The sequence below is a fragment of the Cryptomeria japonica genome, chromosome 7, assembly GCF_030272615.1.
Source record: "Cryptomeria japonica chromosome 7, Sugi_1.0, whole genome shotgun sequence".
Lineage (NCBI taxonomy): Eukaryota > Viridiplantae > Streptophyta > Pinopsida > Cupressales > Cupressaceae > Cryptomeria > Cryptomeria japonica.
Window position 1 is genome coordinate 76,072,859 of NC_081411.1, and position 144,179 is coordinate 76,217,037.

Here is a 144,179-nt window from a genome sequence, read left to right on the forward strand (position 1 = left end):
TAAACCAGTATGAAGAGATATGGGGAGATGTAGTGAACCGGTGTCAGGGTTTCACTAAGTGCAACTACCGGTTGATAGTCTCAGCTCTAGGGTTATCGGTTTGTCAATCTAGCTTGTGTGATGCAACCGACGATACTGTATGATGAGTTAGCTAAGAGATGTGAATGGGATCGAGGTTCCACATCATCCTTGTGTGCGTGAAGGATCTTGCATGAGAATATTGATCGTGTTTGAAGTCTACCTAGGGAATGATCATTCTTCTTAGTGGAATGAGAAGAGAGCGCGATGGGTTATTGATTCCCATGTGTGGTGAAGAATGAATGATGCAGATTGTCATGTGATCTGTTTGAAATTGTAATACTGTATGCAAAGTGTTTGAATGGTCAGGACTAGACCACCTATGTTGTAAACCTAAGATGCTTAGGGTTTAGGGTTTATTCTACCGACCTATCTATTGTCTATAAGGTTGATGATGCTTGTTATTGTAAATTTGTTTGAAAATGTTGTGTGTATCTAAATGATGAGATACTTTCTAGACTAATGAGTGGAAAACTGCCGAGTGTGATTGCAGAGTAGAGGATATAAAATGGATATGTCTTGGCATGTAGTGTATTAGATCAGAGTTATACTTGTTGTCTTTTAACCATTTCAATAGTTGGAAAATCCCTTTACTGGGTAGCTTTAACAGGCTTATTGTAAAACCTCTAACCAGGTGACTCAAGATCATTGAGTTCTTCAAATCCTCTAGCGAGGTAACCTTTAATAGGGTTTCAACCTTTAAAAGTGTAATTAGCCATCCCTTAACCGAGTGATCTCTAACAAGATCGGTTCCTAACAGAAGCTTATTGTAAAGTCTTTATTTGGACTAGGCTCCTAACATGGTGAGCTTCAAAAGAGTTCAAAAACAAGCTTGTGGGTATTCATCCCCACCATGGCTTTTTCCATTTGGGTTTCCATGTGAAAAATCTATGTGTTATGTGTTATGAATTTTTCATGTGATGTTGATGAAGTATTTGGTTGAGAGATTATGCATGCAGAGTTAATAGGTTATGATATTATTGGTATATCACATGCATATGTTTATGGGTGAAGTTGATGTTGAGTATTGATTGTATGTGAAGTGTTTAGACTTATTAGTTTATGGTGTCTAGTGTCCTACTATGTTTAACCAGTATTGCCATGGTTAAGTTTAGTAATGGTGATAACCAATTGGTACTATGTTAACTAGATAAGTTGTTGAGAAAGTTTTGGGAGATTTTTTGTCTGTACTGATTCACCCCCCCTCTCTCAATAATGGTTGTGGTATCTTTTCTTCATCATTATTCATCATTTGGTTTCAGAGTGCCTCCAGGTCCTCAGTGATATAAGTTTAACCACTTGAGGTAAAAGAGCCCATTGTAATGATAAAGAGGGAAGGTCCTAAGTTCAATAGAGATCTTTAAGATATGAAAGGACAGAATGAAGATTTACATCAAAAGTATGGGTGCTCAACACTAGAGCTATGTTGATAATACCTATGTTACTCCCATTGGAACTCTGACGAATGATCAGAAGAGAGAGATCCAGGAAAATAGGCAAGTCATGGAAGCCCTTATTAGCAGGTTGTCAAACATTGAGTTTATTGATATACAAGACAAGGACACGCCTAAGGATGTATGGGATGCATTAGAAAATACCTATGATGGTGATGAGCATGAAAAGTAAGATAAGGAAGAAAGGCTTAGAGGTAAATTTGATGATATGAGGATGGTTGAAGGTGAGATCATTCAATAGTATGGTATTAGCATTAAGATTGTGGTTGGTGATATCAAAAGTGTTGGTGGAACTATTGATGATACCATTGTTGTTAGTAAGGTGCTTAGATCATTGTCACCAATCTATGTAATCAAAGTGCTGCTATCTAGGAACTAAGGTCTATTGATAAAAGCAAGGTATCCTTAGATTCTATTATTGCAAAGTTAACTATATATGAGTTGAATAGCTATGATGGTAGTGTTCAGAAGACTGAATCATCATTTAAAGCATCTACTGTACCATCCAAAAAAGGAAAAGAAACTAGTACCAATTATGAATCTAGACAATGCAGAGATATGAATGATGAAGAGATTCTGATGGAGTTCTAAGCTCTGCTTGCTAAAAGAATTTCAAAGGGAACTGGAAAATATAAAGGTAAACTTCCTTTGAAATGTTTTTCCTACAACAAGATAGGACATATAGCTGTTAATTATCCTAACAATGACAATAATGATAAACTGTAAAGATTCAGAAAGTATAAAGGTGCAAATAGAAGAAATGTCTAGTTGTTGCAGATGAAGGTGTCACTGATGAAGAATCAAAGGATGAAGAAAATGAAGACATAGTGTTTGTAGTAGTAAAGGAAGAAGTGTCTGATAAGAAAGAACTTGTCTCTCGCATTGACAACTTTAATGAGTGGATAATTGAAAGTGGTTGTTCTCACCACATGACTGGTGACCGGAGAAAGTTTATCTCTAGAAAAATATGATGGAGGTATTGTCAGATTTTGCAACGATGCACCATGCTTGGTGAACGGTAAAGGATCTATCTCACTGAATGGAAAGAGCAGTGCAGATGATGTCTACTGGGTAGAAGGTCTTAAGCATAACCTGTTAAGTGTTGCTCAGCTGAATGACAAAGGATTAAGTTATTGCGACTGGTAAGAAGACCAGAGGTTGTTGGCATTTTTTATGTTTATGTTGTGATTGTCATTGATGGACACACACTTGTATTGAGATCCCCTTTGTAAGTATGAGCTAGAGCTCAACTGGTATTTGTTCCAACTGGTATGTTGTATTCTAGTTTTTAGACTAATGATTTTGCAGAATGTGTTTCCTGGTCTGAAGCGGCATGACGACCCCAAGTGGTTCATAGATCTCAATTGGTACAAGGGAGAAAAACAGCATAACACATTCTTACTAGTCTTCAATTTTGTCAAACCGACAACTGGTATTTTGTATGAACTGGTAATACTTTGTGATGAGTTACCAACCGACATTTTGTGATGAGTTATCAACCCACCGATTGGTTGACGGTGCCAACACATTGACGATGCTTTTTGTGTTGTGTTACTAAGTTTGTCTAGATTCATTGAACCTAGGAAATTATAATGTAATCCTATTGGACCGACATGAAATTAGATTCCTTTAAAAGGACATCATGTCTAGGGTTTTGAGTTGTTGTTATTGTTGCTAAAAGGGTTAATGTTGTGCTAGGGTTTAAGGTGGTTGTTGAAGTTGTTGTAAGAACGATCTTACTTATGAAGATCAAGCTATAACTTAGAGAGAGATAGAGAAGACTGAAGTAATGCTAGAATGCATTAACTGAGAGCAATACTAGATCTAACCAAGCAGTTTGTGCTATTAGATAGATCAAACACTTGTTGATTACTCACATCTTTGACAAGTCTGTAGCCCTTAGCTGGGTAGGCCTCAAAGCCTTTGTAAAATCCTCTAACAAGGTGGTTCACTCCTATGAATCTAAAACTCTTAAACAAGGTAGTCTTTAATCAAACTTATCTCCTAACAGGATCTATTCTGGTGAAGAACATTGTAAGACCTTAACCGGTCTAGTTTCTATTCTGCAGATAGTGACTTGTGAGTTCCATCTCACCATGGTTTTTCCCAGTTGGGTTTCCACGTCAAATATCTTGTGTTATGGTTGTATTGCTTTTGTGGGTGAATGCTTTATTCACATTTTGTTTTGCATGTGTGGTAACCAGTCTATCTGTTAGATTGTTTTACTAGTTTATCTTTAGACTATGTAAGTGTTTAAGTACAGAGGTTTTTGGCATACTAATTCACCCCCCTTCTTAGTATTCATCAATTGGTATGAGAGCCAACCTTTCTATAAGTTTAACCACTTGGAAAGAGATATGGGGGAATACACCATGAGGGAACTTACTCAATGGCTCACTCAGTCTGAGAAAGCCTATGATGATCTTATGGTCAAATACAAGGCATCTCAAGCAAAAAGGAGAGAACATGCAGAGAAGCTGATGGAGCTATTTGAAAGTAGTTCTAAAGATGAAGCTAACATGGAAGCCATGATTGCAAAAGTAAACAAGCTGAATGATTCAAACTCTAATCTGAGAAAGGAGTTGGAAGGACTGACTATCCGGTTTAGTCAAGAGCTTGAGAACCACAAGAAAGATAAAGATCAGATAAAGGATAGAGATCATGAGATCTCCAAATTGAAACAAGAGATTAGTGCACTGATTGCTCGCCTTCATGAGAGTAGAATGGAAAAGGAAGACATGCAAGGTGAATTGAACATAGATATCTCTGAAAATACAAGTCTAATGGAGACAAATACTACTATTTCTAAAGAACTCTCTAAGTCAAAGGAAATACTTGCTAAGTTTGGCAAAAGTACTGTCAAGCTAGAGAAAAAGCTTGAGTCTTGGTTTCTCTGGACATGAGGAAGGAGAATCCTCAGGAACAAATGTTAAAGCATCAAAGAAGCAACCAACACTCAAAGGAAAAGGTAAGCAAAGATTCAAACCTATTTGCTTTAACTGTCTTAAAGAGGGACACACTACCAATGTATGTAGGAGAAAAGCCTACAATAATTTTCCATATTTTATGAACAGTGTACCTAGATCCAATAAGTTCAATGGTCATTGTTATGCATGTAACAAGTTTGGGCATAGAGCATCTGAATGCAGGTCTGTCATGAAGAATACTGAAAGATATCCTTAGAGGACCCAAGGAGCTGGTCCGGAATCTTTTGTAAACTAGAACACCAACTGGTTCAATGCCTACAATTATCAGTCAAGTAACAATGGTTATCAACCGACAACCATATGGAGAGCAAATTGTTGGATTTGTCATGGACATAGACACACTACGGCTACATGTAGAAGAAAGAATGGAAATATGAACAATGGACCTTGGAGAGCACTTGGATTGGTTTGCTATCACTACAACAAATTGGGTCACATTGCAAGATTCTGCAAAAGCAGAAAAAGTATATCTGATGATATACTAGTCACTCAAGAAGGAGAAATTGATGTTGAAAAGGTTCAAATGGACATGAACAAAACCTAGAGGAAGAAACCAACAATGCTGGAAGAGGAACCGGTTTCTGCACCTAGTGTGGAAATATCGGAACTAGCAAACTAAGCTCCAAAAAGGCTTAGGGGGAGAAAACGGTGAAATGCTTTCAAACCCCTAGTTTACACTGGTAAAAAACCTTAACCAGTATGCAATACCTGTCGCTTGGCAAAAGATCAGAAATGGTAAAAATGCAAATTAGGGTTTATGCCCTAATAGAGGAGCATTAATGGTAGTAGGTGAGAGACATGTTTAAAAGCCTATTTCAAATCATTTCTCACTATCTATTTTCAAGCAAAGAAAAGTTTTCAAGTGCAGAGTGAAGAAAAGGCGATTTGAGCCAAGATTTGAAGAAATTGATAAACCTTGAAGGAGATTCAAATCTAGTTTGCAAGTGGTAGTGGAGAACTCAAAGTGGTGATTTGGCAACTGATGGAGAGTGGAGTGAAGCAGAAATAGGAAGCCCTAAATTCATGTTTGAAACGTATTTTTCATGTTCTTGAAATACTCTACAATGGCTTCCGCATCTCATCCCAGTTTGAGTACATCCATTGAGTTAGAAAGTTTTATTCAGAGGAAGTCCAAATATAATGCCTTATCACAAGTTCTAGCTGGAGTCATAGTTGAAGAGGGAATTTATGATTATATTGATTACAAAATAGAAGACCTAGGGTCTTTAGCTATTCACACCCAGTTAGGTCTATTTTGCGGAAAGGACAAAAAGATCAAACTAGAGTTTAGTATCTTAGAAAATAAGAAACTCCATAATGCAGTATATTTTCTAGAAGATTCACAGAGGATCACATCAGGATCATTTTGAGTAGAGTCCACGGTGACAAGATGTACTTGGAGAGAATGAATGATATTATGCCTCAGGTAATTCATGTAGTCACTGGTTTTTACAACACAGGGGAAGTGCCAACCCTAAGAATGGTAAGAAAAACCAAAATGGCCAAGCTCACCGGTTCAACAAGTGACTCATGGGGTATGATAGTTAATCCTATCAAGGATGATATGCTGAAATATGCCTGCATGGTGATAGGCTATAGAACATTTTCAGCCAGCAGGATCAATTCTATATCTGTTATAGTGGTAAATGTCGCTTACCGGATGATTAAAGAGGATGCATCATTTGACCTATGCACCAGTATGCAAAGGCAACTCCTGTTGAATCTAAAGGCAATCAAACAGGTCAATGCACTAAGGTTTAAGTTTGGACAACTGCTAATAGGGTTGTTCTTCTATTTCCAAGGCTACTTTCTTGGAGTAGGAGATGTCCAGTGGTCTCCTGACCAACCGGTAACCAAGTAAATTAAGGAAAGCATACAAGCCATTAGAACCAATTACCCTGAAGTACTTAACAAATATTTTGATGAGTTCAGAAGAAAGATGAGTCAAAGGGTAAGAATCTCAGGTGATATAGTAAAGAAATATGAAGACGACATCTGTTTCACCATTCAGGTGGACAAATGTTTAATGGAGGTTGTTGAGCCTAGAATGGAGGAAGTGGAGCCAATGGGCTATGAAGTTATGTATGATATGCTGGAAGGGTATGCCTCAACCCTTATTGCCTCACCTCTTGATCCAAAGGCTAAAAGGACTGGAATCTACTTGGAGAGGATTGCACCAGCTAAAGAACCATCGGTTAAGAAAGGAAAAGAACTGGCAGCAAAGAAAGCCAAGGCAGTGCCTGCAGCATCGGCACCAGCTACCACTGCAACTCTAAGAGTGACCGAGTGGTCACCAGTAAAGAAGCAATCAGAGGTAACACTGGCAAAAGTCTTCAAAAGAAAAAGGAAGACTAAGACAAATGAACCGGACTTTGAAGAAACCGAGTTTGATGAAAAGTCAAAGAAGGCCAGATAGACAAAGAAGATGAAGAAGAATGAACCAGCAGCATCCGCACCAGTAAATATTGACATCTCCTCATACAAACCTTTGACACATTTTCAAAGGATAGTTAAGAATATTAGGAGAAAATTAATTCATGATTTAGTAGATTATTATGATGATTTTAGTGATGAGGAGAAGGAAGAAATATTATAGGAAATCATTATTTATTTGTGCAAGAATGACTAGTCGCCATCAGAGATTAAATCTCAGACACCAGATTCTTTATTTAAAGCATTAGATAATAAATGGTGCATTGCCATTGAAAAAGAATAGGAGATTAGGGAGAAAGTCTTTTCACAGTACTTTCCTGACCTCTCAAATTCAGAATTATTTGATGTCCTAGATCAAAATAAAGGTCTCTTCTTCACAAGGAGAAGAAGACACTGGCTGTTGCAGGGAAGAATTGATGATGTTGAAAAAGGCACTCATCAACATATGAATCATGTTTTTCTGCCTCACAAAGGAAAAATGGCCAACCTCCAAGTGAAAAAAGAACCGGCTATTTCCAAACCAAATGAAGTCTTTGATGAGGAAGGAAACCTTGTTGAAGAACCAATCGACACTATTGATGTCGATGCCCTAGATGTAGAAGATGTCACTCAGGACATACCTTTTGAGGGAACTGAATAGGGGCAACAAGCCAAACAGGGTGGTGAGTAGGCTAAGGACACACAAGAAGCAGGTAAAGAATAGGAAGAGAAGAAGAAGAGGAATGAAGATGAGAAAAAGAGAAAAGAGGAAGAGAAGAGAAAAGAGGAAGAGGAGAAATGAAAAGATGAAGAGAAGAAGAAGTAAGAAGAAGAGAGGAAGAAGAAAGAAGAAGAGGACAAGGAAGAAAAGAGGAAGAAAGAAGAGGAAGAAAAGAGAAAGAAAGAAGAGGAAGAAAAGAAGAAGAAAGAAGAGGAAGAAAAGAGAAAGAAAGAAGAGGAAGAAAAGAAGAAGAAAGAAGAGGAAGAAAAGAGAAAGAAGGAAGAGGAAGAAAAGAGAAAGAAGGAAGAGGAAGAAAAGAAGAAGGAAGAGGAAGAGAAAGAAGAAGAGAAGAGGAAGGAAATAGAGAAGAACAAGAAGGCAAAGGAAGACAAGGCACAAGAATAGAAGTAGGAAGCTGAGAAAAAGAAGGAAGAAGTAGACAAGATAGCTAAAGCAATGAAGAGCACATAGATTGAGACCCCTAAGGCAACCTAGAGTCAAGCCAAACCGGCTGACATCTCCAGTCCTATTGATCTCTAGTCGGCAAGTGAGTTGGAGCTTATGCAGAGCATCAAGGTTGCCCAAGAGTGCCTTGAAATCATACGAAGGAAAAAGGAGCAAGATATCATTCAAGCTACTATATACACCCTTACCAGTTTGATCCCCAGTACCAATCTTCCTAGCTCTGAATCATCACTAGCATAGCTCAAACTACTATGTAATTTAGTGGATGATCGGGTGCAGAGCCTAGAAGAAGAAGCTGAGGGCAATGTCAAGAAAGAGCACCAAAAGGCTCTTAACATTGCTCTAGTGAAAAAGATGAATGACCTTAGGACTGAACTGCTGAAAGACCAAAAGGACATAAGGAATGCCTTGGATGAGGGAAACTTGCTCCTAAGCAAAATCTGTCAACCTCATCTATTCTATGATGATGTGCTAGCCAAGAAGCAAAAGCTTCAAATGGACTTACAGTCCTACTTGGGCACATTTAAGACACCTTATGATTCCTTTGCAACATATGGGCAAACCATTCACTGGTTCTAGATCCAATCAGCCAAAATAGAGCAAGAGATCAATACACGATCTAAGGATTTGCAGGAGCTACAACTAGTTTTACTTCCATGTCTGCAAATTCTTTAGAAGTGTTATCTAAACTTGGATGCCTTGACAGTCACACAGGAGCTAAGCACAGTTGATGCCATGGAGGAACAGGTATACCAGATGCAAACAGAAAAAGAAGTGGCCACCTCCTTACTTGAATCCTAGTCGCTATCTATGAAATAATTTTTGCAGGACTATAAATCAGTTTTTGACAAGTATTATTCATTATTGTCATAAACTTTATATATATATATATATGGAAATAGGGTTGTTCTATGATACTTTTTCATTGTTGGCAAAGGGGGAGAAGTATCTGTTTTTGGTTTGAAAGTTTTGATCTTTTGATACAGGGGGAGAAGTACTCTATCTATTCTAAAGGCAAATAGGGAGAAGCATCTGTTTTTGAAATTTTGATATATGTTTTGATATATGCTATGTGCTCTGATGTCTCAATGACTATGCTCTATATGTAAAATTGCTATACATTGTGCTGATTAAAGGATAGTGTATATGCTTAGGGGGAGCAATTTTGTTAATGGCAAGTTTTTGTTGTAAAACACTTAGATGTCAAAATTTTATTTTCCTAAGTGTTGCCATCAATGCCAAAGGGGGAGATTTTTGGCATTTTTTATGTTTATGTTGTGATTGTCATTGATAGACACACACTTGTATTGAGATCCCCTTTGTATGTATGAGCTAGAGCTCAACCGGTATTTATTCCAACCGATATGTTGTATTCTAGTTTTTAGACTAATGATTTTGCATAATGTGTTTCCCGCTCTGAAGCAACATGACGACCCCAAATGGTTCGTAGATCTGAACCGGTACAAGGGAGAAAAGTGGCACAACACATTCTTACCAGTCTTCAATTTTGTCAAACGGGCAACTAGTATTTTGTATGAACCGGTAATACTCTGTGACGAGTTACCAACTGCCATTTTGTGATGAGTTACCAACCCACTGATTGATTGACGATGCTTTTTGTGTCGTGTTACTGAGTTTGTCTAGATTCATTGAACCTAGGAAATTGTAATGTAATCCTATTGGACCGACATGAAATTAGATTCCTTTAAAAGGACATCATGTCTAGGGTTTTGAGTTGTTGTTACTATTGCTGAGAGGGTTAATGTCATGCTATGGTTTAAGGTGGTTGTTGAATTTGTTGTAAGAATGATCTTACCTATGAAGATCAAGTTGTAACTAAGAGAGAGATAGAGAAGACTCAAGTAATGTTGGAATGCATTAACTGAGAGCAATACTGGATCTAACCAAGCAGTTTGTGCTATTAGATAGATCAAACACTTGTTGATTACTCACATCTTTGACAAGTCTGTAGCCCTTAACCGGGTAGGCCTCAAAGCCTTTGTAAAATCCTCTAACAAGGTGGTTCACTCCTATGAATCTAAAATCCACTAACAAGGTAGTCTTTAATCAGACTTATCTCCTAATAGGATCTGTTCTTGTGAAGAACATTGTAAGACCTTAACCGGTTTGGTTTCTATTCTATAGATAGTGACTTGTGAGTTCCATCTCACCATGGTTTTTCCCAGTTGGGTTTCCACGTCAAATATCTTGTGTTATGGTTGTATGGATTTTGTGGGTGAATGCTTTATTCGCATTTTGGTTTGCATGTGTGGTAACTAGTCTATCTGTTAGATTATTTTACTGATTTATCTTCAGACTATGTAAGTGTTTAAGTACAGAGGTTTTTTGGCATACTAATTCACCCCCCCTCTTAGTATTCATCATAGGTAACGTATTTCAGTTGAATGCCAAGATAAGTCAGTGTCTAATGGATAAGTTTGATGATAGTTGGATATGGCATAGGAGACTCTGTCATATGAACTTTGACAACATTGTTAAAGTTGGTAAGATCAAGGCAGTAAGAGGATTACCTTTGCTTAACAAACCTGAGAATTATTTGTGTAGAGAATGTCAACTTGGGAAGATGTCTTCCTCAACATTTAAAGATAAGTCTTTCTGAGTAGAAAATTTACTTGATCTTGTGCATACTGATTTGTGTGGTCCTATGAAAACTAGAAGTATTTAGGGAGATAGGTATTTTATGATTCTTATTGATGACTGCTCAAGAATGATGTGGGTCACATTCCTGAAAGACAAGTCTGAAGCATTTGGAAAGTTCAAAGCTTTCAGAGTATTAGTAGAGACACAAAGTGGTAAAAAGATAAAATGTCTGAGAACTAATCAAGGAGGAGAATTCACTTCTGATGAATTCAATAAGTATTGTGAAGATAATGGTATCAAGAGGGAGTTGTTTGCCCCAAGGACACCTCAATAGAAGGGCATAGTAGAAAGAAATAATAGGACTATAGTTGAAGTGGCTAGAACAATACTGATCCAAGGAAAGGTTGCTCACATTTTTTGGAGAGAAGCGATGAGCACTACAGTCTATACTATGAACTGAGTACTCATCAAGAAAGGAAAAGATAAAACCCCTTATGAATATTGGACCGGGAAAACTCCCACTGTGAGTTACTTTAAAGTGTTTGGTAGTAAATACTATATCAAGAGAGGTGAGCATTTGAGAAAATTTGATGCAAAATATGATGAAGGAATATTTATGGGATATTCCACTAAGAGAAAAGCTCTCAAGTGCTACAACAATAGAACTCAGAAAATTGTTGAACGTATCAATGTAAGGATTGATGAATCCCCTGAGGAACCTAAGGAAACATGCAATGAAGAAGTGGAAGATGAACCGAGTATATCCTTCTGGGAACTAGTTAAGAAAGAAACTTGTAAAGATCTTAGTGTTCCTGTACCAGTAGAAGCTGCAATGAGAGAAGAAGAAGTTAGTGAAGAAGAAGAAGAAAAGCTAGCAAATCAGGCTAGAATCATTCCTAGATATGTGAAGCTACATCATGATCCGAAGAAAATCATAGGAGATAAAGATGCAGGGATACTCACTAGAAGAAAAGTGAAGGAGAACTCTTGCATGATTTCTAAATTTAAACCCAAGACTTCAAGAGAAGCTCTTATATATGAAGATTGTATTAAAGAAATGGAAGACAAGCTAGAATAGATAGAAAAGAATGTGGCATGGTCTTTGGCACCCAGACCAAAACATTTAAAATGTTATAGGTACCAAATGGGTCTTTACGAATAAGTTGAGTGAAGAAGGAATAGTTGTAAGGAACAAGGCTAGGCTTGTATGCAAAAGATACACTCAAAAGAAGGGAGAAGACTATGGAGAAACATTTTCTCTTGTGGCTAGACTAGAAGGTGTTCAAATGCTACTCACATTTATAGCATTTAAGGGATTTAAGGTTTATCAGATGGATGTGAAGTCTTTTTTTCTGAATGGAATCCTAGAAGAGGAAGTGTATATAGAGCAACCAAAAGGGTTTGCCTTATCATAAGATAGTGACATGGTGTGTAGATTACACAAAGCCCTGTATAGACTAAAACAAACATCTAGGTCATGGTATGAAAGACTACACTCTCATCTTGTGAAGATTGGATTTCGAAGAACAAGTGAAGATAGTTGTAGTACCCCTACTCGTTTGAACTCATTAGACTCATATTTGTAGTACCCCTACTCATTTGAACTCATTAGACTCATATTTTATTATTGTTTGTTTTCACAAGATACATTACCATGATGTGTTATTTAGATTTTTATGACATTATTTCATGCTTTATCTAGAAATGAGATGAGTAATTTATTTGTAGTATTTCAGTACTTGTGATTTATGGCATTTTATGGATTATTGCTATGTACTGACACATTACTTTATCTATGCAATGTGGAATTATATGTTGTGTGTTTGCAAGTGTATTGGATGCAAGGGGATGATTTTCCTTTGCTCATTTTAGTGAGACAGGGAATTTTGTGATTCTCCTTCATCGATGTGTATGTCTTGTTTTCTATATTGTATATATGCATGTGTGGTTCGGTGATGCAGGATATTGTAGGTACAAGTACCGGGTAGGTACGGGGTATCGTCTCCACCTGGCTTCACAAGTCTGAGCATGCCTTATATTTTCCGATGGAAGTGGAGGAGATAGTAGTTGACCCTATTTTACTCATTTACACTCGTGTGAGTGTTGTCAGTTGGTCATCTAGTCAGTTAGTTTGGCCTTTGTATTTTGTCCTTTGATCTTTGTATGAGTATTTGCTTTAGATTTGTTCAGTTTGTGTGTTTAAGTGGATTTGATTAATTAATTAAGTTATGGAATTATCTCATAGTTCATTTATGTATGCATTGAGATTATAAATTTAATTAATTAAAAGAAGTTATTAAATTAAGTTGCAAGCTGCATGATATTAGAAATACATTTTATTTAAATTTTAGTGAAAAATAAATTAAATTAATTTCATTTATTGTTACTAGAATTTTAAATAAATAAAAGAATAAATAAATAAATGAATAAAAAAATTAATTAGAATTAAATTATTGCTTTAATTTCTTTATTTAGAAAATTAATTAATTTGCATGAGAAAAGAAAAGAAAGAAAAATGATTTTTAATTATTGCATGTTAACTTATCCCTTTGTTACAAAATTGGAAAAGAAAATAAAATTGCTTTTATTACTAAATTTAGGTTTTTGGAAAAAAAAAGATATTCAACCTAGTATTTTAGTTTAAAAAGAGGAATAGGTCATTATTTTAGGATACACAGGATATAGGTCAGGAATTTAGGTGAAGAAATTTATTTGGAAGTTTGTTGAAAAGATTAGGGCTCTTCTATAGATTTCTTCCAGGAAAGCTATACCAAGTTGGGTGGCTTCTTTTGATTGTTGTTTTAAGAAAATATTTCTATTTATTCTATCTTCTGAATGATGTGTGTGTTAAGATGATTGTCATATCTTGTCTGATTAATTTTCTTCTTAGCTAAAGTCCATACCTGAAGTTAATTTCTAGTTTAATTGGGAAAATTATTTTGGCAAATTTTGCCAAGAATTTTGTTGTGCATGGAAATTGCAAGATTTGGGGGGGGGGGGGGGGGGGGGGTAATGGGATTTATCAAAGAAATCATTCCCTCTTGTTTGTTTTTATTTTGATATTGGTTATGACAGTCTTTTAATTGTATCACTATGAAATTGTTAATTACTTTAGGAATAAATTTAATTATATATTAAATTTATTGGGTTATTTACGTTTTGGGAAAATATTTTATTTAATTATAAAAAAAAAATATTGTAAAAGATTAAATTCTTTAAAAAATGAATTTATTGGAAAATTATTGTTTTATTTATGTTATCAAATTTACTAAAAACAAATTAATTTTAAAAATATATATATATAAAATATATATAAATAAATTAACCCTCAGTAGCACTACCGATGGTAGTATGGCTATCGTACGGTAGAAGTACTACTGACGGTAGTATGCTACATACGGTAGCATTTGCTACTGGCAGTAGCATGTGCTATCGTGTGGTAGCATGGGCTACCATGCGTAGCATATGCTACCGTGCACAATGGCAGAGATTAAATTTTTTTTTTCTTTAATTCCCTTGTGTGTACCTTGACATAGCACTATCGAGTTCCGTGCCTGGGGTTGTGTATTTTGAGTTATTTATTCATTAATTTATAATATATAATATATGTATATATATGCATCTATATATATCTATTTATATATATATTTATATATAAGTTGTTGTTTTTTATTAATATGGGTATTATATTATGTTAGCTTTATTTTAATACTGTGGAAATTAAATTTTGAGTTGTTAAATATATATTATGTCATATAATTATAAGTGAATTACTTGTAGGTATTTATACAATTATATTATATAAATATAATTTAATTTATAGTTATATTTATATTTTATGAATGTAACTAGATTATAGGTTGGGTGTTTTCAAAAAAAATTGTAAATTTGGAGATTTTACATTTATGCTTGAAAACATTAGGAGATTAATTTTTGTGTGATTGATTTAACCTTATTGAACAAATGACAAAATTGATATATTTGTATAGTAGTAAATTCTTAATATCTATAAATTCCTTATTTGCAAGTTATTAATGCTTTTGGTTGTTGTAAGAAAAGATTGCCTATATTAGGGTCTTATGTAAATGGTGTTTGCAGCCAAGCTTAATTTTGTTACAATTCTGGTTGAGTTGTCATTATGTCCTATGTTATTATATCTTTTTGGTCAGGTGTTGTTGTATAACCTTATTGATGTGAGCCATTGTGTGTTTTGTCCAAATGGTCAATCTTGGGTTAGTGATTGTGTATCCTTCACCTGTGGTTTGTCAGGATTAGTTATGGATGTTTGTTTCGCCATAGAGTTCTTATAGAGAGACCATTCCTATTAGCATCCTATTAGAGAGAGTGGCTTTCGAGTGGGGGTTGTGCCCGAAGTGGATGACAGGATAACCCATCGAAAGTCAGTTAAAAAGTGATAACCTAATAATATATTTGGGGGGAGTGAAATAAATATTAATTAAGATAATGTACCTCGTGCATAGCTGTAGTGCTTGTACATGGCTCATAATGTTATGAGAAGGCTTGGAATGGCAAACTTACCACCTTGTCTTCACAAAAGGATTCCTAGGGTCCACATGAGACTTAGTTGGAGCTGGAAGCTGGGAGAGGTTACCAGGATAGAGAGTTGGCACCTAGGAGGCCTACCATGGCAACCATCAAGCTATGCGATGACACTCTCTCCTTAGAGTCACTAGTGTTTATGAGTTGAGTCACATGGATGTTTGAAGAGTCATGTAGTTCTTTCATACTTGTCTTATTTTGCTTGCTTGAGGGTTTTCTACTATCTCCTAGCACAGTGGGGTCGTTCCATTTCAGATCACATGGTCGGGTGGTAGTGCCACTTCCCATCGGATGTTCTGGATTGTATCTTCAGGTAGGGAAAGGCTTCACTGGTGTTTCTTGGTTTGTGATTCATGTACCAGCTCATGTCTATGATCATTGTTCAATTGAGACCTTGTGGTCATTGTATCAAACTTTTATGTAACCTTGATATTGTAACTTTGTAATCTGTGCTATTATTGGGAGCCATGTATTTATGGATATTGTAATATTATATCAGTTGAATGTATTTTAGTTCAGTTGCTTTGATCCTATGTACAAATGTTTTATGAAAAATTGAATGCAATGGTATACTTGAATCTTTCATTATGGAATTTAGATGTAGCTATAGTTTTTTTAACTTAAGCTTTTAATTTACGTAATTAAGTGGACAATTGGCTTAACCATGGTGTTAATATAATCTATGATTAATCTTTGTTGGTAACCCTTAGGAAATCACATGCTAGTCTTTTGTTATGTTATTAGATGTGCAATGGTTATAGTTAATGCACTTAGTCTTTAAAAAAAAAAAAATCACCCTTTAGTTGCCTAGTTATGTTGTTTTATTTTAGGGTTCCTAGCGGGGCATTACAATAGCAACATCTACTTGAAATCACAAGGTGACCAGATTCTAATCTGTGAAGTGTTTGTGGATGACATAATCTTTGGAGGAGATGACAAAATGAGTCATGCCTTTGCAGATGAAATGAACAAAGAGTTTGAGACATCTTTGATAGGAGAGATAAAGTTCATCATTGGTTTACAGATCTAGCAAATGAAAGAGGGTATCTTTATTACCCAGTCCAAGTATATCAAAGAGGTATTAAAGAATTTTGGCATGGAGGAAAGCAAACCGGTTGGTACATTGATGGTGATTGGCTGTAAACTAACCAAGGAAGATGACTCAGTACTGGTGAATGAAAAGGAGTATTGTTGAATGATCCATAAGCTGCACTATGTGATGCATAGTAGACCAGATATTGCTAATGTAGTGGGAATAGTAGATCATTTTCAAAAATATAGTAGATCATTTTCAAAAATATCCAAGAGAATCCCACTTGTTAGCAGTGAAAAGGATTCTTAGATATCTGAAAGGAATAGTTGATTATCGATTTTGGTATCCATATAATGGTGACTATAATCTGAAGGTATATACTGATGCCGATTGGGGAGGTAATGTGGACGACCGGAAGAGCAGAACTGGTGGAGCATTCTTTCTCAGTGGAAGATTAGTATCATGGACTAGTAAGAAGCAGAGTTGTATTTTCCAATCTACAGCTGAAGTAGAATATGTGGCAGTATTTATGAACTACACTCAAGCAATTTGGATGAAGCATGTATTGGAAGGTTTCAAGGTACCTATATCTAAACCGTTGAATATATTTTGCAATAACACAAGTGCAATAAATATTTCTAAGAATCTGGTATTGCATGCTAGAACTAAGTACATTGAGCTTACATATCACTTTTTGAGAGAAAAAGTTTAGAATAAGGAGGTTGTACTACAAAATGTTTCCAGTAAGGAGCGACTAGAAAACATATTCACTAAGTCCTTACCAAAGACAACATTTACCTATTTGAGAGGTGAATTAGGGATTTTGCCCCTTCACGAAGTCAACTAAAGTTGTGTGCTTCGCATCAATCAAGTACTACAGTGACAAATTCTTCAGGATTGATGTGTTGAAGGATGCTACTCCTTAGGGGGAGTAGCATCCTTCAACACATCAATCCTGAAGAATTTAGCATAGTCGATTATGGAAGCTTGTGCCTCCACTTTGGCATTATTTTCAAAGGGGGAGAAGATATCTGATGAATGGGGGAGAAGATAGCTAATGTATGGGATGAAGATATCTGATAATGCAAATACACTGATCTATGTGGTTTTCAATCGCAATGCAACACTAAGTATTGCCATCAATGCCAAAGGGGGAGATTGTTGGATATCATTGGCATATGATGAACCGGCATGTTGATATGATGATAATGTATGTTTTCATTGATTTTAATAAGTTCAAGTGAATTGGTATGAAGAGATATGAGGAGATGCAGTGAATCGGTGTCAAGCTTTCACTAGGTGCGACTACCAGTTGATAGTCTCACCTCTAGGGTTATCGGTTTGGTGATCTAGCTTGTGTGATGCAACTGATGATACTCTATGATGAGTTAGCTAAGAGATGTGAATGAGAATGATGTGCCATGTCAGCTTTGTGTGCGTGAAGGATCTTGTATGAGAAGATCAACCGTGTTTGAAGTCTACCTCAGCAATGATCATTCTTCTATGTGGAATGAGAAGAGAGCATGATGGGTTACTGATTCCCATGTGCAGTGAAGAAGGAATGATGCAGATTGTTTTGTGATCTATTCAAAATTGTAATACTCTATACAAAGTGTTTGGATGGTCAAGATTGGATAGCCTGTGTTGTAAACCTAAGATGTTGAGGGTTTAGGGTTTATGCTACTGACATATCTGTTGTCTATGATATTGATGATGTTTGTTATTGTAAAGTTATTGGAAAATGTTGTGTGTATCCAAGTGATGAGATACTTGCCAGAACAATGAGTGGAAAACTGCAGAGTGTGATTGTAGAGTAGAACATATGAAATGGATCTACCTTAGCATTTTTAGGCCCAATATGGAAAGCTAATGTACTGAGAGGGGAGGGGTGAATCAGTACTCCAAAAATTTTCTCTAATAATAACCTTATTGTTATGCATAAACATAATAGTGCAGTAACATAAAATAAAGTTAAAACAAATAGATAACAATCATACATGATTCACTCCATAACACATATATTTTGGTCACGCAGAAACTCTTGGTTAGAGAGAAAAACTGCGGTGGGGATGGCAGCCACAACTTCACTACTGCAATAATAAAGATTGCTCAGTTAGAGAAAAATTTAGCTATTTATGATAGCTTACCCTATTAGGAGTAACAAGATCTATTAGATCTACCTTACTAAAGGATTTCACAACACTATATAAATGTTGCACCTGGTTAGAGGATTTACAATTTATAGACTTGGTTAGAGTCTTTTACCCTATTAAAGGTATCTCTTAAAACTTCAAAATATTATAATAGAGTCATTATAGATATCTACAAATTTACATCTTAAATGTTATAGCAGATTCTATGTGCTTAGAATAAGATTACCTAGCTTGTAGCATACCTCAATAACCCATATTGTAACTCGGTAAACACTTCTGTTTACTCTGTTCTTCAGCTATTCACTGATAACCTTCTCAGCGACCTCTCTGTGTCTCTGTAATAGTCTTCCTCCATGCATACACACACATACACTCATACACATTCATCCATACTCATTTCTCTCTTCCCATGTTGTATAAATAGATCTCTTATAGCGGTGATCTAATTCATTACTTCGATGTTACAAAAATATTCCTCGAATGAATATCTAAACAAAATATTTCATTGGTTAGATTGACCTTGTAATCAAACATAATCTTCTAGTGCATTTTCCAATGTAAAAACTGTTAGATGTGCCTTGATCTTGTAACACATTTTCATGTGCATGTCTAGGTTCAATGTATCTGGTAAAACATTTCACTCGGTGAATATCAACTTGGTGAGTTATCTTTACTGCTCGGTAGCCATGAAACAATACTCGGTAAACAACTCAGTGAATATTGTGTTCTGTGACTGCTTTCTTTTGTAACCAACTAGATTGTTCATACTGACTTCTCTGTGTGTACCAACTGCATGATTCGGTAATACTAACCAACTAGAATATATACAATGACTTTGAATATAAAACTAATGGCAATTTGATAAGTAGTAACAATCTCCCCTTTTGACATTAGTTGAGATGTTTGACAAAAACTACGTTCAAAGTCATAACTCAAAAACTATATACTTGAAAAATGACTACACTTGAAAATATATACAATAGTCAATGAAATAGTATATGCAGATATACTCCCCTTATTATTATTTTGTACATAACTCTAAATTTTTCTGCTCGGTTCAGTTATGTGCTTGAGTGCTTTGAATGCTCTATATAATCTGCTCGGTATACTCCCCTTGTATACAATCAAAACTGTGTTACCAAAATTGTATCACTCTCAAAATATAGAATTACTCCCCCTTTTTTGGGTATTACTTTCCTCTATGTAGTATCATAATATAAATCCCCCTTTTTGACAAACATCAAAAACTTAATTTCCATCCAAAGGCAATAACTGATTAAAAATAGACTTATACTTGGTCTAGGCATCGGTGAGGGTGACTGAGAGTGAATCCTTTACACTTTCCATTAAGGAATTTTGTGCTTGAATATTAGCTAAGAGTGATATTAAGCCATCAAGAGTGCTTCCCTCTTCTATAGTTTATAGGCATGTAGCTTTGTTGATCTGTTCTTGTACAGATGAGAGATGAGGAAGGAATAATGTCTGAAGGGTCATTATGTCCATCCTAATTTTATACTCTTCATTCCTGAGCTCTAACTGTTGAGCCATGAGTTGTTGAAGCTTTGTATAAAAAGTTGAACTAAATTAGGCTCGGTGGTCAGGTTAGTTGAGAGATCGGTGTTCTCTTTCTCAATTGCATCGATTTTATTTTTGACATCTTTAATGAATAAGGAAAATGTACACAGTTTCTACAATAAATAAAGAATATGCTTGAGTTGAGGGGAAAACTCAACAATGAATTTGACAAGTTTTACCTTGCCAACAGCAATGGATTTTTGTACTTCCTCTATCATTTTAGCAGCAAGCTCTTTATCCTTGAGCTTGCTTAAGTACTTAGATGCATCAACTCCAAATGTTTCAATCTGATTTAGGAGTTCATCCAATTGAATATGGATGGCTACATTGATTGACACTGTTGCTGAAGGTAGCATTTATGTTAGTAGTGTCCTCACCTTCTAAAGTACTTTATTCTTCTTTTGTATGGCCAGTTGCTTCTCCTATTTGGCCTTTGCTTTTCATAGTTCACTAAATTTAGTGAGTGATTGCCCTTTCAATTTGGAGATGTCTACATTGGGCAACACTATTGGTTTAGACAAGTCAAATTTGAAACTATTCTTTCTCACTTTCCTTTCTTTTCCTTTGGTCGGTGGCACTAAAACAAGTGCTTGAGAGGCTTTCTGACCCTCAATAGGTTGCTCGATAGATGCAACACTTTGGTCGATTCCTATAGCCATTGTAGTGTCCTTGGGTGGCTTGGTGCTAGGGGTCTCGGCTATAACATTTGCAGTGCTTGTCTGTGCTTGAGATGTCTAATCTTTGGTTGTAGCATCTATTGCTTCAGATTTGGTACCTTTGGTGCCTTGCTCTGTGTCCTTGGGAGCTTCAGTTGAGATAGGTGGCTTCACTAGCAGATAAGGGTGAACTTGTTCTAAGACAGATTCACTAGAGACAAGTTCTGCATAGGTAGTGCCTTCAATCATTTCCTACTCCGGTGCTACTTCTTCCATTACATCTTCATCAATTTGAATAGTGTCAGCCAGGTCTAGACCTTGCTCGGTGACATCTAGATCTTGCTCAGTGACATCAACAATTTCAATATGAGATTTTTCACTGACATCCTTTTGTTTGAAGATCTCCTGCCACTTGGCTTTTGTCTCATTCTCCACATCAATGTATAGCTCATTCATCAATTTTAAGGCTCTCTGTTTGACAAGAAATTTAGAATTGTATGTGGTCAAATGCTCCTTGATTTCTGCTATGGACATATCAGGAAATAGATGGACTAGACTTCTTTCTCTTATTTGTTTCTCTGAGTCCATTGCATATTTCCATCTATTATCAATATGTAAGTATAGTTCACTTGGAAGTGACTTTGCTAGTTCTAATGGAGCTAGCCGAAACTTCAGAAGTGTACAAATGACATCTTCTTCAATCTGTCGCTTCTCATCATTATTCCTAGTCTCATACTTAACATATCTAAATCATACAAATCCATCATATTCTTTAAGATTGGCACAAAAATTTTCAACACTATGAATATTTACCTTTTTGCTTTTCACAATCTGGGGTTTATTTGCATCATCAGACTTTGTATCACTTGACTCTTTTGCCAAAATAAATCTCTAAGTAGATTTCTTATAGGTCTTGGTTACCTTTGGTGCAATAACACTCTTTTGCTTCTTACTCGGTGATGTAGCTGATGCTTTAGTGTTGGGTCTCTTTGTTGGTGGGGTCGGTAGGGCCTTTGAGATGTCCTATTTCTTTCTTTTCAGAACTTTACCCTTAGGCAACTCTGTGCTTAATGTTATTACTGCCTCCTAAGCTTTTGATTCCTCTTTGATAATGGCAAGATTTCCTTTGATAGGTGTAGAGGAGGATTCTTCTCCGAATTTCTCAGATAAAACCTTTATCATTTTTGTAGCTTTTCTTGTAGCCTTAGGTACTACAATGCTCATTTTTACTTTCTCCTTCACCTCTTCATAGGTTCCATACCTTAGTTTAGTTGCATGCCTTGGCAATGATAAATAGGCATCAATTTGTTGCTATGTAATATCATAATCAATCTCATAACCCATTGGTTGCAATGATTGAGTCCTCAGCTCAACAACATTTGCATAACAATAATCAGTGTCAACCTCAAAACATATATTGTCCTTGTATTTTTCTACCAGTTGTGGTGGAATCCTATACCTATTGTGCATGTTCTCTTGGAACTTGGTAAAGTAATCATCCATGATATCATTAAATTTATCACCTAGCTTCTTGATGAAGTCATTGATCTTGTGGGTGATAGGTTGGTGTAGCTCCCAAATTACTTTATCCACTGAGGGAAATAACTTCTCAAAGTAGAAAAACATACATACAAGTAGTGAACCGAACTTTAGTGTATTTTCTGAGTTGTTCTTCTTCGACTTCCTTATTGTGTTCAAGTTCTCAAACAAGTTCTTCAGTAACACTTCACACAAGTCTACTTTCATTCCCTTCTTCACTATTTTGTAGGCCAAGTCAACTACAGCACATGGTACACTATTTTCCCTTACAGATTGGAAGAAATAGTAACCAATTACTCTAATTGCAAACTTGAGTTCTGCATCAGTGACATTATTCAATTTCAGTCCTTGGTAATTAGATTCTACTCTAGTTAGACTGATTAGCTCTTTTTGTGATATCATTTTCTGTGCTCGTGCATGATCATAGATGGGATACCCAGTGATCAGGTGAATGACTTCCTTAGTGATCTTAAATGGTTTCTCCTATAGGCACATGAAATTATCATGTACTCTGCTCAAGACAAACTTAGCCCACTGGGGTTTGAACACACGGGGATAGACTAGGGCTTTAGTTAATCCCTTGATTTTGATATGCTCAAATTTGCTATCCAGTTTGCCATCAGTGCAAAGTTCATCATATGTGTCACTAATCTTGACATGACTGAGTTTCTCAACATGGCATTTGGTGAAGAATCTAACATCTTCTGCTAACAAGACTCGATCTGGGATGAGTGAAAATGTAGTTTTGTCATCCGGTTTAGAGGCAACTTTGGGAGTTAAAGAATATTTCAGCAAGGGCTTCTCCACATTTTTGACAACTATGGGGTCTTGGATCTTGGGTGCCATGGTAGGTTTCAGGTAAGATTTGACAAATTATCCTTAGGGTTTACAAATGACTGACGCTTCACACTCGGTGGACAATAGCAATTTGACTAGATCAAAAACCAGCTAAACAGTGAATAGATTTTATGTAAATACCTCAAAATTTACTCTGAATGAAGTTTGACCACTTTGATTTGCTCTACTCTGCTTCTCAAAAACTTGGTGAATGAAAATGACCATGAAAACACTTTTAATTACTCAAAAATACCTTATCGGGCTCCGTGCAAGTTAGGTCAAGATATTAAATGCACTCGGTTCACCTTTTACCGATTGACTCATTTTTGTGTTTTAACCGAGTAACCAACTTTCCTTTATTAACTGACTTGACAGGTTTCCTGTATACGCTGACTTGATAGGTTTCTTGTATAGTATATAAACAGACTAATTGCATCTTAACTATGCAGATTTTGAATTTTGTACATAATAGAATAGGAACTGTTATGATTTAACCTTTAGAGAATGCAGTCCCATCATACCTTTTCTTGACTAATTTGAAATAGGTGCACCTAACTTGGTAGGTAAGGTGCTTTCTTCATCTGACATAGTTTCCTCCTTTTTCTAAATCATCTTGAATTTTTCTTTAATCTCTTCAGTGTCTCTTCTAGGTTGATCTCTGCAATCTCTAGCTAAATGTCCAACTTTGTGACAATGAAAACATGCCATACCAAGATTTCTCCATGATCTTCAGTTGTTCATTCCAAACCTTATAAAACAGTTGGCATTAATATGTCCATATCTTCCACAACATTCACACCATATCCTTGTATTGTAATCCCATGGTACTGCTGCATATTTTCAGTAAGGATCTGTGTGAGTTCGGTAACCTCTAGTGTTTGCTCGGTGTGACTACCGCATGTAGTTCTTTTTCTTAGACCACCACTTCTCAGTACTATGTCCATATCTATTGCAATTTCTACAAAACCCTTTGAATTTTGCCTTTTGATAGTTGTTAATAGACTTTGTCCTACATTGATTAGATGTGTGACCATATTTATTGCAATTGTAACAATATCCATTGGGCTTAGTGATATTCGGTTGCTTACCTTTTCTGATCTGGCATATGTTGGCATAATGACCTTGATTTCCATAGTAGTAGCAAATAGACTTCTACCTTTTGATGTTATTCTTGTTTCTAGCTTGCTTTGATGATTCTCCTCTCTCGGTAGTATAAATTAATTTCTCGGTTGATTCTTTTCCTTTGTAACCGAGTCCTACATCTTTGTAGGGTCTTCTTGTATTCAGTTGTTCATCCAACATCTTTGATGCTTCATAACTTTTCTCTAATGTTTCTTTGGATTTCTTCTCTATTTCAAGTTCACTAGTCAACCTTGATACTTCAAGTTTCAATGATTGATTTTCATCATTCTTTAGAATTGCTTCATGATGTGCATAACCTAGTTGATTTGTCATATTTTGTTGAATACCAGTTAACCTTATGATTTCATCATCCTTATCAAATACTAGAGCTTCAAGTTGTTGTTTCTCCCTTTGTAGATCTCTGGCTTTATCCTCAGCTATCCTTAATGCATCTAGATTTTTAGTCATCTATGTACTGAAATGTTCATGTTCTCTTTTCATTTCTTTTAGTTGATCAGACAATGCTTTGTTCTTTTCTTTCAACATTCAAATCATTTCTTCAGTCTCTTCAGATATACTGTTCTCAGATGATGTCTCGATTTGTTCCACTAGCTCTTAAGAATCCTACAAGTCATGAGATAATCTTCTCCTTACTTTCAGAGATTTTTGCATTTGCCTTTGCATGTCTACAATCACTTGATTTGCATTATCCATCTCTTCTTGTAGATACACAATCCTCTGAGATTGTTTGTATCCTTCCATTGAAAAGATCTTTGTCTTTAGGTAGTTAAACCCTTTTCCAAGATTCAAGCTCTGATACCAATTGTTAGGCCCAATATGGAAAGCTAATGTACTAAGAGGGGAGGGGTGAATCAGTACTCCAAAACTTTTTTCTAATAATAACCTTACTGTTATGCATAAATAGAATAGTGTAGTAACATAAAATAAAGTTAAAACAAACAGATAACAATCACACATGATTCACTCCATAACACATATATTTTGGTCATGCAGAAACTCTTGGTTAGAGAGAAAAACTACGGTGGGGATGGCACCCACAAATTCACTACTACAATAATAAAGATTGCTTGGTTAGAGCTACATTTAGCTATTTCTGATAGCTTACCCTGTTAGGAGTAACAAGATCTATTAGATCTACCTTACTAAAGGATTTCACAACACTATGTAAATGTTGCACTTGGTTAGAGGATTTACAATTTATAGACTTGGTTAGAGTCTTTTACCCTATTAAAGGTATCTCTTACAACTTCAAAATATTACAATAGATTCATTACAAATATCTACAACTTTACATCTGAAATGTTATAGCAGATTCTATGTGCTCAGAATAAGATTACCTAGCTTGTAGCATACCTCGGTAACCTAGATTGTAACTCAGTAAACCCTTTTGTTTACTCTATTCTTTGATTGTTCACTGATAACATTCTTGGTGACTTCTCTATGTCTCTATAATAGTTTTCCTTCATGCATACACACACATACACTCATACACATTCATACATACTCATTTCTCTCTTCACATGTTGTATAAATAGATCTCTTATAGTGGTGATCTAATTCATTGCTTCGATCTTACAAAAAGATTCCTCGAATGAATATCTAAACAAAATATTTCATTGGTTAGATTGACCTTGTAATCAAACATAATCTTCTAGTGCAATTTCCAATGTAAAAACTGTTAGATGTGCCTCGATCTTGTAACACATTTTCATGTGCATGTCCAGGTTCAATGTATCTGGTAAAATGTTTCACTTGATGAATATCAACTTGGTGAGTTATCTTTATTTCTCGGTAGCCATGAAACAATACTCAGTAAACAGCTCGGTGTATACTACATTTTGTGACTGCTTTCTTTTGTAGCCGACTAGACTGTTCATACCGACTTCTCTGTGTGTACCAACTGCATGATTCAGTAATACTAACCGACTAGAATATATAGTATGACTTTGAATATAAAAATAATGGCAATTTGATAAGTAGTAATAGGCATGTAGTGATGTTATCAGATCAGAGTTTTACTTGTTGTCTTCTAACCATTTCAACAGTTGGAAAATCCCTTTACCGAGTAGTTTTAATAGGCTTATTGTAAAACCTATAACTAGGTGACTCAAGATCATTGAGTTCTTCAAATCCTCTAGCGAGGTAACCTTTAACTGGGTTTCAACCTTTAATAGCGTATATAGCCATCCCTTAACCGAGTGATCTCTAATAGGATTGGTTCCTAACAAAACCTTATTGTAAAGTCTTTAACTAGACTAGGCTCCTAACAGGGCGAGCTTCAAAAAAGTTCAAAAAAAAGCTTATGGGTATTCAACCCCACTGTGGTTTTTCCCATTTGGGTTTCCACATAAAAAAATTGTGTGTTATGTGTTATGCACTTTTCATGTGATATTTATGAAGTATTTGGTTGAGAGATTATGCATGCAGAGTTAATAGGTTATGATATTACTGGTATATCACATGCATATGTTTATGGGTGAAGTTGATGTCAAGTATTGATTGTATGTGAAGTGTTCAGACTTATCATTTTATGGTGTTTGGTGTGTTACTATGTTTAACCAGTATTGCCATGGTTAAGTTCAGTAATGGTGATAACCAGTTGGTATTGTGTTAACTAGATAAGTTGTTGAGAAAGTTTTGGGAGAGTTTTTGTCTGTACGGATTCACCCCGCCTCTTAGTACTAGTTGGGGTATCTATTGTTCATCATTATTCATCATCATCATCATCATATATATATATATATATATATATATATATGTTGGGATCGAAGAACATTGAGAGGGGGAGGTGAATCAATGTTCTACAGAAATAGAGAATTTTAATCTTATTAATACAACAACTCACCAACCGGTAAGCATAAAAGAATATAACAATAAGCAAAAATGCAACCATAAAGATGAACACCATAACACCACATATTTATATGTGGAAAACCTCAAAGAGGAAAAACCACGGTGGGATTGGAGACCCACAATATCTATCCACTGATCAGATGAATAAATATTACAATAAGGGGCCTACTGTGTTAGGATAACTGGTAGACAAGTAAGAGGGGGGAATGAATCAGTTGTGAATAGATTATATTAACCAAACCACTTTATAACCTTTAACCGGAGCACATAAACATTGAATAGAGGCATAGCAGAAACAGATACCGGTAAGCAATAAAACTTAAGAATGAAATAGAGAATTAACACAATGCAACCATACCACATAACAACATCATTTGTATGTGGAAAACCCGATAAAGGGAAAAACCATGGTGGGAAGCCTACCTACAATCAGATGATACTTCTATAGAGAGTATGTGATACAATGAGGGGCCTGCACATGCAAGAAGGAACACAGCCTAGAGCGTACTACTCATTACAAAGGAGTCTCACTGACTACAAAGAGGTTATAACCACCTCAAGATAATTGGACAAGAATCTGAAAGAATGAACTGCTAGAGATAGAATTAACCATGCTTGATTACAATCCTAATTAAGCTCAATACTGGAGGCCTTTAACCTCTTACTTAAATCCAATTCAATCACTTGTGATCAAAAAAATCTCCTTCACATATGATATCACATTCCATGACCATGACACACGATCTACAGTGAGATCTTACATCAATTTATACAAACCCTAAGACCTAAACCAATTAGGTCAGCCACCTAAATAATATTATAATAAGATCATTACATACATCCATATTACAATGATATGCCATGTTGACTTAAGACCAAAACAACAATAACCAGTCCATAAAACATCCCGGTAATGTGTAGAGAATACGTTAACATGATACCGGTCCATAACCTAGATAGGTACCAGACCTAATCTAGGTCCACCAAGCCAAAGTGATGTCTGCAATTAGTCGAGGCATGATCAAGGATAACCTTCTGCATCCTGGATTCCATCTAGAAGCTGTACCAACACCACTTATGCATTCTGTCAAAGATTCTCAGTGAAAGCTCTGTTAGTTAAACCTTAAACCCTTACCGGTAACACAAGATCTTATACCAGTAACCAAAACTTGTCTGTCGGTAACCAACCATAATAGCTAGTGTTGACATCAATGAAAAAACATCGATGCAACACATAATCAATTCCTCCATATTGCCAACATGCACATAAAGGAAGGTCGATAGCCTAGAGCACAGTGCTCATCATAAAAGGAGTCTCACTGACTACAGAAAAATCAAACAACAATTCATAATGGAGATTGAACTACAAGTATAGCATCTCCCATGCCTGAGTATAATTTTGGCTAAGCTCAATACCAAAGGCCTTAAACCTCTTCCAAAAAACCAATTCAATCACCTATGATTGACCAAATCCTCTACATGAATGATTATTACATTATTCAATTGCATACCATGATCTCATAATCTACAAAAGGATCTTACATCATATTTATACCAACCCAGGACCTGTACAATTAGGTCAGCTACCTAAAAGATAATACAATAAATTCTTAACTTAAACCTACAATCTAATGATCAACCAAGTTGACCTGAGACCGAAACAACATAATCCAATCAATGAATCCAACCGATAATGCATCAGGAGAAAAAACCCACATGTTACATAAATCGGTCCATAACCTAGTAGATTAACCAATGGACCTATAATAGGTCACCATAAGCCAAATGAAACACCACGAACAACTAGAAAATGAACATGATAACCATTAGCATCCTAATAACCATCTAGAAGCCACACCAACACCACTTATCAAATTCATCAAAAGATCTTCAATTAAATCTTTGTCGATGAAACCCTTATGGGTAACCAAAAGGCTTACTAGAACGAGTGATAGCTTCTAGATCATCAAATCCCAAACCAATTGAATGTGATACACATCAGGAACACATGAATAACCAATCTGAACCAACTACACAAACCAAAGCATACCAGAGCATACCGAATCAACATGATCTTACTTACCAAAAACCAATCATCCAACTGGGAGCAAAAGGATAACAGTAAACAACCAAGGCAACTAGTGTTGACATCAATGACAAAAAATCAATGCAACACATAATCAATTCCTCCAAATTGCTAACAATATCCCCCTTTGGCATTGATGGCAACACTAGATGTGAAAAACATCCAAGTGCCAATAAATGCCAAACAAGTCTCCCCAATGGAAGACAGTCAACAATCTCCCCAGGATAGTATGACAATGAGGTTGTGAACCAAATATCTCTATACCAATTAACTATCCATAGACCAAAACCAAACTCCCCTAATTGGATACATCCAATCTGAAATTTGGTTCCTCCTCCTTGTGCCAGTAATCTCCATTTAGACCGATATCTCCATTGATCTCTATATTTCACATAAATATCTCTCCCCCTAATATATATAACTCCTTAAGTTTTTCACTTGAATATCTCTCCCCCTTTGACATCAATGCTAGAAATATGACATAAACATCAAATAAAAATCATAAATCCTCTGAACCATATAGTTGACTACTCCCTCTGAGTGGTAGCATCACCACATCAATCCAAAATGAATGATAGCAATAATAATGCATATCAGACTGATGCCAAATAGCATCAATTAGGTTTCTACTAGAGGGGAAGAAAACCTCAAACACTCTCTCAAATGCTCAAATGATTCATCAAACCAATCTGACTTCATTTGCTTCCACCTGCTCCTTCAGAATAATATACTTGATAGAAATACCGAATTCTTTGATATGTTAATAGCACCAGAGTTATTACAATGAATAACTACTTATACATTACAATCTAGGTTTATATCCTTCAACATATCCTTCATCCATAGTGTTGTTCTCAAATTCTGATTCCCTTCTCTCCTCCCTGTTAGGAATACAATAAAATCTTTTTGCATATGAAGAAGACACCAAGAAGAACAAAACTCAAGAAAAACATATAACAAGGTTTTAACAAAACCTTCTACACTTTGAACTTATCCAAAGTTCAGGTGGGTATACGTTCTGTGAAAACATCCACACTTTTAAAATTCAAGATCCATAGTAAACCAATGCTAAAAACCTATGGACTTCATCACCTTAATAGAACTAAAACATTAAAAGAAAAGCTTACACTCATTTTCAGTATTGATCTCCAAGAGAAAAAAGAAATAAAACCACAACTGATACTAGTGCCTTATCCAGGTTACAGAATCATCTAAATCAAGCAAGGATTCCAAAAATAAACATCCCCATACATCTCATTACTTTGGGTTTTATTAACCCTATTTATGCCTAACATATATTAGAGTTATTTCTTGTTAAACTAAACACTGTCTATCAAATTCAAGGTTTCAAACAAATAATCTACTAATAGAGATGTTTCATACATATTTAATTCCTCTCTAGAAGAGAAAAGCTAAGAACATCTCCACAAAGATTGCATTACAATCCCTGTTCAGTTGAATAACCCTAGACTATTCAAATGAAACTAGTAAATTACTGAAATTACACCAGAAGACAGCACCGATTTTAGGCTTGAAAGGTTATGATTTGTATATTGATATTCATAAAATAACTTTACATGACTCAAAGTATTCTCTGTAATAACTAGAAAAACCCAGATATATTTTTGTAGAGTTTCTTTACAAAAATTCTTGTGATCTCTTTTTCATTAGTCCTTATATCCATTTATAACATTATGGATGCATACAAGCTTCAGACATTCCTAAGAATAATTAGTTACAACCGTAGCTCCTTTCAAAAGAAACAGTTACAAGTCCTCTTCAGTCTCAGCGGCCTTTACGGTTTGTTGCTCCTCTGTAGCATCTTCTAACCGCTCTGGGATTCCTTCTCCTTGTACCGCATACTTCTTGGTCCACTCTTGGAACACGTCATCAGTAGGCCATGAGTAGCCAAAAATTTTCTCCTTCAACTTAAGTAACCTTTTCCAAAAGTTTTTCATTTTCCTCACCTCTGATTCCAAAAAGCCGTAGTGTGACTTTATATTTTGTATCTCTTCAATTGTTTTAACAAATAGAGATGTGTCATCTTTGTTGATGATTTCATTCACCCTTAAAGACAAATTAGCTCCCAGGTCATCAAGCCATACCTATTTGTCCTTCAACTGATTTTGGCTGACAAAACCCCAAGGAAACAATTCAAATTTATGCTCAGTATAATCTTTCCTATACAAGTTAGCTTTCCTCTCCACATTGGCTCTTCCTTCTACTAACTTGATCAGACCTTTTGTTAACTGACATGTGGATTTAATAATAGCATCAAATCCCACTTCATCATAAGATGCACATATAAGCTCTAAATCCACTTCTCTTGGCATCCACTTATTCAAAATTGGTTCTAAAATAGCCTTGTCATCATTTATCTTACACAGAGTGTCTAAAATTCTTTTCATATTAGTTTGCATAGTGGGGGCCTCTACTGTATCAACAAAACTCAAAATGGTGGCTTTTACCTTCTCTTCATATTTACTTGCAAACAGGGCTTGAGCCAGTTTCAACTTTTCCAACTCATGCTGAATGGTTTTAGCTAGTTGAAAACCAGAAGGCATAGGAGAAGGGGAAAATTCTATAATAGGACTGGTAGGTGGAGGGTTTGCTAGAGAAGATGCAATCCTTAGGGTAGAGAACTCACCTCTTTGGTGTTGTCCTACCAGTTGACTCTGTAGTCTAGCAATAGTAGTATCCCTATTGGCTACCTCCCTTTTGGCTTCATTATAAGCCTTTGGAATTTTTTCCAACTTCAGTTGGAGATCGACTCTCTTCTTTGCTTCTTTCTCTGCCACTGCTACACTAAACTTTGTAGTTTCTAAAACTGTGCTGGTAGCTTCTTCTACCCCTATATCCTAGACTCTTTTTACTATCATACCTCCTATAAAACTAGATCTTGAGGTATCCTTCCTTCTTCTACTTTCATCCCTCTTTAGGGACCACATGACCAGAGCAATATTATGTTTGCTGAATGTCACTTTCTCCATAGGCTTGGTTTCTTTTCTGATTGCTTCAAGCGCCAATGCATCTGCTATATCCCATTCAGGGAGGATTAAAATGCTAGCCTTTGACACCATTTCTCTTCCCGCTTCAGGAGAGATGGCTTTGAATTCAACCAACATTTTTTGTTTAACTTCTTCCTCCACTAAGGTTGTATCTTTGTGAGGCTGCTCACTAAATCTCTTTTCACACCTTGCCTTGAGTTGTTCAATGTTTTGTTTCCATACAATTTGCATGAAGGCCCCTATTGTGACAAAATTGTTGTCAGCTAGGAACTCTTCACTAGCTTGCTTGACAGCTAGGTCTAACTCTTTACCTTTGAACTCATCTTCAGTTAAGTTCATCTCAGCATTAGGTGGCTCTTCTGGCATTCCCTCTTGTGTCTCTTCATAGGTGTAAGCAATCTCTCTAAGGCTTCCTAATTGGAACAATTGTTCTACTACTTCTTGTTCATCTCCTATATGGATACAAGATTGAGATGGAGAGTATAGAGGTCCACCTGTTTGCACTTATTTCCCCACCCTTTGCCTTTTAGGGGATTCTTAGATGTCACTAACATCTTCAATTGTTTTCTTCCCTCTTGAAGTGGAGGGCTTACCTATTACTTGCATCAATACACTATATTTTGACTTTTTATGTGTCACATAATCACCAGGAGGGATGGCTTTAGCAAAGCTAGGTTTAGCTAGAACTAACTTAGCCTTGTCAGGGTTATCTTTTGTTATAGCCTACCTCTTTTCTTTTAGAGTTTGCATTAAATCTTCAAAATAAAGAATTAATAATTTGATATTTTCCTGAAATGGATTAAATCTAGACAGAGGGTCATAACTGCTATCAAATTGATGAATGAAATCCAGACCCTTTTTGTATGCCACCCACTTTTCTTTCCGCAATTCTTTCTCATCCAAACTGAATTCATTTCTAATTAGGTCCTCAAGGAAATGAAATTGGTGAAGCCCACCTTTTCATACTACTCTCTTCTTGAACATGTCATTGAAATAATCCTCAGGGTAAGCAAACCTGGTTACTACAGTAGACAACCTATATGGTTGAAAAAAGTCATCAAACCACCTTTGGTGATCATGAATTGATGGGCCATGGTAATTCTTGGGAAAATAGTCCCTTTACCCCTATTTGTCAGCTCTGCCTCTTGCAGACCGCCAATTTGCCTTAAGACCTCTCCAATTCCTATCTTCAATGGGACTTGATAGGGCAATAAATATGGAGTGCCTCTGAAACCATAAACTCTGAAAACTATAGAAATAGGGTACAAATACATATCACCCCAATTATGAGCAATCTTAATAACTTCAGTAAACTCCTTAGGCTCAAGAAACTCCAAAAGATCCTTTGGGATCTTAGGGTTCTGTGGGCATAAAAGAATACTAAGCCTAGATGCAAACAATCTATCAGACTTCAAGTAACTGGCATCCTCTTTGTCCCAAGATAAAATTGTGCTCCACAGCTATACATGCATCTCCTCACCTTCCTTTTCTTTGACCAAGTCCATTTCTTTAGCAAAATAATCAACTCCTTTGAACAAAAATATGTGCATTAGAAGAGAATACCATCCACAAGGTCTATGCACCTTACCATTTTTTATCCCTACCAGCCCTACATGAATTGTATACGTGAGGTAAGGTGCATAATCAAATGTTACTGCTAGAGAGGGGTTCAAAATATGTGCCATCATTAGCATATAATGGGTTAGCATGGTTGTTTCAGGATCTTCCCCAAAGATCTGACATAGTGACCAATACATGCCTTTGGCCCTTAAAGTGAACAAATTCAGGGAGAAGGATTCCATGGTGCTAGGGCCCACTATAGTTAACCCTCCTATTTTAATAAAAAACCTCCTTCAAAGGGCCACTCCTAAGGTGATCTTTCTGCACATCATAAACCTGGGCCAATTTTTCAAAATTAATAGGCTCTAATAAATTTGATGCCTCACTAAGCTTAAAAATATTCCTAAATTAATCATCATTGATTTGTCTCAGGGCTCCTCCATTCACATTCCTCACACATTTATTAACAGGATGATAATTGTGTGTGATCTGGGTTAGTAAGTCTACATCCATAAAAACCCTAGGGACTATGAGTTTCCCCACATCTAGTTCCCATATGCTATTCATTGGGGCACTGGCATGTCTCTGACCAAATCCCATGTTAAAAAGACCCATTCCTGAAATCCCTATTTGTGAATCCCTTAACCATCTACCTTTGTCATACAAACCGTCTCCAATCCTTAGACGGGGGGCTTTAGGAACCAATTCTTTTATTTTGGCTGCAGTATTTGTGGACATAGTAAATTATTCTAGGAATTCATCACATATGTTTCTATCTTGATAATTTACCTTACCTTTGAAATCCCTTCTTGGTGCCATCCCATAAATGCAAATTATATCAATTAAGATTCAAACAAAACTCTGACAAAGCAAGCACACAAAAAGTAATGATTTTCAAACTGCAACTAGCAAGCAAGACACAAAAAACCTGTTACTCTCTTGAAGAAATTCGCTCTGCACCAACTCCTCTGCAACAAACTCATCAAAATGGTGCCAATATTCATTTGATGCGGAAGTTAATACGACAACTTGGCATTGAATTGAGACATTAATCCTGCATGCTTTGGCTGTCAACTCATAATTGAATTTCCAAATTGAATTCAAAAAATGGGCTCCAATGGATCACAAGTTTTTTGAGTATTTGCCTGTTTCATTGTTTCGCCATTTTGTGGAGTTTAAAACCCTTGCACCTTTCCCTTGCAAAGAAATGACATTCGTCGCATCCTTGGAGACTTGCACTGTCTTTATTTCTTCTAGTCCTTCCATATTAGTAATGGGACCCACCTTCCTTTCACTACTTCATGAAAGGTAAACCTTGTGCACTTCGATCACATGAAATAATGCTGACCGTCTGATCAACTACCACTCACTCAATCTTTACTGCTTATGGTGACCACTAGTATTTTCTACTAACCACGCACCACCATCACTTCTAGTGCTCTTCACCATTTCATGAAATCTAACTACCCTACATCTTTGGGCTGTGAAACAATGCCCATCATTGGATCCACCTTGAGATGAACACCATTTAATGTACTCAAACCTTTAAAGTGGGCCCTTCACTTGGAAACCACTTGCTTTGTTTCATCACCAGTGAATGAATCTTATGTGTCAGTCAGCTATTCGCTCAAGAACTCCATCAGGCTCCATTCTAGTATCGCCATGTGTTCTATTTCACCATGGGTTTCAACACCATTGCCGGTTAAATCAAAGCAGGCCCTCAACAATCCTTTGGAGCCACGTGCATCTGACAAGCCATCATTTCTCCCGACCATGTGACCCACCTATCGTGCAATATCCACCATGTGACTACCATGTCATTTCGCTATATTGCAAATGGTAAACTCTATTTGATTTGGGGCTACAAATCCATTTGGGTCGTCTGATCAATTCCAAGTTGATTGGTCTTTAAAATCATGACTAGCCTATCTTTTGAACCCACCAACCCTTTCACTACTTTGCAGAGTTTAAACCTCAAGCAACTCTTCTTCGTGAAGCAATGACAATTGTTAGAACTTTGGAAACTGCTCATCTATTAACCTTTTCATGACCATTTTTCTCAAGCCCTCCACCTATTTGCTACTTTGCGAAAGGTAAAACACAAACATCTTTCAGCTACGAATCTATGTGCACCATTGGATCAACTCCACACTAATCATCCTTTAACCAAAGGAACCACTTACCTCCGAGACCCACCAACTCTTTTGCTATTTTGCAGAGGATAAATCGTATGCATCTTGGGCTAGCGAAGCAACATGAGCCATTGGATGCAATACAATATGAATTCCTTTTACCCGACGAACAATCCTATGGTCGGGCCTGCTTACCCTTGTTGCTACTTCGCGAATGCTAAATTGTAGGCATCTTCGCCCAATGAAACAATGCACACTGCAAGATCAACTTTGACTTGCATGATTGTTAACAAGCCTGACAAAGATTAAAATAAGACATAGGTAAAGGCGTAAACATTAAAAATCATTTAAAACCCACCTAGGGAAAACCTAAAGGGGCAGACACCTTCATGATGGAGCGACCCTTCCACGTAAGTGGAAAATGTAATGCAGAAATAGAACTCAAGGTTTTTTCAAAACATAGGAAGGGTTAAATTTTTCAAAAACCTTAAACCCTCTTTGACCCAAAACACTCAGAGGCAACAAGGTTATGCCAAGCACAACTTTGCAGATTTTAGCCGATTATGGGACAAGAATACCCAATTTTCAAAATAGTGATAACAACGGCTTTGTCTGGGGATGGTTGATTGCAAGATCAACACAAGAATTCAAAAACTCTGGAGAATAAACAAACACAAGCCCGAAAACAACCAATAGAAACAAACCTAATATGTACAGATTAAAACCTACTATGCATGGACTTAAGAGAAGTAATGTTTTAGGAATTGTCCATGCACTGGAAATTCCTGTACCTAACCATTCATTTTTTGCAAAAAATATGAATCCTTTCCTTTAAGATCATACACCACAGAGGGGCCTATTCATAGTGACTAAATTTTTTTGTGTTTTCCTTTATCTTGCCCTTTTACATTCCATTGAAGCACCATGTCACCAATTTGAAACTTTCTCAACAAGGTTCTTTTGTCAAACAAGTATTTGGATTGCAACTGGATCATCAAATTCCTCTTATGGGACAAAGTTCTAATTCCTTCCACCTCCACCATCTGAATCATTATGTCTTCCATAGGTTCAGATAACTCCATATCTTCAACTTGTAGGAACTCCTACACAGGAAGAAGATTGTTGACTAGCACCCTAGATTGCATGTCATAAACCAACTCAAAAGGTGACACACTGATTGCTTTCTTGACAGTAACCCTGTCTACCCATAGGGCCAACTTTTACTTCTGGTCCCAAGACCTTTTGTTCTCCTCAAGGATTTTCTTAATAATGTTCAAAAGGCTCTTATTACTGGATTCAGCTTGCCCATTACCTTGAGGATGATATGGTGAGGAGTAGGACATAATTATTCCATGACTGGTGCAAAATTCAATGAACTTTGATCTGAAGCTCATGGCATTATCCATTACCAATTTCACAGGAACACCAAACCTGGTTATAACATTATCCATCAGGAAGTCAATAACAACCTTACTTGTAGCTCTTCTAGTGGGTATATCTTCAATCCACTTAGTGAAATAATTAGTAGCCACTATAATCCACCTATTACCTCTTCTTGATTTCTCAACTATTTCTCCAATAAAATCAATGCCCCATTGGACAAAAGGGGCTTCCACTGTGACTGGGTTGAGGGGTAAAGCTACCTCATACTTCAATTTGGATGAAAATTTCTAGCATGGGTCACATCTTTGGACATGTTAATGGACATCTTTAAATATAGTAGGCTAATAATATCCAACCCGGACTATCTTACCAGTAGTTGTTTTGGCAGAGTAGTGACCTCCACATAATCCATCATGCATTTTAGTTAACATCTTTCTAGCCTAGGATTTGTCCAAACACATCAACAATGCCCCATCTCTATTCCACCAATACAAATCACCTTGAATAAGGACATATTTTTGAGATTTTAGTCTCAGTGTCCTTCTCTGGTTGTGGGTCATTCCCTCTGAATATGTTGCATCTATTAAAAAATGCACTATCTTTGAGTACCAGGGTTGTGTCTCAATACTTGTGACCAAGATGTTCTTAATTTCAACATTATTCACCTCAATGTTAAGAAGGTTTGATTCAGCCATTGGCTTAGCAAGACCTAAACCTCTCACCAATTTAGTGATCATAATCTCTAAATCAAACTCCTGAATTCTGGTTATCCATCTGCATCTTTTATTAGTGACCTCAGACTTAGATAAAATATCTTTGACATATGCATGTGGGACATAAGAAATCACTTGTGCATTTACAAGAAATGGTCTGAATGCTTTTACAGCCTTAACTAGAGCATACACTTGTTTCTTCATAATTTCATATTTTTTCTCTGCAGCTTGTAAAGGTTTGCTATAAAAATCTATAAGGTGTTCATATCCTTCATCATCCTTTTGTAGAAGAACTGTAGCCACTGTATAATATGAAATAAAAGAAAACAAAGAGAAAGGATTACTGTAGTCAAGGGACTTCAACACTGGTACCTCCTGGATAGCCCTTTTAAGTTCACCAAAATCCTTTGAAGCTTCTTCATCCTAGCAAAACTTTGTATCCTTCTTAAGCAATCTAACAATGGGCTTGACTATCTCTAGAAAATTGGCAATGAATCTTCTAACAAAATTTACCTTACCCAAGAAAGATTGGATACCTTTAACACTCTTTGGCTCAGGTACATTATTTATAGCTTCAATTCTTTCAGGGTCTATTCTAACCCTTCGAGACAATGTGCCTGAGCAACTTCCCTTCAGTGACAGCAAAATGACACTTTTTTAGATTTAAGGAGACACCAAATTCTAGAGCTTTATTGAAAAACTTTTCCAAGTGCCCACATTGGTCATCTACCCTTTTACAGAAACATGTTAAATCATCTTGATACACTACCATGATAATGTTAATGAATTCCTTGAAAGCTACATCCATTTCTCTCTGAAAAGTAGCTCCAACATTTTACAAACCAAAAGGTATTCTTACATATAAATATGTTCCCCAAGGGGTGGTAAAAGCAGTCTTGAATTGTTCAGATTCTTTCACTAACACTTGGTTATATCCTGAGAACCCATCCATCATAGACAACAGGTCACAACCAATTACTATCTGCAACATTGCTTCCATACTGGGAGAAGAATAATTATCTTTTAAAGAAGCAACATTCATTTTTCTAAAATCAACACAGAGCCTTATGTCCCCATTCTTCTTCCTAATTGGGACCAAATTAGACACCCATGATGAATTCCTTATAGGCTTAGTGATCCCCCCTTCCCTCAGCTTGGTTAACTCTTGTTGCATTTTAGATTCCAGCAGGGGGTTGATAGGTCTTTGTTTCTGTCTGAAAGGCTTAGCATCTAAAAGCAAAGGGACTTTATGTTGAAATAGATCTTGTCTATACGCCTTCAGATCTAAATAAGACCGAGCAAAAACATGCTTATATTTCTTCAATAAATTAATAAGGCTAACTCTGACATGAAGAGACAATTGTTTTCCAATATACACCAACTTAGGGGATGATTATGTCCCCAAGTTTACTTCCTCCAATTCACCTAACTTGGTGGTTGACTGCTGATACAAATGACTGTCACTGTGACTAAAAATACCTTCCAATTCTACTAACCCTTTAGGTATTTCATTAGTTTCCAACTGAACCCTGTCATTTCCAAACATAGTTTCTCTATCTTCAACCACTTCCACCAATGCATTGCAATCAATTTTTTGTCCATCATAGTCATCAATGCATTGTATGAATCTGAAAATGTCTTCATCATCAGCAAACACTTACCAATTATATACATTATTAGGAATGGCAGGCCTAGATTTTATCTCAACTGTGGATACACCGGTTAGTGTTATATCATCATTTTTTAATGAAACATTTGCTAAGAAATCAGGCATGATATTCTTTGACCTTTCTATCCAATTAATAGAGAATGCACTAAAATGTTCAATCACATCCCAAACTACATGTTTGTATCTTTTCAAATGATCATTTTTAGATGCATACTTAGATCTAACCTGAGAAAAAACCAACTCTAAATCCCCTAGTACTCTCAACAATTGAATCCCATGCCTTTTTGCAACTTCAAGCCCCAATAAAAAGGCTTCATATTCAACAGTGTTATTTGTGCACTAGAAGGCTAGCAGAAAAGAATATTTGAAGGTCATACCTGATGGGGACACAAAAAGAACTCCTGCTCTAGATCCCTCTTTAGAGAAAGCTCCATCAAGATACATGTGCCATAAACCATCCTGTTGAGATACCAATTCAATCACAATAGAATCAGTATTTTTCAATTGAGGCAAAATCGATTGTATTCTAAAATTGTCAAGATCCACATCAATCATACAGTTTAACATGCTAGGGTCTATCTTCTCAATTACCCTAGGGGCACGCAGTTCTCTATACAACTTAACCTAGCTCCCATTGATGGCGATTGTAAGATATGATAGATCCAACTAAACATTTCCACCTACTGCTACAACCCATTGTATAGACAAAAGCATGACATAGTGAGGTTTTGTGTCAGTTACTATGACATCCATCTTATATGTTGCTTCAGGAAATGCTGCTATTTTTACCTCCACATCTTTCATCACTGGAACTTCTCTATTATCCATAGCATAAAACTTCCCATACACTGTACTTACTGACAATCATAATTCTTTCTTGACACCATATGGCATCACATTTGCAGTTGCACCAAAATCTATCATACAGTTCTTAATTAACCAGTTATTCACTAACAAAGTAACATAGAAAGGATCAATCTATGAAGGCTCTTGTGTAATAGTTGTTCCAACATATACCTCTGGGCTTTGCAACTCATGATCCTTTTCACCCTTCATTGAACTTGAAGGCAAAGCTGTGCTACTATCAGATATCTTAGAAAATAAAGATAAAGCAGCTTCTCTATGTTCCTTTATTTTCAATAATTCTATCAAAGGGACTGTGACCTTCATCTGGTAAGAGCTTGAGTCATATCAAAAGTGGAACTATTAATCAACTTAGTATTAGTTTTAACTTTCTCTATCTTAGGCTGACTCGCCTTATTTGTTGTAGCAATTCCTTTTATATCACTAGTAGCATTATTATCCATACCTTTGGTTATGTCTTTCAATTGGTCATTCTTTTTATGACCATCTTGAGGCAAAGTGCCATTACTTGTTGCTTTCTTCTGAGATATTTATTTTATGAACATTGAACTAGGTTCCCCTTGATCTTCATCCTTTTTACTACTTCTCAAATTATAATTATGTTTGGCCTTGGCTATGGCAGCCTTGGTAAGATTTCTTACCTCTTCATCACTGGGTCTTCGGAGATGAACTTCTTCATCTTCAATAGCCACCACATTCAAAGTGGGATGACAATCAAGTGTCAACTATCCTTGGTAAGATCTTTTACTATTTAGCACATCACATTCACTAAATTTACTTTGTAATGAATCATCATCACTTTCAATAATAGTTTCAAACATATTAATATTAGGCTCAACCACTTTTCTCATGGATTCTTCGAGGGCTTGAGCTACAACACATTGATAAGGAGAATGTGGTCCATCACAAGCCATGCACCAAGGAGTATTCTCCATGTTATGAACATTTCATCCTTTCGAAGGATTTGGGGTATCTTGGTTTTGGGTGTTTTTTGGCTTCTCATTTTGAGGTTTTCCATCTTTCCAAGTTGTATTGTAAGGCATGTCATGCAATCTATGAGGCCTATCTCGCCAATTGTAATGAGGCTTATCATTTTTACTCACCTTGGTAGTAAGATCTTTCATGGCACTCACTAGTTTCTCTATTTTGTCATCTTCTTAGTAACTTTATTAGGTTTTTGTTTTGATTCTTGCCACAACCTTCCATCAGTCCTCCTTCCCACCTTTCCAGATGCTTTCCTATTACTTTCCACATTTATAGAAATTCTAAAAGCATCCCTCAAACTGTGTGGGTTTTTGTCCCTTAGAATATAGGCCATTTTGGAATCAAAAGCATTATCATAATTGTTGAGACACATATTATCATCTAATCTCATTACTTGATATAGCCTATGCATTGCTTTATGAAATCTAGCATTGAAATCTATGACAATTTCATTATCAGATTTTCTAATATTATTAAACTCATTGAGCATGAAGCTCACATTTGTTTTGCCACCATATTGTTCTTGAAAATAGTTTTTCAAATCTTTCCAAGACCCAATGCTATTCACAGGGAGAATTTTGTACCAATCCCTTGCATCATCTACTAAGGATTGTACAAACAATTTCATGATGACATCTTCATCTACTATTTCATAATCATTGATTAAGTCACCAAAATATTTTAGGCAATCTTCTTCACTGATTACATTGTTGCTAGCAAATTTGTGGAGTCTATCCCTTAATTTTGTAGGAACATGGTTAGGGTACCCTGGGATTCCATCAAAGAAGAGTTGCCTATATAGTTCTAGATTAATGGGTCTTCTCTAGAATTGGTTGCCAGTAAATTTATTACCCATGTTCGTTCTCATATTAGGGTTCTAAATTGGAAGAGCTTGCCTACTTTGACTTATAATGGGGATTTGATTAACAGGAACAGTGCTAGTAGGTGGGGTTGATTGGATTTTTACTTGAGGGAGTGAGGCTTGCTGAGGAACCCATTTATTTGGGTCTGCTGAAGGAAAAATTATAGAAGGAGCCTTTAGATAATTAATATTTCTTTTAAGCTTTTGATTGGCTACTTCTAATTCAGCCTCTTCCATCTCCCTTTGTAGATCTTCCTTCTCTTTCCTCATCCTCTCTATCTCTCTCTCATGTACAGACAACATAGAAGAGATTTCTATTGTAGTTTTAGACCCAAACCCATCTTCCATACACTTTTGTTTTCCTTTTTCAATGTTATTCCTAATAAGTTGTGGATCACTTAAGACCTCTCTATTTGGTCGCACAATAGATTTGTATACAGGGTTGATTTTGGGAGCTAAATTTTCTCTATTGACTAGACCTTCATCCTCACTTTTATCTTTCTCTTAGGTGAATAACTCAAGATCAACAATTTGCCTTAGAAGCCTATCCCTCTCAATTAGTTTATCTTTCACTTCCTTTTCTTTATTTGATTCCTTTTGTGCTCTCAAAGATATTAAGTGATGGACTCTTCTATTGAGGCCTCAATTTATTGGGACAACTTATCTTCATCAGGGGACGTTTCTTTAGAATCTGATATATTGACTTGGTTTATATTAATTAAACTAATATTTCCATCTATTGTCCTAGGCACAAAATCCATTTTAATATTCGAACTATTCCTGTCCTTTCCAGAAAAAACTAGCATGAGAGATCTTCTGATTTAAAATTTGGACATCCTCGTTGTTACCAAATAACCCAGAATGGAAACCCAAAATATCCTGATTGGATTCACAGGAGGAAGAATTTGAATTTTCATATATGGGTCTATCATATGACTTACCTATATTAATGCTCTTTTGTACCCAAGCAACATTAGATGGCTCATGTACAACTGATCTTTTTTGGCCTCTCCATGTCTGTTTAGCTAATCCCTCTCGCAATGTCTCTTGAGGATGCTTCCTCATGAATGACCTAGTGTTCCTTCCTCTCTGCATTGTGCTTATTTTTCTTAAAAGAATTATACTTATTCAATAGCACTGGTTATACTTGTCAGAGTCGCCACCCACAAAGACTGTGGGGAAATAAGAAAACAAGCTTAAACAAATCACTTGCAAAGATTTAAAAAAATCAACAAGATTTTCAAAGAGAAAGATAGCACAAATGAGAGATAACACAATCTTCCACAACACATAGAGATCCAAACAAACTTCCGAACTAAGTCAGGTACCAATCTATAACATAGATACACACTATGACTATCCCCAACAGAGTTGCCACATTTGTTGTTCTCAAATTTTGATTCCCTTCTCTCCTCCTTGTTAGGAATACAATAAACTTTGTTTGCATCTGAAGAAGAGACCAAGAAGAATAGAACTCCAAAAAAACATATAACAAGGTTTTAACAAAACCTTCTACACTTTGAACTTATCTAAAGTTCAAGTGGGTATACCTTCTGTGAAAACTTTCACACTTTTAAAATTCAAGATCCATAGTAAACCAATGCTAAAAACCTATGGACTTCATCACCTTAATAGAACTGAAACATTAAAAGAAAAGCTTATACTCATTTTTAGTATTGATCTCCAAGAGAAAATAGAAACAAAACCACAACTGATACCAGGGCCTTATCTAGGTTGCAGAGTCATCTAAATCAAGCAAGGATTCCAAAAATAAACATCTCCATACATCTCATTACTTCAACTTTTATTAACCCTATTTATGCCTGACATATATTAGAGTTCTTTCTTGTTAAACTAAACATTGTCTATCAAATTCAAGGCTTCAAACAAATAATCTAATAATAGAGATGTTTCATGCATATTTAATTCCTCTCCCAAAGAGAAAAGATAAGAACATCTCCATAAAGATTGCATTACAATCTGTGTTTAGTTGAATAACCCTAGACTATTCAAATGAAACAAATAAATTACTGAAATCACACTAGAAGACAACACAGGTTTTAGGCTCGAAAGGTTCTAATTTGTATATTGATATTCATAAAATAACTTTAAATGACTCAAAGTATTCTCTGTAATAACTAGAAAAAACCAGATATATTTTTGCAGAGTTTCTTTACAAAAACTCTTGTGATCCCTTTTTCATTAGTCTTGGTATCCATTTATAACATTATGGATGCATACAAGCTTCGAACATTCCTAAGAATAATTAGTTAAAGTCGTAACTCCTTTCAAAAGAAACAATTACAAGTCCTCTTCAGTCTCAGTGGCCTTTTCAGTTTGGTGCTCCTCTGTAGCATCTTCTAACTGCTTTGGGATTCCTTCTTCTTGGAGCACATACTTCTTGGTCCACTCTTGGAACATGTCATTAGCAGGCCATGAGTAGCCAACAATTTTCTCTTTCAACTTAAGTAACCTTTTCCAAGAGTTCCTTGTTTTCCTCACCTCTGATTCCAAAAATCCGTAGTGTGACTTTATCTTTTTTATCTCTTCAATTATTTTAACAAATAGAGATGTGTCATCTTTGTTGATGATTTCATTCACTCTTAAAGACAAATTAGCTCCCAGCTCATCAAGCCATCCCTTTTTGTCCTTCAACTAATTTTGGCTGACAAAACCCCCAGGAAATAATTGAAATTTATGCTCAGTATATTCTTTCCTGTACAAGTTAGCTTTACTCTCCACATTGGCTCTTCCTTCTGCTAACTTGGTCAGACCTTTTGTTAACTCACATGTGGATTTAATAATAGTAATAGATCCTGCTTCATCATACGATGCATACATAAGCTCTAAATCCACTTCTCTTGGGAGCCACTTATTCAAAATCAATTCTAAAATAGCCTTGTCCTCATTTAGCTCACACAGAGTGTCTAAAAATCTTTTCATATTAGTGTGCAAAGTGAGGGCCTCTACTATATTAGCAAAACTCAAAATGGTGGCTTTTACCTTCTCTTCATATTTACTTACAAATAGGGCTCGAGCCTGTTTCAAATTTTCCAACTCATGTTGAATGGTCTCAGTTGGTTGAAAACCAGAAGGCATAGGAGAAGGGGGGAATTCTATAATAGGACTGGTAGGTGGAGGTCTTGCTAGAGAAGATGCAATCATCAGGGTAGAGGACTCACCTCCTTGGTGTTGTCCTACCAATTGACTCTATAGTCTATAAATAGTAGTATCCCTATTGGCTACCTCCCTTTTGGCTTCATTATAAGCCTTTCGAATTGTTTCCAACTTCAGTTGGTTCTTTCTCTGCCACTGCCACACTGAACTTTCTAGTTTCTAAAATTGTGCTATTAGCTTCTACCACCCCTGTATCTTGGACTCTTTTTACTATCATACCTCCTAGAAAACTAGATCTTGAGGTATCCTTCCTTCTTCTCCTTTCAACCCTCTTTAGGGACCACATGACTAGAGTGGTATTATCTTTGTTGAATGTCACTCCCTCCGTAGGCTTAGTTTCTTTTTTGATTGCTTCAAGTACCAATGCATCTGCTATATCCCATTCAAGGAGGATTAAAACACCAGCCTTTGACACCATTTCTCTTCCAACTTTAGGAGAGATGGCTTTGAATTTAGCCATCATTTCTTGTGTAACTTCTTCCTCAACTAAGGTTGTATCTTTGTGAGGCTGCTCACTCATTCTCTTTTCACACTTTGCCTTGAATTGTTCAATGTTTTGTTTCCATACAAATTGCATGAAGGCCCCTGTTGTGACAAAATTGTTGTCAGCTAAGAACTCTTCACTAGCTTTCTTGATAACTGGGTTTAACTTTTTACATTTGAACTCATTTTTAGTTAAGTTCATCTCGGCATTAGGTGGCTCTTCTAGTATTCCATCTTCTGTCTCTTCATAGGGGCAAGCAATCTCTCTGAGGCTTCCTAATTGCAACAATTGTTTTTCTACTGCTTGTTCATCTCCTATATGGATAGGGGATTGAGATGGAGAGTATAGAGGTCCACCATTTGCACTTCTTTCCCAACCCTTTGCCTTTTAGGGGATTCTTAGATGTCAATGACATCTTCAATTGTGCTCTTCCCTCTGGAAGTGGAGGGCTCACCTGTTACTGGCATCAATACACTATATTTTGACTTTTTATCCATCACATAAGCACTAGGAGGGATGGCTTTAGAAAAGGAAGGCTTAGCTAGAACTAACATAGCCTTGTCAGGGTTATCTCTTGTTATAGCCTCCCTCTTTTCTTTTAGAGTTTGCATTAAATCTTCAAAATAAAGAATTAAGAATTTGATCTTTTCCTCAAAGGGATTAAAGCTCGACGGAGGGTCATAACTGCTATCAAATTGATGAGTGAAATCCATACCCTTTTTGTATGCCACCCACTTTTTCTTTCCTGAATTATTTCTCATCGAAATTGAATTCATTTTTGATTATGTCCTCAGGGAAATGAAATTGGTGTGGCCTACCTTTGCATACTGCTCTCTTCCTGAACATGCCATTAAAAAAATCCTTAGGGTTAGCAAACTTGGTTACTATAGTAGACAACCGATATGGTTGAAAAAAGTCATGAAAGAATTTCCAACCACCTTTCATGATCTTGAATAGATGGTCCATGGTAACAGTTGGGAAAGTAGTCCCTTTACCCCTATTTGTCAGCTCTTCCTCTTGCACACCTCCAATTTACCTTAAGACCTCTAAAATTCCTATCTTCAATGGGACTTTATAAGGCAATAAATATGGAGTGCCTCTGAAACCATAAACTTTTAAAACTGTATAAACAGGGTACAAATACCTATCACCCCAATTATGAGCAATCTTAATACCTTCAGCAAACTCCTTAGGCCTGAGGAACTCCAAAAGATCCTTTGGGATCCTAGGGTTCTGTGGGCATAAAATAATCCTAAGCCTAGATGCAAAGCATCTATCAAACTTCAAGTAACTTGCATCCTCTTTGTTCCACAGCTGCATAGGCATCCCCTCACCTTCCTTTTCTTTGACCAAGTCCATTTCTTTAGCAAAATAATCAACTCCTTTGAACAAAAATATGTGCATTAGAAGAGAATACCATCCAAAAGGTCTATCCACCTTACCATTTTTTATCCCTACCAGCCCTGCATGAATTGCATCAGTCAGGTAAGGTGCATAATCAATTGTTACTGCTAGACAGGGGTTCAAAATCGATGCCATCATTAGCATATAATGGGTTGGCATGGCTATTTCAGCATCTTCCCCAAGGATCTGACATAGTGACCAATAAATGCCTTTGGTGCTTAAAGTGAAGAAATTTAGGTAGAAGGGTTCCATGGTGCTAGGGCCCACTACAGTTAACCCTCCTATTTTAACAAAAACTCCTTCAAAGGGCCACTCCTAAGGTGATCATTTTACACATCATAAACCTAGGCCAATGTTTCAAAATCAATAGGCTCTAATAAATTTGATGCCTCACTAAGCTTAAAACATTCCTGAATTCATCATCATTGATTTCTATTAGGGCTCCTCCATTGACATTCCTCACACATCTAGCAATAGGATCATAATTGTGTGCGATCTAGGTTAGTAAGTCTACATCCATTAAAACCCTAGGGGCTATGAGCTTCCCCATGTCTAGTTCCCATATTCTATTCATTGGGGCACTAACATGTCTCTAACCAAATCCCACTTTAAAAAGACCCATCCCTGAAATCCCTATTTGTGAATCCCTTAACCATCTACCTTTGTCATATAAACGGTCTCCAATCCTTAGACGGGGGGTTTCAGGAACCAATTCTTTTATTTTGGCTATAGTATTCATGGACATAGTCAATTGTTCCAAGAAGTCATCATATATGTTTCTATCTTGATAATTTACCTTCCCTGTGAAATCCCTTCTTGGTTCCATCCCGTATTTACAAATTATATCAATTAAGATTCAAACAAAACTCTGCTAAAGCAAGCACACAGAAACCATCGATTTTCAAACTGTAACTAGCAAGCAAGAAACAAAAAACCTATTACTCTCCTGAAGAAATTCGCTCTGCACCAGCTCCTCTACAACAAACTCATTGAAATGGTGCCAATATACATTTGATGCAAACCTTAATATGGGAACTTGGCATTGAATTGAGACATTAATCCTGCATACTTCGGCTATCAACTCAGAATTGAATTCAAAAAATGGGCTCCAACGGATCACAAGTTTTTTGAGTATTTCCCTATTTTGTTGTTTCACCATTTTGCAGAGTTTAAAACCCTCACACCTTTCCTTCATGAAGCAATGATGTTCGTCAGATCCTTGGAGACTTGCACTGCCTTTACTTCTTCTAGTCCTTCTGTATTAGTAAAGGTCCCACCTTCCTTTCGCTACTTTGTGAAAGGTAAACCTTGTGCACTTCGATCGCACGAAACAATGCTAACCATCTGATCAATTACCACTCGCTCAATCTTTACTGCTTACGGTGACCACCTATCTTTTCTACTAACCGCACACCACCATCACTACTACTGGTCTTTGTCATTTCATGAAAGCTAACCACCCTGCATCTTTGGGTTGTGAAACAACACCCATTGTTGGATCCACCTCGAGATGAACACCATTTAATGCACTCAAACCTTTAAAGTGAGCCCTTAGCTTGGAAACCACTTGCTTTGGTTAATCACCAACAAATCAATCTTGTGTGTCAGTTGGCTATTCACTCAAGAACTCCATTGAGCTCCATACTAGGACCACCATGTGTTCTATTTCACCATGGGTTTCAACACCATCACCGGTTAAATCAAAGCGGGCCCTCAACAATCCTTTGGAGCCACATGCATCTGACAAGCCATCATTTCTCTCGACCAAGTGACCCACCTATCCTGCCATGTCATCCACCATGTGAGTGCCATGTCATTTCTCTATTTTGCGAATGGTAAACTCCATTTGATTCAGGGTTGTGAATTCACGCGGGCCATCTGATCAATTCCAAGTTGATCAGTCTTTAAAATCATGACTTGCCTATCTTTCAGACCCACCAACCCTTTTGCTACTTTGTAGACTTTAAACCTCAGGCAACTCTTCTTCGCGAAGAAATGACAATCATTAGATCTTTGGAAACTGCTCATCTGTTAACCTTTTTGTGACCACCTTGCCCGGGCCCTCCACCTTTTCGCTACTTTACGAAAGGTAAACCACGGACATCTTTCAATTGTGAATCTACACGCATCGTTGGATCAACTCCACACTGATCATCCTTTAACCCATGGAACCACTTACCCCTAGGACCCACCAACTCTTTCTCTATTTCATAGAGGATAAATCATATGCATCTTGGGCTAGCGAAGCAATGCGAGCCATTGGTTCCAACACAAGATGTAATCCTTTTACCTAACAAACAATCCTTTGGTCGGGCCTGCTTACCCTTTTTGCTACTTCATGAATGCTAAACTGTAGGCATCTTCGCCTAGTGAAATAATGCACACTACAGGATCAAATTTGACTTGCACGATTGTTAAGAAGTCCGACAAAGATTAAAACAAGACATAGGTAAAGGCATTCAAATTAAAAATCATTTCTAGGGAAAACCTAAAGGGGGGGACACCTTCATGACAGAGGGACTTCCACTTAAGTGGAAAAAGTAATGCAGAAATAGAACGCAAGGTTTTTTCAAAAGATAGGAAGGGTTAAATTTTTTAAAAACCTTAAACCCTCCTTGACCCAAAAAAATAGAGGCAACAAGGTTATGCCAAGCACAAATTTGCATATTTTAGCCGATAATGGGACAAGAATACCCAATTTTCAAAATAGTGATAACAAATAGAACCTGTGTATAGTTAGTAGTAGTAACAACATAGTCAGCTTTAGTAGTAGATAAAGAAGTACATGACTACTTCTTTCTGATCCATGAATTAACTTTATTTCCAAGAAAGAAAGCTTCATTGGATGAGCCAATCTAGTTACCTATATCTCTAGCCCAGTCTTCATCTGAACATGCTCATAGTGTAAAGTCATCATAAATAAAAACTATACCAGAAAATGCTTGAGAATATTTGAAAATCCTAGCTACTGGAGCAAGGATTCAACATAATTAATTTCTTCCTTATGAGAATATCCATCGCAAACCAATCAAGCCTAGTTCCAATAACATCCAAGCCCATGTGTTGTCCTTTTCTAACTGATCCAATTTCTCTTCCATAGCTTTCATCCAACATTTATCCTTATAAGCATCAATAATTGATTCGTACAATTAAAGAAATTAAGCATACCTCATTAGCTACCAACCTTCTTCTTGTCCAATCATCTGATCTTCTAAATGATTCAACCTTACATACCTAGGAGTATTCAAACTTCTTTTCCTCTTTCCTAATCTTCAGTTACTGTTTAATTTTCTGATACTGTCAAAGTAATTGGTTCATCATTATGTTCCAGTATACATGTTATTGGTTCAATTAAGACCATTTCCACTACTAGTTCTTGCTCATAAATTCTGATTTGACTTCTATTCTGCTCATCCACCTTAACATTAGTGCACTCCACAATTCTCTAAAATGTTTTGTTATAACATCTATATACTTTGTTTTTATTAGAGTGACCAAGAAACATTTCTTAATCACATCTAGGATCAAACTTCCAATTCACTACCAGAGATTCTGAAATACTTAACTATAGATGATGACCAAACCATCACTAATAAAGTGACTTACTAGTAAACCAAACTACATCCAAGATCCAACAAATCTTTTCTGATTAACCTTTAAACTAACTTCCAAAGATCTTAAACAGGCTTTCAGACCACTACTAGGGGCAATGCAAGATATGTCATCAATTTGATTCCACCTAAGGTGAATGGCTTAGTTACTGGATGAGTTTCCTATTGGTACAGGAACATTCTGCTCTACTGATTAAGTAATTGGGGTATATCCTTCAAACAAATAAAAATTTGGGACAATTGATTCTGTTGGTTGAGCCTTAGACTTCATAAGCCACTTCTTCTCATGCTCCTTCCGAGTGTCATCAAATTTTTGCTTTCCCTTCTCATTAGATTTATCACTTCCTATCAGTACGTTCTTTCTTGTACAAAATTTATCAATATGTCCTACTTTGTTGCATGAATAACAAGTGACATTGTTCTTCTGAATTTATTTATTGTAACCTTGACCATTCCTTGACCTTCATTGACTAGCCATATGTCCAAACTGTCCACATGCATGGCATTTCACATTCATTTTACAATCTTTTGTCCTATGGCCATACTTCTTACAATTTGAACATTGACTAGGAATTGCATTATAATTTTGATTTTCTCTATTTCTACAATGTCTTGCCATATGATGAAATTTATTGCAAATAAAGCATCTCCCATTAAATTTATATGCATTGGGTTTCCTTACTAGTGACCTTTGATTCCGGTTGACCTTCTAACTTGATGTGTTATCCTGATTTACAGTATCAAATCTTTCACCATGCTCAAATACAAGACCTCTAGTGTCTCCAGTGTCCCTTTGATCCTTCAATAATTCATCAAGCTTAGTAGAACTAACCTTGAACTTATCTATGTATTCATTTTCAATAGTTAGATCATCTCTTAGGATTGTTACCATTCTTTCCAATTCTTGCTCATTGTTCTGTGATTGCACCAATTCAATTCTCAACACATCATTCTCATGAACCAGCCTAATGCATTCCTCAAATTTGTCTTTTACAGATATAACAAGATTTTATTCATTCTTCATCTAGTTTTCAATTTCCTTGCTCATCCTCATAGTTAGGGCTTGCATTTCATTCTTGATGACAATATTCTCCTAACTTAGCTGACAAAATTCTTCCTTAAGGGCATCCATCTCTTCATCATCCCGATTTTATAAAAGTTCCTTCCTTTTAGCTTGGGTCGATAACAACCTATCCTGTAGAGTAAAAATGAATTCCTTCATAGATCTCAACTCATCTTGCATCTTCATGTTCCTCAATATTTCAACATCATAGTCTTCAAGTGCTACTTAAAGTTCCTTCTTTAAACTTATCTCCATAGATTCTAGATACAGGATCTTCCTCAAGCTGTTAGACTTACTCCAAGGCACCAAGCTCTAATACCAATTGTTGGGATTCAAGAACACTAAGAAGGGGGGGGGGGGGGTTGAATCAGTGTTCTATCAGAATGGAGAATTTTAACCTTATTAATACAACAACTTAGAAATTAGTAAGCATAAAAGCATATAACAATAAGAAACAATGCAACCACAAAGATGAACACCTTAACACCACATATTTATATGTGGAAAACCTCAAAGAGGAAAACCACGATGGGATTGGAGACACACAATATCTATCCACTAATCATATGAATAAATATTACAATAAGGGGTTTGCACATGCAGTAAGGCCAACAACCTAGAGCACACCACTCATCGTAAAAGGAGTCTCATTGACTACAGAAAACATCAGACCAACAATCTAGAATGAAGATTGAACTACAAGTATAGCATCTCCCATGCCTAAGTACAATTCCAGCTAAGATCAATACCAAAGGCCTTAAACCTCTTTCACAAACCCAATTCGATCACCTATGATCGACAAAATCCTTTGCATGAATGATTATTACATTATTCACTTGCATACCATGATCTCATAATCTACAAAGAGATATTACATCATATTTATACCAACTTGAGACCTAAACAATTAGGTCGGCCACCTAAAAGATAATACAATAAATTAATAACTTAAAACTACAATCTAATGATCAACCAAGTTAGCCTAAGACTAAAACAACATAATCCATTCAATGAATCCAATTGGTAACACATCGGGAGCAACAACCCACATGTTACATAAACCGGTCCATAACCTAGCATAATAACCACCAAACCTATAATAGGTCACCATAAGCCAAATGAAATACCACGAACAACTGGAACACGAACATGATAACCATCAACATCCTAATCACCTTCTAGAAGCTGCACCAACACCACTTATCAAATTTATCAAAAGATCTTCAAGAAAATCTCTACCAGTGAAACCCTTACTGGTAACCAAAAGGCTTACTAGAACAAGTGATAGATTCTAGATCATCAAATCCTGAACCAACTAAATATGATACACATCAGGAGCACATGAATAACCAATCCAAACCAATTCCATAGACCAAATCATACTGGAGCATACCAGATCAACATGATCTTACCAACTATAAACCAATCATCCAACCAAGACCAAAAGGATACCAGTAAATTGCCAGGACAACTAGTGTTGACATCAATGAAAAAACATCAATGCAACACATAATCAATTGCTCCAAATTACCAATAATATATATATATATATATATATGTATATATATATATATATATATATGTATGTATATATATATATATATGTATATATATATATATATATGTATATATATATATGTATATGTATATATATATATATATGTATATATATATATGTATATATATGTATATGTATATATGTATATATATGTATATGTATATATGTATATATATGTATATATATATATGTATATATATATATATGTATATATATATATACATATATATATATACATATATCTATATATAAATATTCCTATATATATGTATATATGTGTATATATGTATATATACATATATATATATATATATATATATGTATATGTATACAAACACACACACACACACACACACAAACATATATACATATATGTATATATGTATATTATGTATATGTATGTGTGTTTATGTGTGTGTGTGTGTATTAGCTTAGATGCCTTCTCTGCTACTAATGGTCCCACCTTGATGTTTGAACCAGGTCAACTATATTTGAGGAATCCCTAATATTCTAAGGGGTTTAAAATAGTCCTATTACCTCCCTACAAGCAATAATAAGTCATGTTTTTTGTGTTTTGATCATTAGTAATACCCCAACTTGTTTATCAAATCCAATTAGCCTACTAGTTTTCTCCATTTTTTAGGACACAAGAAGAGCAGAGTAGTTAGTTGAGCCATCATCCAAGCACACAACATCAATGGACCTGATGAATCAGTCACTCAAGTTCACACTATTACTATTTGACCTAATGAATCCCCAATAAAAGAAGCCCTTGGGGAATTTTCATAATTTGTAAAGGAATTTTATTGAGGAAGAAGAAGGGTCCCTTGACACTTAGTTTTAATTAAGTTTTGACATTGAAATTTTCATTTTGTTTTTAAAATTTTACATGTCTACTTGTATATATGTAGTTTGTTTGTAAATAAAGTACAAGTCCTAAATCAAATTGAACTGTACTTTGAATAAGACAAAATTAGTTGTAAAATTCCTATATTTTCTCAAGGTTATTCTCTATATAAAGGAGAGATCTATTTGTAAATATTCATCTTTTGGCTAATGTGTTGAAACTTTGTGAAATTGTAGAGTTATCAAAGACTTTGTTCTTTTAGTAAAAATTTGAAAGTTCTATGAATTAAGAAGTGGAGTTGTTTTCCAATATTTTTCTTGGAAGTACTTTATTGTATGGTGATAGTATTCTTATGTCATTCTTAGCATAATACACTTTATTTTATAATATTTTATTATGAAGACATTGTATTACATCAAGTTATATATTTAGGGTAGACAAGTTTTTAATATATAGTTAAGACATTAGGCTACGTACATATTACAAGTTAGTTTGAAAAAAATCAATACGAGAGACCATATAAGACTTTGGACTTACAAAATTTTCTTGGTTAGTGTAGATTCAGTAGTACATCTTTAAGTCATTATTTGGTTTGGCTGAAAGATACATCACTTATTATTGCTTAAATTAGTATCTTGTAGTTCATGTTTTGTTATTAAAGAACAAAGTCCAATATGAAAATAGAGAGTTGGATGAACACTTGTTTTGAAAAAAGAGAATAAAGTGATTGTAACACCATTGAAAATAGTGTAGAAGATAGAAGCTAGATGGATACTAGTTATTAGATTACAATAAGAAGGAAACCTCCCCTTTCCAAGGATAGATTAAATACCACCCCAAGGTGGCGAAAAAGATTATTTTCTAATCATCCCTTAATTACCAAATTTTCAACCAACAAGATTTTTAGAATAGCCACCACATAATATACATGCTTTTATACATGAGGAAGTCTATATTTAACTCTTGAGGATACCTAGTATTTCACTTTTTGTTCAACAAATAATTTATGTTAAAAATTGGGGTCAGGAAAATTAGCCTACCGAAAGGATGGGAAACTAGCTTTGTTAGGGTTTTTAATTTTTCTGCATATTTTGGTTTGCCATTGTTATCTATCCTTGCATCATACTATATTAGCTACGAGAGATTTCATTTCAAAATGAGCCCAACTATCATCAACCTAGCAATTGTTTTTTGGTGTTTACTATTCAGTGTCTGGTGACAATGGTTCCTCCAAATAAGTATCTAAAAATTTGTGCCAAAATTTCTTCACAAGATATGCCTTCTGATAACCCCATGGATGGGATTTTACCCATTCCAAAACTTTATTTTCCATGTTATTGGTTAGAGTATCACACTCTATTCTAGATATGTTGTTCATGATTATGAGTGGTTGTCATTGATGTTCTTGGTGTTGGTGATCCGGAATATGTGTTTCCAAAATCTTTGATACTCTAGAAGATGTGTTGATAGATCATATCTGTTGTTGATGATCTAGATATTTTTGGTTATAGGATATGATTTGATTGATTGTATTCATGTGTATCTTAATTCCATTCTTATTTTTGGTGTTTTCGGCAATGATGTTTGGGTCCTGATTAAGTTTGGAATTCGAGGATGTGTAGCGGCTTTGATGTAGCATGTGAGTCATGTTTTAGGTATGGAATTTTTAATGGATGTAACATGTTAATCTCACCAATGATATGCATTCTAATATGGTCTTCTCATTCCTTACCACCACTGAAATGTTTAGTGTTGACCTATTTTAGATCTCTATCTTGGATAACTTGGAAGATTATGCTTCCTAGAGATAGCAGATGTATGACAATGATTTGGATAAATTAGTATGAAAAAATGTGACATTGTTATTGAAGATATGTGATATTGAAAAAGAAAGATATAACTATTGGTGATAAATGAGAGTTTATTAGTATTGAGGCATCAAAAGAAGTCTAGTTTTGTAGTTTGTGATTCAGTGGTGGATTCTTTCTTTCTTTCTCTCTTTCTTTGACAGTGAGCCTTTTTCTAGGTAGTGAGAATTCTGGTAGTGAGCCACCCTTTGTAAAAATCACCTTAACTGATATCACCTTAAGTGGTGTTTTATATTGAGAACTAACATTCTCGATGATTTTTTCCTTCTTAGGTATTCCATGTCATATCTAATTTTCATTGTGTGATTTGTTGTATGATTGTATTTTCATGCTATATCTATCTCAATTAATTATGTGGGTTGGTCTAGATGTGAAAATAAAAGAAATTGATTTAGATTACCAACTGATTCATCCCCCCTCCCACTTCCCTGGATATTCAACAATTGGTATTAGATCTTGGGTTCCTTGGAGAAGAGTTTAATTGTTTGAGGTAGATCCCGATCCAATGGCAAATAAATTTGCTATTCTTATCTTTGAAGGATCCAACTAAGTTTCTAGAAAGTGAAGATGACAGGCTACCTGATCTGTTTTGGATACAACACTTGGATAGTAGTGGAAACTATGTATGTTCAACCACAAAATATTCTTATCACTCCAAATGAGATTCAAGCTTATGAAGGGAATGAAAAGACAAGGTATGTTATCTTTAGTGCTTTATCTAAGGCTAAGTTGACAAAGGTTATTTCATTGAATACTACTTATGAGGTTTGATCAAATTTTAGAGATATCTATAAAGGAAATGATAGTCAAATTATCAAAGAATCTAATAGCTAAGTGTAGATATGAGAACTTGAAGATGGAAGAAGGAGAGTACATAACTAGTTACTTTCAAAAGGTTGACAGTGAGGTAAATGAAATAAGAGAACTTGGTGGAACCTTGACAAATGAAGACATAATTGAGAATATCTTGATGTCTGTACTAGATAGCTACACTAACAAGATCTTTTCTATTGAAGAAACCTATGATACAAATCAATTCACTAGAGAGTATCTTTATTGTACTCTATCAATATTTGAGATAACGATGTTTGAAAAATACAAATCTAAGACAAAGTTCTCCTTTAAATCCTTTGAGGAAGATCTAGAAGATGAAAGTTCGGATGAGATGGAAGAAAACTTCATAAGGAAACTAGAAAAAGACACCAAGAAATAGAAAGGTATGTTACCTCTTAAATGCTTCAGATGTGGAAATATTAGTCATATTGCTACTAGGTTTTCAGAAAAAGGTTCATGACAAAAATATAGAGAAGGAAAAGGAAAATTTAATAAGAGCCTCATACATAAAAAATGATGCTGATATTTCAGATGATGAATCAGATTATGAAGATGGTGGTTGTTTGTTTTTGGCAAAGAGAGATATACCTAAGATTGATATTCCTAAAATTGTTGCTACTACTTTACATTCAAGAAGAGATAGAAATGAATGGTTGATTGATAGTGGATGTTCAAATCATATGACTGGTGCCAAGAGTAAGTTTGTGAAACTTGATAAGTATGATTGATAAGTTTGGAAAGAATAATACTAACAATGTGTTGTTCTCAAAATCTGATTCCCCCTAAAATCCATTATAATAAAATAATAAACATTGTCTACAAAAGAGAAATCAAAGAGAAGGAAAAATTTAGAGCAACATATGACAAGGTTTTATAACCTTGTACACTTTGAACTTATCCAAAGTTTAGGCGAGTATACCCTAGATGAATTCTTTCACACTTTTCAAGAAAATCCACAGTAACCATTGTCCCAAAAACCAGTGGATCTTATCACCTTGAAACTGACTGAAACAAAGAAATAAAGCTTATATTCATGTTTAGTATTGACCTACAAGAATATGTAAAGGATAACCACAATAGATACCAATGCCTTATCTAGGCTACATAGTCCTCTAAGTTTAAACAATACTCTCACAATAAAACATCCCCACACATCCCATCACCTCGGCTTCTATAAAACCCTACATATGCTTGACATACATAATAATTTACCCTCATCAAACTACACTACATTCATCAAATTCAAAATCTCCCACAAAGAATTTAATGATAGAAGTGATTCCTGCATATTTAAATCCCCTCCTGAAGAGAAAAGCTAAGAAGCACATCTATTTAAGATTGCCTTACAACCGATATTCAAACGAATAACCCTAGATTACTCAAGTTGAAAATAGTAAATATTTGCAAGCACACTTGAAGACAATACAAATTCCAGGCTCAAAATTGATGGTCTGTGTATTGATATTATTTCAGAAAATATTACAAAAACACTTGAATGTTCTCCATAAGACAAAAAAAGCTCATATAAATTTATGCAGAGTTTCCTTACAATTACTTGCGATCATTTTTTACTAGTCATAGTATCCATTTATAATAACATGGATGCATACAAGCTTCAGACCTTCCAAAGAAAGTTTCTTATAAACAATAGTCTTTTCCAAAAAGTAGTTACAAATCCTTTTCAACATCTGTGGCTTCCTTTGCTTGTTGTTCTATTGCAACTTCTTCCAACTGCTCTACATCCAACACCGCATATTTTCTTGTCCATTCTTGATATACATTGTCAGCAGGCCACGAGAAGCTAATTACTCTTCCCTTCATCTTGGCTAATCTTGTCCAAGAGTTCCTCATTTTGTTGACCATTGAATTTAGAAAACCATAGTGTGATTTGATTTTCTCTATCTCCTCAATTGTTTTGAAAAATAAGGAAGTATCATCTGTATTGCTGATTCCTTTTATTCTTAATGATAAATTGGCTTCTAATTCATTAAGCCATATTTGTTTTTCCTTCAATTGAGTCATACTGGCAAAACCCCCAGGGAGTAATTCAAAGATGTGATCAGGGTACTCTTTCTTGTACAAGTTGATCTTTCTATCTACATTATCTACGCCTTCTACTAACTTTAGTAGATCCTTTGTCATATCACAAGTGGATTTAATAATGGGGTCAGCCCCTGCCTCCTCATAAGATACACAAATAAGTTCCAAATCTTGCTCTCTGGGCTTCCACTTATCAAAAATAGGCATTAGAACAACCTTGTCTCCATTTAGCTCATTCCACATGTCCAAAATTTTTCTCATGTTATTGTACATTAATAAAGACCCTATGGTGTTAGAAAAACTCAAAATCATAGCCCTCACTCTCTCTTCATATTTCTTTGCAAATAGGGCTTAGGCCTATTTTAGCTTCTCCAATTCATGGGGAGTGATCTCAACCGGTTTGGAACTAGAAGGTGCTGGAGATGGTGGGAATTCAATGATGGGGCTAGTAGGTGGAGGCCTTGCAAGAGAAGAAGAGATCATCAATGTTGAAGACTCACCTTGATGATATTGTCCTTCCAACTAACTTGTCAACTTGTCAATGATGCTATCTTTACCCCTTACCTCTTCGTTGGCATTGTTGTAAGCTTTTAAAACCATCTCTAACTTATCTTGGAGATATGCCTTTTCCTTGGCTTCTTTCTCTTCCACTACAACACTAAACTTTGTAGTCTCTAGGACTATGCTAGCAGCCTCTACTACCCTAATGCTCTACACTCTTTTCACTATCATTCCTCCAAGGTAGCTTGACCCTGAGGTGTCATTTTTCTTCCTATTTTCATCTCTTTTTAGAGACCACATAACTAGGGTAGCATTATACTTGTTGAAATTGACTCCTTCCATAGGCTTGGTCTCCTTCCTTACTGCCTCTAAAACCAAGGCATCTGCCATATCCCATTTAGGGAGAATGAGTACACCAGCCTTTGCTACCATGTCTCTTCCTTGCTCAGGAGTGATGGTCTTGAATTCATTGACCATTTATTTCTTTACTTCTTCCTCCACCATAGCTAGATCCTTGTGGGGTAGCTCACTCTTCCTCTTCTCACATCTAGTATGAAACTCATCAATATTTAGCTTCCACATGAATTGCATGAAAGCTCCTAATGTGACAAAGTTGCTATCAACCAGGAAATCCTCAGTGGCTTTTTTAATATCAGGATCTAACTCCTAGCCCTTGAACTCATTAGTGGTTATGTCCATCTCAGCACTAAGGGGCTCTTCTGGCATTCCCTCTTCTACTTCATCATAAGTTTAAGATATCTCCCCAAGACTCCCTAATTGTAATAGTTGCTCAGCTCCTGCTTGTTCATCTCCTACGTGAATAGGGGATTGAGATGGGGAATAAAATGGTTCATTAGATTGCACTTCCTTTCCCATTCTTTGCCTCTTTGGGCTCTCTTGAATGTGAATGACATCCTATATCTTCCTCTTCCCTCTTGAGGTAAAAGGCTCACCTGTTGTTGGCACTAACACATTGTAGTTGGACTTTTTATGTTGCATATAATCACCTGGAGGGATTTCTTTGGTAGATGTGGACCTAGTTAAAACTAGTCTTTCCTTCTTAGGGTTATTCTTAATCATAGCCTCCCTCTTCTCTTTCGATATCTGCATTACATCTTCAAAATAAAGAATCAAGAATTTTGCCTTTTCTTCAAAAGGGTGGAAACTAGACAAAGGGTCATAGCTGGTATCAAATTGGTGCACAAAATCTAGGGCCTTCTTGTAAGCCACCCACTTTTCTTTCCTTAACTCTTGCTCATCCAAATCAAACTCATTCCTGATGAGGTCTTCAAGGAATTGGAATTGGTGAGGTCTGGCTCTGCATACTACCCTTTTTCTGAACATGTCATTGAAGAAATCTTCAAGGTCAGCACACCTTGATACTGTAGTTGATAAATCATAGGGTTGAAGGAAATATTCAAAGAACTTCCAACCCCCTTTATTTATTACAAACTGATGTGCTATAGTTATTGTAGGGAAAATGGTCCCTTTACCTCTACCTATTAACTCTGCCTCTTGCACACTACCAATCTATCTGAGAACATCTACAATTCCTATTTTAAGTGGGACCTGATATGGCAATAAGATTGGAGTGCCTCTAAAACCATACACTCTAAAAACTATGGAAACAGGGTATAAGTACATATCACCCCAATTGTGGATAATTTTAATATCTTCAGCAAACTCCTTTGGCCTAATGAATTCCAAAAGAACCTTAGGGACTCTTGGATTCTCTAAACATAAAAGAGTCCTGATCTTGAATGCAAATCACTTATCAAACCTCAAGTAGCTAGCATCTTCTCTATCCCATGACAACACTGTACTCCATAACTGAACTGGCATCTTCTCTAAATCCTTTTCTTTCACAAGATCCATTCCATTTGCAAAGTAATCACCACCCTTGAATAGAAATAGGTGCATGAGGAGGGAGTACCATCCAAAAGGCCTATCCACTTTTCCATTCTTTATCCCTATCAAGCCCTCATGGATGGCATCAGTAATATAGGGAGCATAATCAAATGTCACAACTAGAGAAGGATTCAGAATTTGAGCAATCATTAACATGTAATGAGTTGGCATGTTTTGTTCAGCATCCTCTCCAAAAATTTGGCAAAGTGACCAGTATAATCCCTTGGCTCTAAGAGTGAACAGATTTAAGGAGGAAGGTTCCATAGTATTGGGTCCAACAATAGTTAATCCACCTATCTTAACAAAGAATTCTTTAAGAGGCCCATTCCTAAGGTGATTCCTCTATGCATTGTAAACCTGAGCCAATGATTTAAAATTGATAGGGTCCAAATAATTTGAAAATTCAATAAGCCCAAATACATTTATGAACTCCTCATCATTTATTTCAATGAGGGTTTTTCCATTTATGTCCCTAACACTCTTTTTAATGGGGTCATAGTTGTGTGCAATCTGAGTTAGGAGATCCACATCCATGAACACTCCAGGAACCACCAATTTACCTATATCCAATTCCCAAATACTATTCAATGGGGCTAGGGAGTGTCTCATACTGAATCCGACCTTGAATAAGCCTAACCCAGACAACCCTATCTATGGGTCTCTCAACCAATTGCCTTTGTCGTACAATACTTCTCCTATTCTCAGGAGAGGGGTTTTTGGCACTAACTCTTTAACCTTAGTTGCCACATTAGTTGACATGGTTAACTATTCTAGGAAATCATCACAGATTTGTGAGTGTTCCCATAGATACTGAGAGGGGGGGGTGAATCAATATCTAACTGGTTATGTAATTTTCTTAAAACTGAATATGCAGAATATAAAGTAACAGTATACTGGTGTATAATAATTAATGTAAATAATAGAATCAAAAGCATCCACATGAAAAGAACACCATAACACAAGATGTTTAACGAGGAAAAATGGTGTGGGAAAAACCTCGGTGGGATTTGTGACCCACAATATTCACTCACTAGCCAATAAGAGAATATTACTTACAATAGGGGCCTACACATGCAGGAAGGCCAACTGCCTAGAGCTCACTACTCAATAAGAAGTCACATTGACTTACAATGAGGATTTACACTAATCCAATGTTCTGTACTACTTTACAATAGCATCTTCAATGCCAGATTCAATATCGGTTCTTGCTCTGTTCTTTACATATACCCTTGACCTACAATTTGCACATTAGGTGTGCCTTCTATTTTATTTATTGCATTCTAACCATATCCTACAAATGCCTACAATGATCTCTTTTATATACAAGAGTCATTTTACAATTTGCTAAGTCGGCTTACAATGATAAACAGAATATTACATATCAAAAATCCTGTCAGCCTCTGTGCCGGTATACATATTTTATTCTATGTCGGTGCCAGTGTAGATTGATCTTCTAATGCCGGTGCACTATCTTGCTTGTGTTATACTTTGCCGGTATAATGTCTTGCCGGTGCCATGGGATTGCAAGGTTGCCATCAATGACAAAACCTTCAATCACACACAATGTCTCATTGGAGTGTCCATATGCCAACAAGATTTCCCTCTCATGGTAATTAACTTTCACTGAGAACTCCCTTTTAGGTTCCATCTCAATAATACTATGCAAGTAGATTAATTACTAGCCACAACAGTTCTATAACAGATCAAAACCCCAATTCAAACAAACTGTCAAGTAATTGCTAAGTAAAAATACAAGAAAACCTGTTCTTGGCTTGAAGAAATCTGCTCTGCACCTGCTTCTTCACAACAGCTCTTCAAAATGATGCCTACATTCAATTGATGTGAGACCATATACAATAATCGGGCTCTTAACTGCAACATTGATACCGCATGTTTTGACCATCCCTTCAAAATTGAATACATGAAAGAATTTGAAAATTTGGCTCCAATAGTTTATAACATGCCTGTGTATTTTCTTTTCCCTCTTATGCCATTTCGTAGAGCATAACACCTGTGCATGTTCATCTAGCAAAATCATGCTAACTGCTAGATCACATCAAACTTGCACTAGCTTTACCTTTTTACCTTTCCTCATTCGGCAACGGGCTAAAAATCCTTTTGCTACTTTGCAAATAGTAGCCAACGTGCACTTTAACATAGCAAAGCTACGCCAGCCGTCCGATCAGATCAAACTTAATCAATCTTTATCTCCGTTTGACCTATTTACCTTTGTGCTAGGCCCTACCTTCTTTTCGCCACTTTGTGACCCTTAATCCTCGAGCACTTTCCTTTCATGAAGCTGCGCCAAGCATTATATGGAACTCTAATCACTCAGCCTTTAACTCTGACCAAGACCATCAACCCTTTTCACTAATTGTGCCTCATCTTGATGGCTAACAATTTTTGCTATTTCATAGAGGTTAATCTACTTCCATCTATGGGCCATGAAACAACGAGAAGCATTGGATCAATCTTGAGATGAATGCCTTTTAAGTGGGCCCTTTATCTAGGTATTACTTACCCCACTTGTTCACCGGTTAACAAATGCCACGTGGCATTTGGCCATTAGCCCTAGAAGCTCCTTTGGGTTTGGTTCTGAGTCAACCATGTGTCTTACTTCACTATTCCCACATAACCGCCGATTACACCTAGGTGGGCCCTCAATCACCTTTTAAAACCACATGTCACTTGACACATCATTATCAACTCTGAGAGAAGCAGTAGCTATCATGCCGTGTCATGCGTTCATGTGACTTGCACCTATCTTTCGCGACTTCGCAAACATTAATCTCCAGTTGGTTTGCATCCATGAAGTCATGAGAACCATTCGATCAAAATAAAGTTGATTGGCCTTTACCTTTATGCCTTTCCTGTCCTTTGAGCCCATTGGCCTTTTCACCATTTCGTAGGCTTTAATTTATTTGCATCTTACCTTTGCAAACTCATGCAAACCGTTAGATCTCAGGAACTTGCATGATGTTCTAACAACTTTCTTAAAATCGGCAGAGGTGGGTCCTCTGACTCATCTTTATCCACCTGGCATTTGATCCCTCTTGAACTGATGTGTCAACTTTTTATTCACTGTAAGAATTTTGTGGGACCCACATTTTTTAGTGCCACCTGTGTCTGATAGGTCACTTCTTAACTTGTGGTGTGACTCACCTCCTTGGACCCACCTGTTAGTCCTCAAATTTAATTTGCTGACCATTTTGATTTTAGGCCACACATCACTTTCTTACTTGCCATCTCAACCAGCTGGACTGCTTAGTTGGAATGCCATGTCATTTTTGCCACTTCGTGAAAGCTATTTTCTAAGCATCTTCATCTTGCGAAACTGCACCGACCGTTAGATCTTAGGGACCTATGCATCTATTATGCTTGTTATAAACCTCCTCCCCTAGGCCAATTAACCTTTCACCATTTCACGAAGAGTAAACTACAAGCATCTCTTTGCCACAAAACAACGCAGGTCATTGATCTCTTTCAAACCTGATCACCTTTTAGCCATGGAAACTCTTGACTACTAGGTCCCACCAAACCCTTTCGCTACTTCACGATAGGTAACTTGCATGCTTGTTTTGGCTATGAATAAATGTGAGCTACTAGATTCCAAACAAGATGGAGTCTCGTTAAGCTGGCTGCCAATGCACTCAGTCAAGCCCGCTTGGGCCTTTCGCTATTTCGCAGAGGCTAACACATTAGAAACTCTGTCCAATGAAACAGTGAAAGTCATAGATTTATCTGAGAGTTGCACAATACTTACTAGGCCCGACAAACATTAGAGAAGGCAAATTAAATACAAAAAGAATTAAAAGATTTAAAGGGACCGCCTAGGTAAATGACAAGGGGGGAACACCTTTATGATAAATGGATCCATCACCTAAGTGAATAAAGTAACACCAAATTAGAATTAAAAGGGGTTTTTCTCAAACATTTTGAAAGTGATTAAAGATTAAACCCTTAACCCCCCTTTAGGACACACAATAGTCAGAAGTAACAGGGCCGTAGTAGACTCAAAAATTTCACAGACTTAGCCAATTATGGAAAAAGCATACCCATTTTTAAATAGTGATAACAATGACTTTGACTGGGGATGGTTGATCAGAAGGTCAACACAAGAAACTCAGAAACTCTTGAGAAATAGACCAAAACACAAGCCCAAAAACAACAATGCAAAGAAAACAAATATATACAAATAGAGGACCTACTGTGCATGGACTTTAAGAGAAATAATGCTTCAGGAATTGTCCATGCACTAGAAATTATTGTATTTCATCATTCATATTCTTTAGAAAGTATGAATCTTTTCCATTCACATCACAAACCACAGAAGGGCCAATCCATAATAACTCAAACTTCTTATGCTTTCCCTTGTCCTGTCCTTTTGCATTCCACTGAAGAACAACATCACCTATTTGAAACTTTCTCAATGATGTCCTTTTATCAAAAAGATACTTAGACTACAATTGGATCTTCAAATTTCTCTTATGAGCTAGAGTTCTGATTTCTTCCACTTCCACTATCTGAATCATTTGGTTCTCCATAGGTTCAAATAGCTCCATGTCTTCAGCTTGCAAGAATTTATATACTAGAAGAAGATTGTTTACTGGCAGTCTATCTTGTGTACCATAAACCAATTCAAAAGGTGACATTCCAATGCCCTTCTTAACAGTAATTCTGTCAGCCCACAAAGCTAATTTCAACTTTTGATCCCAAAACCTCTTGTTCTCTTCTAGGATTTTCTTAATAATGTTCAAGAGGCTTTTGTTACTAGATTCAACTTGTCCCTTTCCCTGAGGATGATAAGGTGAAGAGTAAGAAATGATTATTCCATGACTAGTGCAAAATCCCACAAACTCTTCTGACCTAAAGCTCATGGCATTGTCCATTACTAACTTTGCAGGGACTCCAAATCTAGTTATAACATTATCCATTAAAAAGTCAATGACAATTTTACTTGTAGCTCTTCTGGTGGGAATAGCTTCAATCCATTTAGTAAAATAATCAGTACCTACTATGATCCACCTATGACCTCTTCCTGATCTTTCAACAATCATTCCAATAAAATCAATGCCCCATTGGACAAATGGGGCTTCCACTATGACTGGATTTAGGGGTAAAGCTCCTTCATACTTCAATTTGGATGAAATTTTTTGACATGGGTAACATTTCCTGACATGTTCATGGGCATCTTTAAATAAAGTAGGCCAATAATACCTAGCCCAGATTATCTTACTAGTAGTTGTCTTAGCAGAATAATGACCTCCACACACTCCATCATGCATTTCAATCAACACCCTTTTAGCCTAGGATTCATCCAAACACATTAGCAGTTCCCCATTTCTTTTTCTCCAAAATAGATCACTTTGAATGAGAACATATTTTTGTGACTTGAGTTTCAGAGTTCTTCTCTGATTATGTGTCATTCCTTCTAAAAATATTGCATCTTTTAAGAAATAGACTACCTTTGAATACCAGGGTTGCCTTTCGATACAAGTGACCATGGTGTTTTCAACTTCAACATTGTTTACTTCAATATCAAGAAGATTTGATTCAATCATGAGCTTTGCAAGGCCTAAACCTCTTACCAATTTAGTAATCTTTATCTCTAATCAAACTCTTGAATTATGTTTATCCATCTGCACTTTTTACCTATGACTTCAGATTGGGATAAAATGTCTTTGACTGTAGCATGTGGAACATAAGCAACTACTTGTGCATTTACAAGATATGGCCTAAAAGACTTGACAACTTTAACCAAAGCATCTGTTTGCTTTTCTATGATTTCATACTTTAATTCTGCTACCTGTAAAGACCTACTATAGAAAGCTATGGGATGTTTGTGTCCCTCATTATCCTTTTGCAACAACACTGTAGCTACTGTATGATATGAAGCAAAAGAGAACAAAGAAAAGGGCTTACTATAATCTGGGGATTTCAACATAGGTGCTTCCTAAATGACTTTTATAATCTCAGCAAAAGCCTTTGAAGCTTCTTGATCCTAGCAAAACTTGGTGTCCTTCTTGAGAAATTTGACAATGGGCTTAAATATCTCTGCAAAGTTTGCAATGAATCTTCTAACAAAATTAACTTTGCCTAAAAAAGACTGAATACCTTTAACACTCTTTGGTTAAGGCACATTGTTTATTGCTTCAATTCTTTCAGGGTCCATCCTTAACCCTTCCTTGGAGACAATATGCCCCAACAACTTCCCTTCAGTAACAACAAAATGACACTTCTTGAGGTTTAATGACAAACCAAATTCCAAAGCCTTATTGAACACTTTTTCCAAATGCCCACAATTGTCATCAGCCCTTCTGGAGAAATGTGTTAAATCATCTTGGTATACTACCATGATGATATTATGAATTCTTTGAAGGCTACATCCATAGCTCTCTAAAATGTAGCTCCAGCATTTTTTAATCCAAATGGCATTTGTACATAAACATATGTTCCCCAAGGGGTGGTGAAAGTGGTTTTGAATTGCTCAGATTCCTTCACTAGCACCTAATTATACCCTGAGAAACTGTCCATCATTGACAAAAGATCACAACTAGTTACTCTCTGCAACATGGCTTCCATATTGGGAGAAGAATAATTATCCTTCAGGGAAGCAACATTTAAATTTCTAAAATCAACACACAATCTTATGTCCCCATTTTTCTTTCTAACTAGGACCAAATTGGAGACCCATGAAGAATGTCTTATAGGTTTAATAATCCCCCCTTCTCTTAGCTTAGTCAATTCTTGCTGCATCTTGGTTTCTAGCAGGGAATTAATAGGTCTCTGCTTTTGTTTGAAAGGCTTAGCATCTAGAAGTAAAGGAACTTCATGCTGAGAAAGGTCTTGTCTATACGCCTTTAAGTCTTCATAGGACCAAGCAAACACATGCTTATATTTCTTCAATAAATTAATAAGATTAGTTCTGACATGAGGAGGTAAGTTTTTCCCAATGTATACCAACTTAGGGGATAAATTTCTCCCCAAGTTTACCTCCTCCAATTCTTCTGACTTGGTAGTAGATTGCTGGTGTAGATGACTATCATTATAGCTGAATATTCCCTCAAGCTCTACTAACCCCTTAGGTATCTCATTTGTTTCCAACTAAACCAAGTCATTCCAAAATACTATCTCTCTGTCATCAACCGTCTCTACTAATGCATTGTAGTCAATCTTCTATCTATCATAGTCATCAATGCATTGTATGAACCTAGGAATATCTTCATCATTGACAAAAACTTGCCAATTATACACATTATCAGGGATGGTAGGCCTAGATTTTATTTCCATAGTGGATATACCGGTTAGTGTTGCATCATCATTTTTCAATGCAACTTTGGCTAAAAAGGTTGCCATGATATTCTTTGATCTCTCTATCCAATTAATAGAAAAAGCACTAAAATGCTCAATGACATCCCAAACTGCATGCTTATATCTTTTCAATCTATCATTTTTTTATGCATATTTGGATCTTACCTGAGACACAACCATTTCTAAATCTCCTAAAACTTTCAATAGTTGTATTCCATGCCTCTTTACAACTTCAAGCCCCAACAATAGAGCTTCATACTTTGCAGTATTGTTTGTGCACTAAAAGGCTAATAGAAAGGAATATTTAAAAGTTATACCTGATGGGGATACAAAGAGAACTCCTGCTCTAGACCCTTCTTTGGAGCAAGCTCCATCAAAATACATTTGCCATAGCCCATGCTGTTGTGATTCAAATTCAATCACAATGGAGTCTATATTCTTTAACTGAGGTAAAATGGGTTGCACTCTAAAGTTGTCAAGATCCACATCAATCATACAATTGAGCATGCTAGTATCTACACTTTCAATCACTCTAGGAGCACGTGGTTCTCTATATAGTTTGACTTGATTCCCATTGATTGGAATGGTAGCATAAGATGAATCCAATTGGACATTTCCACCTACTGCTACTGCCCACTGCCTGGATAATAACATGCCATAATGAGGCTTAGTGTCAGTGACAATAACATCCATCTAATAGGTTGCTTCAGGTAATGCTGCTATCTTCACTTCAACATCTCTCATTGTACCTATCATAGGTACTTCTCTGTTATGCATAGCATAGCATTTCCCATATACTGTAGTCATTGATAATCCTAGTTCTTTCATAACACCATAAGGCATTACATTAGCAACTGCACTTGATTCTATCATACAATTTTTGATCAACCAGTTGTTTACTAACAAAGTGACATAAAAAAGATCTACCTATGAAGGCTCTTGAGTAATAGTTGTTCCCACATAAACCTCTGGGGTTTGGAACTCCTGATCCTTTCCATTTTTAGTTGCACCGGTGGATAGTACTATGTTACTATTAGATATATTAGAAAACAAAGACAAGGCAACTTCTCTATATTATTTTATTTTCAATAACTCTATTAGTGGGACAATGACTTTCATTTGTGTAAGAGCCTGATCCATGTCAAATATGGAATTGCTGCTCAACTCAGCATTAGTTTTAACTCTTTTTGCCTTAGGCTGACTCGCCTTCTTTGTTGTGGCAGCCCCTTGTGTATCATTTCTATTGCTATCATCTATACTCTTGGGTACATCTTTAATTTTATCTTTCTTTTCTTTACCCATCTGAGGGATAGTAGCACTACTTGTTGCCCTTTTTGAAGAACCTCTTTTATAAATATAGAACCAGGTTCACCCTGATCACTATCCCTTTTGGTGCTCCTTAGGTTATAATTGTGCTTTGCCTTAGCTATAGTAGCCTTGGTGAGATTTTTCACTTCTTCCTCACTAGGCCTTCTAAGATGAACTTCTTCATCTTCAATGGTTACCACATTCAAAGTAGGATGTCAATCTAGTGTTAGTTGTCCTTGAAAGGACCTTGTACTATCCAACACATCACTAAATTCACTTTGTACTGATTCCTCATCACTTTCTACAATGGTTTCGAACATATTGATATTAGGCTCAACCTCTTGCCTTAGGGACTCTTCAAGGGCTTGAGCTACTGCACACTGATGAGGAGAATGTGGCCCATCACAAGCAATACACCAGGGAGTGTTCTCTATATTGTGAACATTTTTTCCTTTTAAGGGATTAGGGGTGTCTTGGCTCTGAGCATTCTTAGGCTTCTCATTCTGAGGTTTACCATCCTTCCAGTTGGTATTATAAGGCATATCATGCAATCTAGGAGGCCTATCTTGCCAGTTATAGTAAGGCTTATCATTTTTATTTACCTTGGTAGTTAGGTCCTTCATAGTAGTGACTAACTTTTCTATCTTGTCTTCCTCCTTAGCCACTTTGTTTGGTTACTATTTTGTATCCTATCATAGCTACCATTAGTTCTTCTCCCTAATTTTCTAGATGCTTTCCTATTGCTCTCCACCTTGATAGCAATTTTGAATGCATCTCTTAGGCTATGTGGATTCTTATCCCTTAAAATGTAAGCCATTTTGGAATCAAATGCATTATAATAAGTGTTCAGGCACATGTTATCATCTAGTCTCATCACCTGATACAACCTATGCATGGATTTCTGAAATCTAGCATTGAAATCGGTGACCATCTCATTATCAGATTTTCTAATATTATTCAATTCATTTAACATGAAACTTTCATTTGTTTTGTCACCACATTGCTCTTCAAAACAATTCTTGAAATCTTCCCAAGACCCAATGCTATTAATAGGGAGACCTCTAAACTAGTCTCGTGTATTATTTTTTAGGGACTGGACAAATAACTTCATTATGACATCTTCATCAGCTATCTCGTAATCATTTACCAAGTCACTAAAGGATTTTAAATGCTCCTCTCCACTACTTGCATTATTTCCAGCAAATTTAGGGAGCCTATTTGTTAACTCAGTAGGAACATGGTTGGGATATCCTGAGATTCCATCAAAAAATAATTGCCTATACTACTCTAAATTGACAGGTCTCCTTTGGAAATGGTTAGCAACATTGTTTTTACCAATGTTCATTCTCACAGTAGGGATTTGAGTCTAAGAGATTTGATTATTCTGGTTAATTGCAAGGGCTTGACTGACTATTGTTGTATTGACATGCACAGTGGGATGAATTTTAATAGGGGGGAGAGAAACTTGCTAAGGAACAAGCTTATTGAGATCCTCTGATGGGAAAATGATAGGGGGAGCTTTGAGATAACCAATTTTTCTTTTAACTTCCTAGTTAGTTGCCTCTAACTCAACCTTTTCTAACTCCATTTGTAGATCTTCTTTCTCCTTCCTCATTCTTTCCATCTCCCTCTTGTGTGCTGATAGTCTATGGGAGATTTCCACTATAGTCTTTGATCCTTACCCCCTTTCCATGCACTTTTGTTTTCTTTTATCAACCTCATTTCTAGCAGGTTATGGGTCACTAAAAACCTCCTTACTTGGTTGGATCACTGACTTATATGCTGGTTTGGCTTTGGGAACTAGAATTTCCCTAATCATAGGACCTCCATCATCACTTTTTTCCTTTTCTTGGGCTAACAATTCAAGATCAACAATCTACCTGAGAAGCCTATCTCTTTCCATCAATTTTCCTTTGACTTCTCTCTCCCTATATGCTTCCTTTTGGGCTCTTAAGGAAATTAAGTGATGGGCCTTTCTATTTAGGTCTTCTATTTCTTGGGACACTTCATCTTCATCAAGGAAGATCTCCTCAAAGTTAGATACATTAACTTGGTCTATATCAATCAAGCTGATGTTTCCATCAACTGTTCTGGGAAGAGAGTGTCTGACGACATTGGAACTACTTCTATCTTTTCTAGAAAAACTAACATGAGATAACTCTTGATTTAAAACTTGAACATCATCTATATTTCCAAATAATCCAGAATGAAATCCTAAAACATCATGTTCAGATTCTCGGGAAGAAGAATTAGACTTTGCATATACAAGTCTATCAGATACCTTACCAACATTGCTACTCTTCTGCACCCACGTAGCATTTGATGGCTCATGCTGTACTGATCTTTTTTGACCTCTTCATGACTATTCAGGTAATCCCTCTTGTAACATCTCATGAGGATGTTTCTTCATGAAGGACCTTGTGTTCTTTCCTCCTTGCATTATGCTTGTTTCCTTTTAAGAATTCTCTTATTTTAAAGACTGGTTGAACTAATAGAGTCGCCACCCATAGATCTATGGGAGATATGAAACAAGCTTTGAACAAAATACTGCAAATCTTCAAACCAACATTACGTATCAAACATCATGCAAAATTTCTTTAAATGAATACATCAATACAACACCGATATTTTATTGAAGCACCAATCTGCATCTGGATTCATAGAATGACTCTCCCCAGTAGAGTCACCACTTTTGTTGTTCTCAAAATCTGATTCCCCCTAAAATCCCTTATAATAAAATAATAAACTCTATTTGCAGAAGAGAAATCAAGGGGAAGGAAAACTTTAGAGCAACATATGACAAGGTTTTATAACCTTCTACAATTCGAATTTATCCAAAGTTTAGGCAGGTATACCCTAGATGATTTTTTTCACACTTTTAAACAAAATCCACAGTAACCATTGTCCCAAAAATGAGTTGATCTTATCGCATTGAAACTGACTGAAATAAAGAAATAAAGCTTATATTCATGTTCAGTATTGACCTGGAAGAATATGTAAAGGATAACCACAATAGATACCAGTGCCTTATCTAGGCCACATAGTTCTTTAAGTTTAAACAATACTCCCACAATCAAATGTCTCCACACATCCCATCACCTCGACTTCTAAAAAACCTACATGTGCCTGACATACATAAGAATTTACCCTCATCAAACTCAATTGCATTCATCAAATTCAAAATCTCCCACAAAGAATTTACTAATAGAAGTTGTTATCAGTCTGTAAGAAATGGGTTTTCTTTTCCCATGATTGAGTAAGCTTTGAAAATTTTGAGTCAGGTTTGCTATTAGTTGTTTCAAATCTATTCTAGGTCTTTAAGGGTTAAAGGTTTTAGTTTTTAATCACTGAAATGTCTAATAAAAACCCTCTGGCTTCTATTTCTGCATTAATTTATTCACTTATGTAATGGGTCTTTAAGTTGTATAAAGTGTCCCCCCCCTTGTTACTTGCCTAGGTGGTCGTTAAATAATTGTAAAATTTATGCCTATCTCTTATGCCTTTTCCTAAATGTTGTCGGGTCTCATAAGTGTCGCGCAACTCTCAGATAAATCTACGCCTTTCACTATTTCATTAAGCGAAGTTGCTGGTGTGTTAAGCTGTGCAAAATAGCGAAAGGCAAAAGTAGGCTTGACTACATGCATTGGCAGCTAGTTTAACGAGACTCCATCTCATTTTGAATCCAATTGTTCACGTTGATTTGAAGCCAAAATAAGCAAGCAAGTTACCTTTCAAGAAATGGTGAAAAGGTTTGGCGGGACCTAGCAGTGAAGACTTCTCCTTTGTCTAAAAGGTGGTTAGTTTTGAAAAGGATCAACGACCTACGTTGATTTGCAGCTGAGAGATGCTTGTAGTTTACTTTTTATGAAATGGCGAAAGGTTGATGGGCCCAGGTGAAGAATTTTATAAGAAGCATAATAGATGCGCAAGTCCCCGAGATCTAATGACCAATGCAGTTTTGCAAGATGAAGATGCTCGAAAAATAGCTTTCATGAAGTGGTGAAAATGACATGGCATTCCAAGTGAGCAGTCCAACTATTTTAAATGGCAAGTAAGAAAGTGACATGTGGCCAAAAATCAAAGTGTTTAGTGAATTAAATTTGAGGATTAAAGGCTAGTGGGCCCAAAGAGCAGGCAAGGCACGAAGATAAAAGATGCTCAACTCTGTTTTGATCCGATGGTTCTCATTGTTTCGTGGCTGCAAACCAACTGGAGATTAACGTTCGTGAAGTAGCGAATGACAAATGGAAGTCACATGAGGGCATGCCGTGGCATGACAGTTGTTGCTTTTTGTGGGGCTCGATGATGATGTGTCAAGTGACATGTGTTTTTAAAAAGTGATTGAGGGCCTGCCTATGTGTAACTGGCAGTTATGTGGGAATAATGAAGTAAGACACATGCCTAACTTAGAACTAAACCTGAAGGAGCTTCCAGAGCTAATGGTCAAGTGCCATGTGGAATTTGTTAACCAGTGAACAAGTGGGGTAAGTAATACCTGGATAAAGGGCCCACTTAAAAGGCATTCATCTCAAGATTGATCCAACGCTTCTCATTATTTCGTGACCCAAAGATGGAAGCGGATTAACCTCTGTGAAATAGAAAAAAACCCTTAGTCATCAAGATGAGGCATGGTTAGTTTAAAAGGTTGACGATCTCGATCAGAGTTAAAGGCCGAGTGGTTAGAGCTCCATCTAATGCTTGGCGTGGCTTCATGAAAGGAAAATGCTCGAGGGTTAAAGCCTGCGAAGTGGTGAAAAGAAGGTAGGGCTCGACATTAAGGTAAAAAGGTAAAACAGAGATAAAGATCAATCAAGTTCCATCCGATCAGGCGGCTAGTGCAGTTTCACTAGATGAGCATGCTAGGTTGTTATGCTCTACGAAATGGTGAAAGAGCGAAGAGAAAAATACATAGGCATGTTATGACCCGTTGGAGCCAATTTTTGAATTCTTCCATGAATTCAATTCTTAAGGGACGATTGAAGCATGCAGTATCAATGTTGTAGTTAAGAGCCCGATTGCTGTATATGGTCTCACATCAATTGAATGTAGGCATCATTTCGAAAAGCTATTGTGAAGAAGAGGGTGCAGAGCCGATTTCTTCAAGCCAAGAATAGGTTCTCTTGTGCTTTTGCTTAGCAATTACTTGACAGTTTGTTTGAATTGGGGTTTGTTTTGTTTGAAATCACTCTAGTGAATAATTGAATTACTTGCATAGCATTATGGAGATGGCACCTAAAAGGGAGTTCTTAGGGAAAGTTAATTATTAGGAGAGGGCAATCTGTGATGATTTCCTAGAGCAATTAACCATGTCAACTAATATCGCAGCTAAGGTTAAAGAGTTAGTGCCAGAAGCTCCTTGTTTAAGAATAGGAGATAGATTGTATGACAAAGGCAGTTGGCTGAGAGACCCACAGATAGGGTTGTCTGGGTTGGGTTTGTTTAAAGTTGGATTTGGTATGAGACACTCCTTATCCCCAATGAACATCATTTGGGAGTTAGATTTAGGCAAATTGGTAGTTCCTAGTGTTAATGGATGTGGACCTTCTAACTCAGGTTGCACACAATTATCACCCAGTTACAAAGAGTATTAGGGACATAAATGGAAAAACCCTCATTAAGATTAATGACAAGGAGTTCAGAAATGCATTCTGGCTTAGTGAAGTGTCCAACTATTTGGAACACATCAATTTCAAATCATTGGCTCAGGTTTACAATGCACAGAGGAATCACCTTAAGAATGGGCCTCTTAAAGAATTCTTTGTTAAAATAGGTGGATTATATGTTGTAGGACCCAATACTATGGAGCCTTTCTCCTTAAATATATTCACTCCGAGAGCCAAGAGATTATACTAGTCACTTTGTCAAATCTTTGGAGAGGATGCTGAAGCTAATATGCCAACTCATTACATGCTAATGACTGCTCAAATTTTAAATCCTTCTCTAGAATTGCTCAAATTTTAAATCCTTCTCTAGCAGTGACATTTGATTATGCACACTATATCACTAATGCCATCCATAAAGGTTTGATAGGGATTAAAAATGGAAAAGTGGACAGGCCTTTTGGATGGTACTCCCTCCTCATGCACCTATTTCTATTTAAGGGTGGAGATTACTTTACAAATGGAATGGATCTAATAAAAGAAAAGGATGGAGAGAAGATGCTCGTTTAGTTGTGCAACACAGTGCTATCATGGGATAGAGAAGATGCTAGCTACTAAAGGTTTGATAAGTGCTTTGCATCCAAGATCAAGACTCTTTTATGCTCATAAAATCCAAGAGTCCCAAAAGCTCTTTTAGAATTCCTTAGGCCAAAGGAGTTTGTTGAGGATATAAAAGTTGTCCATAATTGGGGTGATATGTACTTATACCCTATTTCCACAGTTTTTAGAGTGTATGGTTTCAGAGGTACTCCATTTTTGTTACCCTACCAGGTCCCATTAAAAGTAGGAATTACATAAGTCCTTAGGCAGATTGGAAGTGTGTAAGACGTAGAGCTAACAGGTAGAGGTAAAGGGACCATTTTCCCTACAATAACTATAGCACATCAATTTGTGATAACTAAAGGAGGTTGGAAGTGTTTTGAAGATTTCCTTCAACCCTACCACTTATCATTAGTAGTATCAAGGTGTGTTGACCCTGAAGATTTCTTCAATGACATGTTCATGAAAAGGGCAATATGTAGAGGTAGACCTCATCAATTTCAATTCCCTGAGGACCTAATTAGGAATGAGTTCGATTTGGATGAGCAAGAGTTGAAGAAAGAGAAATGGGTGGCCTACAAGAAGGCCTTAGATCTTGTGCACCAATTTGACACTAGCTATGATGCTTTGTCCAGTTTCCACCCCTTTGAAGAAAAGGCAAAATTCTTAATTCTTTGTTTTGAAGATGTGATGCAAACATTGAAAGAAAAAAGGGAGGCTGTGATTAAAAATAATCTTGAGAAGGCCAAACTAGTTTTAACTAGTTCTACATCTACCAAAACAATCCCTCTAGGGGATTATGTGTTACATAAAAGGTCCAAATATAGTGTGTTAGTACCAAAAATAGGGGAGCCTTCAACTTCAAAAGGTAAGAGAAAAATACAAGAAATCATTCACATTTAGGAGAGCCCCAAGAGGCAAAGAATGGGAAAGGAAGTGCAATCTGATGAACCATTGTATTCCCCATCTCAATCCCCTATTCATATAGGAGATGAACAAGCAATAGCTGAACAACTGCTACAATTAGGCAACCTTGGGGAGATAGCCTACACCTATGATGAAGTAGAAGAGGGAATGCCAGAAGAGCCCCTTGATGCTGAAATGAATATAAATATTGAAGAGTTCAAAGGCCAGGAGCTGGATGTTGATGCTACACAAGCCAGTGAAAATTTCTTGGCTGATAACAACTTTATCACATCAGAATCTTTCATGCAATTTATGTGGAAGTAGAATATTGATCATTTTAATGCTGGATGTGAGAAGAGGAAGAGTGAGCAGCCCCACAAGGATCCAGCTATGGTGGAGGAAGAAATAAAGCAACAAATGGTCACTAAGTTCAAGACCATCACTCCTAAAAAAGGTAGAGACATGGTAGCAAAGGCTAGTGTACTCATTCTCCCTGAATGGGATATCCTAGATGTCTTGGTTTTAGAGGTAGTAAGGAAGGAGACCAAGCCTATGTAAGGAGTCACCTTCAGCAAGGACAATGCTACCTTGGTCATGTGGTCTCTGAAAAGAGATGAAAATAGAAAGAAAAAAGACACCCCAGGATCAAGCTACCTAGGAGGACTGATAGTGAAAAGAGTACAAAGCACTGGGGTGGTAGAAGCTACTAGCATTGTTCTAGAGACTGCAAAGTTTAGTGTTGCAGTAGCAGAAAGAGAGGCAAAGGAAAAAGCAAATCTCCAAGATAAGTTGGAGATAGTTTTAAAAGCTTATAATAGTACCAAGGAGGAGGTAAGGGGTAAAGATAGCATCATTACCAAGCTACAAATCCAGTTGGCAAGACAATACCATCAAGGTGAGTCCTCAACATTGATGATTTCCTCTTCTCCTACAAGGCCTCCACCTACCAGCCCCATTATTGAATTTTGACCATCTCCAGCACCTTCTAGTTTCCAGTTGATTGAGATCAGCCCCCATGGATTGGAGAAGTTGAAACAAGCTCAAGCCCTATATGCAAAGAAATATGAAGAGAGAGTAAGGGCTACAATTTTGAGTTTTGCTGACACCACAGGGTCCTCACTAATGTACAACAACATGAGTAAGATTTTGGACATGTGGAATGAGCTAAATGGAGACCAGGCTGTTCTAATGCCTATTTTTGACAAGTGGAAACCCAGAGAGCAGGATATAGAACTTATTTGTGTATCCTATGATGAGGCAGGGGCTGACCCCATTATTAAATCTACTAATGATATGACAAAGGATTTAGTAAAGTTAGCAGAAGGAGTAGATAATGCATATCAAAAGATCAACTTGTACAAGAAAGAGTACACTGATCAAGTTTTTGAATTACTCCCATGGGGTTTTGCTAGTCCAACTCAATTAAAGGACAAACAAATATGGCTTAAGGAATTAGAAGCCAAATTGTCATTAAGAATAAAAGGAATTATTAATTTGGAGGATCTCTCCATATTTATCAAAACAATTGAGGAGATTGAGAAAATAAAATCTCATTATGGTTTTCTAAATTTAGAGGTTAACAAAATGAGGAATTCTTGGAAAAGATTAGCCAAGACAAAGGGAAAAGTGATTAACTTCTCATGGCCTACTGATGATGTATACCAGGAGTGGACAAGAAAATATGCAGTACTAGATGTAGAGCAGTTAGAAGAAGTTCCAATAGAACAACAAGTAGAAGAAGCCACAGATGTTGAAAAGGACTTGTAACCACATTTGGAAAAGGTTTTGTAACTACTTCTTGAGAGAAGTAATGATTGTAACAATTTTCCCTAGGGAAGTCCAAAGCTATGTATGCATCCATGTTATTATAAATGGATACCAGGACTAGTAAAAAAGGATCACAAGGAATTGTAAGGAAATGCTATAGAAATTTATTTGAGCTTTTTTCTAAGTCTTAATGGAGAACATTCAAATGTTTTTGTAATACTTTATAAAATAATATCAATACACAGACCATTGGTTTTGAGCTTAAACATTGTGTTGTCTTCAAGTATTTTTTGCAAATATTTACTATTTCATTCTGAGTAATCTAGGGTTATTCCTTTTGAATATGGGTTGTAAGGCGACTTCAAGTAGATGTGCTTCTTAGCTTTTCTCTTCAGGAGGGGAATTAAATATGCAGGAATCATTTCTATCAGTAAATTCTTTGTGGGATACTTTGAATTTGATAAATGTAGTTTGGTTTGGTATGAGTGAAATTCTTACATATGTTAGGCATATGTGGGGATCTGTAGAAGCAAAGCTGATAGGATGTGTGGGGATATTTGATTGTGGGAGTATTGTCTAAACTTAGATGACTCTATGGCCTGGATAAGGTAGTGGTATCTATTGTGGTTGTCTTTTTACATAGCTTGTAGGTCAATACTAAACATGAGTACAAGTTTTATTTCTTTGTTTTAGTTGGTTTTAAGGTGATAAGATCCACTAGTTTTCAGACTAGTTTACTATAGATTTGTCTTTTAAAAGTGTGAACTCAATTCACAAAAAGGTATACCCACTTGAACTTTGGACAAGTTTGAAGTGTAGAAGGTTAATCAAACCTGGTCATATGTTGTTCTGGAATTTCCTTCTCCTTGTCTTCTCTCTCACACACAGAGTTATTCTTTTATTATAAGAAGTTTGAAGGGGAATCAAATTTTGAGAACAACAGAAGTGATTCCTTCATATAAAATTCCCCTCCTGAAGAGAAAAGCTAAGAAGCACATCTATTTAAGATTGCCTTACAACTGATATTCAAATGAATAATCCTAGATTACTCAAGTTGAAAACAGTAAATATTTGCAAGCACACTTGAAGACAATACAAATTCCAAGCTCAAAATCGATGGCTTGTGTATTGATATTATTTCAGAAAATATTACAAAAAAACTCAAATGTTCTCCATAAGACAAAAAAAGCTCAGATAAATTTATGTAGTGTTTCCTTACAATTACTTGCAATCATTTTTTACTAGTCCTAGTATCCATTTATAATAACATGGATGCATAGAAGCTTCAGACCTTCCAAAGAAAGTTTGTTAAAAACAACAGTCTTTTCCAAAAAGTAGTTACAAATCCTTTTCAACATTTATGGCTTCCTCTACTTGTTATTTTGTTGCAACTTCTTCCAACTGCTCTACATCCAACACCGGATATTTTCATGTCCATTCTTGATATACATAATCAGCAAGTCATGAGAAGCTAATCACTCTTCCCTTCATCTTGGCTAATCTTTTCCAAGAGTTCCTCATTTTGTTGACCTGTGTATTTAGAAAACCATAGTGTCATTTGATTTTCTCTATCTCCTCAATGGTTTTTACAAATAAGGAAGTATCATTTGTATTGATGATTCCTTTTATTCTTAATGATAAATTGGCTTCTAATTCATTAAGCCATATTTGTTTTTCCTTCAATTGAGTTGGACTAGAAAAACCCCTTGGGAGTAATTCAAATACTTGATCAGTGTACTCTATCTTGTACAAGTTGATCTTTCTATCTACATTATCTACTCCTCCTGCTAACTTTGCTAGATCCTTTGTCATATCACTAGTGGATTTAATAATGGGGTTAGCCCCTGCCTCATCATAAGATACACAAATAAGTTCCAAATCCTACTCTCTGGGCTTCCACTTGTCAAAAATAGGCATTAGAACAACCTTGTCTCCATTTAGCTCATTCCACATGTCCAAAATTTTGCTCATGTTATTGTACATTAATGAAGACCGTATGGTTTTAGCAAAACTCAAAATCATAGCCCTCACTCTCTCTTCATATTTCTTTGCAAATAGGGCTCGGGCCTATTTTATCTTCTCCAATTCATGGGGAATGATCTCAACAAGTTGGGAACTAGAAGGTGCTAGAGATGGTGGGAATTCAATGATGGGGCTAGTAAGTGGAGGCCTTGTAGGAGAAGAAGAGATCATCAATGTTGAAGACTCACCTTGACAATATTGTCCTACCAAGTGACTTGTCAACTTGGTAATGATGCTATCTTTACCCCTTACCTCTTCCTTGGCATTGTTGTAAGCTTTTAAAACTGTCTCAAACATAGCTTGGAGATCTGTCTTTTCCTTGGCTTCTTTCTCTGCCATTGCAACACTAAACTTTGTAGTCTCTAGGACTATGCTAGCAGCCTCCACTACCCCAGTGCTCTGCACTCTTTTCACTATCATTCCTCCAAGGTAGCTTGACCTTGAGGTGTCCTTTTTTTTACTATTTTCATCTCTTTTTAGAGACCACATAACCAGGGCAGCATTATCCTTGTTTAAAGTGACTCCTTCCATAGGCTTAGTCTCCTTCCTTACTACCTCTAAAACCAAGGCATGCTATATCCCATTTAGGGAGAATGAGTACACCAGCATTTTCTACCATGTCTCTTCCTTGCTCATGAGTAATGGTCTTGAACTCATTGACCATTTCTTGCTTTACTTCTTCCTCCACCACAATTGGATCCTTATGGGGATACTCACTCTTCCTCTTCTCACATCTAGTATTAAATTGATCAATAATCTACTTCCACATGAATTGCATGAAAGCTCCTGATGTGACAAAGTTTCTATCAGCCAAGAAATCCTCACTAGCTTGTTTAATATCAAGATCTCACTCCTGGCACTTGAACTCATTAGTGGTTATGTTCATCTCAGCACTAAGGGTCTCTTTTGGCATTCCCTCTTCTAGTTCATCATAAGTATAAGCTATCTCCCCAAGACTGCCTAATTGTAACAGTTCCTCAGCTCCTGCCTATTCATCTTCTATGTGAATAGGGGATTGAGATGGGGAATACAATGGTTCATTAGATTACACTTCCTTTCCCATTCTTTTCTTGTTTGGGCTCTCCTAAATGTCAATGACATCTTGTATCTTCCTCTTCCCTCTTGAGGTAGAAGGCTCCCCTGTTGTTGGCACTAACACACTATAGTTGGACTTTTTATGTAGCATATAATCACCTAGAGGGATTTATTTAGTAGATGTAGACCTAGTTAAAACTATTCTTGCCTTCTCAGGGTTATTCTTAATCACAACCTCCCTCTTCTCTTTCAATGTCTACATTAGATCTTCAAAACAAAGAATCAAGAATTTTTCATTTTCTTCAAAAGGGTGGAAACTAGACAAAGGGTCATAGCTGGTATCAAATTGGTGCACAAAATCTAGGGCCTTCTTGTAAGCCACCCACTTTTCTTTCCTCAACTCTTGCTCATCTAAATCAAACTCATTCCTGATGAGGTTTTCAGGGAATTGGAATTGGTGAGGTCTACCTCTGCATATCGCCCTTTTTATGAACATGGTGTTGAAGAAATCTTCAGGGTCAACACACCTTGATACTGCAGTTGATAAATGGTAGGGTTGAAGGAAATATTTAAAGCACTTCCAACCCCCTTTAGTTATGACAAACTGATGTGCTATAGTTATTGTAGGGAGAATAGTCCCTTTACCTCTACCTATTAACTCTGCCTCTTGCACACTACCAATCTACCTGAGGACTTCTGCAATTCCTGTTTTAAGTGGGACCTTATATGGAAATAAGATTGGAGTGCCTCTGAAACCATACACTCTGAAAAACTATGGAAATAGGGTATAAGTATTTATTACCCCAATTGTGGACAATTTTAATATCTTTAGCAAACTCCTTTGGCCTAATGAATTCCAAAAGAACCTTAGGGACTCTTGGATTCTTTGAACATACAAGAGTCCCAATCTTGGATGCAGATCACTTATCAAAGCTCAAGTAGCTAGCATCTTCTCTATCCCATGATAGCACTGTACTCCATAACTAAACTAGCATCTTCTCTCCATCCTTTTCTTTCACTAGATCCATTCCATTTGCAAAGTAATCACCACCCTTGAATAGAAATAGGTGCATGAAGAGGGAGTACCATCCAAAAGGCCTATCCACTTTTCCTTTCCTTATCCCTGTCAAGCCCTCATGGATGGCATCAGTAATATAGGGAGCATAATCAAATATCACTGCTAGACAAGGATTCAAAATTTGAGCAATCATTAACATGTAATGAGCTGGCATGTTTGCTTTAGCATCCTCTCCAAAAATTTGGCAAAGTGACCAGTATAATTGCTTGGCTCTAAGAGTGAACATATTTAAGGAGAAAGGTTCCATAGTATTGGGTCCTACAATAGTTAATCCACCTATCTTAACATATAATTCTTTAAGAGGCCCATTCCTAAGGTGATTCCTCTGTGCATTATAAACCTGAGCCAATGATTTAAAATTGATAGGTTCCAAATAATTGGAAAATTCACTGAGCCCAAATTCATTTATGAACTCCTCATCATTTATTTCAATGATGGTTTTTCCATTTATGTCCCTAACACTTGATTGGTCTTTATCTCTGTTTGACCTCTTTACCTTAGTGTTAGGCCCTACCTTCTTTTTGCCACTTCGTGGGCCTTAACCCTTCAGCATTTTCCTTTCACAAAGCCGCATCAAGCGTTAGATGGAACTCTAATCACTCTGCATTTAACTCTGACCAGGACCGTCAACCCTTTTAATTAACCATGCCTCATCTTGACGACTAATAATTTTTGCTATTTCACATAGGTTAATCCACTTCCATCTTTGGGCCACGAAACAATGAGAAGTGTTAGATCAATCTTAAGATGAATGCTTTTTAAGTGGGCCCTTTATCCAGGTATTACTTACCCAACTTGTTCACCGGTTAACAAATTCCATGTGGCATTCAACCATTAGCCCTAGAAGCTCCTTCGGGTTCATTTTTGAGTCAGCCACATGTCTTCCTTCACTATTCCCACATAACTATCAGTTACACCTAGGTGGGCCCTCAATCACCTTTTAAAACCATGTGTCACTCGACACATCATTATCAACTCTGAGAAAAGAAGTAGCTGTCATTACACATCACACCTTCATGTGACTTGCACCTGTCTTTCGCGACTTCACGAACATTAATCTCCAGTTGGTTTGCTGCCACAAAGTCACGAGAATTGTTGGATCAAAATAGAGTTGATCAACCTTTACCTTTATGCCTTGCCTATCCTTTGGGCCCACTGGCCTTTTCGCCATTTTACAAGCTTTAATTTACTTGCATCTTACCTTCACAAATTCACATGAACCATTAGATCTCGAGAAGTTGCGTGATGTTTTAACAACTTGCTTAAAACTGACAGACATGGGTCCTCTGAATCAGCTTTATCCACCTAGAATTTGATCCCTCTTGAACTGACGTGTCAACTTTTTATTCACCGTAACAATTCTGCGGGACCCGCATTTTTCAATGCCATCTATGTCTGACAGGTCACTTTGGTGTGACTCACCTCCTTGGACCCACCCGTTAGTCCTCAAATTTAATTTGCTGACCATTTTTTATTTTAGGCCACATGTCACTTTCTTACTTGCCATCTCAACCAGCTGAACTGCTCATTTGGAATGCCATGTCATTTTCGCCACTCTGGGAAATTTATTTTCTGAGCATCTTCATCTTGCGAAACTACGTCAGCGGTTAGATCTCAAGGACCTGCGCATCTATTATGCCTTATATAAACCTCCTCACCTGAGCCCATCAACCTTTCACCATTTCACGAAGAGTAAACTACAAGCATCTCTTGACCGTGAAAGAACACAGGCTGTTGATCTCTTTCAAACCTGATCGTCTTTTAGTCATGGAAACTCTTGACTGCTAGGTCCCGCCAAACCCTTTTGCTACTTCTCGACAAGTAACTTGCATGCTTGTTTCGACTGTGAATCAACACAAGCCATTGGATTCAAAATGAGATGGAGTCTCGTTAAGCTAACTGCCAATGCACCTGGTCAAGCCTACTTGGGCCTTTCGCTATTTCGCAGAGGCTAACACACTAGAAACTCCGCCCAATGAAATCGCAAAAGTCATAGATTTATCTGAGAGTTGTGTGATACTTACTGGGCTTGACAAACATTAGAGAATGCAGATTAAATGCGAAAAGAATTAAAAGATTTAAAGGGACCACCTAGGTAAATGACAAGGGGGGAACACCTTTACGATAAATGGACCCATCACCTAAGTGAATAAAGTAATGCCAAATTATAATTAAAAGGGGTTTTCTCAGACATTTTGAAAGCAATTAAAGATCAAACCCTAAACCCCCCTTTAGGACACACAATAGTTAGAAGTAACAGGGCCATACCAGACTCAAAAATTTCATAGACTTAGCCAATTATGGAAAAAGCATACCCATTTTTAAACAGTGCTAACACAATGTTTACTATGTGAATGGTTTTCATAATAATCTTTTGAGTGTTGGACAGATATGCAAAATGGGTTACAATGTTGTTTTTTGGGATGATGGTTGTGAGATCTAGAAAGGATCTAGAATTATTATTGCAATAAGGAAAAGGATTGGTGGAAACATTATATGATAGAAGGAGATACGAAGAATCATTTGTTATCTTAGATCAATTATAGCTGGCTTTGGCACTAGAGGATGTGTCATATAATTTTGGACAATTTAGGGAAGATTAGTTCATCAAGTGCAAGGAGGGATTTACCAAGGTTTACCAAGATGGATAACAAAATTTGCAGAGAATGTCAAGTTGGACAGAAAGAAAATGGAACTTATAGAGGAAAGGAGCATTCATCCATCAGTTTGTTGTATTTAGTGCATACAAACCTATGTGGTCCAACCAAAAATAGGAGTATACAAGGTGAGAATTATTTCATGTCATTGATTGATGATTATTCTAGAACATTATGGGTTGCATTTTTTAGAGAAAATTAATAAGCATTAGAGAAATTCAAAATATTCAAGGCTAAAGTTTAAATTAAATTGACAAAAATATTAAGTTCTTGAGGTCTAACAAAGGAAGAGAATTTATTTCTATTGAGTTTAACAACTTTTGTGAGAAATATGGTATTAGAAGATAGTTGTCCACCTTAAGAATACCTCAGTGGAATGGTGTAGTGGAAACAATGAACTCAACAATTCAAGAGCTAGCCAGAACAATGATCAAAGGAGCAAAATTCCTAGAGGTCTATTGGAGAAAAACAAATTCATATTGTAGTCTACACTCTTAATATAATTCTATACTAAAAAAGACATGGAAAGATATCTTATGAACTATTACATGGTAGAACTTTAATACTAAAATATTTAATGGTATTTGGAAGCAAGTTCTACATCCAGAGAGATGAGGATAGTCTTGGAAAATTTTCCAGTAGAGTTGATGAAGGCATATTCTTAAGATACTCTACAAGGAGAAATGCATATTAGTGTTACAAGAAAAGGATGACCAAGATTGTTCAAAGTGAAAATGTGAAGGTTGATGAAAATATTTCTAAAGAATCAAACAAATTCACAGGTTATGAATCTAATGAATCAACTGACAAAAAAAGGGAAGAGAATATCACAAAAGGAGAAGAAGAAAAGGAAGCTTAAGAAGCTCTGACATCTACATCTAAGACGCAAAGATATGTTTGAAAGAATCATTTAGTGGATCATACTATTGGACCAAAGATAGTAGAAGAAGCATGCAATGATCAGAATTGGATGAAGGTAATGAAAGAAGAGCTAGATCAAATTGAGAATAATTGGTCATGGGAATTAGTTAACACACTAGCATATAAGAATGTGATTGGAACAAAGTTGGTATTCCAGAACAAGCTGGATGAAGATGGAAAGGTTATGAGAAAGAAATAAAGGTCAGTTTGTAAAGGTTATACTCAGATTGAAGGCATTGATTTTGAGGATACACATGTCCCAATTGCTCGGATGGAGGCAATCAGGATGTTTTTGGCTTTTGCAACTTTAAAGAATTTCAAAGTTTATTAGATGGATGTGAAATCAATATTTTTAAATGGAGAATTGAAAGAAGAAGTTTATATTGAACAATGAGAAGAATTTAAGTTGAAAGATGATCCAAACATTGTTTGTTGATTGAAGAAGACCATGTTGTTCACCAAAAGTGATAACCCAAGAACACCTGCAAATCTTTCTATGAAATGGCCAGTTTCAGTCTACAAAACACATCAAGGCTTGGACAACATAACATAGGACCCTAATTGATCCTCCTGCACTTCAGGTTCTGCTAGACCTAGGGGGGGACACCCTTTGATGCTTTGAATACAATAATTACAAATACATAACTGCATCAACACTAAGTAGATAGATCATTTCACAAGCTCAACATGTTAGGAAACATTACAGATTGGCTAGATCTATACAAACAATAGGATGAAATAGAGCTTGGAAAGAATGGAGCACACACCCCTAAACATAAAGGGAAATAGATTTATCTTTTTAAATGTATATCTGAAACCATCCCCAAACCTGCAAGACCAGTGCCTTGTTCATTGGGCAACAAGGTCACACACAAAACTACAAATATGAATCATACATGAAAGTTTGTTTTCCTTAAAAAAGATATTCATGCACCAATACCTTATATTAATGCACTATTTGATTCATTCACAAATTTATCAGATCTGGAAACATATTTCATCATTTATGACTGACTACAGAATTTAAAACCTTCCTTGAAGGATACCTATAAGCAATCACACAATTTCCTTGAAATTGACAAATCTCATCCTCCTTGAGGATTCAATTCATGATAATGAAATACATACCTAGAGACAATACTATGAGGAATTTACTCATGCCTAACACAAGAAAGACCTGCAACTAAAATCACATTTGCAACAATGCACTATAATCCTCTGTACCCTGAAACAAACCAAAAGCATTTACAAATTTGGGTCATGACATTCAGAAAGTGGAAGCCATCAAATTTGGAGCATTTTCCAAATTTTTGGAACCCTTACAGTTGAGAATAATTGGGAAATAAGAAGGAGAGGGAAAAAAGAAAGTTTTCAAACAGAACATGCCAAGTGTCCCTCCTTCTAACTGAATTTCATTCCCGGCCAAACTTCTTCCAAAATATATAATCTTTGCCCAAATTAACCCCATAATCAGATTCCTCATTCTGAGAGCTTTCCAATAACATATAACACTTCATACTTTGGCCAAAAATTGAGCCCTGGGTGAATTAATTCGCCAATGTGCACCATCATTTAAATTTTTGAATTATTCATATAGTTGAAACTATATCATTAACTGATTTTAAATTTGATTTTTGGCTCTGATTGTGTCCTGACGCTTTGCCACATGGTGGGACCTGATTGGTTGATGGGGTCCACTGGGCACCACCTCAGATGACACCTCATCACTCCGCCACGTGTCAGCTTACTTGTCGTCCATGTCATCACCACCTCTACACCACATCATCGCCACCTCAACGAAACCTACCTACTGGACATCTGACTGTACTCGCCACCTATGCACCACCTGGATTTCTCCATTTCGCAGGCTCTAACTTTCATGCATCTTTCCTTCATGAAGCAGCGCGAGCCATTGATCTCCATCGAACTTGCTCGACCTTTACCATGTTGCATTTTTGCCCTCTTCACCATTTCATGTTTTGCCATTTTGTAGGGCTTAGCTGGTGAGCAACTTCGACCTACGAAACCATGCGGACCATCCAATCGATTGGAACCTACATGATCTTTACCTTTCTTGCAACTTCATAGGATGTAACTCACATGCATCTTCAGCCTGCGAAATCATGCGCTTTGTCGGATCATCTCGGACCTGCTCACTGGTTAAGTCAGCCTTTCTCTACAAAATTCTGCCTATTTGGCTCAGGAAGCATGCCTGTGTGGGGTCCACCTGATCACTGCTCAGTCACCTCCTCCATCACCTCGAAATCCATGCTCGTGCATGGGCCCACCTTGGCCACCCATAGGCACCGTCCGTCAAAAGCCTTTATGGCTTAGACATATTACATTAGTAAGGTTTTGCATATAAATATCAAAATGGTCCACTTCCCAGCCAATGTGGGATAATGTGGTTTTTCCTAGAACTACAAATTTGAAGCTTCTCTGCAACTTTAATGGTGATTTCTTTGCATTTGCTTAGAATTCGATGGCCTTTGCTTCGTACCAAACACAAAAATACTGCTACCAAGGTCGAATTTATATTTTCCATATACATTAATTTGCTTTAAACTTCTTTCTCCATCCACCACGTCATGGAGAATGCTGCCCTGTGCATTTGTTTGAAAGTTTTTCTAATTGCCTCTTCACTCACCATGTCCACCTTGGAATTCTCCTGCAGCTCCCTCTCCAATCTCCATGTGAACTGCTGGGAGGATGCTTTGGGAGGGCATGTGAGGGGAAATCTCCTACTGAAAGCATACTTTAAAACAAAAAAAGAACTTTGGAACCCCTCAGAACATACCACATAGGGGAGGATAAATGCTAGCAAGGCTTTAAGCCTTCTAGTTTCCTTATGCATGGAGGCTTCTACATGCTCCCTTCTTCAAACTCCACATCAAACGCAGCAGGGAGGAGCTGGCTGGGCATTACGTCACCATTTGCAATTGCATTTTATAAGTTTTAAAAACCCCCACGTGACCAAAGGAGAAGGTAAGGTTGCTAGGTTTCAATGCGTTGTGCCATCCAATTGTCACACCACATAGAACTTGGTAGAGGGAAATATTGGACTACTGCTACATTTGTTTTGTTTTTTAACAGCCTTTCAAACACCAATCATGCCATAGACAAGGAGGAAATGCCAATGGATTTGGCTTAAGAGTTAATAAAACTCTTTCAGCATTTGTTGAACTTCAACGTTACCTTCCAAACTGCCACAGGGAGAGGATTTATTTTCTACAAGCACTTGTTTTAAAAATTTCTAAGGCCCCCTTTATGCCAATTGAATTTGGCTAAAGTTTATTTATTTGTCTCCCAAACACCACACACACATCATAGTGTATTTGCTGGAGCATTACTTGGAAGTTTCATTTTTTTTTTAATTTCACTCTCTAGCCATTACATTTCATTTGTTTAATTTTAACTTTCAACAATCAATTCTAAGTCATGGCAAGGAGGAGGGAGAGTTCGGCATTATGCACTTGTTGGTAGTTTCAATTTGTTTTTAAACCACACCATTGCATTTGTTGTTAAGAATTTCTTAATTGCCCCTTTCTCATTTGTGCAGGGAGACTTTGGCTTCATGCCAATTGAAATTTGCTAGAGGTTTTTAAAATCTCTCAAAACCATGATTAATGCACAAGAAGATGTTGGCTGGCATTTCACATGCCAATTATTTTTGTTGAATGATCAATCCACTCTCCATTCCACACCATCTCCCAAATACATTTGCATTTTTTTTTATCTCTTCTCTGTCGCTGAAGGAGGATTTGGCATTAAAATCGCCAATCTAAAATTGCCTGGAGGTCTACAGTCTTTTCAACTCTTATGACATGTTTTGTGATTACAATCCATCATTCATAATATTCTAAAAATCTCTCAGTGAACAAAGTCACCAATAAAATAATACAGCACAGGCATAAGCCAGGTCGGGCCCTAAAGTGGGTCCAACTAAAATTTTTTTGTTTTCATAAACTAACTTCTGAAAAGCTTTAGGAACCTTAAAATTACCTCTGGAATCGATCGACATTGTTTTCAGATCATTAATTCGCATTTTGCAACCTTCAGGCAACTACGCCACATTTTTGCATTTGATCGCGAAGACATAATTTTCAAACCTATCAAAACACCTTTCTGGACCTCGCCATCTGATAGGCGTGTACCCTGATATACAAGCATGAAATATACCAAACGGTTTCTCAAAATGAGTCTCGAGCGAAGAGATATTAATTGGCAAAAATGCCCAACTGGCTTTGTCGACACTGCGGACTTGATGAAGTCAATGTCCTGGCAACACATGATGCCTTTCTCAAAAATACCCAACAACCTCCGTAGGCCCTCAAATTTGAAACACAGTTACCTTGAAGTACATATTAAAACTTAGAATTCTCAGTTCGATCACCAGACTGACAGAATGTAAACAACGCGCTCACAAAAATGGCTACATTAACTGATATGGCACTGAAAGTGCAGATAACTGAAAATGGTAGCTAAATGAATCCTTTTGAAAACCGATCAAACGGATTGACAGAGGCTTGAAATTTGAAATGTAGCTCATCATTTATACTGACATTAGCCCAGAATAAACATTCTAATATGACGCTTACTGAGGCAACTTTTACACTTGTGCGAAATAGGGCTCCGACTAGCTGTCGAAACAGGGACTAGTCAAACTACACAAACTGCAAACGGATTTGGCTATGAAAAATAAGCAAATGGATTCATCAAGACTTTAAATTTTGTAGACTGACTCAAATTTATGCATATAATTGAATCCAATTTGAATTTATCCATGACGATCAATAAGGAAAAAGATGTAATCGCTCAAAGTACATTACTCAATAAAATCTGCATTTGTGCCTAAAATGCACTTCCAGCTCACCCCTCAAACTGGGTACCTCATAAACTTATCCAAATTGAATTCTGAAAGTTGCACATCATTGAATAGGCCAAATTAAAGGTGTGGGACATGAATCCTGAGCCTTACCCCCTGAAAATCAACTGGCTCCATTTTACCCTCTCGCAAACTAGGCCCTTCAAACTAACTCATTTAGGTATGCAGAGCAAATTTTTGGATTGGGCCTCTAAACTTGACTCAATTTTAATGAGTCCTAATAGACCATGTATTGATTCAAACAAGTCCCTAGAGATTAGTATGGAAGACTAGATAAATACTTGATTCATCATGGTTTTTAGAAGGGTTCAGTTGACAACAATTTATATTTTAAAATTGATTTAGGTAAAATATTAATTGTTGTAGTGTATGTTGATGATATAATTTTTTGAGGAAATGAAGGTATGTGCAAAAAAAATGCTGATGAGATGCAAAAGGAATTTGAGATGTCTATGATTGGTGAGTTAAATTTCTTTCTTGGTTTGCAAGTAAATCATAATGATAAAGGATTTTTTATTTCTCAATCTAAATACATTAAGCAATTGTTGAAAAAGTTTGTGTTGGAGAACTCTAAACCGATGTGTATACCTATGACCACCAGATGCTAATTAACAAATGATGATAAGTCCCCTAAAGCGGATGCAAATTAGTACATATCAATTATTTGAGGATTGTTATATTTGACTGCTACCAGACTAGATAGCATGTATGCAATCTATTTGGTGGCTATATTTCAGCAAGAATTGGGAGAGTCATATGTTGTGGAAGTGCAAAGAATTTTCAATTATCTAAAAGGAACAAATGAGTTTGGTTTGTGGTACCCTAGAAATTCAGATTTCTCCCTGATAGCTTATACTAATGTACATTGGCCCAGAAGTGTTAATGACAATAAAAGCACAAGTGGTGGAGCATTCTTTCTCAGCTCTTTCTTAGTTGCTTGGTCAAGTAAGAAGTAGGATTTTGTCTCTCTATCTACAACTGAAATAGAATACATTGCAACATCTTCATGGTGCACACAAATTTTATGGACGAAGAAGACTTTGAAGGATATTGGTGTAACATTCAATGAACCCATCTATTATGTGTGATAATACTAGTCCAATAAACATTTCTAAGTATCTGGTGCATTGTTATAGAACAAAGCACATATCCATTTGGTATCACTTCTTGAGGGAAAAGGTGTTGGATAATGCAGTAAAGCTTGAGTATGTACCAACAAAAGAGTAGATTGCAGATATCTTCACAAAGGCATTGTGTAAAGAAATTTTTGAGTATCTCCAGCAGAAGTTAGGGGTATTTCCCCTTTCTAGTGTGAACTAATGAACAATTGGTTGTGCACTGGTCTAGTGAATAGTTGCATATTTTTATTTAGGCTAATACTTGAGTGCTTCCTCATAGAGGGTGCATGATTAATTTTCTTAGGGGGATTTATGTCTGCCTTTTTCCTTGATTTCAAAGGAGAAGAGATTATGAGAGATTCAAATAATTATTGATTTATTGCCAACTTGTGTAGAGAGTATCATGTGTTTTTTGTTGATGGATGTTTCCATCAATAACAAAGGGTAAGATTGTTGCAGATGTGTTGTTTATGATTACAAGTGGTTATCATTGATGTCAAAAGAATGGTTGTCATTAATGTTCTTTGTGTTGGTGATCTAGAATATGTGTTCCTGATATCTTTGATTCCCCAGAAGATGTGTTGATAGATCAGATGTGTTATTATGATTTGGATATTTTTAGTTATCAGATATAGTGTTGATCGATGGTATTTATATGTATCTTGTTTTATTTCTTATTTTGGGTGTTTTGGTAAATGATGTTTGGGTCTAGATTAAGTCAAAAATTTGAGGATGTGTAGCGACTTTCATGTAGCGTGTAAGTCATATTTTGGTTTAGGAATTTAGAATGGATGTAATGTGTTGATTTGACTGATCATGTGCATTTTTATATGGTCTTCTTCCCATTCCTTTCCACCACCATAATGTTTAGTGTTGACTTAGTTTAGATATCTATCCTGGCCAACTTGGAAGATTATGCTTCTCGGAGATAACATATGTATGAGAATGATTTGGATAAGTTAGTATGAAAAAATATAACATTATTATTGAAGATATGCAATATTAGAAAGGAAAGAAATAACTATTTGTGATATGTGAGAGTGTGTTAGTATTAAGGGACTGGAAGCAGTCTAGTTTTGCAAGTTGTGATTCAATGGTGGATTCTTTCTTTCTTTCTCTCTTTCTTTGGCACTGAGCCTTTTTTTGGGTAGTGAGCCCTCTTTTAGTGAGCATTCTAGTATTGAGCCACCCTTTGTAAAAATCACCTTTACCAGTGTCACCTTAACCAATGCTTTATATTCTGAACTAACATTCTTCATGGTTTTTCCCTTCTTAGGTTTTCCATGTCATATCTGGTGTTCATTGTGTGATCGATTCAATGTTATTTTTTTTCATGTTATATCTATCTCATTTAATTCTATGGGTTGGTCTGGATGTGAAAATGAAATAAATTAATTAAAATTATCAACTTATTCACCCCCCCTCTTAGTTGCTTGTATATTAAACACACTCTTATAGTCATGGGCCCCATACAAGGTCTATGTTAACAAAGTCCAAAACCTCACCCTAGTTTTTTTTCTCTTAAGTGTTTAGGTTAGTCATGGTCATGCTAGTTTTTTGCATGGAGCATGGTTTGTTAGTTCAAAACTTTTAGTCTTCCAGCTCTACTCTTGAGAATTTTCTATCTCTAATGAAAATAAGCTTTGTGTGCCTATTTGGCTAGAGATGTTGGGTCTTCATTTTCCCTATTGTATTTTTTTTTCTAGTTCTTTCTCCATCACTCAAAAAGGTTATTTGTGTTGAATCTAGTCATTTATATAATGCTCAACCCTAGAAATTAATTTTTTCCAAAGTTGATTTGTCTCATGACCTCAAAGAAACAATTGATATTCAAATAGTAGGTCTTCATCATGCACCGATCATGTGCTCTATCTACATTTTCCAAATACATTTTTCCAGTGTCAATCCTCGAAGCATAAAATTAATGATTGATCATTGGTTATTCCAAAGGTTAAGACACCTCCCAAGGTTTGTATGACAATTTGTGTCCTTGTGAAGTTTCTAAACCAGAAGAGAAATGGATGATGATGATCTGTAAAGAGAATTCAAACCCATCTTCTAGTATGCCATGAAAACCCCAAGAGGATGCTACAATACAACAACAAAATTTTAATTTTCACCCTTCTTTGAAGAGGAAATATATGATGAATAATGATGCACAATAGATACCCTAACTGGTACTAAGAGGGGGGCGAATTAGTAGAGGCAAAAAATTTCTCCACAACTTCTCAAGTTAAAACAGTACCAACTGATTGTCATCATTACTGAACTTAACCATGGAAATACTGGTTAAATACAGTAAGACATCAGACATAAAAAAAGGATAAGTCTGAACACTTCAACTACATTCAATACTTGATAACAACTTCACCCATAAACATATGCATTTGGTATACAAGTAATATCATAACCTAATAACTCTGCATGCATAATCTTTCAACAAAATAATACATACACATCACATGAAAAATGTATAACACATGACACATAGAATTTTCACATGGAAACCCAAATGGGAAAAACCATAGTGGGAATGAATACCCACAAGCTTGTTTTTGAACTCTTTTGAGGCTCGCTTTGTTAGGAGCCCAATCTAGTTAAAGACTTTACAATAAATTTCTGTTAGGAACTGATCCTATTAGAGATCACCCAGTTAATGGATGGCTGTATACCCTATTAAAGGTTGAAACCCTGTTAAAGGTTACCTCGCTAGAGGATTTGAAGAACTTGATGATCTTGAGTCACCTAGGTAAAGGTTTAAAGCTATCTAGTAAAGGTATTTTCCAACTGCTGAAATGGTTAGAAGATAATAGGTAAAACTTTTGATATGATAACAGTACTACATGCCAACGCAAATCCTTTTCAGTTCCTCTACTCTACAATCACACTTAGTAGTTCTCCACTTACTGGTCTGACAAGTATCTCATCACTTGGATACACACACACAAATTTTGCCAACAACTTTACAATAACAAACATCATCAACCTTATAGACAATAGTTAGGTCGGTAGCATAAACCCTAAACCCTAAGCATCTTAGGTTTACAACATAGGCGGTCCAATCTTGACCATCCAAACACATTGCATAGAGTATTACGATTTCAAATAGATCACCAGACAATATGTATTGTTCATTCTTCACCACACATGGGAATCAGTAACCCATCACGCACTCTTCTCATACCACCAAGAAGAATGATCATTCTCGAGGTAGACTTCAAGCACAGTCAATCTTCTCATGCAAGATCCTCAAGGAAATAATTCATGTGCACAAGGCTGACATGGCACCTTGATCTCACTCATCATAGAGTATCACCAGTTGCATTGCACAAGACGGATCGCCAAACCGATAGCCCTAGAGCTGAGACTGCCAACCGACAATCACACTCAGTGAAACCCTGATACGGGTTCACTGCATCTCATCAAACATCTTCATACCAGTTCACTTGAACTTATTGACATCAATGACAACATATATTATCATCATATCAACATGTCGGTTCATCATAGGCCAACAATATCCAACAATCTTCCCCTTTGGCATTGATGGCAATACTCAGTGTAGCATTGCAATTGAAAACATCATAAACTAGTGTATCTTGATCATTAGATATCTTCTCCTCATACATCAGATACCTTCTTCCCATTCATCAAATATCTTCTCCCCATTCATCATATATCTTCTCCCCATTTAACAACAATGCCAAGGTGGAGGCACAAGCTTACATACTCCACTATGTTGCTCCCCCTATGGAGTAGCATCCTTCAACACATCAATCCTGAAAGATTTGACACAACTTTTTAGTTGACTTCATGAAGGGGCAAAACCCCTAATTCACCTCTTGAATAGGTAAATGTAGTCTTTGGTAAGGGCTTAGTGAATATATCTGCTAGTTTCTCCTTACTGCAAACATGTTGTAGTACAACCTCCTTATTCTAAACTTTTTGTCTCAAGAAGTGATATTTAAGCTCAATGTGCTTAGTTCTAGCATGCAATATCAGATTCTTCTAAATATTTATTGCACTTGTGTTGTCATAGAATATATTCACCGATTCAGATACAGGTACTTTGAAACCTTCCAATACATGTTTCATCTATATTGCTTGAGTGTAGTTCATAAATGCTACCACATATTCTACTTCAGCTGTAGACTGGGAAATATAACTCTGCTTCTTACTTGTCCATGATACTAATCTTCTACCAAGAAAGAATGCTCCACTAGTTGTGCTCTTTCGGTCATCCACCTTACCTGCCCAATCAACATTGGAATATACTTGGAGATTATAGTCACCATTATATGGATACCACAATCCATAATCAATTGTTCCTTTCAAATATCTAAGAATCCTCTTGACAACTACCAAGTGGGATTTTGTTTGACACTTCTGAAAATGAGCTGCTATGCCCACTACATGAGCAATATCTGGTCTATTATGCACCACATAGTGCAGCTTACTGATGATTAACTGGTATTCCTTTTCATTCACCAACACTGAATCATCTTCCTTGGTCAGTTTATAGCTAGTCACCATCAGTGTACCAACCGATTTTCTTTCCTCCATACCAAATGTCTTCAATACCTCTTTGACATACTTGGACTTGGTAATAAAGATATTCTCTTTCATTTGCTAAATTTGTAAACCAATGAAGAACTTTATCTCTCCTATCAGAAACATCTCAAACTCTTTCTTCATTTCATCTGTAAACACATGACTCATTTTATCCTCTCCTCCAAAGATTATGTCATCCACAAACACTTCACAAATCAAAATGTGATCACCTTCTGATTTCAAGTTGATGTTCCTATCTTCACTTGTTCTCTGAAATCCAATCTTCACAAGATGAGAGTGAAATCTTTCATACCATGCCCTAGGTGCTTGTTTCGGACCATAGAGGGCTTTGTGTAGTCTACACACCATGTCACTATCTTCTAATAAGGAAAAACCTTTTGGTTTCTCTATATACACTTCCTCTTCAAGGATTCCATTCAGAAAAGCAAACTTCACATCCATCTGATAAACCTTAAATCCCTTAAATGTTGCAAATGCAAGTAGCATACGGACACCTTCTAGTCTAGCCATAGGAGCAAAGGTTTCTCCATAGTCTTCTCCCTCCTCCTAATCATATCCCTTGCATACAAGCCTAGCTTTGTTCCTTATAACTATGCCTTCTTTAGTTAGCTTATTCCTGAAGACTCATTTGGTACCTACGACATTTTTATGTTCTTGTCTAGGCACCAAAGACCTTGTTGCATTATTTTCTATCTAGTCTAGCTCCTCTTCCATTTCTTTAATCCAATCTTCATCTATAAGAGCTTCTCTGGAAGTTTTGGGTTAAAATTTAGAAATCATGCAAGAGTTCTCCTTCACTTTTCTTCTTGTGAGTATTCTTGCATCTTTATCTCCTATGATTTGCTTTGGATCATGACGTAGATTTACATATCTAGGAATGAATCTAGCTTGATTTGCTAGCTTTCCTTCTTGTTCTTCTTCACTTACTTCTTCTTCTTCTCTTACTGCAGCTTCTATCAGTACATGAACACTGAGATCATTACAAGTTTCTTTCTTAATCGGTTCCTAGAAGGCTATACCCAATTCATCTTCCACTTCTTTACTTCATGTTTCCTCAGGGGGTTCATCAACCCTGACGTTGATACTTTCAAAAAATTTTTGAGTTCTATTATTGTAGCACTTGAGAGCTTTTCTCTTAGTGGAATATCTCAAAAATATTCCTTCATCACATTTTGCATCAAATTTGCTCCAATGCTCACCTCTCTTGATATAGCACTTACTACCAAACACGTAAAAGTAACTCACAGTGGGATTTTTCTCGGTCTAATACTCATAAGGGGTTTTATATTTACCTTTCTTGACGAGTACCTAATTCATAGTATAGACTACAGTGCTCACCTCTTCTCTCCAAAAAGTGTGAGCAACCTTTCTTTCGATCAACATTGTTCTAGCCACTTCAACTACAGTCTTTTTATTTCTTTCTACTATGCTATTATATTGTGATGTCCTTGGGGCAGACAACTACCTCTTGATACTATTATCTTATAGTACTTGTTGAATTCATCAGAATTGAATTATCTTCCTTGATCAGTTCTTAGGTATTTTATCTTTTTACCACTTTCTTTCTCTACGAATGCTCTGAAAGCTTTGAACTTTCCAAATGCTTTAGACTTGTCTTTCAAGAATGTGACCCACATCATTCTTGAGAAGGCATCAGTAAGAATAATAAAATACCTATCTCCCTAAAAACTTCTAGTTTTCGTAGGACCGCATAAATTAGTATGCACAAGATCAAGTAAAATTTATATAGAAAAGGACTTACCTTTAAAAGTTGAGGAAGACATCTTCCCAAGTTAACATTCTCTACACAAATAATTCTTAGGTTTGTTTAGCAAAGGCAATCCTATTACTGCCTTGATCTTATCGGATTTAACAATATTGTCAAAGTTCATATGGTAGAGTCTCCTATGCCATATCCAACTATCATCAAACTTAGCCATTAGACACCAACTTATCTTTGCACTCAATTGAAATAGGTTACCTCTAGTCTACTTTCTAGTGGCAATAAGTTCACCATTCTTCCCAATTATACTGCAAACTCCGCCTTTGAATTCCAAAATGAGTCCTTTGTCATTCAGCTAAGCAACACTCAATAGGTTATGCTTAATACCTTCTACCTAGTAGACATCATTTGCACTGTTCTTTCCATTTAGTGAGATGGATCCTTTACCTTTCACCAGGCATGGTGCATCGTTGCAAAATCTGACAACACCTCCATCATCTTCCTCTAGAGACAAAAAATTTCTTCAGTCACCAGTCATGTGGTGAGAACAACCACTATTAATTATCCACTCATTATAGTTGTCAATGCGAGGGACAAGAGCTTTCTTGTCAGACACTTCTTCCTTTACATCTACAAATACTATGTCTTTATTTTCTTCATCCTCTAATTCTTCATCAGTGACACCTTCATCCACAGTGACGAGACAATTTCTTTTGTTTCCTCCTTTATCTTTTCTAAACCTCTTTGGTTTATTCTTATTGTCATTGTTAGGATAATTAACAACTATATGTCCTATCTTGTTGCAGGAAAAACATTTCAAAGGATGTTTACCTCTATATTTTCCAGTTCCCTTTGGAATTCTTTTAGGAAGAAAAGCTTCAAACTCCATCAGAATCTCTTCATCATCCATATCTCTGCATTGTCTGGATTCATAACTGGTACTAGTTTCTTATCATTTTCTGGGTGGTGCAATAGATTCTCTAAAGGCTGAATCAGTCTTCTGAACACTGCCAGCATAGCTATTCAACTCATATGCATTCAACATTCCAATGATAGATTCTAAGGATACCTTGGTTTTATCAATAGACCTTAGCTTCTAGATAGCAACAACTCTGATTGCTTAGATTAGTAGTAATGATCTCAAGACTTTACTAACAATGGTGGTATCCTCAATCATTCCACCAACGCTTTTGATATCTCCAACCATGATCTTAATCCTAATGCCATATTACTGAATGGTCTCACCTTCAACCATCCTCATATCCTCAAATTTACCTCTAAGGCTCTCTTCCTTAGCCTTTTTTACATGATCATCACCACCATAAATGTTTTTCAGTGCATCCCATATATCCTTAAGTGTGTCCTTGTCTTGTACATCAATAAACTCAATATTTGACAGGCTTCTGATAAGAGCTTCCATGACTTGCCCATTTTCCTGGATCTCTCTCTTTTGATCATCAGTCAGAGTGCCAGTAGGAGTCACATAAGCATTCTCAACATAGCTCCAGTGTTGAGCACCCATACTCTTGATGTAAATCTTCATTTTGTCCTTCCATATCTTGAAGTTATCTCTTTTGAATTTAGGACCTTCCCTCTTCATCATTACAATAAGATCTTTTACCTCAAGCCGTTCAGCTTATATCACTGAGGACCTGGAATTGTTCTGATACCAATTGATGAATAATGATGAACAACAAATAACCTAACTGGTACTGAGAGGCAGGATGAATCAGTATAGGCAAAAACTTTCTCCACACCTTCTCAAGTTAAAACAATACCAACTGATTGTCATGATTAGGGAACTTAACCATGGCAATACTGGTTAAACACAGTAAGACATCAGACATCATAAATCGATAAGTCTAAAAACTTCAACTACATTCAATACTTGATAACAACTTCACCCATAAACATATGCATGTGGTATATGAGTAATATCATAACCTAATAACTCTGCATGCATAATCTTTCAACCAAATAATACATACATGTCACATGAAAAATGCATAAAACATAACACATAAAATTTTCACCTCGAAACCCAAATGGGAAAAACCACGGTGGGAATGAATACCCACAGGCTTGTTTTTAAACTCTTTTGAAGATCACTCTGTTAGGAGCCTAATCCAGTTAAAGACTTTATAATAAGGTTCTATTAGGAACTGATCCTATTAGAGATCACTTGGTTAAGGGATGGCTATATACCCTGTTAAAGGTTGAAACCCTGTTAAAGGTTACCTCACTAGAGGATTTAAAGAACTCGATGATCTTGAGTCACCTAGATAAAGGTTTTACAATAATCATGTTAAAGCTACCCCGTAAAGGGATTTTCCAACTTTTGAAACGGTTAGAAGACAATAGGTAAAACTTCTAATCTGATAACAACACTACATGCCAAGGCAGATCCTTTTAAGTTCCTCTACTCTGCAATCACACTCTGCAGTTCTCCACTTACTAGTTGGGCAATTATCTCATCACTTGGATACACACACACAACTTTTGCCAACAACTTGACAATAACAAACATCATCGACCTTATAGACAACAGTGACGTTGGTAACATAAACCCTAAACCCTAAGCATCTTAGGTTTACAAGATAGGCGGCCCAATCCTAACCATGCAAACACATTGCATAGAGTATTACAATTTCAAACAGATCACAAGTCAATCTATATCATTCATTCTTCACCACACATGGGAATCAGTAACCAATCATGCTCTCTTCTCATACCACCAAGAAGAATTATCATTCTCGAGGTAGACTTCAAGCGCAGTCAATCTTCTCATGCAAGATCCTCAAGGAAATCCTTCACGTGCACAAGGCTGACATGGCACCTTGATCTCACTCATCACGGAGTATCACCAGTTGCATCGCACAAGCTGGATTTCTGAACTGATAATCCTAGAGCTGAGACTGCGAACCAGTAGTCACACTTAGTTAAACCCTTACACTGGTTCACTACATCTCCTCATACCTCTTCATATTGGTTCACTTGAACTTATTGACATCAATGACAACATATATTATCATCATATCAACATGTCATTTTATCATATGCCAACAATATCCAACAATATCCAACAATATAGCTTCAATTCCATTACTATTAAGGTTCATGGTTATCCAAATTTTGCATCAACACCTCGACTAGATTTGGTTCTCTCTTCTTACCCATATAGTTTGTATCATTCTCATAGGCCCTTTTGAGCATGTGGAGGAAGGCAAGATTACTCTAGAAAAATGAGCGAATGATTAGTATTTCCTTCAAAAGGCTTCCAACTTCTCGTTTAATCATGAATTGTTTCTCAAAGATGAGGATCATAAGAAAGAATTTAAATCATCAATTTACTCTCAGTGAATGTCTAAGTTCGCACTGAACTCACCAAGAAGTATTTTGTGCAAGGTACATTCAACATATTATCATAGTATTGATGTTTTATGCTAGCTTGTAATATTAATCTCATTGTCAAATTTTGTTATCTTAGAATTAATTTCATCATACAATTTCATAACCTCCTCAATAAACTTCAACCCATTCCTTATAATTTGTTTAACCCAATCCTTAGTTATTTTTTCATAATACTAATACCCACTTATGTTTTCAATCACTTCTCTCCTAATACTATAGTAGAGATTAAAAGAGGCATCAATTTGATGTAATAGCTAAGCTATGGTGTCAATCATGGACTTGAAGAAATAAATTAGTATCCTTATTTGTTGCTTGAGATCATCTTTTAATTATTCATTATTATTTGACCTTTTTACCAAGACAGTTAGTGAAACCTTAAACATTATGAATTTATTTCTCAACTAATGTATAGCCAATATTGATCTATGTGATGTTAAAGATTTTTATACTTAATTAACTCACATCAAATAGAGAGATGGGCTAGTTTATTTAAATGTGACCTTAATTGATATTTTTAATCATTCTAGAAGCATTCTTCTCCTCTTCTAGGTTGAGATGACCTTTGGAGATAATTTGAAACTTCAAACTAGGGTACATTTAATTGAGATACTTTACACTTTCTTGAGAGGGGACATTGTAGCCATGAAGAGGGTGTATTGGATGGAGTGCAAAAAGAGAATCTAATGGTTATTGGGGATAAATGTAATGGCCTAATGGGTAACTATTTTAAAAAAAAGGATTACATATGTAAAATGATGAAATATCAAGTGAAGATGGAGGTGAAGGATTAAGGTAGATGAGTTGGTTTTGAGGTGAATTTGGTGGTGAGGAAGCTAAAAATGAGTGAGATGGTTCAAGATGAAGTAATTACCTCAAACAAAGAAGAGATAGTATTAGAATTATATTATTACCTTTACTCTTATTGGATGACCTCCAATTTTTATTATTTCTTTGTTTTGTTTACCTTTCCCTTTGATTTTTATTTGTATTATCTCTCTATGTTTCACCTCTTTGGAGGATCTCAATTATTATCTCCTCCTTCCCAATCAATAGATTGAGAGATATTTATTGGTGAGCTATGAGACTGGGAAGATTTTTCTTGCATTTATTTATATTTCTCTTTAGTTTCTTTTTCTTATAAAAGCTTTGTATTTGATTGTCAATAATCTTAATTACCCACTTTTTTATTCTTTTTAGAACCACTACTATCATTTCTTCTAGAATCTTCACCTCTCTAGTATCAATGTTAATAGGTATTATTTTCTACGTTTGAATATGATTAAAATATGTACGACATATTGAGTAAAAATTATCAAATTCAAGACCTTGGATATCTCAACTTAATTTTATAACTCATTTTTTGAATAAATGATCTCATCCATCATTTTTGTAACCTAATATTCACTCTCATAGTCAAACCAGTAGTCTCTAATTCTAAGTAGCCAATGTATGAACGTTTCAAGTATTATGTTTATTTTTTGGATAATCTTTATTGTCAAATGGGAATCCAATGATAAGGAAATGTGTGGTCTATTTCATTAAGCCTTTTTCAATATTTAGTGTACTAGAGAATGATTTGCATTAATAGTGGGCTAACACAATATGAAAAAAAACACCTACCTTAAAGTTACTTTATTTATATATTCTACACACTTCACATATTTCTCGACATACATTAATTAAAAAAATAATAATATTGATCACATATTTGGTAAATTTTTATTAGAAACTATTAAAACCTCTAATTCTAATGTAAGTGAACCTTTATAATTAGATGAAGTAGTTCCTATATGTGTTAATAAACTACATAGATTTTTGGAGTTCTTAGATCACACACATTGTAAATATGTCACTAACTCTTTTAAATTTTTTTTAGCTATACTCCAATTGGAGTTTCAAGTGATTATGGTAAATTGAGTTACCTCACTGAAATTGCTAATAGGGACCAATCCCAACCAAGCTCTCATACTAGATCCTAGTTATAAATAAAGTGTCTTGAATTAATATTAACAAATAATTTTAATCAAAGATCATTTATTATTATAGGTAATTTATTAGTCTAAAAAATTATTAGAAAATCATTAGTTAATCAAATATTCCTTTTAAACATCACTTTCTTGATACATTTTAAATAATATTCATTGCTCATTAACTATAAGTACATGGGTAAAAAAAAATCAATGCATAATCAAATAGAATTCATATTAATGAATTATAACTCATAGTTCATTTCTTTCCCCAATACTAGACATTTATTCAAAATAGAAATGCATATGGTGTCACAAGAATGGAGTTATATGAATGATCAATTAGGATAACGAGAAGGTTTCATAAATGTGTCAAATTTGACACCAATTTGATACATTTATACTTTCTTCACCTTACACCACCATATCTATTTTCAAACATAGGACACTGCAATATTTAGGGTCTAGATGATATTAATTGAAAGGAAGCCTAAGTGCGGAATAATGCTTCCAAATGATAAATCTAATAGGAGAGGTGATGCACAAATTTATTAAAAACTTTTAAACAATTGAAAATTAGATAAAAACATATAAAACCAGATTTAAGAAAATAAAACCATAACACTAGATATACATGGGAAAACCCTTTTGGGAAAAAAACCACACTCCAAAAGATAGAATGAATTGTATTATCTAGCAACAATAACAGTTACAATACAATGTACAGATCCAATGCTCTTCAAGAGTAGTTACAATAGAGATTTTGAAATAATTACAGTAGCATAACGATGCCTTCAACTTGTCTCATACAAAACCACTAATGCATCAACATATTTATAGAGCTCATCACAAAGTGGTATGTGCACATGGTTTACAAAAGAAACTTCAAATCTCATGAGGGAAGTTGTGTCACAAGAAACATCTTTCTAATCCAATGAAGTGTTGTACATAGCAACTTCCAAAGCAACAACACCTATCTCTTCCATAACCATCATCTTTTCAAATGCAATGTAATTACAAAATAGAAGTTACCATGAACAAATAGGTACCTTCCTTACCTCACACCACTTGTGAAAAGTGAACTCAAATTATAAATACAAACTACCAAAATATAACTGTCCACAACTCTTCCATCGAACTAGAAACCACCATAATCATAATAGAAAGTTTATCATAAAATCAACATAGCAACATATGACACTTTTCAAAAAAAATATTAAGACTTCCAAAGTGGGATGAAAAATAAAACAAATAATTAATTTAGCATGTTTGGACTCTAAGGTTGAGACACCTTAATCCCAACATTCTCCCACTTGTCAAAGAGCTGTCAAGAGTCAAAACACTATGTCAACTGCTCAAGGCCCCAAGGCCCATAGAACTGGCACACCATCTAAACTTATCATTGCTCACTGGCTTCGTTAGTGCATCTACAACATTTACCAAAGTATTAATTTTCTCTAACTTCACCTTTCCATCTTCAACCATATCATGAACAAAATGAAACTATACATCAATATCCTTTGTTCTGGCATGGAAAGTAGGATTCTTTGCTAAACATATAGAACTTTGGCTAACACAATAGATAGTAATCTATCCTGCATCAAAACCAATATCCGAGCATAATCTCTTAAGACAAATCGCTTCTTTACAAGCATGAGTAACTTCCATGTACTATACTTCAATTATAGATAAAGTAACTACAACTTGCCACTTACTCATCCAACTCATAGCACCATCAAACATCGTGAACACATATCCACTAGTGGATCTTCTCCTATCAATGTAACCTACCAGATTAGAGTCCACATATCCATGAATACTCAAGGAATGTCAAGGTCCAGAAGGATTACCATGGAAACATAGGGAATACTTAGATGTACCCCACAAATATCTGAACACTCTCTTCAATACATCCCAATGCACTCATCTAGGATTATCCACAAAATGACTAAGGACTCCCACTGCTTGTGCAATATTTGGCCTCGTACATACCATAGCATACATTAGGCTACAAACAACACTTGTACGAGGAACTCTGGTCATGTCCTCCATCTCAGTAGGAGACTTTGGATAGTCTTTAATGCAATTGTCTCTTCATTCATGGCTTCCATCCAAGAATCTATGTCATGCATACCCATAGCCTATTTAATAGTCCTAGGCTCATCAACATTAGTAATCAAAGCATAAATACAAATAGAATCCAACATAGAATATCCAAACCTTTCAGGTGAATAACCATATTAGTCAAGTTGCCACATTTCATGCGTAGACCTCCTCAAAGACTGAGGTTGAGGATCTTTTTCCTCTTCTGAACTCTCTAAGCTACTAAAGATCCCCTCATGATCAGGTCCCATAGGAATACATAGCTCAACTCTCTTAGGAGTGGGTGGAATTTGAACTACCTCCTTTTTCTATTTCTCTTCGTTCTCTGGTTGCACATCTACTGTGGAAGTTTTCAGCTCATGGAAGATAACACTTTTTCTATAGAGTACCTTCTCTGCAACTGGATCACAAATCTTGTACCCCTTCACACCAACACCATATCCGATGAAGATACATTTCACTGCCTTATTTTCCAATTTAGATATCTTTTCACTAGGCACATGAGCATATGCCTCACAACCAAAGACTCTAAGATGTCTCAATGAGGGCTTTTACAAGATCATGCCTCCATATAAGTCTTTTCAACAAGCGTCGAAGTAGGATATTTGTTAATCAAATAACATGCAATGGCTACCGCTTTAGCCTAGAACTTCTATTCAAGGCCAACACCACTTAACATACTCCTAGACCTTTCCATCCATATTCTGTTCATCCTCTCCACAACTCCATTTTGTTGTGGTGTATATGGATTTGTCTTATGTCTTTCAATCTTGTGGTCCTTACAAAACCTATCAAACTTAGTAGAACAAAACTCACCACCATTATCCATCATCAAAAACTTACTTTTTCTACCAATCTAATTTACAACCAAGGACTTAAATTCCTTAAACCGACTAAAAACTTCAGATTTACTTATGAGGGAATAAACAAATGTCCTTCTAGAATAGTCATCTATGAAAGAAACAAAGTACATAGATCTATTTAATGAAGGCAAATTAACAGGACCAAAAACATCAGAATGAACATAGTCCAAAACCCCAGAAGACTTATGAGAACTGGAATAAAAAGAAACACTATGTTGTTTTCCATATACACAATGTTCACAAAAGTCAAACTCGAGATTACAATCATTAAGGCCTTCAACAAGGCTCTTATTTTTCAAGGCTTGTAAGCCATTTTCACCTATGTGGCCAAGTCTTTGGTGCCACAACACTGTCTTCTCAGGGTGGGAGCTTCATCTCCAAAGCATTAGCACCCTTAGGTACCCAAAAAGAACGACCATTAGATGTTGAAACAACAATCTTCCTTTCTTCTTGATTTGATGGTGAGGATGAAGAATCCAAAGCTCTTTTCTTGGACTTCACATAAGAACTATTACACTAAAATGTACATGTTGTTGGTTCCAACTGGTGCTAAGAGGGGAGGGGTGAATCAACACTATACTGGTTTTACTAGATTTAACCTTAATCAAAGTTTCTTTTCAAACTTAACACTTATTAATATAAGCAATATTAATAAGAATAATGCACACATAAAATCAAACACACATGACTACCAAGATTTATCACATGGAAACCCAAATGGGAGAAAATGACTGTGTGAGTAGACACTCACAAAATCTGTACTCTTCTAGAGTACGTCTAGTGAGGAAGCATCCTTGTTAGGAGATTACAAAGACATTGTCAGGTGCCACCCAATTAAGGAATTTTATTTAGGACCTGTTAGAACCTTTACCCTATTAAAGGTATCCTTGTTAAAGGACTTGGGATCATCAATTAAGATGTCACCTAATTAAGGGATTTTACAAAGGGACCTATTAAAGTCTACCCAGTTAAGGTATTTTACTATTGTAGTTATTAGGAAAAAAAAGAGAGGATGATCTTCTATAATAGATACTCTTACCTTAATAAGATCCTATTGAAGCTCTTCATTTTGACCATCTGTTACAGTTGCTCTACATTCTACTAGTGCTCTGCATTTCACTTGCTTTGCACTCTACTAGTGCTCTACATTTCACTTACTTTGCAATATACTTGTTCTTTGAATTCTTTCTCAAATCTTCATACTATCCAAGCTCTGCACACTCTATTCACCACTATGCTATTCACTTAGCAATTCTGCACTCTTCTCTTCTCACCTTATTGGATCAGCTCTCTTCAAAATTGCACTTCAAAATTGCACTTAGCAATTTTACGATCAAACTTTTTGGTTTTCACCAGAAACCTTGATACAAAACTCAATAGATTTGAAATTCAAACCTTCTCGCACTTTCTCTATGCACTCTCCATCATCCTTGCCAGCAACTCATCCTTATCTACCACCACAACTCATAATTTCACCAACCTCTGGGTCATGTTTTTGCTTTTAATGCGAACTTGAAAATCCTCACAAAACTCGCCTTAACTTATTGTTAATTGTTGTAGACTTCACTAGTTGTTTGTTTGATGATATCTTGCCATGACTGATTCACCTTTTGTCAATGCATCCAACTTACCAGTCATTGCTCTGAGATTCTCAGTGCATTTCATCCTTCAACCTATATCACCGATTTATCGATGAAACTCTTCACCTTTTGCCACCGGTCACTGATCATTAATCAGACTAATCACCTATTTGTCTAGAGTGTTTCGATCATGCATAAGACTACTAAATTGCAATCTAAGTCACCTCTTGTGACCACATCATCATTTCAATTGTTAATTTTAAGAAACTAATCTCAACACCTATTGGGTGCTTAACTGACGGATCAACTACTCTATTTATCCTTCAACCGATTAGTGTTCTACCAACACATGGCTTAATGCATATTAGGGAAGCACTGACTCTTCCATACTAGTTGCACCCATGAGTAAACCATTAGGGTTTACCACACCTCCTTGCCTATGAGCTTGGCCTTATTCATAGGTAAGTGTTAGTCATCAATGACAATACTAAATGATGAATTGGTTGTGCCAACACCATTAGTGATGCCAATAATCTCCCCCTTTGGCATTGATGGAAACACTCCAATCTTCTCTTTTAGCAACCAGTCACTTCAGTTTCTGCTATACTGATCAACTACTCTATTTGATCTTGAGTAATGATATTAATCCACCTTTCACTATCTTCCATTCATGTCACATCTGGCTTCATCTGCCTTCATGTTACATCTAACTTCAGTCCCCCTTTGAAAACAATACCAAAGGTGTAGTCTAGACATCCTAATGGACAAACTACAGTGATTGCTCCCCCTAACAAGAGTAGTCCATAATCATCAATCCAAATACATATAATTTTCAGGAAAATCATACTAGATTGATGTTGTTGCGATCTTCACTCACCTTAGATCATGCATGGGAATTACCCCTATCTTGCCTCTGAGATACTCAAAAGTATCCTTATGTAGCGGCTTGGTGAATATGTCTACAACCTATTCCTTGGTTGGCACATATTCTAGTCTAACTTCTTTATCTTGCACCTATTCCCTAAGATAATTATATTTAATTGCAATATTCTTGGTCTTGGAGTGCATTACCAAGTTTTTTGATATGTTGATGGCACTTATATTGTCACAGTGCATTACCATAGGTTCAATCACCTTTTCTTGGATACCTTCCAAGAGCTTCTTAATCCATACTACATGTGTATAGTTGACTGCAACAGCCACATACTCTGCCTCAACTATGGATTGAGAGATACAATTTTTTTTCTTTCTTGTCCATGACACAATCCTATCTCCAAGAAAGAATTCACCTCCACTAGTTCTCTTTCTATCATCAATGTTCCATTCACAATCTGCATCGGTGAAGACACTTAAGTTGAAATTTCCCTTATGTGGATACTAGAGACTATACTTATTAGTCCCCTTAAGGTATCTAAATATCCTCTTAACCACCACCATATGAGTCCCTTTTGGATTTGCAACAAATCTAGCAACCAAGCCAACTGCTTGTGCTATATTTGATCTACTGTGCACTGCATACTGCAACTTACCGATCATGGATTGGTATAGTGTCTCATTCAGTTCATTAGCCTCATCATCTTTGGAAAGCTTGCAACATATAACCATTAGAGTTCCAACAAGTTTGAAATCTTCCATTACAAAGTTCTTTAATATTTCCCTTATATATTTGGTCTGGCTAATGAATATACCATTCTTTAGCTGAGATACTTGCAAACCAATGAAGAATTTTATTTCATCAATTAGTGATTTTTTTAGTGGCTAATATTTGCCAATTGGCTATTTTTTAAAATTTGGAAATCAAAATCTGGCTAATAGTTCAAGCTTTAAGGTAACCTAAATTGCCACATTTTTACATAATTTTAGTTCAATCTTATTTAAATCTCTAGAGAATTTATTTTATTAAATTTTTGAACTCATTCACCAAAATATTCGATACATGGTTGGATCAAATTCACCAAAATTTTTATTATTCATTGTAAGAGATTAAATTAATTCTCCAATAATACATCATAATTATTATTTACTTTAGGGTTCTACCAGCAATATTTAGTTGCCACCACTTATTCAAAATATAATATAATGACCATCATTGCATTCCATGAGGTAAACTATACCTACAAGTTGTAATGCTCATGGGAGTTGAGCTTCTTTTCAATTGTTGGCTTTAATGGAAATCAATGGTACAAAAATAATTTTTTGCCCCATGAGTATTACAAATTTTAAGTACATTTTATCTAACAAAAGACAAAAATGGCTATTAGGTTAATTTAAATTAATGCTAGTAACTAGATAAAGTAGTGTTTACCCTTTAAACTCATTAATGATTTCCACCTTAAGCATCTACTTTTCTATAAGAATTTTATTTTTTAAATAAAATTATTTGCAATAGTAATTAATGCATACTTGTGTTATTTACTATGATTCGCCAAAATTTTCTACCAAAAAATTTTTATGTAAAAAATTTCGCTAATAAAATTAATATTTTTCTTTTAAAAAATGAATGATTCACCAATAAAAATTATTATTTTAATCCAAAATAAATAAAAAATCGCCAATATTTTATATCTTTCTTTGAGGGGGGGGTTACTTAAAGTTATCACTATCACCAATCATGGACATTTCAAATTCTTTCTTCATTTCTTCTTCAAAACCTTTTGTCATTTCATCATCTCCTCCAAAGATGATGTCATCTACAAAAGTCTCTACAATCAGATGTTTTCCTTCTTCTCTAGTCTTCAAATACAAGTTATTGTTGTCACTAGTTCTCATGAACCCTATACTTATCAGGTATGAGTGCAATCTCTTGTACCAAGCTCTTGGTGCTTGTTTTAGCCCATACAGAGCCTTCTTCAACTTATATACCATATCTCTTCCATCTTTTGAAGCAAACCTTTCCAGTTTCTTAATATACACTTCTCCATCTAGAACACCATTTAAGAATGTCATTTTGACATCCATTTAGTACACCTTAAACTTTCTATAAGAAGCATAAGCAAGCAAGATTATGAACCCTTCCAGTTTGGCCACTAGTGCAACAGTCTCTCCATAATCCAAACCTTCTTCCTATGCATACCCTTTGTAAACTAACCTTGCTTTGTTTCTTACTACTTGATCGGTTTCATCCATTTTGTTTTTAAACACCCACTTGGTGCCTATCACATTTTTGTTCTCTGGTCTAGGTAGAAGGGTCCAAGTTTTATTTTTGTCAATCTACTCTAGCTCTTCCTCCGTAGATTTAATCAAGTCTTCATCTTTTACAGCCTCCTTTGTTGTTTTGGGCTCAATTTTAGAGAGCAAACATGTACTCTCACTTTCTTTTCTTCTAGTCAATACTCCTACATTCTTGTCACCAATAATATTGTTAGCTGAATGATTGTTTCTTACATACCTTTGTGTTACTTGTTCTATTATCACTATTAAAAAAATGGGTATTCTTTTCCCATAATTGGCTAAGTTTATGAAGTTTTTGAGTCAGGTATCGCCTATGTTCTTTAAAAATTGTTTTGAGTCCTAAGGGGTTCAGGGTTTAGGTTTTAAAGTCATTTCAATATCTGAGAAAAACCCCTTTTGGTTTCTAATTTGGTGTTACTTTATTCACTTAAGTGATGGGTCCATTTATCATAAAAAGTGTTCCCCCCTTGTCATTTACCTAGGTGGTCCCTTTAAATGTTTTAATTTTTGTTCATTTTAATTTTCCTTTTCTAACGTCCATTGAGCCTTATAAGCATCATGCAACTTTCTATTGATCTGACAACCCATGTTGATTCACGACCAAAAAGTACTCCAAAGTTAGCTTCCATGGAGGAGCGAAAGGTGAAAGAGGACCCGACATATAGGTTTGAACAAAAGCTAAACACTGATCAAGTTTCATCTGATCAGACGGACACTATGGTTTCGTGAGATCAAGTTGAACATGTTTTAACATTCATGAAATGGTGAAAGGTTTTGGCGGGTCCTAGAGACAAGCGGTCTTATTTGGTTAAAGAGTGACTGGGTTGGAAAAGGATCAATGGCTCACATTGATTCACGACCGAGAGATACATGAGTTCTACCTTCATCGAAATAGTGAAAAGGTAAAGGGTCCCACTAGAGGTGGCTATGAATGTGGTAGGTCCAACTAGCAATGACAGAGCAGTGATGAGGCGCTCAGTTGGCGGTCTGCAGTGGGCTTGAGTATGGTTGCCATAGAAAGGAGTAAAAAATGAGTAGGTTTTTGAGATCTAACGGCTCATGTGAATTCATGAAGATAAGATGCTAGTAGGTTAACCTTCGGGAAGTGGCGAAAAGGCTGGTGGGCCCAAAGGATAGGCAAGGCATGAAGTTAAAAGCCGATTAGGTCTGTTTTGATCTAACGGTTCTTATGGTTTTGTGGCTACAAGCCAAATGAAGAACAATGTTCGCGAAGTCGGGAAAGATAGGTGGAAGTCACATGGAGGCATGACATGGCATAATAGCTGCCACTTTTTGTAGAGCTCGATAGTGATGTGTTGAGTGACACATGGTTTTAAAAAGTGGTTGAGGGCCCACCTAGGTGTAACCAGTAGTTATGTGGGAATAATAAAGATAACATGTGGTGGATTAAAGGTGGAACCTAGAGAAGTTTCCAGGTCTAATGGTCAACTACCATGTGGCATTTATTAACCAAAGAATAAGTGGGGTAAGTAATTCCCGGATAAAGGGCCCACTTAAAAGGCATTCATCTCAATATTGATCCAATGCTTCTCATTGTTTCGTGGCCCAAAGATGTCCATAGGTTAACTTCAGAAAAATCATGAAAACCATTAGCCGTCAAGATGAGGCATGGTTACTAAGTAAGATTGACTGTCTCAGTTGGAGTTAAAGACTAGGTGATTTAAGTTCAATCTAAGGCTTGGCATGGCTTTGTGAAGGAAAAGTGCACGACTGTTAAAGTTCGTGAAGTGGCAAAAAGGTGGTAGGGCTCAACACTAAAGCAAAGAGATCAAATGAAGATAAAGGTGATGTAAGTTCTCGTGATCCAACAACCAATGTTGTTTCACGAAAGAAAAGAGCACAGGTTTTATGTTCTATGAAATAGCGAAATAGAGGAAAGACTTAGAGAAATTATGACCCATTGGAGCTAGTTTTGAATTCGATTTGGCGAATTCAATTCTAAAAAGAAAGCCGAAGCATGCGGAGTTAATTTCTAAAAACTTAAATGCCAACTTGTCCTTTTGAGTCCGCATCAACTTGATTGCTAAATATTGTTTCATCTAAGTTTGTTGCAGAGCGAATTGTTGTAGAGCGAATTGTTGCAGGGTGATTTTCTTCTAGCAAATAATCAAGTTTTTTGTGCTCTTCTTGATAATCTTGGTTTGTTCTCAAATACTGTTGTGTGAATTACTTTGTTGGAGGTCTGTGCTAGCTTCTAGTGGTATAATTATTTGACCAAAATGGCACCCAAAAGAGAATTAACAGGGAAGGTGAATTACCAAGACTGAACTATCTGTGATGATTTTTTAGAGCAATTAACCATGTCCACCAACGCTGGGGCTAAGGCCAAAGAGCTAGTACCCAAGAACCCTCGTCTAAAAATTGGAGATGGCCCTTATGATAAGGGTAATTGGTTGAGGGACCCTGAAATAGGATTGTTAGGCATAGGACAATTCAAAATTGGTTTTGGGCAGAGGAATTCCCCAGCTCCTTTGAATGGCATATGGGAACAAGATGTAGGAAAGCTTGTGGTCCTAGGTGTTTTTATGGATGTAGATCTGTTAGCCCTGATTGCATAGAATTATGACCCTATGGCAAGATTCATCAAGAACATAAAGGGATCAGTCTTGATTGAGATAAATGAAGATGAATTCAAGAAAGTGTTTAAACTCAGTGAGTCCTCCAATTTGTTAGAGCCTATTGACTTTGAGTCATTAGACCAAGTTTACACCGCACAAAGGGATCATCTTAGAAGTGGCCCATTGAAAGAATTCTTTGTAAAGATAGGGGGGTTAACAGTTGTAGGCCCCAACACGATGGAACCATTCTCTCTCAACTTATTTACTCTGAGAGCTAAGGGTATGTATTGGGCATTATGCTAGATCTTTGGAGAAGATGTTGAAAAGAATATGCCATCCCATTATATGTTAATGATTGCACAAATTCTAAACTCCTCCCTAGCAATAACATTTGATTATGCCTCATACCTTGCTGATGCAATTCATAAAGGGCTAGTAGAAATCAAGAATGGTAAGGTGGATAGGCCATTTGGATGGTATACCATGTTAATGCACATGTTCCTATTCAAAGGTGTTGATTACTTTCCAAAGGAAATGGACCTGATCAAGATAAAGGATAAAGAGGAGATGCCAGTGCAATTGTGGGGTACTGATCTATCTTGGGATAGAGAGGATGCAATTTATCTAAATTTTGATAGATGCTTTGCATCTAAAATTAGGATTCTTCTATGCAGAGAAAACCCTAGAATTCCTAAGGCTCTTTTGGAGTTTCTTAGACCTAAGGAGTTTGCAGAGGATATCAAGATTGTTCACAATTGGGGAGACATATATTTGTACCCTATGTCTACTATTTTTAGAGTGTTTGGATTCAGAGGCACCCCCTATTTACTACCCTATCAGGTCCCATTAAAGATAGGGATTGCAGAAGTATTAAGATAGATTAGAGAGTGCAGAAGGCTGAGTTAACTAATAGGGGTAAAGGGACAATTTTCCCAACTATTACCATGGCCCACCATTTTGTAATCATTAAGGGTGGATGAAAATATTTTTAAGAATTCTTTAAGCCATATAGGCTGTCAACTATAGTGTCAAGATGTGTAGACCCCAAAGAGTTTTTCAATGACGTGCTCAAAAAAAGAGCAATGTGTAGAGGTAGGCCACATCAATTTCAGTTCCCAGAAGATCTAATTAGAAATGAATTCAGCTTAGATGAGCAAGAACTGAGGAAGGAGAAGTGGGTTGCATATAAGAAAGCCCTTGATTTTATCCATCAATTTGACACTAACTATGGCCCTCTTTCTAGCTTCAATCCATTTGAAGAGAAAATAAAATTCCTTATTCTTTATTTTGAAGACCTCATGCAGACCTTAAAAGAAAAGAGAGAGTCCATAATGCAAAATTAGCCTAATAAGGTTAAGATGGTCTTGGCTAAGCCTTCCTTTGCTAGAGCTATCCCACCTGGTGACTATGTAATGTGCAAGAAGTCAAAGTACACTGTGATGATACCAATGATAGGTGAGCCTTCCACTTCAAATGGGAAAAGGAAGATTGAAGATGTCATTGACATTCATAATTCCCCTAAGAGACAAAGAGTGGGAAAGGAAATTAAAATTGATGAGCCTCAATATTCTCCATCTCAGTCTCCTATCCACATTGGAGATGAACAAGTTGTGGCTGAACAATTACTGCAGTTAGGGAGTCTCGGTGAGATTGCCTATACCTATAAGGAGACCCAAGGGGGGATGCCTGAAGAGCCACCTAGTGCTGAAATGGATTTGACTGATGGTGAGTTAAAGGGCCAAGAATTGGACCTTACTGTTAAGCAAGCTAGTGAAGAATTCCTAGCTGATAGTAATTTTGTCACATCAGGAGCTTTTATGCAGTTTTTATGGAAGCAAAATATTGATCAATTCAAGATTAGATGTGAGCAAAAGGTAAGTGAATAGCCTCTCAAGGATGTAGCCCAAGTGGAGGAAGAGGTTAAGTAATAAATGATGGAGGAGTTCAAAGCAATCACTCCTGAGAAAGGAAGAGAGATGTTGGATAAAGCTGGTATGTTGATTCTCCCTGAATGGGATATAGCTGATACATTGATTCTTGATGCAGTAAGGAAGGAGACAAAGCCAATGGAAGGAGTGACCTTTAGCAAGGATAGTGCTGCCTTGGTCATGTGGTCTCTGAAAAGAGATGAAAATAGAAAGAAAAAGGATACCCCAGGGTTAAGCTACCTTGGAGGCATGATTGTTAAGAGAGTTCAAGACACAGGCATAGTAGAAGCTGCAAGCACAGTCCTAGAGACTACAAAATTCAGTGTTGCATTGGTAGAGAAAGAAGCAAAGGAAAAGGTAGATCTCCAAGCTAAGTTGGAGACAGTTTTAAAAGCTTACAACAATGCCAAGGAGGAGGTAATGGGTAAAGATAACATTATTGCTAAGTTGAAAAGCTAGTTGGCAGGACAATACCATCAAGGTGAGTCCTCAACATTGATGATTGCCTCTTCTCCTACACGACCTCCACCTACTAGCCCTATCATTGAATTCTAACCATCTCCAACACCTTCTAGTTCCCAATTGCTTGAGATCACTCCCCATGAGTTGGAGAAGCTAAAATAGGCCCAAGCCCTATTTGCAAATAAATATGAAGAGAGAGTGAGGGCTACAATTTTGAGTTTTTCTAACACCATAGGGTCCTCATTAATGTACAACAACATGAGAAAAATCTTGGACATGTTGAATGAGCTCAATAGAGACAAGGCTGTTCTAATGTCTATTTTTGACAAGTGGAAACCTAGAGAGTAGGATCTAGAACTTATTTGTGTATCTTATGATGCGGCAGGGGCTGACCCCATTATCAAATCCACTTGTGACATGGAAAAGGATCTAGAAAAGTTAGCAGAAGGAGTAGATAATGTAGATAGAAAGATCAACTTGTACAAGAAAGAGTACAGTGTTCAAGTATTTGAATTACTCCCAAGGGGTTTTGCCAGTCCAACTCAATTGAAGGACAAACAAATATGGCTTAATGAATTAGAAGCTAACCTATCATTAAGAATAAAAGGAATCATTAATATAGATGATACTTCCTTATTTTTTAGAACAATTAAGGAGATATAAAAAATAAAATCACACTATGGTTTTCTAAATTCAGAGGTCAACAAAATGAGGAACTCTTGGAAAAGATTAGCCAAGATGAAGGGAAAAGTGATTAACTTCTCATGGCCTATTGACAATATATACTAGGAGTGGACAAGAAAATACACGGTGATGGATGTAGAGCATTTATAATTGGTTGCAACAGAACAACAAGGAGAGGAAGCCGCATATGCTAAAAAGGACTTGTAACCGCTTCTTGGAAAAGATTCTTGTTTGTAACAAACTTTCTTTTGAAAGGTCTGAAGCTTGTATGCATCCATGTTATTATAAATGGATACTAGGACTTCTAAAAAATGATTGCAAGAATTTGTAAGAAAACACTGCAGAAATATATTTGGGATTTTCTAGTCTTATGGAGAATACTCGGAGTTTTGTAATATTTTCTCAAAATTAATATCAATATACAGACTATCAACTTTCGAGCCTAAATTCTGTGTTGTCTTCTAGTCTCCTTCCAAATGTTTACTATTTTCAATATGAGTAATCTAGGGTTATTCATTTGAGTATGGATTGTAAGGCAATCTTAAATAGAGGCACTTCTTAGCTTTTCTCTCCAGGAGGGAAATTAAATAAGCATGAAGCATTTCTATCAGTAAATTCCTTGTGGGAGATTTCAAATTTGATGAATGCAGTCTAGTTTGATAAGGGTAAATTCTAATGTATGTCAAGCACATGTGGGGTTTTATAGAAGCCGAGGTGATGGGATGTGTGGAGATATTTGATTGTGGGAGTATTCTTTAAACTTAGATGACTCTGTGGCCTAGATAAGGCACTGGTATCAATTGTGGTTATCTTTTACATATCTTGTAGGTCAATACTAAACATGAGTATAAGCTTTCTTTCTTTATTTCAGTTAGTTTTGAGGTGATAAGATTCATTGGTTTTCGAACTGGTTTATTATGGATCTATCTTTTAAAAGTGTGAAGTCAATTCACATAAGGTATACCCGCCTAAACTTTGGATAAGTTTGAAGTGTAGAAGGTTTTTAAAACCTTGTTATATGTTTCTCTGAAGTTTCCTTCTCTTTGATTTCTCTTCTGCAGACAAAGTTTATTATTTTATTATAAGGGTTTTTATTACAAGGGTTTTTAAAGGGTGTAGACATCTGCCTCATAATCCCCTGTTCTTCATAGTAATTTTTGAACTCTTCAGAGGTGAACTCTCCTCCTCTATCCAATCTCAAACATTTTAGACTCTTACCAGTTGCTCTCTCCAGTCAAGCCTTGAAGACCTTAAACATGTGAAAGGCTTAATATTTTTCTTTCAATAATATAGCCCACATCATTCTTGAGAAATCATCTACGAACAACATGAAGTATCAGTCTCCATAGAAAATCTTAGTCCTCATAGGACCACACAAATATTTATGCACTAATTCTAGCACATTCTCAGATCAATAAGATTTGTTGTTGAAAATAGATCGAGTCAACTTTCCTAGTTGACATTCTTTACACAGAATTCTCAAATTTCATAATGTCAGGCATACCTCTGATAGACTTCATTTTACTAACCTTTTCTATTCTATCAAAATTAACATCACACAATATTTTGTGCCACAACCAACTATCTTCTACCTTTTCCATTAGGTAACATCCTATAGTGGTATCTAGGTAGAACATATTACCTCTAGTTTGTTTACCGGTAGCAATTATACCTCCTGATTTATCACTTATTTTGCATATTCCTTCATTAAAATCATACAGGTAACCCTTATTGTTAAGTTGTGCAACACTTAACAGTAGCCCTTTTACCCAGTAAACATATTCACAATTGGTTTTATCATTTTGGGCTATAGATACCTTACCTTTTATAGCACAGGGAAAATCATTGTTAAGTTTTCCTCCAACATTTCTGATGGAATTTACCACATCCTTTACTCTTTTGATGTACTATTCTATACTCTCTCCTTATTTCATCCTCATCTCATCAAATATTCCTCTCCAATTGTCCACCTTAGCCTTTTGTACATGAGCATCTCCTCCATAAATAGTCTTCATCTTATTCCACATCTCATAGGCTATTTTCAGATCTTGAATCTCAGCATACTCATTATCAAATAGAGTACTATCAATCACCTCCATAGTTGTGATGTTATCTTGCTTCCCTTTTATCTAATCTACAGTGAGAAGCCCTATAGGTTCATTGTACTCTATGCTTACATGATTCCAGTATTGATCTCCTAGGGTTCTTAGGTAGAGCTTCATTCTACCACACCATAATGAGTAATTCTCCTTAAAGAACTTGGGGCCTTCCTTTCATATCATCTTGGACCTTTCCTTAAGTTATTCAACTCTTCTAAATCTAAGTACCAAGGCTTTGATACCAATTGTTTCTCCCAACTGGTGTTGAGAGGGGAGGGGTGAATCAACAATATACTAGTTTTACCAGATTTAACCTTAATCAAAGTTTCTATTCAAACTTAACACTTATTAGTATAAGTAAAATTAATAAGAAACATGCACACATAAAATAAAACAAAGTTCACTACCAAGATTTGTCACATGAAAACCCAAATAGGAGAAAACCATGGTGTGAATAGACACTCACAAAATATGCACTCTTCTAGAGTACGCCTCATGAGGAGCCATCCCTATTAGGAGATTACAAAGAGTGCCACTTGGTTAAGGGATTTTCTTTCAGGCTTGTTATAACCTTTACCTTGTTAAAGGTAGCCTTGTTAAAGGACTTAGGATCACAAATTAAGATGTCACCTTGTTAAGGGATTTTACAAATGGACCTATTAAATAGAGAGAATGATCTTATATAAACACTACTCTTAGCTTAATTATATCCTATTGAATATCTTCGTTTTGACCACTGGTTACACTTGCTCTGCACTCTATTGTTGCTCTGCATTTCACTTGCTCTACACTCTATCGGTGCTCTGCATTTCCATTTCTTTGTATGCTACTAGTGCTCTACATTGTTTCTTAACTCTTCACAATATCCAAGGTCTTCACACTCTCTTCACCACTTTTCTATTCACTCAGCAGTTCTGCACTCTTCGCTTCTCACTTTACTGGATCACCTCTCTTCAAAATTGCACTTGGCAATTTTATGATCAAACTTTTGGGTTTTCGCCAAAAACATTTATATAAAACTCAATAGATTTGAAATTCAAATCTTCTTGCACTTTCTTTGCATTATTTCCATCATTCTCACTAGAAACACATCCTTATCTGCCACCGCAACTCATAATTTCACCAACCAATGGGTCGTAATCTATTTTTTTAATACAAACTAGAAAATCAGCACAAATATTGCCTTAACTGATTGCTAGCTATTGTAGACATCACTTGCAATTTGTTTGATGATATCTCACCATGACTAACTCATCTTTGGTCATCGCATCCAGCTTACCAGTCACTGCACCGATATTCTTGGTGGATATCATCATTCAACCTGTATCAAAGGTTCACTGGTGTAACTCTTCACCTTTTTCCACTGGTCACTGATCATCAATTAGACTAATCGCATTTCTGTCCACAGTGTTCTGGTCATGAAGAAGACTACTAAACTATAATCTAAGTCATCTCTTGTGACCACATAATTATGTCAACTACCAGTTTTAAGAAATTGATCTCAACACCTATCGAGTGCTTGACTGATCAGTCAGCTACTCTATTTATCCTTCAACCAATTATTCTTCTACCAACACACTACTTAATGAAAATTAGGGAAGCACCGAGTCTTCCATACTAGTTGTAGCCATGAGTAAACCATTGGTGTTTACCACACCTCTTTGCCTATGACCTTGGCCTTATTCACCGGTAAGTGTTAGTCACCAATGACAATACTAACTGATGAACCAGTTGTGCCAACACTATCATTTATGCCAACACATGCATCCAGCTTGTAAAAAGTGCCAATTCAAACACCCTTAGCAAGTACCATAGAACCTCTAGTCATCTTACATCCACCTTATGAAAAAACAACCTTCACTCCCACATCGCTCAACTTGCTAACTAAAAGGAGGTTTTGGGCCAAACCAGGGATATGTAGGACACCATCAATACCCTTCACTCTACCATCAGGAAATTGAATATTGACTCTTTCATGACCAACAACCTTTAGGTGAGAATCATCACCCAGATACACCTTCCCACCATCACATTCCTCATATTTTGAGAACCAACCCCTATGAGAAGTCATGTGGAAAGAAGAACCTAAGTCAATCAACCATAAATATTTTAATGCATGGGTTGCCAAGGCAACAACAAAATAATCCATGTCATCTTGAGAGGATTTACCAGAATCACAATCAGAGGAATTATTGTTTTTTTTTTCCTTCTCCTCTTTACAATCTTTTCAGAAATGATTGGATTTTCCATAGTTCCAACATTTTGCCTTAGAATTTTTACCAAGAGACTTAGATCTCCCTAGAGACTTTAATTTACCCTTCTTGTCTTTTTTTCTTGCCTTTCTCCTTTGATCTTGCCATCTTAGAAGTCTTGCTTCACATCTCTTCAGATAGCAACGAAGAAGCCACATCCTCCATCTTGAAAGTGGTTGTTGTTCTTCCAATGGCCATCACAAGGTGATCCCATGAGTCTAACAAAGAACATAACAAAATCATGCATTTGTCTTGATCATCAATCTTATCACCAAAAGAAATAATTTGAGCAACCAACATGTTGAATGCATTCGGGTGATCTACAACGGGCCCTTGATAAATATCACCAAGCTTCTTCCAAAGTGCAACTGCGGTCTTCTCTTCATGGACATTCAAGAGCACTAAATCAGCCAAATAGAGTCTTATCAAACCCTTGGCTTTCCGACCCATTTTATCCCATTCATCTTACAATATGTTTTGGGTTTTTATCGAGGAAACAACAACCCATAAATCTCTATCCATGAGCATGTCCTCCATTTTGAGTTTCCACAACTCAAAATTGCTGCCATTAAATTTATCCATCTCTATTTTGTTGGATGTACTTTCCATATCTAACTTGCAACAAAGTTATGATATCTTCCACTGAAAAAATCCCATTGAAACTAGATCAGCACAAAAAACATGTCAACCCAACAACAATATCAAAGATGGCCAAGTTTTGATACCAATTGAAAGGAAACCTAAGTTTAGAATAACGCTTCCAAATGCTAAATCTAATAGGAGAGGTGATGCAAAAATTTGTTACAAACTTTTAAACAATTACATATTAGATAAACATATATAAAATCAGATTTAATCAAATAAAACCATAACACCAGATATACGTGGGAAAACCCTTTCTGGAAAAAACCCACAGTCGAAAAGCTAGACTCAATTGTATTATTCAAAAAAATTAATAGTTACAATATAATGTATAGAGCCAATGCTCATCAAGAGTAGTTACAACATAGATTTTGAGAATAATTCCAATAGCATAACAATGGCTTCAACTTGTTTCATACAAAACCACTAAGGCATCGACATATTTATAGAGCTCATCACAAAGTGGTATGTGCACATGGTTTCCAAAACCAATTTCAAAGACCATGAGGTAAGTTGTTTCACAAGCAACATCTTGCTAATCCAATGACATGTTCCACATAGCAACTTCTAAAGCAACAACACCTATCTCTTCCATAATTGTCATCTTTCTAATTGCAATGTAAGTACAACATAGAAGTTACTATGACCAAATAGGTGCCTTCGTTACCTCACACAACTTGTAAAAAGTGAACTCAAATCATAAATACAAATTGCCAAAATATAACTCTCCATGACTCTTCCATCGAAGTAGAAACCACCATAATCATAATAGAAAATTTATCATAAACTCAACATAGAAACATATGATAGTAGCTCCCAAAAAATATTAGGACTTCCAAATTAGAATGAAAAATAAAACAAATAATTAATTTAGCATTTTTGGACTCTAAGGTTGAGACACCTTAATCCCAACATTAACTACAACAAAAGATGCAAATTCTAATGAACCCAATTGTCATGTATCAATTCACAAATTTTTCTTTCTAAAATAACTTTAAGATGACTCATAATTTCCCAAGATGAAAGGAAAATTAGAAACTAACTGTTTGAGATATTTCTATCAAATTAGCAATTTTCCTCTGAGTTTTAGAGGTACAACTCCCTCTTAGATATGATATAATTTGGGTTTATTTGGGGTATTTATTTAATCAAAAATCAAGAAAGGTGGAGATTTTAACCAAAAATGCCTAAGGGTAAAAAAAGTAGAGGGGAATGCAAATATTATACCCTAAAATGTTGAGATTTATAGAACCAAGACATTGTTGCTCCATTCATTCAAAGCTAAATATTCATAGTAATTTGTGTATGTGATTTTCATAATTCATTCAAAAGATAATCCAAATTATAGGATATTCAACATAAGAGGAACAACATAATTCACCAACTATAACTCAAATTTTATGATTCATGAAGTTGCATTCAAATTTATTTTACGAATATCAATTCAAAATAAATTAAAAAGTTTAGAAACTATTGGAAGAATAATTATTTATTTCCTTTGTCAGCTATCTACCATATGTATGATGGTATGATGAAAGAATAAGGATCTAGTTAACTACTGAGAGGGGGAGGTGAATCAGTAGATAGAAAACCAATCTAAACTTTTACCAATCTCAAAATAAACCTCTCAAAAAAAACTCTAAACTAACAATTTAAACCACTGAACTACAAATGCAATATCATTGTCAAGTTAAACCAGTTGACTATTATAACAGATTAATACTAAAACAGCTTGAAACTCACAAACATCCAAATACTTTACTCACATAAGTAAAACCTTTTTTCAAATTGTTGTCGGTTAACATAACATATCAAAGTGAATTTAGTAGTTAAGCAATTCAACCATAGTATACATAACCCCAAAAACATTCACCACTTCACAAAATTATTTTGACGTGGAAAACCAAAAGGGAAAAACCACAGTGGGGATGAATATCCACAAGTATTCTGAACTCTTTTGAAGTTCTCCTTGTTAGGAGTGAAGCCTGTTAAAGCTTTACAAAAAGTCCTATTAAGAACAAATCTTGTTAGGGACCACCCAGTTAAGGGTGTTGGCAAATGCACAGTCCAATGAGAAATTATAGGTGATTGAAGGTATTTTCATTGATGGCAACCTTACAATATTATGGCACCCATAGACATCGACACAAGAATAGACACCAGAACCAACAACGACAAAGATGTTCACCGACACCCTGGTCGACAAGATTTTGTTTATTGTATTTTGTAATTAATTGTAAAATCTTTTTGTAAGCCGACAAGGCGAATTGTAATAAGGCTCATATATAAGTATGAGATCTTGTAGAATATTTATAAGAGATATATGCCAGATGGATAATATGTGCAAATATTAAGGCAGATTGTGGAATAAGGTTAATGATTATTGTAAGAGCTTAAACTAGTACTGAACCTAGCATAGAAGATGTTGATCCGAAGCAGTACATGACATTGGATTTATATAATCCACTTTTGTAAGTCAGTGAGACTTCTATTTTTGTATTTAAGCAGTGAGCTGTAGGCAGTTGGCCTTCCTGCATGTGCCGACCCCAATTGTATCAGTAATATTCACTTATTGGCCAGTGAGCAAATATTGTGGGTCAGAAATCCCACTAAGGTTTTTCCCACACTGGGTTTCCTCATTAAAATTATTGTGTTATGGTGTGCTTTCTATGTTGTGTTTGCTAATCTTATTTACTGCATTATATCTGGTTTACCAGTACACTTTTTTGGAATGCAATTCATTTAATATGTTCAAAAAATCCATTAACTGGTTAGATACTGATTCACCCCCCCTCTTAGTATCTTTGGGAATTCTAACAAAGGGATTGACTATAATTCCCTATTAGAAGCAATACCCTATGAGGCGTAACCATGGTAGAAGATTTAAAATCCAAGCTAATGGACCACCTAGTTAGAGGATTTGAATAACACTAAGACTGTTAGAACTTACACGGTTAGGGGATTTTAATTATTGTAATTGTTAGAAAACAATGGGGCTTTGCTGATCTATTTGAATAGAACTACACTTGATTGTTCAGATCCTTTTCATGCTCCTATTTTCCTATACACAAACTACAAATACATCATCTGGTTCAACAACCACACTTTCACTCTCAACTACAAATTGCCAACTTTGAAATAAAACAACTCATCGACCTTATAAACAAATCAATAGGTCAGTAACACAGCACAAACCTAATTCTCTCATAGAGATTACAAAAAAATTGGTTCAAGTATGACTATTGGATTACATAATAATCTCTGCACATCATTCCAGATAGCCTGGACTACTCCTTGATCACCGGTTCATCAAACTCTATAACTCATCATGTGGTTTTCATTACACGTAATATAATTTCTCATTCCCAAGATAAAAATTGTTATCTCAATGCACCAAAAATTATTTGAAACTTGTCTCATACAACATGCATATGTGTCATAATCATTACCACTCATCATCAGATCATAAACCAATATAACAAACTTCATCACTTAGGGTTTATCATATCAACAAGTAGGGTTTATTGGTTCAACTCCCCATTACTTAGCAATACCGGTTTCCACCATAAAATCACCTATCGGTTGTAGTTCCTTTCACTAGCTCTTCCTACTAGTTACAAAACAATATTATAACAACATCATTATTAGTTAATTGATATCAATGACAACATAACATTTCATTAATGCTATCATCATGCAAATTCCAACAATCTCCCCCTTTGGGATTGATGGCAATACAAATATCAATACCCTTGATTGCTATGATTGTGATTAGGAATCCTGGTTTACATTTTACCATGCACTCTCCTTGTCTTCAACTGGTAGCTGGCTATAGACCTTCTTTCTATCAATCATACAATTCTCCTCCCCATAATCACATAGTTCTTATCCCCCTTTGACAATAATGCCAAAGTGAAAGTAAAACATGCAATTTCAAACTTCAATGTTCAGCATCATCAACCTGTCACTTGATGCTCCCCCTATGGAATAACTCCACTCTACACCAATCCTATTGTAAAATTCTACAAGTAGCTCTGGGACTGATGTACTCTACATCATGCTCAATTGACCTGATGGAGGGGTACAACCCCTAACTAACTTCTAAGATACTCAAAAGTAGTCTTAGGTAGAGGTTTAGTAAAGATATCTACAAGCTACTCCTTGTTAGAAACACACTCCAATATCACATGTTTACTCTACACTTTTTCCCTCAAGAAATGATACTTCAATTCAATATGCTTGGTTCGTCCATGCAAAACAGGGTTCTTGGAAATATTTATGGAATTGGTATTGTCACATAAAATCTGTATAGGTTCTGTAAACTTCATCTTGAAACCTTCCAAAATGTGCCTCATCCAAATAGCTTGGGTACAATTCATATAAGCTGCAACATACTTAGCTTCACCAGTAGACTGTGATATACAACTCTGCTTCTTTCTACTCCATGAAACAAGTCTTCCTCCAAGAAAGAATACTCCACCAGTTGTGCTTTTCCTATCATCAACATTACCTGTCCATTCAACATTTGTATACACCTTCAAATCAAAGTTACCTACATATGGATACCATAATCCATAGTCAATAGTGCCTTTCAAATATTTAAATATCCTCTTGGTTGCTATCAAATATGTTTCCTTTGGATTCTTCTCAAATGTAGCAACTAGACCAACTGCATGAGCTATATTCAATCTGTAGTGAACAACATAGTGCAATTTACCAATCATTGACCTGTACTCATTTTCATCAATAGATGTGGCTTCATCTTCCTTAGACAATTTACAACCTCTAACCATTGGTATCTCAACTGGTTTACAGTCAGTCATACCAAATGTCTTTAATACCTCTTTCACATATTTAGAATATGTGATGAAAATACCACTCTTCATTTGTTGTATTTGTAAGCCTATGGAATTTTTTATCTCCCCCACTAGAGACATTTCAAACTCACTTTTAATTTCATTTGCAAAGTCATTTCTCATGTCATCATTGCCTCCAAATATGATATCATCCACAAAAACTTCACTAACCATTATCTTATCTCTTTTAGATTTGAGATATATATTGTTGTCTTCATTGATTCTTTTAAAACCTATCTTCATCAAGTGTGAATGAATCCTCTCATACCATGCTTTCAGTGCTTACTTTAACCCATATAGTGCCTTATACAAGTTGCATACCATGTCTTTTTCATCAGTCAAAGCATAACCATCTAGTTGTTCAATGTACACTTCTTCTTCCAGTATTCCATTAAAAAATGTTGACTTCACATCCATTTGATATACTTTGAATCCCTTATGTGCTGCAAATGAAAGTGAAGTTTTGATACCTTCTAGTCTAACAAGTGGTGCAAAAGTCTCACGATAATCTTCTCCTTCTTTCTATGCATAACCTTTGCAAACTAATCTAGCTTTGTTCCAGACTACTATACCATCTTCATTTAGTTTGTTCCTGAGTACCCACTTAGTACCTAACACATTTTTATTCCTTGGTCTAGGTATTAGGGTCCATGAGTTGTTCTTCTCAATTTGATCAAGCTCCTCCTCCATAGCTTTCATCCAATGATTATCTCCAAATGCTTCCTTAGCAGTTCTAGGCTCAATAGTGGAGATCATGTAAGAATTCTCTCCAAGTATTCTTCTAGTTAACATTCCAGCATCCTTATCTCCAATAATCGGGTCAAGAGTGTGATTCAATCTCACATACCTTGGAATAATATGATCATTATCTTCAGGTTCTTTTTCATTATTATCATTTTCTTCTGAATCTACCTATTCTGGTTGAAATGGTACAACAACATTCACATTACTAGTTACACGTTTCACCATTTTTGGTTCCAAAAATAGAATGCAAGGATCTTCATCCTTTTTCTCCACACTAGTTTCCCCTGAGATTCCAGGATACCCATCCACTCAAATGTCAGCACTCTCAATGGTTCTATGTGTCTAGTTGTTCTAACATTTGTAGGCCTTACTCTTCGTGGAGTAACCAAGAAATATACCTTCAACACTTTTAGCCTCAAACTAACTAATATAGTCACCTCTCTTAATAAAACATTTACTGCCAAATATCTTGAAATAACTAGCATTAGGTGATCTACCATACCACTATTCATAAGGAGTCTTATCCTTACCTCTCTTTACCAATATCCGGTTCATAGTGTAGATAAATGTGCTAACAAATTCTCTCCAGAATTTTTTTTCTAGACCTCATTGTATCAACATCATTCTAGCACCTTCAACAACTAACCGGTTGTTCCTCTCTGCAATACCATTCTGCTATGGTGTCCTCGGTGCAAAAAGTTGTCATTTGATACCATTTTCCTCACAATATCTAGTGAATTCCTCAAAAGTAAATTCACCACCTTGATCAGTCCTCAGACACTTTATCTTCATACCACTCTCCTTTTCAGCTAAGGCCCTAAATCCCTTGAACTTGCTAAATGCTTTTGTTTTATCCTTCAAGAATGTGACCCATGTCATTCTTGAGCAATCATCAATGAAGATCATAAAATATCTATCTCCTTGAATAATTTTTGTACTTATTGGCCCACAGAGGTCTGTATGAGCCAAATCTAATAGTTGTTCCGCTGAAAAAGGTTTTCTCATAAAAGTTGAGGATGCCATCTTTAACAACTGACATTCCTTACTTAGAGCATTAACTAGTTTGTCCAACAAGGGAAACCTCTTACTGTCTTGGACTTACTCACTTTAAGAATGTTATGAAAGTTTATATGATAAAATATCTCATGCCAAACCCAACTATCATCTACTTTAGTATATAAAAGGTTGTTGACTTCAGGATTCAGGTGAAACAGGTTACCTTTAGTCTTCTTTCTAGTTGCAATCAGATCACCTTTACTCTCGTAGATTTTGCACATACCATTCTTAAACTCCAATGGGTATCCTATGTCATTGAGTTGAGCAACACTCAAAAGATTGTGCTTTAGTCCTTCAACCCAATAGACATCATTTGCATTGATCTTTCCATTAAGAGAAATAGTTCCCTTACCTTTTACCATGTAAGGTGAGTTATTAAAAAATCTCACAACTTCACCATCAAATTCCTTCAAAGAAACAAATTTTCTCTAGTCACCGGTCATGTGATGTGAACAACCACTATCAGTGATCCAATCATCAGAATTATCCATGCGAGAAACTAATGCTTTCTGATTAGATGTCTCCTCTTTAATGGCTACAAAAACAATGTCTTCATTAGCATCACCCTCAGATTCCTCATTAATAATACCACCACCAAGTGCAATAAGACAATCTATTTTGCCTTTTCCTTTGTACTTCTTGAAATTTTCTTGCTTGTGCTCATTGTCACCATTAGGACAATTAGTTGCAATGTGTCCAATCTTGTTGCATGCAAAACATTTCAAAGGCAATTTACCTCTATACTTACTAGTACCTCTGGACAACCGCTTAGCCAACAATGCTTCAAGCTCAACCTAACTGTCTTTATCATCAACTTCTCTGCTAGATCTAGTTTCATAACTATGAGTGACATCTCTAAATTTCCTCATAGATGGGTTATCAACTAAAGCTCTAAATGCAAATTTAGATTTCCGAACACTACCATCATAACCATTTAATTGAAAAGCAGTAAGCTTACCAATGATGGAGTCAAGGGTTACCTTAGTGTTGTCAATTGATGTAAGCTCTTGAATGGCTGTAACTTGAATAGCGTAGACTAGTAGAAGGGTTCTCAACACCTTGCTAACCACTATGGCATCATCCACTTTACCACCAACAATCTTGATCTCACCAACTAAAATTTTTATCCTCTGACCATACTGTTGTATATTCTCACCTTCAACCATCTGCATGTCATCAAAATTTCCTCTTAGATTCTCTTCTTTGGCAATCTCCACATGTTCATCACCTCTATAAATCTCTTCAATTTTCTTCCATACCTCATTAGCAGCCTCCAAACCATGGACATCAATATATTCTGCATCAGACAAAAAACTGATAATTGCCTCTAGTGCTTGATTGTTTTCTTGTTGCTCTTTCTTCTGATCATTAGTCATAATCCCACTAGGTACAACATATTGAGTACCAACATGTTCCAATTATTGACTTCCTAGACTCTTGATATAAATTTTCATTCTATCACTCTATATCCTGTAGTTCTCTCTATTAAACTTCAGACCTTCCTTCTTTATCATGTTCTACAAGATCTTTACCTCAAGCTGTTAGGCTTAGACCTTAGAGGACCTAAGAAGCTCTGATACCAATTGATGGTGTGATGAAAGGATAAGGATCTGGTTAACTACTGAGAAGTGGGGTGAATCAGTAGATAGAAAAATGATCTTAACTTTTACCAAAGTCAAAATCAATCTCTCAAAGAAAACTCTAAACTGACAAGTTAAACCACTGAACTAAAAATGCAATATCACTGTCAAGTTAAACAAGTTGACTGTTATAACAAGATTAATAGTAAAACAACTTGAAACTCACAAACATCCAAATACTTTACTGACATAAGTAAAACCTCATTTCAGATTGTTGACGGTTAACATAACATATCAAAGTGAATTTAGCAGTTAAGCAATTTAACCATAGTAAACATAACCACAAAAACATTCACCACTTGACATAATATTTTTGATGTGGAAATGCAAATGGGAACAACCACGGTGGGGATGAATACCCACAAGTATTATGAACTCTTCTAAAGTTTGCCCTGTTAGGAGCCAAGCTTGTTAAAGTTTTACAAAAAGTCATGTTAAGAACAAATCATGTTAGGGACCACCCGGTTAAGTGATTGACTATAATGCCCTATTAAAAGCAATACCCTGTGAGGAGTAACCTCGGTAGAGGATTTGAAATCCAAGATAATGGACCACCTAGTTAGAGGATTTGAATAACACTAATCTTCTTAGATCTTACTTGGTTAGGGGATTTTAATTGATAGAAAACAATAGGGGTTTTCTGATCTATTTGAATAGCACTACACTTTCTTATTTAGATCATTTTCATGCTCCTATCTACATCTACACAAACTATAGATACATCATCCAGTTTGGCAACCACACTCTTACTCTCAACTACAAATTGCCAACTCTAAAACAAAACAACTCATCAACCTTATAAACAAATCAATAGGTGGGTAGCACAACACAAACCTAATTCTCTCATAGAGATTACAAAGAAATCAATTCAAGTACAACTATTGGATTACATAATAATCTCAGCGCATCATTCAAGATAGCCTCGACTGCTCCTTGATCACTACTTCATCGAACTTTGTAACTCATCACATGGTTTGCATTACATGTAATGTACTTTCTCATTCCCAAGATAAAAACCATTATCTCAATGCACCAAAAATAATTTGAAACACTTCTCATACAACATGCATACATGTCATAATCATTACCGCTCATCATCAGATCATAAACCAATATAAAAAACTTCATCGGTTAGGGTTTATCATATCAATAGGTAGGGTTTACCGGTTCAACTCCCCATTACTTAGCAATATTGGTTTCCACCAGAAACTCACCTACTAGTTGCAGTTCCCTTCACTAGCTCTTCCTACCAATTACAAAACAAGATTATGACAACATCATTACTAGTTAATTGACATCAATGACAATATAACATTTGATTAATGCAAATGTTAATAATGTATACAACAATTAGTAATCATCTTTTAAAATAACGATCTTTCAAAGTGACTATTCCAAGAAAATAACTAAATTGTTACTCAAAATAAAACAAAAAATGACTTTTGAGAGCCTAACTCTATATCACCTAAACTAGCCATAGATGTAGAGGAAAACACTATTAATTAAGAGGAAAAATATGATTTTTTTCCATTGCAATTGATAGTCAAAGTTGGGCATCATGCATTTTTCCTTTTTCTTCTTCTTCTTGTAACACTAAAATAACTCTCGTGTATTCCACAATGTTCTTTTTACATTTCAAAGACAAAGTCATCTATATAGAAATAATATCCTCTTGTGAGTCTTCAACCAATTTCAGGTTAGGTTAAACTATAGGGGCAACACCTTCTCCTAGGAGAACCATTTTAGCTCATGTCAACTTGATTCAATAAATATTTATGTACTTACTGGGCCATGGACCTCTGAATGCTCTAGATTAATTTTCCTTAGGTGTAGGATTTAAAGTTGCAACAATTTCTATTTGTAGAAGAAGGTCTGAAACTTCAACTTGCACCTCTTCTCACTCCAAAACAAAAGTTATCCTTCAACTTCAATATAATTTAAATTCAGTTAGACTAGGGGAAGTTGATCCTCATGGGGAAGTATTGTTGAAATCAAGGATCACTAAGAGGGGGGTGGGGGGGTCAATCAATGATCTACTGGTTAATAATTTTTTTAACTTTAATCCACCGGAAGCATATGTATGAAATTGAAATGCAAAAACTCAAAATAACCAACCACAAAATCATAACACCAAGATTTTTACGTGGAAACCCAAATGGGAAAACACTGGTGGAATTTGAACACACAATATTATTCCACTATATCCAGTAGCAAAACAATATTATAGAATAAGGAATGCACATGCATTCAAGACACTGACTAGAGCTTACAAATAAATTACAATAAGGGCTACAACCTTGGAAGGTTTACTTCCTTACAGATGATCTACAGAGGTGGATTACAATGAATGAACTCCAAATAGAATCTAATAGTACCTAGATGAGTTTCGATTAAGTGCTAAATACTATAACTATATCACCTCTGTTTCTCTGCTCTATTTGTTTGTCTTAGTTAGCTACTAGATCAAGAATGCGCATGTGAAACTGCACCAAATCGGTTTCTCAATCTCAATACTCTCATAAGAATCACCAAAAAGCTCTTCAACACCAAGCTTATATATTTGCAACAACAAAATAGATCAATCACCAAGTTGGCCAAGCACATTGTGTAATGTAATGTGTAGACATATGTCAGCCTAGATCGAATCACCAAAATGTGTGTGGATCCACCAAATGATATCAAAATTACTTCCATAAGTTGGCTCTATCACAACATACATGAATCTCACCACCACAATCACTGAAAAGCTTTTGAACCAAAAGATTGCTCTGCTCAACCTGAAATACCAATTAATTGGTTACCGGTTTACATCCACTTCTAGATATCAAAGATCTATAGGCACTAGATAAATTCCATGAAGAGTTTCCATCAATGACAACCCTAAACCAATAGTCAAGTATCAACAGCCACTAGATAACTGTCAATTGCCAAAAATCACCCCCTTTGGCATTGATGGAAACAATTGTGAGAAATGGATAAGTGTTGAAACCTATACATCGGATTAGAATAATTTCTAATGCTTTCCCTTAGACAAATAATTTTGAAACCTGTAACATTTTCAGTACAATGCACTCTTTTATAGTGATGGATTACAATGAATGAACTCCAAAATAGCATCTAACAATGCCTATATGAGTTTCAGTTTAAGTGCCAAATATTCTAACGGTATCACTGCTACTACTCTATTTTGTGTTTTGTCTTAATCAATTACTGGATCAAGAATGTGCATGTGAAAGTGCTCCAAAATGCTTTCTCGATCTCAATTAAATCATACCATACACCAAAAATATTTTCCACACCAATATTATATATCTACAACCACAAAATAGACCATTCACCAAGTCGGCCAAGTACATTATTCAATGTAACGTGTAGATATATATTGGACTAGATCAGATCACCAAAACATGTGTGGATCCACCAAATGATATAAAAATTACTTCCATGTCAGCTCTATCACCCCATACATGAATCTCACCACTGCAATCATTGGAAATATTCTTGACCAAAAGCTTGCTCTGCTTAGCTTGAAATACTAGTTATTTGGTTACCGGTTTACATCCACTTCTAGATATCAAAGATCTATAGCTATTGGATAGAGTTCCATTAAGAGTTTCCATGAATGACAACCCTAAACCATTAATCAAGCATTAGTAGCCACCTGATGAGTATCAATTGCTAACAATCTTCCCCTTTGGCATTGATGGCAATACTCGTGAAAAATGGCTAAGTGTTGAAAACTATGCACCAGATCAAAATAATTTCTAAGGCTCCCCCTTAGACAAATAATTCTGAAACTTGTAACATGCTTTGTACATTGAACTTTTCTATTGTAAATTGTTTACCTTTACTCTCCCCCTTTGACAATAATGCCAAAGATGGGGTGTTGTCCAAAACTTATATACAAGGATATCTACTTGAGACTTTACATGTACTTGAACATATTAGCAAAAATGATCTTCAAAAATCCCAAGTGAGTGTCCCACCCACTCTTCAAGTTATCCAAACTATAATGAATGCACTGAATACATAGGCATGAATCTCTACACCCTTTAATTCAGATGGAACAATTTGTCTCATAGCCTTCAAACAATCTACCTTATTACTTAACATGGTGTCCATCTTGGGGGCAATCAGATTCTGGATTTCACCAACTCTTCTCAAAATTTTATCCTTATCTGCATTTAGGCTCGAGATATGATCATTTAGAGATAATACTTGTGCTTCAATATTGTTTGTTAGAGCTACATTAGCATCAAAAGACTATGAAATACCAGCAAATTCTCCTTGACAGATATTGATCTTCTTGTCTATATCTACCATGAAATTTGGCAAAATTAGAAAATACTTAAATATATTTTACCACCTTCGATCAATGCCTCTAAAATAGTCTATAGACCTTTATTCAATCTTATTCTATCATCCTCTATGATTTTCCAAGCATTACACTTCTCCAAAGAATCAAAATTGGTATTTACATTGTTAAGTAGTTGCAATAGTTTTTCGAAGGGGCTAGAATTGGGATCTAGCTGCAAACTGGGTATGACTTTCTATAATACATCAACAGACATGTGGATCAGCTTCTTGTCTTCATTTTTAGACTTGACTAGATCCTGACTGACTTGGACATGTACTGTTGCTGCAAGCATCAACTTCTCAGGAGATGACATTTCTCCAAGATCAAGAGGGCCATCAAGATTAATTGAAATTTGGGGTAGTGTCCTTGTGCCTTTGACTATAGGAGTATCAATTTTTTGATGAACAACTCCCTTCTCTTTGTCTACCCCTATCTTCTAAGGATCCTTTTCCTAAGCTTCATCCCCTTTGTCTTGTGCACCAATGTTTCCAGTTGGTCCAGTGTCATCATTTGGAACCTTGGGTACATCTCTAGAACTATCTACCACTAGAGGATTCACACTGACCTCAACATAAATGGTTGTGTTTCCTTGATCTTGTGGATGTCCCTTACTCTGAGTTTCATCCTTCTAACCACTAGAGACACCTTCCTTTACTTATGGATGAGAAGTCTTAACTACATCACTATAAAAAGGATTGTTCTTCATGATTCTTCTCCAGATTTCCTCAGTTTACTTCCTCACTTCTTCCACCTTAGCAATCATCAACTTGTTCACCCTATTTCTACTCCTGAATTATTTCTTATTAGCTTCCTCAATGAGACTTTTAGCTTCATCTTGGGATACATAGGTGCAGACATTGATCAATTCTCTTTCTTTCATTTCCTTATTGATTTTACTAGTTGTTAGCGTCCTTGCATCAATATTGTTATATAGATCCTCAGGGATGCTCTTCTCCAGCTAAATCAAAGCTTTTCTAAAGTTATACAAATATAGATGAACAAATTCTTCATCTTTTCTTTGATCTTCCTTATCTTTATTTTCAAAATATGCTCGAATATTCTTCCAATTTCTATCAACAACTATCTTATCAATCAATTGATCTAATGTTATTGGAGAAACAAGTGTGTATTTACTATGCAAATTGCTTGTTTTAAGATCACCATCCAATTGATTTCTAAGCTTCCTTCCCCTCTTGGGTCTTTTGGTAAGGGTAGGTTCAGATTTATCTTTCTTGCTTTTCTGGGCTCCATCAGACTTCGGTTTCCTCACCACCCTCACAAATTCACCTTTTATCTTGGCCTTGTCTACTTCTTCATCTGACTTAGTCTTAGATTCCATTGGAGATACAAAAACATAAATTCGATTAGGCTTCTCTTTTTCTTAAAAAATCCCTTTCTGGATGAGCTTCATCTTGTAAATGGTGCTACCATAACAGGGGCAGACTTGGTTTCCTTTTGTTTAGGTTTGAAGGGAACCGGTTCAACCTTAAGCTTCTTGGATTCCTCCTTAGCCTGCATTTGAGCATTATTTTCCTTTTCTTTCTTCACCACCTCTCTAGTGAACCCTGTCTATACACCTACTTCCTTAGCCATCTTAGAAACTTTTCTCTTCCTTGCAAGTGTAGTGAACTACTTGTGCAACTCTAGGTCTTTCTCCTTAAATGTGCCAAACCTTCCTTGTTTCTCATCAACTGGTTGACTCAACATATCTTGAGCATAGGCATCTAGGGTAGCAACATCAACTTAATAACCCATTGGATGAATCCATACAATCCTTGGATCAACGACTTCCATTAGACATTGGTCTTTATCAACCATCAAGCAAATTATTTTCTCATACTTCTCCACTATCTCTTTTGGGATTCTTTATCTACTCTTCATTGTGGCTTGAAAGGTTTTGAGTTAACCACATAGAGTGGATATCCTCATTGTTCCATCTCCAATCCCCATAATCCCTCCCTTGATTTGCATGGCAATTAGCTTGTTATAGGCCCATTGGACCTTTCCTTGAACATCGGGGATTTCATTCATGAAATATAAAGCCAAACAAATAATAAGGGTGCCAAACTTAAAGGTGTTCTTTTTGTCTTGTTTAATTTTCTTCAGATATATCAACAACTCATTCAAGAGGACTGTACATAAATCATACCTCGTATCTTCCTTCAACATCTAGTAGGCAGAGTATATTGTTGTACCAAAGACAGATTTTTGTTTGCTTGACTCGTATACTTTATATCAAACCACCATTGATGCAAACTAGACATCATGCTCTAGAATGTCATTGATTGTCGTTGCTCTACTATCAAATTGAGAACCAATGGCAACAATCATAGTGTTGTTTGATATTTTCCTTAAGCTAGAAACTTCACTAGATGCACTCAAACAAGTCACGGTCTGGATTTATTTCTTAGTCATCTTGTAAGGCTTATCCAACCACATAAATTCATCATGAATTATACTGATTACAAAGTGGATCCATTATTTCTCATCAAATATTAGAAAGTGTATGAACTAAGAGAAACCCTTGGTCTGCAAATATTGATATTCTGGCTTGAGATTCCCCAAGTTATTTGCTAGATGCTTGTTATACAAGGTCAACATATCAATGCTCCTGAGTTCTTCAAGATCGCAGTGGATATATACCCTTATGCCCTCATTATGAAGACTATCATAGGTTATAGAAGAAAATGCTCCTTTGGGATCATCCTCGACTGATTTGAAAGGATGTTTCTTGAAAATGGGTCGAGCCCTATTATTGATTTCGACAACTAATGGGGTAGCAATTCTAGATACTGAAGCCATTGAAAACTTAGGGTTTTCAGAAATTTATAGCTTGAAATATATAAATACCTCAATTCATGATTAAACATAGGAATTCACTTTAGGATAGCTCTAATCACTTTTTAGATCACCAAATTACTTCACTCTACCTCTTTGTACTTTTCTCTTGATTGCATTGTGAAGAATAAAGCTTTGAAATGCCTTTTTAACGTTTGAAAACCTAATTATGCATTGTATTAAATATTGCAACTAGTTACTTTGATTTTCATGGATTCACTTATAAGAGTATCAAATATTTACTAAATCTTCCAGATAACATCTGCATATATGATTTTTTGCAGCCTTTTGTGATTAATTGCAGATCACCAAAGAGCGGGTTCTTCTAATCTACACGAAAAGTTCCCCCTAAGGCAAAAATCCCTAGTTATCGGATGAGGTTCCATCACCAGATTCAGGTGTGGAGCCTTTTTTTGTAGTAGAATATTCCTTCTTCACCCACATTTTGTTGTGTTGATCTCTGATTTCCTCTTCTTTCTCTTTTCCTTTTCCATTTGATTTACTTTAATTTACTGGACCATTACTTCTTCTTCTACAATATTTTGCAATGTGACCGGTTTTACGACATGCATCATGGTAAACAAAATTTCTCTACAGAGGTTTGAAGTTCATTTGATTTGGTCTCATCCTACACTAGTTAGAAATATTTCCAAACATCCCACAAGCATATCATCTCTTGTTTTGAAAGTTATTCATTACTGCTCTACACATATTTGACATGTGACTAAAATTATTACATATGAAACACTGACTAGTAAATGTAGGACCATTGTTCATATTGTTTATTACATTATTCATCCTACTTATACATTGACTCACCATATGACCAAATTTATTGTAACTAAAAAATCTACCATTGAATTTATGAGCATTAGGTTGTCTTACCAAAGAATTCTTGCTCTTCTTTTGATTAGGTTTTGAATTAATTTGTCTAGATATGGAGGATTCTTCTTTCTTAAATCCAAGTCCTCACATGTTCTTTCCATATCTCTCACTTTCGAGCATCTCATCAAACCTTGCTATTCTAGATTTGAAATTATCTTTTGTAAAGTGCAAAATATAACCCTAGTGACTCCCCACCTAAGAGAGAGAAAGGTAGTCACTAGAATTATTTTCACTCGGAGGAACTTTACATTCAAAAGAGGGGGTTGAATCTACTAGATCCAAATCCAAAGATGTGAATTCCAAGTGGATTGCAAGAGTTGAAGTGTGATTTGCCCTCTTTTGTAGATGGGAAAGTTAACTTGTTGACTATGTAGGAAAGAGAGATAAAATGGGTGAAATGAGGAGCTATTGGTTTGGGATCACGTTGTAACTTCGGATTTGATATATATAGACTGAAATGGATCTACCCTGCAAATTTGGAGAAAATTCATCAAGACCATGTTGAAAGTGCACACGATCCTCTAAAAAATTCATGAAATGAAAAGGGCTTTTCTACCTCTATGAATGGAGTCTAGATCTGAAAATATAGTTCCACACCTACAACCTACACACAGAAAAGAAGGGAAGAAGGCTTGTTGATAGGCTCTTACCTTAGTCAAACCCTAGTTGAGGAATCAACCTTGAAAGAAAGTAATTGCAAATTCTTGAATGTAAACAATGAAAATGTATACCTTGTAGATCTGCAATTTGTTGATGATGATCACTTTGCTTTTTGAATGGAATCACATGTGTTGCATGAAATGGAATGTAACATGACAAAACCCTAACACACACACATGCTTGCAAATGAATGTTGTGTTGGCATATGATGATAATTTATGTTGTCATTGATGTCAATAAGTGAAAGTGAACTACTATGCAGATTGGAAGAAGTTGGTGAACCAGTATGAAGAGATGCAGTGAACCGGTGTCGGGGTTTCACTATGTGTGACTACCGATTAGTAGTCTCAGCTCTAGGGTTTTTGGTTTGGAAATCTCGCTTATGTGATGCAACTGATGACATTTTGTGATGAGTTAGCTAAATGATGAAGATGAGATCGTGATGCCATGTTAGCTTTGTGCACGTAAAGGATTTCCTTGAGGATCTTGCATGTGAAGATCGACTACATTAAATGTCTACCTCAGGAATGAACATTCTTCATAGCACTATGAGAAGAAAGCGTGATGAGTTACTAATTTCTATGTGTAATGAAGAATGGAGGATGCAGATTGTCTTGTGATCTATTTGAAATTGTATTTCTCTATGCAAAATGTTTTGACGGTCAGGATTGGACCACTTGAATTGTAAACCTAAAATGCTTAGGGTTTAGGGTTTATTCTACCGACTTAATTGTTGTCTATAAGGTGCATAATGTTTGTTATTGTAAGTTGTTGGCAAATTTTGTGTGTGTATCCAAGTGATGAGGTACTTACCAAACTAGTAAGAGAAAACTATAGAATGTGATTGTAGAGTAGAGGAATAGAAAATGATCTACCTTAGCATATAGTGTTGTTATCAGATCAAAGATTTACCTATTGTCTTCTAACCATTTTAACAAAAGGAAAATCCCTTTGTCATGTATCTTTAACAGGCTTACTGTAAATCCTCTAACCAGGTGACTCAAGTTCATTGAGTTCTTTAAATCCTCTAGCAAGGTAACCTTTAACATGGTTTCAACCTTTAACAAGGTATATAGCGATCCCTTAAATAGGTGATCTTTAACAGGATTGGTTCCTAGCAGAACTTTATTGTAAAGTCTTTAATCAGACTAGGCTCCTAACAAATCATGCTTCAAAAGAGTTCAAAAATAAGCTTGTGGGTATTCATCACCATCGTGGTTTTTCCCATTTGGGTTTCCACATGAAAAATATGTGTGTCATGAGTTGTGCATTTTTCATGTGAGGATTAAGTATTATTTGTTTAAGTGATTATCCATGTAGAGCTAATGGTTATGGCATTGGGGACACACCACATGCATATGTTTATGGGTGAAGTAGTTATCAAGTATTGAATGTATCTAAAGGGTTCAGTTTTACCATTTTATGTTATCTAAAGTCTTACTATGTTTAACAGGTATTGCCATGGTTAAGTTCAGTAATGAAGAAAACGGGTTAGCATTGTTTTAAGTTGATAAGTTGTAGATAATTTTTTGTATGTACTGATTCACCCCCCCCCACCTCTCAGTACCAATTAGGGTATTTGTTGTTCATCATTATTCATCAATTGGTATTAGAGCAACTCCAAGTCCTTGGTGATATAAGCTTAAGTGCTTGAGGTAAAAGATCATGCCTTAATGATGAAGAGGGAAGGTCCTAAGTTCAATAGCAATAAATTCAAAATATGGAAGGACAAAATGAAGATCTATATCAAGAGTTTGGGTGCTGAACACTAGAACTATGTTGAGAATGTCTATGTAATTCCCACTGGCACTTTAATCAATGATCAAAAAAGAGAGATTGAAGAAAATAGGCAAGTCATGGAAGCCCTTATTAGCAGTTTGGCTAATATTAAGCTCATTGATGTACAAGATAAGGGCATTCCTAAAGATATATAGGATGTTAGGTCCCGAAGACAACTGAGAGGGGGGGTGAATCAGTTGTCCAATAAATTCAACCAAAATTAACTTAGCCAAAACTTAATGCTTAATACTGGTAAACCAAACTTTATCCCCATAGACAGTCTTAACAATTAATTGCAATAATGGTAAAGGTTAATGCATGAAACTAAAAGACACTAACATCCAAAATACATAACACAAATATTTGTATGTGGAAACCCTGTAAGGGGAAAAACCATGGTGGGAAGCCTTACCCACAATAAAATAATACTACTACAAATAGTATGTGTGTACAATATGGATTCTGCACATGCAGAAAGGCCAGCTACCTAGAGCTCACTTCTCAAACACCAAATCAGAGTCACACTAACTACAATTGGATGGTTAAATCCAATGATAATGTACTGCATAAAATAACATCTTCATATGTTGGATTCAGTACTAGTTTAGTTCTTATTGCCTTCATAAAATCCTTCCTTTAACCTTCAAATTATGTCTGAGTGTATAGCTCTGCTTATTTTTGCATATACCTTATTGTAATCCTTTTTGCATTCACACATTAATCTCATAAATGAGATCTTACATTTATACCATAACCTAAGACCAATTTGAATAGGCCGGCTCACTAAAAGATATTAGAATAAAATCAATTACAAATAAATCAATATTCGATGCATGATGTCGGCTCAATGTATTTACAACAATAATAAATCATGTCCTTAATGTGTCATGCTGATCTGGAATAGATATTCCTGTTGGTGTTTATCCTAGACCTATTTGTCAGTAACAACAAATATGCAAACCCGAATAAACAATTAACCAAATCACCAAAACCAAGTGATCAAATAATGTCTTTGACATAACTAAGTAGTCTCCATGTCATTCCAAGTGTCGATGAACAATATAATCTGCTGATGAACCAAATACCAGAGACTATGCATAAGTCTCTGACTTGCTGGTGAACATAACCAAAATCTCCAAGTTTTGATAAGTGTAGACAAGCAATGATAGGTGTTGACATCAATGACAAAACCATATCAACATATCAAAAATGCCAACAATCTCCCCCTTTGGTATTGATGGCAAGACAAGATGGAAAAACCATCAAAGTTCCAAAACAGAAATGCCAAAAACCAAAAACCAACAATCTCCCAAAAGAGATTATTAACCAAAAATCAAATTACATAATATCTCTCCCCCTAGGAATAATATCTCCCCAAAAGGAAAAGATAATGTGTTTTTCCATATCAATCTCTCCCACTTTGACATCAAATGCCAAAGCAATACAAAACCAAATACAAAATACCAACTTATTTAATATACCAACTACTCCCCTTGAGAAGTAGCTCTCCTCATCAAGGCCGGAGAAAGAGATTTCTCTATTAGTTCTGTCAGTTGATGACTAACATCAAATGTCTAAGTCTCTATCGGTGGGGGTAGGACTCCAAGTTTCTCTTTGAGACACTCAAATGTTTCCTTAGGCAAAGGATTTGTAAAAATATCTACAATCTGCTCTTTAGTATTCACATAAACCAATTTTACTTCTTTTGCTTCAACATTCTCCTTTAGAAAATTGAATTTGATAGAAACATGTTTAGTCTTAGAGTGAAATATTGGGTTCTTTGATATATCAATTGTTGCCATATTATCATAGTAGATAGTTATAGGTTCCTTGCATTTTACCTTTATGTCCTTCAACATTTGCTTGATCCATAATACCTGTGTACAATTTGTTGCTGCTACAACATATTCTGATTCTCCTGTTGATAGACTTGTACAACTTTGTTTCTTGCTCAACCATGAAATTAGCCTACTGCCAAGAAAAAATGCTCCGTCGGTGGTGCTTTTTCTATCATCCACATCTCCTGCCCAATTAGCATTTGTGTATGGACATAAGTCAAAATTTTCATCTCTAAGATACCATAAACCAAGATTTGTAGTGCCTTGTAGGTACTGGAAAATCCTTTTCACTACTGATTCATGATTTTCTTTAGGATTACTTTGAAATCTTGAAATAATACATACTGCATTCATAATATCAGGTCTTGTTTGTGTCAAATACAGTAAACCTCCTATCATAGATTTGTATCTAGTCCGATTAATAGGTGTTGATTCATCCTTCAAAGATAATTTATCAGTTGTGGTCATAGGTGTGCTTACCGGTTTACAGTTTTCCACACCAAATTTCTTTAGTAATTCCTTCAAGTACTTAGATTGACATAGGAATATGCCTTTATCAGTTTGTGAAATCTACAATCCTAAAAAGAATTTTGTCTCTCCAATCATAGACATTTCAAATTCTTGTTGCATTTTGTTAGAACACTATTTACACAAACCAT